General features: G+C 40.5%; 1 protein-coding gene across 1 annotated transcript; it reads right to left on the reverse strand.

Moving 5' to 3' along the window:
- Positions 1-21,896: 21,896 nt before the first annotated feature.
- On the reverse strand, positions 21,897-89,322 carry MDFIC2 (MyoD family inhibitor domain containing 2). The gene is made up of 6 exons (XM_078385115.1): positions 89,025-89,322; positions 87,942-88,032; positions 50,896-50,934; positions 37,933-38,001; positions 31,381-31,596; positions 21,897-22,978 (listed from the first exon to the last, which is right to left on the reverse strand). The coding sequence occupies exons 2-6, from the start codon at positions 88,030-88,032 to the stop codon at positions 22,719-22,721; spliced, it is 675 nt and encodes a 224-aa protein (XP_078241241.1). The 5' UTR covers positions 89,025-89,322; the 3' UTR covers positions 21,897-22,718.
- Between the last annotated feature and the right edge of the window lie 54,857 nt (positions 89,323-144,179).

Consider the following 144,179-nt stretch of genomic DNA (forward strand, 5'->3'; position numbering starts at 1 on the left):
ATTCCCCCCATTGCTGCAAATCAGAGGATGTGTCCAGTGTGCATTGCTTAGGTCAAGTATTAATGGATGAGTTTCAATTGTTGAGATCTGAGGATGTGGACAGGGTGCTTGGATCTGTCCGTTCTACCACCACTCAACCCTTGCCCATCCTGGCTAATTAGAAGATCAGCCGGGGGGGGGGGGGGTCGCACCTGGGTCCAGGAGGCCATGAATGCCTGTTTGAGAGAGGGAGTGGTCCTTGCCACCTTGAAAGAGGTGGTAATTCAACCACTCCTTAAAAAGCCTAACTTGGACCCAAGGCTGGAGGTTAACTACCGACCAGTGGCAAACCTCCCTTATTTAAGCAAAGTGTTGGAGCAGGTTGTGGCCGGGCAACTCCAGGCACTGCTGGATGGAACGGATTTTCTGGATCCATTTCAATTGGGTTTCAGGCTGGATTTTGGTATGGAGACTGCCTTGGATGCCCTGTACTATGACCTTTGCTGGGAGAGAGACAGGGTGAGTGTGACCCTGTCGATACTCCTGGACCTCTCGGCATCTTTTGACACCATCAACCATAGTGTCCTTCTGGATAGGCTGGTTGGGTTGGGAGTTGGGGGCACTGTTCTATAGTGGTTCCGCTCCTTCCTGGCTGACCGTGTCCAGAGGGTGGTGCTGGGGGACAGTTGCTCTGCCCCATGGCGTTTATGTCATGGGGTTCCTCACGGCTCAATACTGTCCCCCATGCTTTTTAACATTCTACATGAAACTGCTGGGAAAGGTCATCAGGAGGTTTGGGCTGAGGAGTCAGCAATATGCTGATGACACTGAGCTCTGCCTCTCGTTTTCCACCAATCCAGGGGAGGCGGTTTCTGTGCTGAACTCGTGTCTGGACCTGAAAGTGGACTGGATGAGGGTTAATAAATTGAAACTCAATCCAGAGAAGACGGAAGTGCTGTTAGTGGGTGCTTTGCCGGACAGCCTGGAGGGCCATTTCCCTGTCCTGAATGGGGTTACACTCCCCCCAAGGGACAGGGTCCGCAGCCTGGGGGTGCTCCTGGACCCCAGTCTAACTCTGGAATCCCAGGTGGACTCAGTGACCAGGGGCGCCTTCCATCAGCTGCAGAAATTTTATGAGCCGTCTCTCAAGGAGGAAAGAGGGATGGCTTGTAGACAAATGGCCTTTTCGGCAGCTGACCCCAGACTATGGAACACCATCCCAAATGAGATTTGTCTGGTGCCGACGCTGATGACATTTCGGCGCCAGGTCAAAACCTTCCTATTCCAGAAGGCTTTTAATTGAAATAATATCAACTGTGGGTGATGATGGCAATTTTAGAGTATATATTGTAATTGTATTTTAATTGTTTTATCTTTTTACTGTATTTTAAATGCTGTAAGACACCCAGAGACCTTTGGGTAGAGTGGGTGGTGTATAAGTTAAATAAATAAATAAATAAATAAATAAATAAATAAATAAATAAATAAATAAATAAATAAATAAATAAATATTCATTTAGCAACTTATTGACAGCTTGTTCCTTGAAAAGGAGCACAATTGTCAGTTTAGAATCTCTTTATTCCTGTGTGGTGACTTGGTTTCTTTTCTGTCAATTTTCATGATTTTATGGTATGTGTTTTTTAAATGAACAGACTGCTGGGGCAAGGAATATAGATAATCTGAACATCTAGTTTTAAAATGCTTGCTGTTTGCTGTTCAGATTTGCCCATTTAAACAAATGCAATGTAAAATTTCGACGCTACTAAATGGGGGTCTGTTTGGCAGTTTGACTTGACAGCTGCAAGACTTGAAAGGTATTTAGATATCTGTCATACACTTTGCTTTCCTAATTGCTTCAAGGAATACTAAAAATATGTTCATATTAAGGGTTCTGAATCCTTATTTTTACTGAAATCCAGTTGATGTCCTTAAGATTCCCCAGCTGGATATGTAGAAAATCTTTACTCTCTGCCACCCCACCACCCTAAACACACCTATTCTCATCTGAGTTTGGAAGCTAAGTAGAGAATGCTGGGTACGTTCTACTGTGCTTATACTTTGTTGGAGTGGAGATGCCACAGCTCAATGGCAGAACACATGCTTTGCCAGGAGAAAATCCCACTTCTAATGCCCAGCTTTTCTAGTAAGAAGAAATCCTGCCTGGAACCTGAATAGCTGATGCCAATCGGAGTTGACAGAGAAAGGTCAGATGAACCAGTCACTTGACTCCATATGAGGCAGCTTCCTCTTTTCCTCGCTGTGTCCTAGGAGTCATAAGAAAAGGGCAGCCATGATGTAGAGACTTACAGGGTTACCGGGTGGCATTCAAACATCATGATCTTTACATGGAGGTGCCACATAGCAGTGTTTCTGGCAGCCTTTAAATCAATGATTCCCAACCTTGGGTAACTCAGATGTCCTTGGACTGCAAGTTCCAGAAACCTCAGCCAGCACAGCTGGCAGTGAAGGCTTCTGGGAACTGCAGTCTAAGAACATCTTGCTTACCCAAGATTAGGAACTACTGTTCTGTGGTTGCTATGATTTTTTTAACTGGCCCTCTGGAAATCTCATTCTCAGTGTTAGAAATACAATGTACTTAGCATAACAGGGAGCCCTCCAAGATGTTTCCTCATCCTTTTGACAGGCTCCTTCTTTCATATTGAATTGAACAAGCAATAAGAGCCAATATTGCATTGTCATTTTAGTATCATTGAGGTGGGACTTCTGCAAATTGCACATTGTTATTCTGACAGCATGCCATAATTTCTGGTTGACCGACAGCATTTCTTATTTCATGAAATAAAAGAAAGAACCCCCACTCTTGATTTAAGAATTCATGTGGTTTAAAGTCTTATGCTGATTGATGGCTTGGAACTGGAGTTAGCCTGGCTGTTATGGAGCTTGTCCTCCATAATACTGTACTCCATCTAGAAATGCAATAAAAGTGAAAATCAGAGCTGACGTCTTGGTACTGCCTTCCCGCACCTGCAGATCTGTGCTTCTTGAGCTTCCTGGAAATACTCTTTTTTTAAAAATGCCCCTGGCTGCCTATTGCATAACAAATACAGTTAGTTTCCTGTTTCTCATTGTTGCACTATCAGCATAATTCTACCGGCGGCTGTCTTCTATTATGGCAATCAGTGGAGAGCAGACTAATGCGTCAAAGCTGGTATGACCAGCATTTAGTGCAGTGGGTGACATGTTGTTGCTTTCCATAAGATGAATGTATAGAAGCTCTAGAATATGTTATTAACATTCTGGCAGGACTTCTCATGTTTTGACAATTTAAAAAGGTGTCAACACAGACTATCAATATATTTCAAAGTGGAGAGAAAGGAGATAATCTAGGCAAGACATGTTTGTTCTCTGTACTCTGCGTTGAAGACGGTTTGAAACATATTCAGCTGGATTATTTTCTCACAAGCAACTGTGAAATCAAGCCACTGAGATGTTTTCCTGTGCAGACTCCATGACACTGAGCATGAGCAGGAAACAGTATAAAAATGCATTTACTGTGGTTCATATTCATTCCTTGGGGCCCATAGCAGAAAATGTCTCAACAGTGTCACATAGCGATTACCCTTTGGTAAGTCTGTATCATTAGAGACCCTTTGGAACACTATACTGAGGCAGAGACCTTCGTGTTTAAATGTGCAATATATTGCTGCTTGAAGAGGCAGGGGAGTCATGCAATTCCTCATGACCTAAGTAGTCTAATATTGAGAGACAAGGCGAATGTCAAATTTATGAGGCAAGAAGGGGTCACTGTGTTTCAAAAAGCTTTATATACATGTGGAAGAGATGTGCAATAGGCATCATGGCAAAAGAAGGCCCGTGTTCCATTGTATGGTCAGCATAAATGCAGATGCATATCATCCTCTAGCCATTTTAGCTTGGGGATTCTAGGAGCTGTAGTCCAGAAAAATGGTAACTATTATGCCAAATTTCACCATAATTGAGGTGTTGTATACACTGTTACACAGTTTCAAGGCACAGGTAAACAAAAAAAAGTTTGGGAATAATTCATGATAGCTTTTTGTTGATCTGGGACATTCAGAAACAGCAGTTCTGCCTTGCTAGGTTAAGAATGTTTTGTTGTTGTTTATTCGTTAAATCGTGTCCAACTCTTCGTGACCCCATGGACCAGAGCACGCCAGGCCCTCCTGTCTTCCACTGTCTCCCGGAATTGGGTCAAATTCATGTTGGTAGTTTTGATGACACTGTCCAACCATCTCATCCGCTTGCCTCCACACTTTCCCAACATCAGGGTCTTTTCCAGGGAATCTTCTCTTCTTATGAGATGGCCAAAGGATTGGAGCCTCAGCTTCAGGATCTGTCCTTCCAGTGAGCACCAGGGCCGGACTGGCCATCTGGCACTTCTGGCAAATGCCAGAAGGGCCGATGGTCAAAAGGGCCAGTTCCTGCCTCACCTTCCCCCCCACCCCCGCCCTCCTTCCTCCCCCAATACGGGATGGGAGCCGTCAGGCTCTGCTCCTGAGGCTTTTGCGGTGGTTGAAGTTTTCCAGCAACAAAACCCCAGACAGTGGCTCGTTCTGTTGCTTGGCGGGCGGCCGGTTCTGCTCCCTTCCTCCTGGCGGAGCGGGGAGAGGGAGGGTGCGCGGACACGGCCGTTGCGCGCGAGACCGCGGACGGACTTGCTCCCTCGCGCCGGTAGCAGCTTCCCTCTCCCACCCCACTTGGCCGCGCTCGCTCGCTCGCCTGCCTTCCCTCCCTCCTTCCTCTCCCTCCACCTCCCGACCAGCGCGTTTGTGTCTGGCGGAGGGAGATGGCACTTGTGCTGGTCTCCATGGCAGTGGGCTTGTGTGGGCGGAATGGTCGGGGCCGCAGCGCAGCTCTGAGTGAGCGGCTCCCCCCGCCCCCTCTGCTTTCCCCTCCCTTCCGTGTGTTTGTATCAGGCTGGTTGCGGCGGCGGCGGCGGCGGCTGAGCGGCTGCCCGGGGCTCCCGGCTCGGAGCGGTGGGCGAGGGGCTCAAGGACCGAGCCAGCCAACCAACCAACCAACGAATGAAGGAAGGAGGGCGAGACAAAACAGTCCCCCCACTTGTGACCAACCGACTCGGCCTCAGCGCGGCAGCCGCCCGCTCCCCCAGCTTCGGGAAGTGGGGGCCGGACTCCCCTCCGGTCGAGGAGGGGAAGGCAAATCCTGTGGGAGGATTCCCTTCCCTCTCAGAGGAGTGGGAACTGCTTCCTCCCTTCAGCGCGCTTCTGAGGGCTCCAGCAGAAAGGGGGTGAAGTGAGGTATTCCTCATGGCCCCCCACCCCAATATAGAGGGCCTGCTTGCTTTGTGTGTGTGGGGAGAAGTGGAGGTAGTAACAGGACACTCCCCCCTCCGCTCCTAGAGAGAGGAGGGCGGAAAACAGGAGGTGGGGGAATTTAAACATGACACATCCGCTCTAATTTCCCCTTTTCTAGGTCCCGAAGATAAAGAAGGGGGATACAGTGGTAAGCAGCCAGAGAAAAATCTCCCCCTCTTCCCTGCCTCCCCTTCCCACCCAGTCTGATTTGTAGTGAAGGGAAGCGCCTATTTCCATTCTCCATTTTTTGTGGGTTTTTTGCACACATACATGGGAGTATGTGCGTGTTTAGTCTGTGTTTGGTACAGAACCTGGTTGACGTGGACCGTGGAAGTAGAAATTATAGTGAATAGAACGGCGGGCAACTGTTGGTGATTTGCAGGTGGAGTTTTTTGGATTTTTCTTTTTAAGAACAGAAGGGTTTATATACACAGAGACTCCAGCTCTTGCTGCCATTTCCCTTCTCTTAAAATGAGCCTGATGAAATTCTATCTCTGCTCAGCATGCCTGATAAGCAAAACAATAAAAGGCACTGATTTTTGGCTCCTTTCTTCTTGCCACATAAACTGTTGTTGTTTGGGTCTCCCTGTTCATTTATATCTCACATTTTGAAAGATGCCCTGTCATCTGGCAAATCTGGTGGGTGGTGGCGGTTTCTAAATGTCATAGGTTGAGCAACCATTACAGAAAAAGTAAAATAAAAAAACTTACTGAATGGGTGATTTCAACTCAGATAATTATCATGTCTACTATTGTGGGCAAGAATCCCGTAGAAGGAATGGAGTAGCCCTCATAGTCAACAAAAGAGTGGGAAAAGCCTTAATGGGATATAATCTCAAAAATGATAGAATGATGTCAATACGTATCCAAGGCAGACCTTTCAACATCACAATAATCCAAGTTTATGCACCAACCTCCATTGCTGAGGAGACTGAAAATGAACAATTTTATGAAGATTTACAACACCTTCTAGAACTGACACCGAAGAAGGATGTTCTTCTCATTCTGGGGGACTGGAATGCTAAGGTAGGGAGTCAAGAGATAAAAGGAACAACAGGGAAGTTTGGCCTTGGAGTTCAAAACGAAGCAGGGCAAAGGCTAATAGAGTTTTGTCAAGAGAACAAGCTGGTCATCACAAACACCCTTTTCCAAAAACACAAGAGGCGACTCTATACATGGAAATCACCAGATGAGCAATACCAAAATCAGATAGATTTTATTCTCTGCAGCTAAAGATGGAGAAGCTCTATACAGTCAGCAAAAACAAGACCTGGAGCTGATTGTGGCTCTGATCATCAGCTTCTCATAGCAAAATTGAAGCTTAAACTGAAGAGAGTAGGAAAAACCACTGGGCCACTCAGGTATAATCTAAACCAAATCCCTTACGAATACACAGTAGAAGTGAAGAACAGATTTAAGGAACTCGATTTGGTGGACAGAGTGCCTGAAGAACTTTGGATAAAGGCTCGTAACATTGTACAGGAGGCAGCAACAAAAACCATCCCAAAGAAAAGGAAATGCAAGAAAGCAAAGTGGCTGTCCAACGAGGCCATACAAATAGCAGAAAAGAGAAGGTAAACAAAATGCAGGGGAGATAGGGAAAGTTACAGAAAATTGAATGCAGACTTCCAAAGAATAGCAAGGAGAGACAAGAGGGCCTTCTTAAATGAACAATGCAAAGAAATAGAGGAAAATAATAGAAAAGGAAAAACCAGAGATCTGTTCAGGAAAATTGGAGATATTAGAGGAAAATTTTGTGCAAAGATGGACATGATAAAAGACAAAAATGGAAGGGACCTCACAGAAGCAGAAGACATCAAGAAGAGGTGGCAAGAATACACAGAGGAATTATATCAGAAAGTTTTGGATATCCCGGACAACCCAGACAATATAGTTGCTGACCTAGAGCCAGACATCCTGGAGAGTGAGGTCAAGTGGGCCTTAGAAAGCCTGGCTAACAACAAGGCCAGTGGAGGTGATGGCATTCCAGTCGAACTATTTAAAATCCTAAAGGATGATGCTGTTAAGGTGCTACATTCAGTATGCCAACAAGTTTGGAAAACTCAACAGTGGCCAGAGGACTGGAAAAGATCAGTCTACATCCCAATACCAAAGAAGGGCAGTGCCAAAGAATGCTCCAACTACTGGACAATTGCACTCATCTCACACGCCAGCAAGGTTATGCTCAAAATCATAAAAAGTAGGCTTCAGCAGTATGTGGACCAAGAACTCCCAGAAGTACAAGCGGGATTCCGAAGGGGCAGAGGAACTCGAGACCAAATTGCCAACATGTGCTGGATTATGGAGAAAGCCAGAGAGTTCCAGAAAAACATCTACTTCTGCTTCATTGACTATGCAAAAGCCTTTGACTGTGTGAACCACAGCAAACTATGGCAAGTCCTAAAATAAATGGGCGTGCCTGACCACCTTATCCATCTCCTGAGAAACCTATATGTGGGACAGGAAACAACAGTTAGAACTGGATATGGAACAACGGATTGGTTCAAAATTGGGAAAGGAGTACGACAAGGCTGTATATTGTCACCCTGCTTATTTAACTTGTATGCAGAATACATCATGCGGAAGGCTGGACTGGAGGAATCCCAAGCTGGAATTAAAATTGCAGGAAGAAATATCAACAACCTCCGATATGCAGATGATACCACTCTGATGGCGGAAAGTGAGGAGGAACTAAAGAACCTTGTAATGAGGGTGAAAGAGGAGAGTGCAAAAAACGGTCTGAAACTCAACATCAAAAAAACTAAGATCATGGCCACTGGTCCCATCACCTCCTGGGAAATAGAAGGGGAAGATATGGAGGCAGTGACAGATTTTACTTTCTTGGGCTCCATGATCACTGCAGATGGAGACAGCAGCCACGAAATTAAAAGACGCCTGCTTCTTAGGAGGAAAGCAATGACAAACCTTGACAGCATCTTAAAAAGAAGAGACATCACCTTGCCAACAAAAGTCCGAATAGTCAAAGCTATGGTTTTTCTTGTAGTGTTGTATGGAAGTGAGAGCTGGACCATAAAGAAAGCTGACCGCCGAAGAATTGATGTCTTTGAATTGTGGTGCTGGAGGAGACTCTTGAGAGTTCCCTGGACTGCAAAGAGAACAAACCTATCAATTCTAAAGGAAATCAACCCCGAGTGCTCATTGGAAGGACAGATCCTGAAGCTGAGGCTCCAGTACTTTGGCCATCTCATGAGAAGAGAAGACTTCTTGGAAAAGACTTTGATGTTAGGAAAGTGTGAAGGCAAGAGGAGAAGGGGACAACCGAGGATGAGATGGTTGGACAGTGTCATCGAAGCAACCAACATGAATTTGACACAACTCCGGGAGGCGGTGGAAGATAGGAGGGCCTGGCGTGCTCTGGTCCATGGGGTCACGAAGAGTCGGACACGACTAAACGACTGAACACACACACACTGAATTTTTGCACAGGAATCCTTTATCTTTTTTAAATTGGAGCATCCTTCTGCCTGTGTTTTCTTAATGGGTGTAGGAATGTTTATGGAGGGAGAAAAAAGGGGCAGGATATATTCTCTGGTGGGAGAAGGAGGCGAAAAAAAAATAAGCAGGATTCCCTTGCTTAGTGTTAGGAATATACTGTATAATGTGGAGATATAATTCAAGTTGTTTTTTAAATATTTTGCCTTCAGTTTTAATACTCCCTTGAAAGTCTGCTTATGTGATATGTTACTGTTATAATTGTAGAATCTGTATATTTTGTATTGTAGTGCTTATTTATAAAAACATGATTTCTTGGTCATCACGTGGCCGCCCGTGAGGTGCGTGCCCTGCTGACTCCTGGGCCGCGGCGTCTGCGGGCTGTGATATGCGCTCACATAGCGGCGCTGTGAGCGTGGCTGACTCAGCCTGGCCCCTAATATTCAACCTGGCCGTGGCCCGGCGAGAGGAGTCTGACTGCTGGCCGCAGCCGCATCATAGACCCTAGGATCTTTTCAAACCTAAGAGAACAAGGGCTTCATATATCTGCAATTGAAGATTTAAGTAAAGTCTTGATCAAATTTAATGAGAATGCCACAGCTGAAAATTTGCGGTGTGAATTAACTAGTCTAGCTTTGCATTGGGACAAATTGAAGACATCAGCGCTAGAAGAATACACTGTAAGGGTGTCAAGAGAAACGCCCATGGAAGATCTAAGTCAACAATTTGATGAAATGGAGCTGTTAAATAAGCCATGTGCAACATGTAAGAAATGTGCCATTTGTTGCTATCAAATTCTATGGCGCTACAATTTATTAACAGATGCCTATAATGTGATAGGTCTAGCCTACAAATTCCTACTGACTCTATCATTTACTCAAGTTGCTTGTGAGAGAAGCTTCTCCACCTTGAGGTTCATCAAGAATCGACTGAGGAATACTGTATCCCAGGACCATTTGGATTCATTCATGTTAATGGCTACAGAAAAAGAAATCCTCATGAGTCTTGATGTGGATGCCATCATCAACAGAGTTGCAGAGAGTAGTGAAGCCCTGCAAAGTCTTCTTATTCCTTGATAACGTATCATTCCTAAGTCTTTCCAGTATTAGTAGGGCTCAAATTTAAAATGTTCAAATCATAAACGAGGTGGAAAGTTCTTGAGCCGAGCCTTTTGTTCCTGGTGGAAGTGTTGATGTAGGAGGATCTGCTACTTATGGCTTGTTCACATTGAACGTTTTGTTGCAGTTATGTTTAATGATCTAATGTTTCAATACATTAAAATAGCTATAAGATCTCACATTGTACTGTTGGTGTTTTTTGTTTAGAGAGCACTAGCATTGCCAAATTTAAACATTAAATTTTAATTACACTTTTTGTTAAATGTGATGATTTTATAGGTTTAGATTTCCTGATGCTCCTTGTTATTTATACAACCAGGGCAATGATTGGGATAGGGAGAACTCGTAAGCATGTACCAATACCACTATACCAGCAACACCCTTTCAGCGCGCCACAATATCGTGAATGGAGCCCACAACAGGTGGGCCTGTGTCCCCACAGCCGGTGGGCCTGTGAGCTCTAAATGCCAGGGCCGATTTTTGGTCCCAGTCCGGCCCTGGTGAGCACTCAGGGTTGATTTTCTTCAAAATAGATAGGTTTGTTCTCCTTGCAGTCCAGGGAGAGTCTCCTCCAACACCACAGTTCAAAAACATATATTCTTCGACGGTCAGCTTTCTTTATGGTCCAGCTCTCACTTTCATACATCACGACAGGAAAAACCTTAGCTTTGACTATGCAGACCTATGTTGGCAAGGTGATGTCTCTGCTTTTTAAGATGCTGTCTAGATTTGTCATCACTTTCCTCCCAAGAAGCGGTGTCTTTTAATTTCATGGCTACTGTTCCCATCTGCAGTGATCTTGGAGCCCAAGAAAGTAAAATCTGTCACTGCCTCCATATCTTCCCAAGACACAAAACTCTGATGAAATGTGAGGCATTTCAGACTCTGCGGAGCAAGAAGTAGGAACCTATGTCCTCTGGATATTCTTAGAGCACACATCCCATAATCTCTGTGCTGGTTGGAGATGATGGTATTTGAAATCCAACGTATTTGGAGGACCTCTTGTTCTTCATCTGTTGCATAAAGAGTTACATGATGGAATAACCCTTCTTGGTGGTTTTAAGAAATGTTATACACAGAAAACTGGCAAAAATGAGAGAAAACTGGGCTAAATCCCCTTCCACAGACATCTAGTTTTCTTATGTGTAGGGTTTTGTTTTGTTTTTTAATTGATGGAATGCTCGAGTAATTTTGTGAACTCCAACATGGGCATCACAGGAAGAATTACCAAGGTGTTGGCTGTCTTTATCATCTGCTTGTACTGGGAACTAGTGCTACTATACAAAATAATTAGGAGAATTAAATGAAATGAGCTGAAAAGGGGTCCTTTTTATTGCTCTCGCTTTATAGGAAGGTTTGCAGGCTAAGTTTATAAAATCGTAAAAACCTTTCAGAAACAAGGTGTGGATATGTTATTAAGGAAAGCCAGGTCTCAGCTCTTAATACTACAGGGTTACGAATTTCACAAGCAACACAACAGCTGCTCCTTGCCTGTGGAAAACATTTCTGTGCATTTGTGAGCATGGTTTGTGCATCATCCCAGAAAACTGAAACAGTTGTTATCTTTTCACATGGACTTTCAAAATGCAGAAGCACAGGTATGTGTTTTCTGTGTATGTTTCAACAAGGAGCCAGACTTTCTGTGCTTGTTGTGTTTGCAGGTTCAGCAGAAGACACTGTACTACTTTTGCGAAAAGACATTTTTGTGGGAAATGCATCGTTGTTGTTCAGTCGTGTCTGACTCTTCGTGACCCCATGGACCAGAGGACACCAGGCCCTCCTATCTTCCACTGCCTCCCGGAGTTGTGTTAAATTCATGTTGGTAGCTTCGATGACACAGTCCAGCCATCTCATCCTCTGTCATCCGCTTCTCCTCTTGCCTTCACACTTTCCTAACATCAAGGTCTTTTCAAAGGATTCTTCTCTTCTCATGAGATGGCCAAAGTATTGGAGCCTCAGCTTCAGGATCTGACCTTCCAATGAGCACTCAGGCTTGATTTCCTTTAGAATTGATAGGTTTGTTCTCCTTGCAGTCCAGGGGACTCTCAAGATCCTCCTCCAGCACCACAGTTCAAAAGCATCAATTCTTCGGCGGTCAGCTTTCTTTATGGTCCAACTCTCACTTCCATACGTCACTACAGGAAAAACCATAGCTTTGACTATGCGGACTTTTGTTGGCAAGGTGATGTCTCTGCTTTTTAAGATGCTGTCAAGGTTTGTCATTGCTTTCCTCCCAAGAAGCAGGCGTCTTTTAATTTCGTGGCTGCTGTCTCCATCTGCAGTGATCATGGAGCCCAAGAAAGTAAAATCTGTCACTGTGTCCATATCTTCCCCTTCTGCCAGGAGATGATGGGACCAGTGGCCATGAACTTAGTTTTTCTGATGTTGAGCTTCAGACCGTTTTTTGCACTCTCCTCTTTCACCCTCATTACAAGGTTCCTTAATTCCTCTTCATTTTCTGCCATCAGAGTGATGTCATCTGCATATTGGAGGTTGTTGATATTTCTTCCGGCAATCTTAATTCCGGCTTGGGATTCCTCCAGTCCAGCCTTTCGCATGATGTATTCTGCATATAAGTTAAATAAGCAGGGGGACAACATACAGCCCTGTCGTACTCCTTTCCCAATTTTGAACCAATCAGTTGTTTCATATCCATATAGAAAATGTATAAATTATTACAAAAAAGTATGGGTCCTATTCTTGCACCAGAGGTGAGTGATCTTGAGTTGGGGAACCAGCAAATACTTGACAGACTAACTTATCACACCAATTTGTAGTCTCAACACCAAGGAACGAATTAACTAGAACTTTCCGCATCTGTATAGAAAACATCAGGACCCACCTAATGTTATCAAGGTTTTAAAAATCATTCTCTGTTAATATTTTGTGCCTATTCATTGCTGGTAAACTTACCTGAAGTCAAAGTGTATTCTAGTTCTTGTAAAACGTTCAAAAAGCAACAGTTAATTTTATTTGGCTATAAATTCCTACTGTGGATTCATTTGTTATCTTTTAGGTTTTTACAAGTTTTTTTTCCAAGAAAAACATAAATTTCTGCAAACACACTTTTCCATTTCTTTAATTTCCTTTAAAAAAAAAAGATTAAAAAAAATCAAGCCTCCTGAAACAAAGTAAAACAGACACACTAAAGTGACTTAAGATATATTGACTGAATTGATTAAGTATTTCAATTATTTTTAAATTATTTTTAATTATTTTTATTTTTGAAACCTGATTAAAATATTCTTTAAAAAAGATTTAAAACATTTGTCCAAAGTTCAATTTTTCCAACCACTGTTGAAAACCGCAAGCATTTTTGGAACAATAATGCTTCCTCGAACCTCAGCACTGTTGCTCTCTCCCCAGCTCCGCCAGGCAGAGGCCGCTCCATAATCAAAGTGTTGCTACAGAGAAACTGCCTTGCTGCTACCCCTTCAGGGTAATGGGACAAAAATAACAGGAGTATTTGTTGTGAATCTCACTTTCCTTCCAGAATGAATGTCTCCAATATCCTGTCCCAAGCTGTTTTCGATTTTTTTAAATTAAATCCAGCACTTTGAATTGAGCTTGGAAGTAAATCAGAAGCCAGTAGAATCAATTCAAGGTCACTGGTATATGGTCTCTGCTCTCCATGCTTGACAACAAGGGCTTTTGTACTAACTGTGGCTTCCTAACATGAACTGCAAAATGGCTCAGCAGTTTAGATATGAACCAGAGTTTGGGAGTTCCATGTCCTACTGTGCCTCCCTGGCAGGGTCTGAACTTGATCCATAAGGTCCCTTTCAGCTCTACAGTTGTAAGACGATGACAACAATGATGACTATATTTTCCTGTACTCTAATGGCATCTCTGGAAAATATCCTGGAGTCAAAATCTGGAATCTTCACATAATAAGCAATATTATACCATATGCAGAGAGACTGAAGTTTTTGCGCCATTCTCTTGGATATCAATCAAATCTGCTTTTTATTTAAATACAAGATTCTTAGAAATGCATATTTGTGTGTTCTTAAAGTACCTTTGGTGATTTTGAACGTTTTGCATTTGCTTAACTGAAAGGTAATGTCATTGCATGCAGAATGAATAACAAAATGTTTCATTAAATAATATTAAGAGCATGACTCGGTCACCAACATGATTTTATTTTATTTTTTTTACTTTTTTTGTTGTTGTTGATCTGAAATTTGTCAGTGGGGAAAGCCAGGATGCACCACGTTGCATGTGCAACATTAAACTCTGCATAGTGTATTTTACAAAAATGGAAAGTACATTCTGCATGACTTGAGGGTTTGGATGATCAGTGGTAGGCTATGGACTATTAGAGTTAACATCTCTGGAATCTCAAAAAGTGTTTAAGTGGACTCGGTCTTTTGCTTCGATGTTAGCTGTCAAAAAGATTGAGAGATTTTTGGAATGGGCTTTGATAGACGTTTATGAAAATGTATCTGACTAAGAATTGGATTTGTTCCTCTGGAATATGGATTACTTTTTATGTTGGAATTGCGTAAGTGTGCTGAACTGCATATGGTTGGTTTAATGTAGCTAAAAATATACCTTGTGATTTTCATTTGGAAGGTAGCTGGATTTTTCCAGTTCCTCATCACTTAATAATGGCTTTATGATGTGTATAGGTTACAAGAAACTTAAGAATAGTATAGAAATATAAATTCAATGGTGTGATTAGAATTTGTGGTTATATGCAAGAAAAGGTACATTTGGTTGTACAAGATGAAACTTTTGAAAAATACTGTATTCCCTCACATCAATATATTGAGGTTAAAGTTGTGTCACTTATTTGCTCTTGTAGCCTCTTAAGAAGTGTTGGAAGTTATGACATAACAATGACTGTAGTTCTGTAGTGCATGCAATCTTATTTAAGCCATGAGTGCCTTAAAATTACATTGAGGAACAGCCTAGAAAGTTTAGCAGAGCAATAATGTGTGAGGGAGATGCATGAAAAACTGAGAAATATTTAGCTTTTCCTGTAAATCACTGAGTTAGTAACTTCCTTTAGCAGCAATAACTTGAAGTAGTTACTTTCTGCATGATTTTATCAGTCTCTTATTGTTGTGGAGGAATTTTGGTCCACTCATTACAACGTTGCTTCAGTTCATTCAGGTTTGCAGGCATTTGTTTATGCACAACTCTTGTAAGGTTGCACTACAGCATTTCAGTCAGGTTGAGGTTTGGATTTGGACTGGGCCATTACAACACCTTGATTCTTTTCTTTTTCAGCCATTCTGTTGTAGATTTGCTTGTGTGCTTTGGATCATTGTTCTGTTGCATGACCTAATTTTGGCAAGTTTTAGCTGTTCTATAGATGGCCTCAACATTTGACTCTAGGATACTTTGGTATACAGAGGAGTTTATGATTGACTTAATGACTGCAGGGACGTGGTGGAGTTGTGGGTTAAACCGCTGAAGCCTCTGTGTTGCAAGGTCGGAAGACCAGCAGTTGTAAGATCGAACCCATGCAACGGAGTAAGCTCCCGTCACTTGTCCCAGCTGATGCCAACCTAGCAGTACGAAATCATGTAAAAATGTGAGTAGATAAATAGGTACCATCTCGGTTGGAAGGTAATGGCATTCTGTGTCTAGTCACACTGGCCACGTGACCATGAAAACTGTCTTTGGACAAATGCTGGCTCTACGGCTTGGAAACGGGGATGAGCACCATGCCCTAGAGTCGGACACGACTGGACTAAATGTCTAGGGGAACCTTTACCTTTACCTAATGACTGCAAGGTGCCCAGGTCCTGTGGCTGCAAAACAAACCCAAACCATCACCTCTCCACCACTGTGCTTGACAGTTGGCATGCAGAGTTTGTGCTGATATGTTGTGTTTGGTGTATGGCACTGTGCATTATGGGCAAACATCTCTACTTTGGTCTTGTCTGTCCAAAGGATATTGTTGCATAAGTTGTGTGGTTTGACCAGATGCCACCTGGCAAGCCTAAGCCATGTTCTTTTTAGAGAGAAGAAGCTTTCTCCTGGCAACCCTTCCAAACGTTCCACACTTGTCACTCTTTTTCTAATTGTACTGCCATGAACTTTAACATTTAACATGCTCACTGAGGCCTGTAGAGTCTGAGATGTAACTCTTGGGTTCTTGCAATTTCTCAGAGGATTGCTGGTCTGACTTTGGAGTGATTTTGCTTGGATGTCCACTCCTGAGAAGGCTGGCAACTATCTTGAATGTTTTCCACTTGAGAATAATCTTCCCCAGTGTAGAATGATGGACTTTAAATTGTTTGGAAATGGCCTTATAACTCTTCCCAGATTCATGGGCAATTGGTTCTCTATGATCATCGCTAATGTGTTTCCTCCTTGGCATTGTGTTAACACACACCTGAATGCTCCAGACCAGCAAAATGATAAAATTTTGACTTTTGTAGAGATTGTCTCTCACACACTGATAATTACTCAAGGGCATTTGGTTAGCAGCATCTGCCTACTACTTAGCCTCTTCATTTCTATGAAAGCAGTAAGGGTGTACTTCTCCATTTTAGCTTTATTTTTGTAAAATAAATCATGACACAGTTCATCCGAGATTGTATATACCTAATTTTCAGACCTGCTAAGGATGGGATGATTTTTATTATGTCTTGATATGTAAAATAATAGAATTCAAAGAGGGTGTGCTTTCTTTTTCACACAACTGTATACTTCTATCTACATGTACACACAGATACAGATAATTGAATCACACACTTCTAATTGCAATGAAGTGTGTGCAGTGTACACCATGCATGCACCCACATAATGTAACAACTGACCATTGTTGTAATGGTGCCATTTCTTCACTTCACACCCTTTTCATAGGTAAACCTTGGAGCTTCTTTCCCAAGTAATTGTGTTTGCAGCTTCATTTTTCTGTCATTAGAATGTATTCTAATGACAGGTATTCTGTGATACTTCTGTCACTATTTGGAGACAAACAGATTCAGACAACTGTGTCAGCACACTGTAGTTAAGTTAAATGCTAGAGTGGTACCAAATATGGCAGAATGCATTTATCTGAGTTTTTCCCCAGTATGAGAAAAGTTACTTTTACGCGCATGTGCATGCACAACAGTGGGCCTGAAAACTGTTTGCAGGTTGTGTTTTTTCAAAAGTTTCCTCATGCGGTCCGTGACCCCTTTGATGTATGGCAGAAATTTGCTGGTGGCTGTTTTTCTTCTTCAGTTTGTTGTTGTTGTTGTTGTTGTTGTTGTTGTTGTTGTTGTTGTTGTTGTTGTTTTGTTTGTTTGTTTGTTTGTTTGTTTGTTTGTTTGTTTGTTTGTTTGTTTGTTTGTTTGTTTGTTTGTTTGTTTGTTTGTTTGTTTGTTTGTTTGTTTGTTTGATGGCTCTTGTGATTTCATTTTTGGAGTAGCCATTTGCCTGTAGGGCCCAATTCAGATGGTTGAGTTCAATGCTGAGAAACTGAGCTTCACAGTTCCAATTTGCACGTTCTACCAGTTATTATGCCTCTTTTTCGCTGTGGGTGGTGGTTGGAGTTTGTGGGTGGGTTTTCTGTAGACCTTGTGTCCCAATCGGAGGTCAGTTTTGCATACAAACATGACATGTAAGAATGGGAGTTGATCCTCTATTTCTTTTTCCATGGTGAATTGTATATTTGGGTGGATGCTGTTGAGATGGTTCAAAAATTCTTTCAATTTTTCTTCACTGTGGTTTCAAATTGCGTGGGTGTCATCCACGTATCAGAAACAGACTGTGGGTGTGAAGGGTGCTGAAGCCAGGGCCTGTTTTTCGAAATGTTCCATGTAGAAGTTCACGATAACCAGGCTAAGGGGTCTTCCCATGGCCACTCCATCTGTCTGTTCATAGAAATCATTATTCCACTGAAAATAGATGGTTGTTAGGCAGTGCTGGAAAAGGGCCGTGATGTCTTATGGAAAGATCTGCTGGATGAGTGTCAGAGTGTCCTTTATTGGTACTTTGGTGAATAGGGATTCTACATCAAAGCTGATCAGTCTGTCCCTGGGGTTGAATTTTATGGTGCTGATCTTGTTTATGAAATGTTCTGAGTCTTTGATGTAGGATGAGGTTTGTCCAATGTGAGTCTGCAGGAAGGCCAATTCCCTTTCTTAGATGTCATGGTCATGACCTCCTATTGGGACACAAGGTCTACAGAAAACCCACCTACACAAAAACTCCAACCATCACCCATGACAAAAAAAAGAGAGGCATAATCAAAATACTGGTAGACCGTGTGGATAGGAACTGTGAAGCTCAATTTCTCAGCACCGAACTGAACCATCTGAATTGGGCTCTTATCACAACAATACACCCATAACAAAAAACACCCTGATCACCATAATCGCCCAGTCTCCCGAAAAGAACAAAAAGCTGATTCCACAGCTACAAATACTGAACTATCCTACACACTACACCAGAACACAGACAGAGTTCTAACCCCTGTCCTCTGAAGATGCCAACTACAGAAATTGGTGAAACATTAGGCAGAAAAAACTCCAGAACATTGCCAAACAGCACGAAAGACCTACAACAACTATCGGATCCTGGCTGTGAAAGCCTTCAAGAATGCAAAATGTGTATTCATTTGCTGTTTTGTCATCTAAAAGATTACTGCAAAATATGTTGATTGCAGACTAGTACTAATGTTAGGCATAAAAATTGAATCCTATATCTGACAGTTAAGTCCCAATGAATTCTATGGCGCTTGCTCCTGGATAGATGAATAGAGGCAAAACACACCAAATAAGCGTGGTGGGTTTGTTTGTTTGCATTATTGTTAAAAATTATTGTTAAAAACTCTTGAAAAGTGGATAGGTTATTTTAACTGAGTCATTTTAATTTATCCATATTGAAGGTAAATCCCTTTTTTAAAATCTGTGATCTGTTAATAGAATCTTGTTGTACACAGGCATTCACTACTTCTCCCCTGCCATTATTTCTGTTTCCACATCCAAACTAAAGATAGTTGTGAATACATTTCTGTTGCTGCTCACAGTAATTGTTCTTGTTTGCTTACAAAAGTGCTTCAATTTTTGTGCAAATTGGTCAAATACTATCTGATAAGGAAGACCTCCTCATCTACATTGCCCCAAGCTGAAGAGGTCCTGCCTTATACATGTTCATAGATGAGGAAGACAGGCGGCAAATCAAATTCTTCATTGATCTTACACAGGGATTGAAGCCTGGATTTCTAAAAAATATCTGCATCCTAAAAGCCCTGCACCTCTGTGATCAAACGTATTTGTTCTGGTTTCTCTCACACTTGATTTGTATCAAAACTCTCAGTTCTTTTCACCCTGACTAGAAAGGCATTTGCAAATGATGGGAAATTCTTAATAAAACCTACCTGAAACGAAATTCTCGCTTGTGCCTCACAACACCTTCCTGATCAAATTGAGGGGAACAAATACTGAATTAGGTAGCAGTGTGATTACTTGCTGTGCAAATATTGTCTGATATATCTCCTGAGCTCTTTTGAACTGTGTTACAAATACTTTTTATCTTACATGTTGAAACAGGCTAACATAGCTACCTCTTTAGTAACAGACTGATAACTTGAGCTAATTTTTGAGTTCGCCGTGGGAGCCTAGCATAAACAAAGAAACTTGGGTAAAATCTGTTTTGAGAATCCACTTCTCAGGGTAACATGCCACAGAAAAACAGATTTGCATTTAACACATCTATTTTAAAGTGCTGCTTTAATAATAATAATAATAATAATAATAATAATAATAATAATAATAATAATAATAATAATAATAATAATGATGATGATGATGATGATGATGATGATGATGATGATGATGATGATGATGATGATGATGATGATGATGATGATGATGATGATGATGATGATGGTGATAGTGATGGTGATGGTGGTGGTGGTGGTGGTGATGATGATGATGTAAGAATCACAGAGCTGGAAGGGACTCTATAGATCACTAAGTCCAGCCGCTGCCAAGAAGCCCCGTGGGGGACTGAACTCCCTGCCTCGGGCTCTGCAGCCAGATACCTAAACCACTCAGCTTTCCAGAAGTGTTTTACTTTTAAAAAAGAACAAAAGAGCCTGCCATTTTTTAAACATCGTAAATGTATGGAATTAGATCCACTTCATTTGTGACCCGACTAGAATGAATTGACAACAAAATATGTGTGTAAGAATGATGCCTTTGTTCCTATCCCAGTTCAAATACACAGATCTGTAAAACATGGTTTTATAAGGGTCTGAAAAATAACCATCATCTTCAGAATATTTCTCTGAATTGTTTTAACCATTCACGTAACTACAAAACCTTTAAAAGCAGCTGCATCAGTTTCTATTAATGATGTATGTCATAAATTACACACATTATTAACATCTGGCTATGGCTTTTCAATTAATTAAAATTCTTTGGGCAAGCTAAACAGACCTCGAGAACTCCCAGAAGGGGAGGGTAAACCATAAGTACTCCATACCTAAACAGCCCTGGAAAGGGTCAGCAAGGAAAATACAAGACACAAGCCTTTGGCTAGAGATTGGCATGAACTGCTGCTGGTTCAGGGGTTCATACCAGTTCAATTATTGGCCGAACAGGTGTTTGATGCTTCAAAGCCCTGCCTTCTCCAACAGGCACCCATTCAGAGGCAGTAGCCTGGCTTCCTTGCCCTGCCTCCTCTGGGTGCTGCCTCCTCTGGGTGTCTGTTGGAGAAGGCAGAGGTTTAAAGTGCTGAACACCTGCTCAACTGATAAACAAACTAGCAATAATTGCTGAATGTTTGGTTCATGCCCATCTTTCTATATAACAGATATAAGGTTTAACCAAAGATCTAAGTATCAGAGTAATATGCTTCTTTTTCTTCTTTAGATTATGGCTGAAATCAATGTGGGTCTACTTCTCTATTACATTTATTTTACAGAAGGACATTTTAAGAGAGGAACATATTCTACAGCAGCCATTCTCAATAGGAACCATATGCCCTTCTGCATATTTGGGGGGCCTTGACATATTTGAGGGGGGGTCATAGACTGGAAGCAATTCTTTACACACCACCTTATAAGGTTCATTATACAATCTTGATTTGGCCTATTTTTCTTTCATATAGTGTTTTATAAGCATGGCCAAAAAAGAATGCTTGAGAATGTCTGGCCTACAGTGCTGCTGGCAATTTTTTTTTCAGATTTTCACAGAAACTGGGAATGATGAATCTTCTTCCATGAAGACCTCTCTTAACAGGCACCATTGTCAGAACCAATGAATGATGTGAACTGCTGGCTTTTCAATGGACTGCACTTGGGCCAGAGGTTTCCAGATGTCAATACAAGCCTCTGTGATCTTTATACTAGAATATTGGCATTTATGAGCATTTCTTTCTACAAAGTGCAGGTAAGTAAAAAACCAAAGAAATGCCACAAAACAATGCCCTTCTGAGCAGACAACGTTTGAATATCCATTTCATTTTTAGTATGTTCTTTCACACCATTTTGGGGTCTAAATGCAACATTCTTTGTAATGAAGTACATCATCTATGGTTCTAACATCCACAGTGAGAAAAAAGAAAGAAGACTTTGCATCACATCATTCGAACTGGAGAGAATGCTTTCATTTTTCACTGGAAATAAATGTTCTCTTATTGGTGAAAATGTATATATTTCCCAACATTGTGAGGAACTCCTAAGTCCTTTAATTGTTACATAACCACTCAAAACATATACGCATACACACACACACACACACACACACACACACACACACACACACACACACACACACACACACACACACACACACACACACACACACACACACACACACACACACACACACACATGCCAGTCTAAAAGAAATTCCTTGTTTCTTCAAATGCAATGCAATTTTCTCTTGGGACCTGTCCCTGCAGAGAAGCAACAAACAGGCAAAATAGACCAGTGGAAACTGCCACTTGTTGCCATTCTGGGCCTTGGTAAAACACATGTTCTTTCAAATCGCTTGAGATATTTTAAAAGACACATTTGCTGTAATTATGGCTAGCCTGCTTTATAATTCATTTAATTTTATTTTTGATGTAAATGAAGCATATGTTTGTATGTGTGCAGCAAGAGACCGTAAAAATAAATTTTTAATTATAAAAGGATGTAACATCATCCAATATTAATAACAACCAACAATGTGGAATATGTGTTTATATATAAAATCCATTAGGAAGATAAGCTGAGTACAGGCCTAAAAATAACACTACAATTTCTCCTATATATACACTTCGGGATGAAGAACCTCCACTGAAAATAAAGTGCAAGAAATTAATTTAATTGATTCCATAAAACAAGAGAACAGCCATGCTGGAACAGACTAAGGCCCATCTAGCATTCTGTTTCTAGTAGTAGTCAAGAAGATGCCTCGGGAAAGCCCAAACATAGGGAATGAAGACAAACTCTCCCCTCTGTTATCTGTTGCCATCATAAGATGCTCACAAAGCCTCTGTACAAAGCAGCTCCATCAAACTTGTTGTCTTTTGCCAGCAAGATCAGCAGAGAAGGTGAACAACTTCTTTTTATTTTCCTTTAAACTGTCTTAAACCAGCTTCGCTAAATGACCAGCTTCACTAATATTTAGTATTATGAGTGATGGAGAATATATTTGTTTCTGTTCTCTAAAATTCCTCCTATACAATCCTTGGAAAATTTTGAAGACAGTTCCCTGCTTCCCCTTCTCTTCCAACACATCTAGCAATTAGGATTTACTTTTTTCGACCCTAAACAAACTGCACAAGATTTATAACGTGATACATTTACACAGGTCTAGCTTCCAGATCTCACTTTAGAAACATGTGTTATTGTTGTGAATATATCCTTCAGCAGAGATGGTTTGGTTTGTGGGGATTCCATATAGAATGTCATCAGTGATAACAGACTTGAGAGATCTCCAGAGCCAGTTCTAGACACTCACTGGTTTCATGGCAAGACTCAAAGATGCTGCAGTCAATGTCACAATCACAGCTGCAATCACTGTTGCTGGAGTCATCGCTTGAGGTTTGCTGATATCTATGGGAAGGACAGCATACACTGGTCAGCCAATTTTCACAGACATCTGGCAGCATGAATAGAAAATCCAGAAATTGGCAGAACAAGCAGGCCAGGATGAGTGTGGCACATTCATCTGTTTTCAAAGAGAGAAGAGCAGGGAGTGAGGTTCTCAAGAGAAAATCCAATTTATAAACAACTTCAAGCACCCAAAGAGGAAGATCTTCCTCCCCTCATGAAATTGCCAGGAAGCAGATTTAAAACAGGCTCCAGATATCCAAAATTCCACACGGAGACAGCAGCAACAGCGACGTGTGTCACAGAACTCAATGTCAAGTTGGTTTTAAGTCACACCGATGACTTGACTCAGACTGAACTTGATTTTTTTTAATGACTTGGGCTCAACTTGCGATTCAGAGCCCGCCCACCCCCCTCCCTTTTCTAGGCCTTACTGAAAGCCTTATGTTTCATGTGTTTGTCTCATACCATACTGAACTCTAAAGTACAAATTAAAGCAAAGTCTGCTTTGAAGACTTGGGTTGATGTTTCCACTGAATGACTTGCTTTAACCCTGAGATCTCTTGTTTGGTTTCCCACAACCGGCTCAGAAAACCATTTATTTGGGTTTTGTTTGTTTGTTTGTGTGTGTGTGTGTGTGTGTGTTTTAATTCTCTGCATTGGAAGGCCCCCAGGCAGTTCACAAATGATTAAAACAAATTGGACTGAAACACAACAAGCCACAAAAATAATCAAGCATACAATAGAAATTAAAATCTGCCAATTTTAAGTGGTGAATGAATGCTTAGAATATATGTCAAGATGAGACTTTGTTTCTTTGTTCTCAGTGACACCAAAGGTATAGTCAAGGTCCCACCAGTTTTGCCCACCTGGCCACTGAATTGCTGCCACAGGTCTGTGTGATTCGTTCCATGGAGAGTATACAATACCTTCATCATGTAGGGATGTGAAGAATGCTTGCTAAATTCCTCCTCCTTGATTTTGACTGTCTGGACACAAGACCCCTCAGCAAGAAATCTGGCAAAATCCCTTGCCTTTTGTTAAGAAAAAGACAAAGGACTCCAAGACCATACACCACCAGCACAGAAGGGCTGATCTGTTCCTTAAGAAACAGCTCATTCAAAACTTAAAATTTGCAGATATCCATGAAACAAAGCAGTGGGCACCTGCGTTTGCTTCAGTTGATTGCCCTGTTGTTTTCATGACGTTGTCTTTTGCTTTCTTTTGCATGACATATCATCCTCTCAAACAGGAAGAAGAACTGGGAAGTGCAGTAAAGTCTTCGGTGTTCTTCTCATGCAAGGAGAAACAATTGGATTCTTTCTCCTGGCCTGAAAGTATGAGACAACAAAGGATTTACAACTCTGGCTAAGCCCGACTGAGAAAAAGGAATCAAGACTAAGCCCAGTCATTTTTCTCCTCTTTCCTGTTTGGTTTGATAAAATAAACTTCAGAATTCCATTGACAAAAAAACAAATACTACTGGGGGGGGGGCTGCATTTCTTCCAGGAATGCAAATCTTTCCTTATCTCACTCTTCTGCATTAAATAAAAAGAGCAAAATTTTCTTCTTCCTTGAGAGAGTTTTTTATTTGTTCTTCTATCTTGCAGGCAACTTACCTATTCCCAAGACCAATTTTTGCACACGCCTTTAAGGGTGGAACATGTTGCTCTGGGGAGATGAAATCTTGTGGGGACTGAAGAATCCTTGATACCCTGTCTCAGTCTTTTCATATTCCTATTTTTTTTCCTCATGAAATCTGTGCATTTCTTCCCTAAGGTCTTATGGAAGGCCTTTATTTTAGGACCGTAGCAGGGCAGTAAAGGAGTTAGCATTTCCACTTTTTTCCTCCTAGAGATTTGATAAGTATCAGCCCCATAGGGACATGGTGGCGCTGTGGGCTAAACCGCAGAAGCCTGTGCTGCAGGGTCAGAAGACCAAGCAGTCGTAAGATCGAATCCACGCGACGGAGTGAGTTCCCATCGCTTGTCCCAGCTCCCGCCAACCTAGCAGTTCAAAAGCATGCAAATGCAAGTAGATCAATAGGGACCACCTTGGTGGGAAGGTAACGGCGTTCCGTGTCTAAGTCTCACTGGCCATGTGACCACGGAAAATTGTCTTCGGACAAAAATGCTGGCTCTATGGCTTGGAAACGGGGATGAGCGCTGCCCCCTAGAGTCGAACACGACTGGACAAAAATTGTCAAGGGGAACCTTTACCTTTACCTTTACCATAGTTAATACAGTATTCATATTTAATTGGTAATGATATTTGTTGGTAGATCAAGAGAGTTGCTATGGGATTCCCTGTGTCCCTACATACAACCAATCTCTATACAGAAACCTTTGAGAAACCAGTGTTTCCTTTTGTCAACCCTCTTTGAAAAAATTGTATAGATTCATACACAATAGGACTGTAACCTGGGTGAAGGTGACAATCCTTTAGAAACTAGGTGGGTGAATTCCATAAACAATTTAATTGGTTTGACACCCACTACAATACAATACAAATCAATTTTTCCAGATTTAAATGGGGGGAAAACCCAAAGGATTTTGTGTCGTTGTTAAGTGCGGTCAAGTGTCCTCTGATTTATAACAACCCTATGAATGAGAGATCTCCAAAACACCCTGTCCTCAACAGCCCTGCTTGTTTCTTATAAACTGAAGCCTGTGGGTTTCTTAGGAAGTAAATCCATCTTTTATTTGGTCTTCCTCTTTTCCTGCTGCCTTTCACCATTCCCCAGCGTTATTATTTCTTCCAGGAAATCTTGCCTTCTCATAACATGCCCATAGTAGGACAGCCTCAATTTTAACATTTTTGCCTCCAGAGATAGTTCAGGCTTGATTTTATCTAGGACTCACTTGTTCATCTTTCTGGTAGTCCTGGGCATCTCCATAGGTCTCATCCTGCACCGTATTTTAAAAAAAATTAATTTGTTAGCTTTCTTTACTGTCCAGGTTTCACACCCATGCATGGTGATTAGGAATACTAGAGTGTGGATAATCTTGATCTCCAGTGATGCATTGCTACACTTTATCTTTTCTAATTCCTTCACTGCTGCCTTTCTGAGTCTCAATCTTCTGATTTCTTGGTTCACTCTCCCTTTGGATTGATGATTGAACCAGGATATACAAAATATTTCATTATTGTATTTCATTTTCAACATTGAACTTGGGTAGTTTTGTAGTCCGCAGTTGTGATCATTGTTTTAATGTTCACCAGAAGTCCTATTTTGGCACTTTCACTAAAAGTCATTTCAAGTCATTACTACTGACTGCCGGTAAGATTGTGTCATCTGTATATCTTATATTATTGATGTTTTTTCCATCAACGTTCCCTCCTCCTTCATTTGGATCTAGCCCAGCTTTCCATATAATATGTTTTGTGTACAAACTGAACAGATAAGGGGATAAAATGCACCCTCTCTGACACTTTTGCCTGTAGGAAACCATTCTGTCTCTCTTCTGTTCTGCCAGCAGCTTCTTGTCCACAATACAGGATATGCATCAGGGCAATCAAGTGCAGAGGCACACAAATTTCTTTCAGAACAACCCACAGTTTTTCATGATCCACACAAAGATTTTGCTGTAGATTTTAATCTAGCCATTTTAAAAATATGTTTGTTCTGAAAGAAGAATGAGTAGCGCTTCCATTAAATATGATAAAGAAATAAAACTGCCATGAGGTAGAAAAAGTTAGATCATTATTCATCTGAGTTTAATCAAATATTGTATATATATATATATATATATATATATATATATATATATATATATATATATATATATATATATATATATATATATATATATATATATATTAGTTAATTGTAAAATGTGTGTTGCAGGCTGCTAAATTACATTGATCATTTGATTCTCTGATTTCATTGCCAATGGTGAGAAGAACGCTGCCACTTATTTGTCATTTGCAGGGATTTTGGCAAATCTTTGGGAATAAGTCCCAAGTCTGAGTGTGCATCTTCAGGATCATGTTCCAAGTCCAAGTCAAAGCTTTAGCGACCAAGTACCAAGTCTGAGTCTCTGAGTCATAGGCCCACCCCCCAAAGCTTGGGACTCAGACTGTCCATGCACCACCCAGCTGATAGGCTCAGACGTGAGCAGAGACAGTAGGCCTCTACACAGGTGCCAGCCTATCATCTGGGTCGCGCATCTGTGGGCAGAGGCAGCAGCTTCTGAAGATGGCGGCAGCAGGCAGCGGTGGCTGGTAGGCCCATAGAGACTTGACAACGTGACTTGGACAAATGGGTCCAAGTTGTGAGTTGAGTCACCCGAGAGCTGAGTCTGAGTCAAGTCACCAGTAAGACTTTAGTTGGACTCAAGAGCGAGTCATGACTTGTGAGTCCCCATTGCTGGCACTTTGTGGGCTACAGCCAATGTTCTGTTCATGCACCTTTCTTTCTCTCCCCCTCTGTGATACCAAGAATCAACTCTGGATTTGCACACAGTGGTCGAGGGATAGGAGCCACCCCATCCTGGTTTCACTGCAACCCACTATTCTGTCAGCAAAGATCTACTTTTCCACTACATCCTGTCCTATCCAGCTGAAGAAGCAGGGAAATAGTTGATTCTTCTGTTAGGAGTTAGGATCCTCATACAGGCTCTTTCGAGAGTTCTCGCTTGGTTAATTGGCATGTGCAATCACTCTATTGTGTGCAGTTATGTATAGAAGCCACATCACACATCACAATCTCCTAACACAGATTTAAACAGGATGTTCATCCTGCGGTACTTTAAAAAAGAATCTAGTGAATGCTTCCTTAAATGTGCCAAATATTACTTAAAAACATAGTTTTGCAGTAGCAGATAATAACACTAGGAAGCATAGCATTGAATTAATTTCTATTAGTAAGCTATCACCCATAATATTATCAATTTTAATAGATATCTAAATTTGTCAGGGATCTATTTAAGTTCAGACAAGCACAAGTAACTTCCAAGTCAGTCCTGGAGAATGAAAATGACTAGATTTGGGAGATACTTAGTAAATTCATGCTTATATTTTTTTCTGAGTAAATGAACTGAAATAATTATTAAATTGAAACATTTTATAAGGTGACACTGCTGCATTTAATTGTATGAAATTTACAGTGTAGAAAATGTAATCATTTTATCCAGTAGTCCATGGTGTAATTAAGGCTCTTCTCTTTTAGGTAACACATATTTATAAAATTCCACCCTTTTTTTCCCCCGTTTTGCACCAAGACAGAAGAAATATCAAATCTGAAATTGCTCGTCAATTATGAATCCTTTTAGTTCTTAGTTGAAATGTAAGATCTGTTTTCTTAATAATATGCACAACCTTCAGTTTATTAACCTTGTTGGCATCTGCGTAATTTTAATCAGAGAATGGATATTGCTCTCAAGGCTTTATCCATTATTTGGGGGAAAGACCACACAAAAAGCACAACATTTTAATAATAAAGTAATGTTACAGCACACAGACCGTGCTATATGCTAAAGATGCTTTTAAATCCCCATCAGAGCACACACCATGAAACTGTTCTAATGGATGTAACACATTTTGCAAAATCTGCATGTATGAGCTTTTCTCCTCCTCCCATATCTGTTTTAAGTGGCTGATGTACAATAAATAATAGATATTAGCAATTAAGCATTCATTTCTATGCATTCATTTATATATTTGAAAATAAATTAGCCACAAACGGCATCAATGCAGATGCAGCCCTTCTGTTTTCTCTTCTGCTTTCCCAGCTGTTCACAGGAAAGGAAAACATTATTGCCTTTATCTCAATTAGAAAATGACCTCACGTCTCCATAGGTGGATTAATGATTACACAAAACTCTTATATTTAATGTTAAAGGACTGACTTTGTTCTATCAAGCCAGGCTTGATTTATGTTGCACCACTGCCTAAAAAGCACCTGGTGTAAACATGCCACATTTATTTTGGACTTAATACTGACATTGCTGGACTAACAACTAACAGAACACTTCCTGCAAAATGAGTTACGTGATTTTATCCAATAGTATAATTAAGTTACTTCATTCCCTTCAATGAAACTCATTAGCTGTGGGTTTTTTATGATGCATTTGGTTTATCACATTTTAGGTGATTACCTCAAAAACAGGATTTAGCGTAATTCCAACATGGTACTAAGAGTAGGGTTCATTCAGTTCAAAGGGGTTTACTCCTAAATAAATGGTTACAGAACTGTATACTTACCGTACTTTTCACCTCTCAAATCTTCTGTATGTGTTAGAGTTTTGAAGTGCTTATCACAGAACAGATGCTTAAAATCAAGGCAACTTCCATTTGCTGTTATGTTTCATTAAAGGTAAGGCTAATTAAATCCTGATAGAGGTGTGTGTGTGTGTGTGTGTGTGTGTGTGTAACTTACGAGTGATAAGTTATTTTCACCACACTCATTCATGGCTACGTAAAGCTGGAAGAGTATGAGATTTCTTTTGTATTAGCAACCAATAAAGCTGCACAGGTAGTGTTCAACATGTTGTTGTTGTTGCTGCTGCTGCGTGCTGTCAAGTCACTTTCAACAAATGGAGACCCTATGAAAGAGTAATCTCTAAAATCGCCTGTCCTCAATTGTCCTGCTCATCTCTTATAAATTCAAGCCTGTGACTTGGAATCAATCCATCTCGTATTTGATTTCCCCCTTTTCCTGCTGCCTTCAGCCTTTCCCATCATGATTGTCTTTTCCAGAAAACTGCCTTATCATGATGTGCCCAAAAGAAGAGAGCTTCAGTTTTTCACATGTAGTTTAGTGCAATATATAAAAGTAGTGCATGTATAAAAGTACTGTAAATTTCTCTTTTCATTTAATGGAGGAGAAGATATAGTTCTGAAAGTAAATATCTCAGTGTGTTTGCATATGTGTAAATAATGTATATGTGTGCATCTATTCTCAATTTAAGGAAGTGTAAGCCATTCTCCTCTCTGTGAATTCATTGTTGTATATACCATAAGCATGTGCGGATGCAAATAATAATTGATCATAAGCCTTTGTTGTAGCTGTGATCTCTTATACTGTAAAATCCCCATTTTGTTAACTGCCTTCACTGAGATTTAAATTAAACATTCCAAGAAGCTTGCTAAATACTGAGCTTTCGCTTAATAATTAAAAAAAAGGAAAAATTTCTTGTTGCATCAGATTCAAGAGCCCAATTATTGTGAAAGATAAGCCATAAAATAGATCCAACTCTAATGATTGCTTTGGAGCATTGTGGTTTATTGCGCTGATCTGTACTTAGAACTTCTTAGTTCAAGGATCATTAATATGATAAACGTGACAAATTTTATCCATTTGATAACAATCTTTTCTAATGTCACTTTGCAAACTGCAGCATCAGCCACATTTCATCTAAGGACCAAAAGCATCTCAGATGGTGTACTGCGGTACTTTATAACTTTGAAAGAAAAATTAAAATTAAAGAGCCAAGGATGGTACACACACACACTTGCATGTGCAGCTATCTTATAGCTACAAGTCCTGGAGTTTCATATCACAGTACATATGTGTTTTTATGTACCTATCCTATATTTCTACCAGCATAATGCTAGAGGTGTACTTTTCGGTGATGAAATGCTACAAGTTGTCACAGTAGGCATCACACATTAAGTCAATGTACACTAAGTGTACAATAGGAAATAACTACACAAACTTCTTAACCCGTGACAATTCCCTGCCAATAGTTATGCTGCTGGTGTTCTAATAGTGGCCCACCATAGTCTTAGAGGGCACTTCACACACCTGGTACTTACTCCAATTTGTGGACCTAGCTGGACTAGCTGCTAAATCAACACATTTATATAATGGCTGATCCACTATTCTGCAACTGATTCAGTGTCTCTCTACCACAAACAAGGTTCCCACTGTGGTTTAGTGGATAGAGTAATGGACTAGAACTCTGGCGCACAGGTTCAAATCCCCAATTAGCCTTGTAAATTCACTGAAGGAGTGGAACTTGTAAAATCATCCCTTAAATATCTCACTTAGCTTGAAAGCCCTATTAGGGTCATTAATAAGTCAGTTCCAACTTGACTGTACTGAACACACACCATGAAGGTACTGATATATTTCTGTAAGATTTATAAGAAATTATGAACTTGGGTGGAATCAAGCCAGACTTTTTTCATTTCCTTATCTGAATACCTAGTACAGTATGGATAGAAGGGAAGAGATGGATAAAAGGTGGGCTTGTAAGTCTGTGAATTTCTCATTATCTTGAGAGTTTTTTGTTCCATGGACATATTAAGGCCAAAGTGTATATCAAGATAATATATTTGTCTTTCCCAATTCTCCTCAGTGTCATCTCCCTAGACCAATATACACACCCTTTGGTATCACATTTGTTTCCAGGGCATGTGTGTTTAGAACCCAGTTCATGTATAATTAGAATCATATAATCCATACACTCGCTAAAATGAACTGAAGCCTCGCACCCCCATTATCCATGTACATCACTAAATATATGAACAGGGCATTTACAACATTTAGACATCTGCTTAGTTTGTAGAACATACCGTCACTGTCTCTCTCATGGACCGATGCCTCATCTTCCAGGTAGCTAAACTGGGTCCTGCATTTCTTAAGGGATGATAACGTTGACGTACTAGATTCTGACAGTTTTCTCTCATTTTTCGTGTCCTTAGATGTTACATCTGTGATGCTGAATTCTGACACTGAGCTGAGGACAATGCCTTTTATAGGTTTCTCATCTTTCAGAGCTAGCGAGTTTTCTAGAGTAGGAAAGATGGTCAGAATTAATTTATCAGGAAGATTAGAAGTTCTGAGCTTACTTCTACATGCAGTCTACGTACAATCTCATACAGTCTAAGTACATAAGGCCCCAGCACTGTCATACTTGGCTATTACTATAAAGACAGTTGCTATGTAGCTGCCTTTAATACATAGTTACTTATGTGTTGTCTTTCATGAAATTGTCTAACCCACTTTTGAAGCTTCTTAGGGTAGTGGCTATCAGTACATCTGATGTAGCAGATCTTACAGTTTAAACTGTATGTTGCATGAATAAGTACTTCCTTATTCTGTCTTTAATCTCCAGTGAAGAACATGTAGCTAATGAACATGCCTAGACATGTGCTAGGCTTAAGATATTGCAGAACAGGGGTACATTTCAGGTTCTCATCTTGGATATATTTTTACATTCAAACCCAAACTTAGACGCCCATCTTTTCTTGCTGACTGGGAGTACATGTGCACAGTCAAAGCTAATGTCATCCGGGCCCATTCCTAGAGACATCCAATCTGGCCAGAATGGCATATGCCTTCAGAGTATTTCATGTGAAATACTACTGTCCATGGTCCTGTCTTTGGACAGTAATTTGAAGGTTCAGCAGATCCAAAATGTTGCTGCCAGACTAGGTCTAAGGAGCATGCAAGTACCTAGTTACCATGTCTTCTCTGGCTCCCAGTTAATTTCTGGGAACAATTCAAAGAACTGGTTAAAAAGCCCTATGTACTGTTTCTCCACATGAATCTGCTGCAGCTTTAAGAGCATCAGAACATACCATTCTCTTAACCCTGTCACCTTCAAGGAACAACAGAGATGATCTGTGGAAGGTCAGCTTGGTCCAAACAAAATCTTTAGACAACTTTAGACAAGAAGGGGTGCTTCTTTTTATGTGATATGACTTTAACGGCTTTTAATTTGTTCACTATTTTAACGTAATCATCTGTTTTGTTGTCTTTTAATATTATATAATAGGGTAACATAGAAGGAACAAATCTCAAAATGTGAGATGAATACACTTAGGCACTTCCTGGATAATGGCAGCACCTGGTTGGCTTATCCTTTAATTGTTTAATTGTTTTTTTAAAAAAAATTAAGAAAGGGAACACAGAAGGAGAATCTCTGAAGAATATGAGGACTGTGGACATATTTGGTCACTTCCTAGGCAATTATAGAAATATGTCAGCTGGTCCTTCTACTCTGGAAGCACCACTGGATTTTTTTGTGATGGGAATGAAGGAAAAGTATATGATAATAATTGGTTTTTAGTTGTTATCCACTCTGAGGCCCAGAAGTGGATGATCCAATCAATCAACTAGTCAGCCAATCAATTTGTCAATCTGAAATCTGGGGTATGGAGTTAAAAGACCAGGATTTTAAGCAAGGAAGTTTGCATCAGATTCTCTCCAGATCTTTTTATTAATTTGCAGTCATAGATCAGTACTGTCATTCCAAGGCCAAGTTCCATAAATATTTTGATTAACATTTGTTGATTTTTAAGTTTATGCCATTTTCCAGTGATGTTACCGCAGTAGTACAAGACTCCCCCATGCAAGCTTTTCCAGTGTTACTCCAAGTGTGATAGTCAATACAGTTTTTCATAAGCAATTATGCAAGCAACCATTTGAACAACTGCTTGTACACATTTTGACACAATTTTTTGCATAACTGTTTCTGCAAGAGTGTAATTTATCCTAACTGTGCTAGTAGAGATTTCCACTCCATAAGCACTGTGATGGATTTAGGCCTCTATTATCCCAAATATAGCTCGCTGATATTAAACCAGTTAACATATTGGCTCTTTAGCAAAACCTATTCATGGGTATATTAATTATTTTAACATATCCTGAAAATTTGATCAGTTTTCCAATATTCCCATTATGAGCAAATGAAATGTTCATAAGCATTCAACAGTACTCTGTGAAGAAAATTTGGATGGAAATAATCAGTAAATGCAAGATTAGCATTTGCTATATCCACAGGCTGCTCTGTGCATCAAGCTGAGCGTTATCCTTCAAGTGCTGCTGGAGAGGAAATCAAAACTAGAGGTATAAAAAGCATAAATTTAACCTGAATTCCCCATTACAACACCCTCAAAGAAAAGAGTTAAAAAAGAGCTGTCATTCAAGGACTCTTTTGTTTGTTCAAGAATGAAAATAGAGTGCATTTTACTGTCAGGCTCTTATTCTGAAAAGCTTCCACTAAGTAATGTTATACGTGTCTTGTTACAGAAAGATCAAGTCCTGCTACAATCACCATAACAAGCAACTTGCTATGACAAGCAGGATCCTGTCTTCCAGACAACATCATAGTCGAAAGAAAGCGGAGCACAATTATAGGTCTCCATTTCATTTTTATGCAATTACCCTCAGTTCAACCATAGGGCCCATCTACATTATATCTTTTATCAATTTAACACTTGCAGAAAGTGTCTGCAGAAATCAAGTTTATGCAGGCCAGCATGAGTAGCTTTTTTTTAATTCTCTAGCATTCTTTGACCATAATCCCAAGCCCAGAAAGTAGGGGAAAATAAAGGAAGACAAATAGATATTTAATTGGTATTATTTGCAGCCAGTTTAAATTAGAGTGCTCCAAAATGAATTACAATTAAATGTGGGCATCACGTTAGTTTCCAGGATGCTAGCCCACATTAACCACTTCATAATGATTAAGAACTGTAAGAGTTTTTGAGCTCAGCGGTCCATTTCCATTCGCTTCTATTGACAAGAAACAAGAGAAAATATTGGGACCTCTTCAGATTTAGGTATGTGACTTTACAGATGTAAAACTCACTATAATATAGTTACCTCAAAATCACTATAATATAGTTGCCTTCATACTATGTTAGCCAAAGGCTGCTAAAGCAAGCAAGCAAGATCCCACCGAGAAAGAAAGACTTCATTCAGGGTGAGCTAGAGCTAATAACCTAAGGGAAGTATGTACATATTCCTGTATGTTTTCTTCCATAAACAAAAACATGTGTGCAAAATGTGCTCCATTTCAGAGTCAGCCTTGGACAAAATGCATTCTGGAGCGCAAAATGTGAACCAAAAGGAAGTGTTTTCCATCCCTACCCAAGACTCAGAAGTTGTCTGATTTCTCAGACGGTTGAGTTCCTCATGTGGGTGTTGCTCATGTCTTGGTTCTGGTTATATGACACGAGACCACAGACTCATCTGACCACGTTTTCTTCTTCTTCTTCTTTGGAGTCCTCCATGGTGCTATTCATCATTATTCTGTCTATCCAACTTCAGATCGGTCAAAGCCAGAGAATCCCAAAGTGTTTACCCCAAAGCCCTTGTGGCACCTCCCGATTCCCTTGTGCAGTGAACAAGCCAGCCAGGAGCAATGCAGAAGCCAATCTTCATTTTTTTTCCCTCCAAGCCAGCGGCGCTGCTTCTGCTGCTTTTCTGACTCCAGTTCCAGCTCCTTTGGGCTTCTTTGCTTCCTGCTCCACCTCATCCCCCTCACTGTTCCTCATGCTCTGCTGCCACTGCTGCAGCTCCAGAGATCCATGAGTCCAAAAAGTGTGAGAACCCCTGGAACATCCCCTATGCCATCCCTTGAGAGACCCCCAATTTGGTTTAGACCAGGCTTGTCCAACCTGCGGCCCAAGGCCACATGTGGCCCAGGTTAGCTCATAATGCGGTCCAGTGCAATTTTTTAACAAGAAATTCCAAAGTTTCAAGTTACACTGCCGGCGCTGGCAGCCGGAATGTGGCCGGGGCACGTCACAACAGTAGAGGGGGAGAGAGGGAAGGAAGGAAGGAGTGGGAGGTGAAGGGACAGGGGGGGCTGCTTGACTGCATTGCGCCGTCCCCATCAATAGGTGGACCCCCTCCCGGCCCCATAAAGCCGCCGGAGTTGAAGCTGGCATCCTCTGCTGTCTGAGATCTCAGCTGCCGGTAAATGCGCTTGGAGCGGGGCTGCGGAGGACGGCTAGGGCTGCCCCCCCATGTGGCCCAAACCAAATGTATGTGCGGCCCAAACCACATTTTCATCTTCTAATGTGGCCCAGGGAAGGTGAAAGGTTGGACACCCCTGGTTTAGACCCTTCTCTGTAGCAAATAGCCGCCCAAACTGGACACAATCCTAACTGAAAGCTGGTGTTTCCCTCTTCCAAGTTCTATTGAGCTCAATCACTGTTTGCTGAGATAGGCAAGTCCTTGCAAGGTTATTACAAAACACTACATGATAAATTAAAAATAAATCTATTTCACACTTATTAAAATAGAAAGAAATTTACATAGTCCTATATCAATCATATGATAGTTATATATTTATTCATATCAGAATTTCTATCAGAAATTCAGTGTATACATATCCAGCATAGCTTCCAGAAATTGTAATCACAATATGATCAGGAAACCGTATCAAGACAATGCCATAGAAGCAGATTACTTGCTGATAAAACAAAAAACCCCAGATACAAACATTGAGCTAAAACCAACTATTAGTCACGTAGAGTAGATTCAATTAATCAATTTTACTTACTAAAGTGTTGATTTAACAAATCTCATTTATTCAATTGGTCTATCCTTCTTGGGACTAACAATTCAATTTAGACCATTATTTACTCAATAGGAAAAAAGCTTACTGGAACAAGTAGTCCAGTACTCACCAGGGGAAAGTGTTTAATGGCATCACTTGAGTCTCTGGGGCAAAGGATTCCATAGCTTGGGTAAGGCCACTGAAAAGGCTCTATTTCTTGTCACAGTCTTTCCACTGTAGGCATTGGGAAGACCATAGGCAGCGGCCAGTCTGTACACGGTTTACAAAAGGGCCACTTTCAGAAGAGTGTGGAGAACCTAAGTTCCACTAATCTATTAGCTTTGCATGAAAGGGGAGGGGATCAAATACATTTGTTTCATAGCCTTTTCATACCTGGGTTGACAATGTAAGCTTCACATGTTCTTAGGTGTTTAGGGATCTGGCTGCGGAGCCATAGATTGATTCCTCACCATGCCTTCTGAAAGTAGAGGCAACTTGTGTGCCCTTTGGCATTCCCTTCCTCAGAAGAAGGGAATGACAAACCACTTCTGAATATTCTCTACTTGGAAAATCCCGAAAAAGGCTCACCACAAGTCAAAATTGACCTGGCAGCAATAATAATGATGATGATGATCTTCGTTCAGTGTGTTAATGCAATGCCAGAGGTGTCTGTGCATGCAGAGACTGAATGGATGGCGTATTTAGTAAACAAGGTCCATGCTGGATAGTTCAGTGGTCTGGATATTTGGCTGCTGAGCCGGAGATTGGGAGTTTGATTCCCACACTGTGCCACCTTGACAGGGCTGAACTTGATGACCCATAGGGTCTCTTCCAACTAAGAATATTCTAAGAGATGTAAATGGGCCTAAGGGCAGAACTGATTTCTTGAATGGTGTTATGAGTTAGAATCTGAGAAAGCATCCCTAAATCACGTTTCTGGTTGACACCAGAAGGCATTTCATCAAGTAGTTTTGCAGCCTTGTGAGATTCCACGTTTCTTGCCAATTGAGATAATTTTTATAGGTTTCAATAACTATGCACAGCAAATACAGAAGAACTGACTGATTTTTAAGCCACAGCGCTCCAAGGCTTAAAAATATTAACTCTGGATACACATATTACTCTGCTGTTCTATTTTGCACAATAAAATCTCAGATTCAAGAATACCATAAAACCTCCTGCCATCTTTGCAGGCAAGGAGTTGGGATGCGAATTGTCGCTTGTTTCACTCTCACAGATAAACCACAAGGAATTGCAATAATTTTCTCCCTGGTGGGGATAGTAAGGAATTTTCTGAATTTCAGAGGTGTTCTTACATTGTTGGGAACAATATTTTATGCAAAACCTCTTGCCTTTTACCTTTTTTTCTGAATTAGTCATTTATGAATTATATGATGGCATTTTGTTTGCCCTAAGGTGGCAATATGTGTGCTGGAATTAGCACTGGAGAAAAGCAAGGAATGCAAAGCCAACCACACTTCAGGGGATTTGGTTTGGCCTCCAGCGACTACTTTTAACCTGTGAGCCAGATGAGCTTCGAACCAATCAAGAAAAGCTTTCACGCCTTAGGAACTTTGTTACAACAACCATGTGACCTATAAACCTATTTTGAGAGTACAGTATAAACCCTATCTTCACTTCTATTCATGTACAGTGTGTTCTCGTGGCAATTTGTATTTAAAAGGAACGGGCATGAAAATGCTCCACTGAAACTGTTTCAAAATTATATCCTAAGACATGCTTAAATCTTAACATGTTCTACTGTTTGTGGATCACCACATATTGTGATATATCAGGGATCAAATGACATTATCTTCAAATTAAATCTTACCTGAATGATCTGTGTGATTCAGAAGTACGATAGGGAGGACTTGTAGAGGAAGAGAGCTGGGACAACTGTCTTGATGGAAAAATCAAACAAGGATATCATCAGTAAGTGGTACTGCAAATGCTATAACATACCGAAAGGAAGGGAAAGACAGCAGAAAAATGGCAATCTGCAATATGATTGTTTTTCCAATTCCTCCTAAAATGGGTAAACCTGCTATATTATATGGCAGATTTAATGCCGTTCTCTATTCTGAAAGACACTGCCCATGTGAACAGGGGGTGCTGGAAACCCTTGTTCATATGTTTTTGCACTGCCTGCTTCACTCAATCAGCAGGTCAAGGTTAATAGCCCCAATTTTATTAAAGCTGGAAGGGAGGTCAGATCTGGATAAAGTTCGCTATATGCTGACGGCCAAGATGACTGACATTGTAGAAAGAGTTGCAAACTTCCTTGATACTATTGTTAGGAGATGAACCGTTGTCCCTTTAAGGATGTCTAACACTTTTCTGCCCTCTTGATGCCTATACATGTAGTTACCTAACAAACCACCATGACTATGTTCATTTTTTTACGTATGCCAATAAAGGTTTTATCTATCATATAATATGACGAAGAGATATCTCCTGAATCAATCAGTATGAATATCAGTATTTGCTTCATCAACACCCAGTTACTCTGGGACAACAGCTTTATTTCCTACAGAAAATGAAGGATGAATCTCCCCTTGGGTGACTCTGTTAAGAAGCCTCAGGCTACAGACCTAAAGCAGAATAGGTGGGAAGCCACTAGACTACATTTGAGGTTCAGAGTCTTTTAGGATGACATCAGGGAAGTCTCTAAGTTAACCTTTCATTTTCTAAACTCAGCTTCCTGGGTTTGAGGGCCCATACTCTTCCCAACCCATTGGTCACAAATGATGGTATCATGCTGGACGTGAAGGATCTGGGTCTCAGCCAGTTTAGCCAGGAAAAGACCAGCCATCCAGGCTCAAGTGCAGGGGTGTGAAATTTTCAGATGTTCTTAAAAGATAAGTCTCAAGGACTGCTGGATACCTCTGTGGTTTAGGTATCTGGCTGTGGAGCCAGAGGTTGGGAGTTCAATTCCTCACTGTGCCTCCTTCATAGGGGTTGGACTCAATGATCCATAGGGTCTTTTACAGCCCTGCATTTATTATATTATATATTATTATCCTTGATCACTAGTCATGCTGGCTGGATCTTTGGAAACTGGAGTCAGCCAGTTTCCAACTGGAGTCAGTACTGGGGCAGCCACAGGTCTCCCCCCCCCCCCACCGAAACTGTTTGTCATGCTTGATCTAATACATTGCTCAGTGGTAAACAGTATATTACTTAGTGGCAAGAACACTTCCTATTTTTGTAGATCCTGAGTTCTTTTTTTCCCCTTCTTTCACCAACTCTCTGTTTATATCATTTTCACTTGTTCCCACATGTAGATATGTCTTGTCGTACTGGAGCACATGTCTGTAGAAAACTGTTAAATCACAAACACCAACTTCAAGGAATGTTTTTAAAAAATATATGATTAGATAGCTCACAATTATCTTAGATACCTTCATCTCTGCAACTATTTTTCTTCCACCCTTTTCTCTTTTTTTCTTGCCCCCATTCTTTTGTATTTGTAATTAAAACCTAAATGAAAATATTGTTTTATCCCATGTTTCTAGAACATTTGTGTATAAAGAACAACACAGTGGCTGAAATCCAGTAGAAAGCTACAACTAGAGTAGGCTCATTGAATCAGTGGAACTTAGGGAGGACCTCACTCACAACATCCCCACTGATTCAGTGGGCCTACTCAAGTTGTGATTTACTGAGTTAGCTGTGTGGCTCTGTAACGTACACTACAGATTTAGTTCAGAGACTAAAGAACAACAGCTCCTAAAATGAACAGGAGCCTTGAAACAGAGGTCTTATGGTTCTGGCTGAAATTCAGCACAAATTACGATCTGATTTCATAGTCTCACAACCTTTCCATTTCTTAGACTGAGACGTAAATAAGTATGTTAGGAGGAGGTCTGTAAAGGTTTATTCTGAGAGCAGGAAACTGTACATGAAGCTATAAATAAACAATAGATTTCTGATGACATCATAAAACCACACAAACCTCTTCTCTTTTGATTTATGATGATATATGAGTAATTCAAGTTAGACTTTATTTGACTCACTACTGGAGTAGTAAAGAAAAGCAGGTGGCTTGACCTTTAAAAAAGAATATGTAATTAAAAGTGTTTGTTTTTCTTTAAATTCTATCCTTGAATCCTAAAATCAAATACAAGTGACCAAGTAGGTTTGTTACACTGTGTAACATTTATTTTATTTATTTGAATGTATTAATTTAACATCGTTCCGGATCCAGGATATAGGTCTTAAAGTATCAGCCTTAGCTTGCAATGCTCTGGCTTTGTGAGGTGTGAGCTGACCTGAGAGAATCTTAACTCTTTTTGGACATTTAATTCTATTGTTTTGAAAGGGTCCCCCCCCCCCCCGGTTCTCATCATAGTCTCTAGCTCCCTTGTATGTGAATCTGCTTTCTTGCAAACCATTGTATGTCACTTAAAATATTATAAATACAGAGACATCAAAAAGTATGTTATGGGGAGGTCAGCAAAAGGCTGATGTTAAAGAAGACTGAATTTTTAAGCTACACTCTTTTAAGTTAAACACCTCTATAGGAAATCTATATAGGTAATCATGCTTGCATATTAGAACAAATAACACTGTTGTGGTAGAGTAATGCGTACTTGTATTAGGAAGAATAAAATACCACATTCTACTGAGCCAAATTTTGAGAAACCCACAAAATGAGTACCCTGACTAAATTGAAAACAATAGTAGCTGGAAAAGACAATAATGCTGGAAAAATGTGAAGACAACAGGAAAAGAGGTAGACAAAGTTATTGGGGAAATTTGCTAAAAAAAACAAAATAAGAGAGAGAGAGAGATTTCTACTAATTCAGTTATTCCTTTTTATTAGCAGGGTATAAAGTCCTGATAAACACACAGACTAGCACTTTGTATGGTAAAAGTCACTCTAAAAGCATTTAAAGTTGAAAAAAGGTATCTTTACTTGCAGGTACCAAGTGCAGTTACAGTTACAGTCAGGATAAAAATATTTTAAATAAATAAGTAATGAATAAATTTGATGTGATTCCGCATGCTCCTAATTTTCCCATTGTATAGCCCATGAAGACAGTTAGTTCACACCCAAATGGGTGCCATTTTTTGAGGTGACAACCCTGTGATTGCAGGTGCATTGTGGCATTAAAAGAGAGCATGGAGGAAACCCCCTCCTCCATTTCCATATTCCTTTAAAAAAATTTCCTTAACAGACGCAGCACAATTCTAATACCATGCTAGGTCGATGCATTGCTGTTTTGATGTGCCACTTACTTTAAGGAACGTCACTACAGCGCGATGCATGATGAGCACAAGAGAAGGGAGGGGAGAGGGCTAGTCAACTCCAGGGACTCCATACTGGCAAGGCAGCACAGTCCCAGCAGAACCCTGGCTGAGGAGAAAGGCTGGGGAAAGGGGCAGGGGGGATTACCTGCCTTCCATCTCCCCAACCTTCACCCCAATGTTTTCCACTCATGCCGGTACTGTTGCTACAAGCTTGCCCCGTCACCACGGTTGCCTACTTACACGAGTAAACGAGATAAACTTACTTGGAAGTAAACCTGTGCTACAAAAACAGACCCTTCTTGCAGCAGGGGAAAAAAAACATCTCCAGTGTGAATGGAAGGATCACTCAAGTGTGATGTAAAATAGAACACATTGAAAATAAAAACCTTTTAAGTGCAAACTAGACTGCCCCAAATTCCTCTCTCTGGACCAGCCCCTTGCTTCCTGCCCAATTCAGATCTTTTTGGTTCAGTAGCTCGACTTTTTCTTTCTTTCTTTCTTTCTTTCTTTCTTTCTTTCTTTCTTTCTTTCTTTCTTTCTTTCTTTCTTCAGCTGGGCTGGAGTGCTTCCTGTGTGGGTGGAAAGGTCGTTCAGAGGGAGGCTGCTCCCATTGAAGAGCTTGCGGTTCCCTTTCTTGTGAATCTGGATCTGTGTGACTGCCCTAATTATGAACAGAATTGTCTTTTTGTCACTGATTACAGGCATTAGCCCTTGTCTGATGAAATACGGAAACCAAAGAGGCTGCACATCAGGTGCCAAATGTATAATCCTAATTTTTAAGAAAAAGGTTTTTTTCCTTGTGTATGTTTAATTAAAATAAGTTATGTTAATTCTGCACATTTCTAAACGGTGACATGAAAAAGCATTGAATATAGACATTTGAAATATGGGAGGTTAAAAACTATTTTGAAAATATAAATCTTTTTAATAGGACTCAGCTACTGGAACTATTAGAATAAATATATGATAGAGTTGACATTTGGAGCTGTTTCATCTCATCTCCTCCCCTTTCCCTACCCTTCCATTTTTTAATAAAGAAATATCTTTCTTGGAAGACATTTTGTAGCCAGACATCCTATACAAGCTGAAAAGGGGAGGGGGGAGGGATGGGATGGGATGGCAGCAAAAGGAAGTTATGAAAAGATTCCCTCTCCCACAACCAGTTTAATAAAATTAAAGCAATTTATGTAATATTGATATGTCGATATGTTTTTCAATAATTTTTCCCCTGTAATTTAAATAAAATTCTCATCACTTCAGAAATTATAATTATATGTCTTCCTCCCACTTTGAAAATGGCACAAGGTGCTCATTTGCAGAGTTCTACTCTTCAAATTTTTCCTGAGAATAGAAATGTCATGACTCAGTTAACAATGCTTTATTATTCACATTGATCTTTTTTTATAGTGTTCTTTATCTCAAAAACATTGTAAATCAGATAGCTTCCTCCCACTCTTTTGTTCATTTGCAAATTTTTATTATTCTTGTTTAAGAAAGCAATGGAGTGTCAAGAGTCACTATATATTGTTTATATTCTTTTTCTTCCTTTAAAAATATCTTTAGCTATATATAATTTTTTTTAAAAAACATAGCAGTTTAAGGAGGAAAAATCTGAATTCTGAAAAGCATCACATTAATGACGGAAGGCATAGGATTTGCTACTGGATACGTATATGTACTGAGGGAAACTAAGATTTTCCCAGTAGTTGAACCACTACTCTAGGATTGCCCCTTTCTAATGTGGAGCTAATACAGAGCCAGCTATAGCATGCACGTAAATGCATGGATTTACACATACAGATTAAGTATCAAGGGAAGCAGAATTCAAGGAGCTGCGAAAAGAATGAAATACATCTAGCTTCTACTGTAGCTGATTTTCTATAGACCCTGGTCCCCCACCACAATCCTCCTCCATTTCGGTGATGTGATGGAGTTTATATGGAGATGTACAGGGATATTTTTATTCTCATCTAAATCTGCATTGGATCGCCAAAACCTATGGCCCATTTGAAACAATCGTCTCTATAATCGTTTAATTGTCTATTCCTGGATATTTTTATTTTTTTTCTTATATGTATATGTGTTTGTATTTTTATCTGCCTGGAAGCCGCCTAGAGTGGTCGTATTGATCAGATAGGAGGGGTACAAATAGAATAAATAAATAAATAAATATAGCATTCTTCACTTATTATTTTGAAGGATTAAAGTAAATGTTTAAGGGGGAAAGTATGTGGAAAGCTAAATCTGAACGGGACAGCTGCTTCCGTGTGTGAAGTGTATCCACATTACCAGGAAACGTTGGATTTCCCAGGGTTTCCAATTGTGGGGAGAGTCTCCAAAGCCAGAGATAGCTTTCTTCTTCAGATATAGCTTTCTATACAGGGGAAATGGGGATGGAGGGGGGCAGTGGCAGTTCAGGCCACTTCTTCCATTACATGCTTATTTCAGCCTGAGAACACAGCTTATGCCTGCTTCAGTTGAAAACTCCTTGTTGTACCAATGAGCCTACTTCCTGGTTGTCCACTGGAAACATATATTTACTTAATAATAGAATTTCTGCAGCATATGAAGTGGCATGGGGAAGAGAACCAAAAAATACTACAAGAGGAGAGTGAGCATAATGGAGTACTGTAATGCACTAAACTACAGTGGGGGCTTGACTTGAGAATTTAATCCGTATTGGAAAGCAGTTTTCAAGTCAAAAAGTTCTCAGGTCAAATCTGCATTTCCCATAGGAATGCATTGAAAACCATTTGATCCGTATCTGCTCTTTTCCGTCCATAGAAACTAATGGGAAGCTGCTATTCTGCCTTCGACCACTAGAGGGGGATATTTTGTTTCTTTTTTTCTTAGGTCAAGAAAGGTTCAGGGAAGGCAGGGAAAATACAGTCCAGGCAGTACAGTACCAGGCAGTCCGAAGACTGTCTCCCAATCCACTCTCTAAACGCTGGGAGGAGTGAGGAAGCAGACAGGCACCCTTTTCACTGGCCAACAGTTAACTGAAAGTTCACATTTTGCACTTTCCCTGCCTCCCACGTGGTTTTTTTTTCAGTTCTTAACTCAAATCTAAGTATGTAAGTCAAGTCAATATTTTCCTATGAGAGTGGTTCTTAAGTCAAAATGTTCTTAACTCGAGCCGTTCTTAAGTCAAGACCCCACTGTACTATAAAGTTTCACGAACACAGAGTAACAATTATGCAAGACCAGAATATTAATAACCCCAAATAGATGCATAGAATAGAATATACTGTAACTAGAGATGGGGACGAATATAAAAAACAAATTTGTTAAATATTCATCCCTTCATATTTGTGGGTTCCAGAGACCCCATGAATATGAAGGGATGAATATTTACCTCTTTTTATTTGTCCTTTTTATTACCAATAAAGGGGGGCAGGCTAAGGAAATCCAGGTTTCCCTTTGCAAAAATGGCAGCTGCAGCTTCCCTACCCTAAATGAAACCATAGCTGCCATCTTTTCAAAGGGCAGCCAGTCTCTCTTTTTACACACCATGTCTGCTGAGACCAGATGGAGACCTCAGCAGCAGCGATTAAGATAAGGGGGTGTTGGTGGGGTGGGGGCTAAGGTAGGGAGAAGAAGGAGGTGGGGTGGCTGGCTTTGGGGGTGGCTGGCTGCCTATCAGCTGCTGATCAGCTGATCAGTGGCCAGTAGGCAGAATGTGTTTTTTAATAGGAAGGGGGTGTTATTGGTGGTGGTGTGTCGTCAGGGGTGGGGGGGTGGCAGCAGGGGGTAGTGGCAGTGGGGGGGGAGTTAATAACCCCACCATGAATTGATGAATAACTTCATGGGGGCAACTTCATGCTTGGTGAGTCGTCCCTATCTCTAACTGTAACACGTATGTTGGATCAGATTTTAGGCATGTTCAACCAAGCAGGCAAAATGTGACGATTTCGGTACCTCTTCTCCATGTCAGTCCCTTTAGCTCACTAAAAAAATATTAATTATCCATTAGAATGACTTCTTTATTTAAGAATAAGAAGCTCCGGATGAGTTGTTTACATTTTCCTTAAGAGGAAGACAGTGCTTGCTTTGCATGTATGGTTTGCTTCTCAATGGAGAACAATCCCTGAGACATTTTGTATAAATTGCAGATATTCTGAAGGGGGGGGGGGACACACCTCATTGTTATATTCTTGGCTGGAAGAAAGAAATCTTACATGGCTCCAAACTTCATTGTCGAGGTGTTTCATCCTGTCAAGAGAGCCTAAATTGATGATCACAACAAATTTAGTGAGTATTCTTTCCTCCCTAGCCTTTCTGATGTCACTGGATTATCAGATCCTCTGTCCTCCTCTTCTGCTTCAGATGCTTCAGATGATACATAAGGTTCAAAGGAAATGTGTGGAAAGTGCCACATCAGCTGAACACAATCATACACGTATGCCCCTCTTTCCAACCCCCATAGTGCTGTTCACCCTTCCCTCTGTTTTCTCCAGTTATGCCTTTCTCCTCCGTCTCCATACATTCTCTGCTAGATTGATTTTGTTACTGCTTGAAAACTTCTTAAAGAAACCATTTCCAAAAATGTCGACACAATTGCAGCCTGATAGGGAAGTGCTGTTCAGAAGTAGCTCTGACTGAGTTAGTGTGCAGAAGACTGAAGCCTAAGGTTATTTTTGTGGCCTGGTTTCTTAAGAGGTCATGAATCCTGTTTCACAGTCCAAGGATAATTTTCATGATAGCTCGGTAGTTTGCATCCTCTTCTGTTTCCCCTTCCACAAAGGAATGGAGGAAGCATTCAGTTTGTTAATAATTATTTATATCCTGAAGTTGATAAGCTGAAAATGACACCTGCTTTTGTTCAGTCCTGGTGATCACACATGCCAGAACCAAACCAAAATAGACTGATTCTATCCACAACAGAAAAACAGTAGCTCCTTACAGAAGGTGCAAGTAAAGGTTCTCCTTGACATTTAGTCCAGTCATGTCCGACTCTAGGGCGCGGTGTTCATCCCCATTTCCAAACCATAGAGCCAGCATTTGTCCAAAGACAGTTTCCATGGTCATGTGACCAGTACGACTAGACACGGAATGCCGTTACCTTCCCATCAAGGTGGTACCTATTTATCTACTCGCATTTTTACATGCTTTCTAACTGCTAGGTTGGCTGGAGCTGGAACAAGCAACAATCACATGGATTTGATCTTACGACTGCTGGTCTTCTGACCCTGCAGCACAGAGGCTTCTGTGGTTTAACCCGCAGCACCACCATGTCCTCATGAAGGTATGAGTAGACAAAGATAAAGAATGGACTGATTTGTGATTGCCATGTGGTCCCCAGAAAAAGGATTAAAACCAGCCTTTCCCCAAAGCAGACCAAACTACAGGACAAATCCTTGTATGATAGCACCCTAAAATGAATATTTATGGACCCTCTTCAGACCTTCAGGATCAATATGCAAAGATCTAAAAGGCAGTCAAGTGCTGGTGCATGGTAAAGTCAGGATATAAGGCAAAGTGTGCTTCTTACATACCACCCCATAGTGCTTAAAGCACTCTCTGGGTGATTTGTAAATTAAATTAAATTTACAATTTAATTATGCAGGCTACACATGGTGCCCCTAGCCAGCTGAGTATTCAGTTCACTGACTCCGGAAAAATGGAAGGTTGTGTCAACTTCAAGCCATATGCTTTGAGCCCAGAATTGAACTCAGATCATGAGCAGAGTCTTCACTGCAGTACTGCAATTTAAGAACTGCACCATGAGGTTCGTAATACATGCCTCTCCTTCCATATTAAAACTATTGTGTACATGATTTTGAACTATACCCAATGGGTGCAAATTTATCCTTCCTCCCAAATAAGTTAGTTCTAGTTAATTGAATAATAATTATATAACATTGCACTGGGAAATATTCTAATTGCTGGTTCTGTAATGTTAAAAGTGTTGTCTAAGCTGAATCAAAAGTAGTTAAGCTCAGATATGATAGACCTTTATAATTTTTCCTCAGATACTGTATATTGATTCTTTTTTTCTCTCCAGAACTAGCTTGAAAACAGAATGTCTGTTTCTTTGCCCAAGTGAAGCTAGATTTTATTTTGGTTTGTTCATTTGTTTGTTTTTGGCCAAACTAAATTCAACAGAGCTGAAATTACATTAGTGATGAACGGATTTGACTGACTGAGCAAGTATTTCATTTTGGAGAAATCAGACTTACTTAAGAGAGTAAACTAATTTACAAATTAAGGAAGGTAAGAAACATTCTGCTGTGATAATCTCCCACATTGAACACCTGAGGAATTTCCTCTTCTTGTGATGAGTCATTTGTTAGTTACACTTGCACCCTAAACATATAAATGGAGACCATATTTACAAGCAGCTGAGGATTACTGTTTGGAAACATTGCTTCTTCGTAAAGCGTAGTCTATCAAGAGGTAGATACTTGCTTATCATTGGAAGTTATAATCATAATTGAATGCTGTCAAGTCAATTCTGACTGATGGCGACTCTTCCCATGGTTTTCCCAGTAGAGAACACTCAGAAGTGGTTTACGCTTCCCTTCTTGTGGGGGCATCCTGGGACTCTGCAGCTTGCCCAAGGCTACACAGGCTGGCTCTTCCCCTAGGAGGCACAATGGGGAATTCAACTGCCACACCGGAAGTTAGAAGTACCTTAAATATTGCTTATGGAGTGTAGTAATACCAAGAAAGTTATGCATAAGATTTAACTGCTATTTTACCAAAATTAGATAGAACTCCACCTTTATTTCTGACTTGAAGAGCGATCTTGGTCTTTTCCCTCTTTCGGTATCTGTTCTATATTCAAAGCAAGCACTTTTTTTGCTGTCAGTATACCTCCATTGTTCATGACTCCAAATGTGTTAAAAACACAAGGGCATTTTACTTCTGTGTATTGTGCATGCGAAATATTGTTACATGACAAGCTCCAATTGGCAAGTGAAAAGAGGGTTTTATTGAAGGAAATAGCAGCAGCAAACAGTGAACTATGCAGAATAATGGTAATTGTTCCTTGAGCACTGCCAGTGCACGCTCACTTAATATGACTCGTTCCTCTGCCTCTGCCTCATCAAGACCCAGAGGACCTGTTAGACAAGCAGCCAGCCACCTCTCTGTGGGATCAAGCTGTCAATGCAAACTTGCTTTCTTTCTCATTCTTTGAGCTAAGCTATACCCCCAGAGCTCCCGAAGCTTTTCCTGACTGAAAGCTTTTCTTTAAGAGAGAGAGAGAGAGCAAGAAAGGAAAGCAAGCTCTGTTCTAAATTACATCACATGAGCACTTCTATTCAGATTGACAGAACAAAAGAGGTGTGTTGAGGGGTGGGGGTGGCAGGGATGGGGTAGGGGGGTGGGCGCAGAGATTCCAAAAATGCAGCCTGCATTTCACCAGGTGATTTATTCCTTTACATTGTATCAGGGGAGGTCAGTTTGTCGTTCTCTTTGAAAGTCCAGAAGAAAAGTGTAAGTTGTTTTTAAAAATATAGCATAATATCGTACTGGGTACTAACTGGAATCTGGACAGAAGAGAGTCATGACTAAGTTTACTCAGTCTCACTGAGTAAACACGATGTGTCTTTCTGTTTATTACAACAATACATCCGCAGATGCAGGCTAGACTAGACAACAATCGAAACCATGATCCTAGATATGCCTACACTGAGAGTATGTTTCATATATTTCCAAGATGGAGTACAGCCATGGGATCATATTACAGCACTGGTGGGGAGTGGGGCCACAGAGCTTACACAATCTGGCTGGCTCTCAGGAATAGGGTGCCTAATCTCCCTGAAGCAGATGCTTGGAAAACTTACTGTGAGGGCTGCCCACCCGATTCCATAATGACACGATAAGTGCTTGCAGAAACAAGCTCTGTATTAGAGCAACAGAACTCCTTAAAGGGCCAAGAGGGCCAAACAGCAAGACTTAGTAACTGTAGGGCACCAAGGAGTTGACTTCACTCCCACGGTCTCTCAGGTAAGAGAAACCTCTTACCAGGCTTTCACAAGGGGAACAACAGAGCCCCACCTCCTCTACCAGCTCAAGAACACCTCTCAGGTGAGTTAGGCAGGGAGTGCCACCACACAGATGCTGTATGCAGTCAGTCGGCTGTTCTTGGGGGTGGGGGTGGGGGTGAGCTCTTTCCCCTGCTATGCCTCCATAGTTGCCACCAATGACAGTGGCCCTGCAGGTCCAGTAATACTCTCAAGAGGCACACACCTGCCTAGGCTCTCCAGTGTGTTGTGCTGCAGGAGGAGGAGGTATAGGAGAAGAGCTGCCCAACTGGCTATGAGTAGGCTGGCCAGGAAGTCTCTGCTCCAGGACTGCTGGGCCCCATGGCATCCTCTGCCAGCAGTGTGCCCATCTTTGGTTCTCGAGCCTGTGAGCCTCTCGGCCTCCTTGGGTGGCACTAGAAACTCCTCCCAGCATCCAGCGTCAGGATCACAGTGGTGGATAGTCTCCATCCGCCCATTGACCACTTCAGCAATGGCAGTACCCCCTGGGCCTTGAACATCTCTCAGTCCCTAGCATCAGCACAATAGTTCCACCCTCCTGCTTCCCCTTTCATCCCAACCATCACTACACCTGTGGACTCATGGACACCTGTCCATGCCTCCACCGCCAATGCAGGTGATCTGTGGGTCAGGAATCTCACCCTGACTCATAGGGAGGTGGAAAGCCCCCTCTCATAGGCAGAAGGATCAGGGGACCTGTCCCACCGTTCATTTTTTTAACTGCAACCCCCAAACAGTTCTAGTGGATGGATATTTGAGATGGGCACAAACCAGTTCATCCCAGTTCCTAAAGCCAGCAGCACAGGTGCTGCTGCTTCCCTCCCTGCCTCCTCTGCCTCAAACAGCCACTCAGTGGATCCAGCTTGCTTGGTTGCTGCTGTTTTTTTCCCACCTCCTAAGCTAATCTTCCAGGCATGAGCAAGAGCATGTGGGAGATCAGGCAAGGAGGCGGGGCTGAGAAGCCTCGGCTATTCCTGGGACTGGAAGAACAGTTGAGGAGTCGGAAAAAGCAAGCAAGTTGAGTCTGGTGAGCCAGAAGAGTCAGGGGAAGTCAGCAGCACGACCTGCACTGCTGTGTTTATAAACTGGGATGAACCAGTTTGTGCCCATTTCTACTTGGGGATTCTAGGAACTGTAATCCAAAAAGTAACTTTTCCAAGCTACCTCCCAAACTGCTTCCATTCAAGCTAATCACTACAAGAGTGGCAGATGTTTCAGGATTTCACTTGTTTCCCATCTCTTCTTCCCATTCTTTCCCCATGTGCACAGTGCCTTCTAGACAGTATGCTACAATTATGTTTTCCATTTCTGTAGAAGAAGTATTAAATTTCAATTGCATTACAGATGATTTCCCCACCACTACTGCAAGCAATTCCATGATTATCAATGCGATTTTGTTTCCCATGCTCTGGTAACATGTGCTTCTGATTACTGCACTGTGTTCAATGTGGGTCTGTTCATGAAGACCGAAAATTCTGAAAGTTCCAAATATGGATACATATGATATGTATCATCAGAAAATTTTAAAAAGTGTGCACATCTATACCTACTTGGATCTCCAATAGGCTGTGAGACAGGGTTGGTTATTCCTGGAGAACAGGGTGGGAGAGACCAAAAAGTAAAAGGAAATTTTAATTAAATTCATTTGAAATGTGCACATGTGTATGATGACATATATGACTTATACAAACCACTAGAGAATAAGAATGGGGACATGTAAAGCAAATATGATAGCACACAAATAGCTAGATTCACAGATAATTTCACCCGAAGAAGACCAGAGAAACATTAATTTCTGGTTAGAACTGGCAACTTCCAGATCCAATATGTAAAAAGAGCACAGTTTACTGTAGTCTCAGAAGGACCTTGGATTTCTTAGGGCCTCTAGCCCTCTAGTCAATCCCCCTATTGCCTTGGCTCCAGTGACTGCCAAATTAGTTTTTCACAATGTCCCCCAACTGGATTGTTTCCTGATGGACTGCAGGAGAGAAAAATAGCTGTTGGTATAAAAACATGGCAGCTTTCAAGGGACACTGTCCATTCTCTACAATATTCCTCAGATGGAGCACTCAGTGGAATATAGGATGGAGATGCACGAACTCCACTGAATTTTGAAGAGCTCTAGAAAGTCGCCTCATGAATATCATGTCTTCAGGCTCCACCCACTCCCCAAATATGGAATGTTCTCTCTCCAATCATCCATCTCTCAAATTCAGAATGGACTTCAGATCTTTCAAAAAATTAGGCCCAGCTCATGTTTACTGTTTGAAGCTATGTTTTCTAATGAAAAAGTTATGATTAGTTATGAAATGATCCCCCACCCCCACTGTCTTTGCAAAGACAGTGGGGCGGGAGATTGCTTGGGTCAAGCTTCCCTGTTTTTCTATGCCTGGGTGGGCATAGAAAGAGAGGGGAAGTGGGACCCAAGCGATCCCCCCAGCCCACTGTCTTAGCAAAGCATAAATGTTAGCATAAATATGCCCACCCAGGCATGGAAAGATGGCGGAAGCCTGACAGAAGCGATCCCCCAACTCCGCTGTCTTTGCAAAGACAGCAGGGTGTAGCATCGCTTGGGTCTAACTTCCCTTCTCTTTCTATGCCCACCCAGACATAGAAAAAGGGGAGAAGCCTGACTTCGGGGACAGCAGGCAGAAGTCCTTTGGTCAGATTTCCCCTGTCTGTGCCGCAGGTGCATAGAAAGACAGGGGAAGCTGGGGGGGGTGGAGGATTTCCTTTGGGCAGACTGTAGCCTGATGCCTACATCTCATTTACAGAATAGGAATCATCATATCAACCAGACGATTTATCTAAGGTATATCGAGCTAACATAGTAGAAGTGCTTTGTAAACTCAAAAGACATTTTTAAACTGCTACACATAGTTGTTAGTAATGATGCTGTAAAACAGTGGTTCCCAACGTTGGGTGTTCTTGGACTGCAACTCCCAAAAGTCTTCACCACTAGCTATGCTGGCCAGAATTTCTAGGAGTTTTGGTCCAAGAACACGTGGGTTACCCAAAGTTCAGAACCACTACTATAAAGTAAGGATGGTGTAGAATTTAGCGCTTCACCACAGTACCAGTTCTCTGAGAAAGATTACTTCTGTTCTCAGAAAACTGTGGAAGGGATTGTCACTCTCGAATTGGCCTTCTCGGCCACACTAAATGCTGTTCCAAGACCCCTATTCAGAGCACGTTACCATAGTTTCTTGAGACTGAAGGATGCCTACAATGAGGCCCGGGGATCAATTTTCATTGAACGTATGTGTAATATTTTCTCATTTTTGCAATAATTCTTAAGACGTCAGTTAACAGTGCTATCTTATACATGACTACTCAAACATAAATGCCAGTGAGTTCAATGGGGTTTGATCCTGTGTAAGTGGATATAGAATGGATTGCACCTCAGTGGACAAAGAGATCCTAAAAGAGCACATTTAACTGTACCTCCATTTTATTCTCTCTCACCAAAGAAGCAGTTCCAAAAGCAGCAAAACCAGGGAGCTGGACAGGGGACAGACTGTGTTTGTCTTCAGTGTGGAAGGGATTGTCACTCTCGAATTGGCCTTCTCAGCCACACTTGCTGTTCCGTCCTCCATGCAGAGCACGTTACCACAGTCTCTCGAGACTGAAGCCAATTCTCACTCACACTCTTGCTCTCTCTAATACACAGATTCTCTGACACACTTAAACCTCCCCATTCCTGCTCCCAGTGCATGAAAACATGCCATAAAACATAAAAGCTGCTGTCCATCCAGAGAAGAACCTGCCCCAATACTTGCGTAAGTTCTTCAAGTATTCATAATCCTATCGTAAACACACAATGACTGAAATTCAATGGTGAGTCACACCTAAAGTAGGCTCACTGAACCAGTGGGAATTTGGTGAGTCTTCTCCTTGATCAAATAATTCAATGGGCTACTGTGGATCCAAGCGCAGCTCCTATTTGAAACAATCACCTGCCATATTCTTCTCATAATGCCCTGGATAAAGCATTATTGAAGAGCATTCAAAATGTTATTATATTCCCTAGAAGCTCTAAAATAACACTATATCCAGAGCATGCTTGGTTTAAAAAATGTGGTGACTTACCATCAGTTAACAGGTAAGGGACAACAATCCACCAGTATATCTCTCACTTAGTTTTTCATTTTCCCACTGGTTGTCTCATTCCATCCCTGTAGAGTATTGAACTGTAAGAACTTTCTCCCCATTACAGAAAGTTCTGCTTATAATTCTATACAGACTGTGAGCATTTTTATACATGAATCCCACTGTATGCTTTTACTGTATAATCCCCCCACTTGCTATTAGCCACCATTTTTAACATACAGATTTCAGGGGGCAAGCTACTATCCATTGGGAGTCTTAGGAGGTATAAAATGTTTATTCTTTTATCAAAGTGAAGGAATTTCTCCTTCCACCCTGGCAGAAAGGAGATCTAGTCCTCCATACATTGCAGGAAAAGGGAAGGGTTTTCTCTCTTTTAATTATGGGTAGATAAAACAAATGAGGACTACTACTAATAGCTAATAGCAAGTCCCAAATTTCATAATAAAAAAAATGCTAAACCTCCTTATTCAGAAATATCCTCCTCCATTTGTAAATGGGACAATTTGCTGGGGGCCAGTGGAATGCCATGATTTGAAAACCCTGTGGTTTGGGAGCTTCAGCTGAATGAATGGGTGTCCATCAAGTTCAGCAGGAATGTTTAGTTAACTGTTTTGCTAGTATAATCCATCACTGGAGGTGGAAGGGAGATTTAAGCATATAGCCTTTCCATGCAAATATCCAAAGGTTTACTTCACTGCAACAGTCTCATTTGGTGGAACATTTTGCTACTTGCACTGTTGAAGCAATCAGGCACCTGAAGCTCTTCCCAACCTATTGCCGATTACTCGGAGATTTACCAGCAGATTACAGGCTAATTTCTGGCCTTCCCCTGCACAGGATGTTAAACCATATTTGTCCTTGCCACTCCCAGTATTGTTTATTTTGATTATCGAACTGGCCAACTTATGCTAGTATCACAGCCACACCAGCTGAATGCTAGCCAAACTATATAGCTGGGACATATATTCCTAATGTGGACATTATCTTGGGCTTTGCCAATGCAAAAGGACATTGTATTCTATTTCCATCCAGCCGAACTAAATCAGGGAAACAATGTCATTTCAAGTGTCACAGCCAGATATGATTTCTGTAAGGTTTGAACAACAAGCAAAAGAGTTGAACAGTCATTATTTATTTATTTATTTTATTATTAGATTTTTACCCCGCCCCTCTAGACTATGTCTACTCGGGGCGGCTTACATCAATAAAAACACATCAATATAACTTGCATAAAATCACAAAAATACAGTTAGCTAGTTTTTAAAATGTAACTCATGGGATGTATCAGTGAACATCAGTTTGGAAATAGGAAAGAAGGTGCAATGATAATTGTGACCATAGTTCTCAACCCGCTTCTCATTATCAACATTGCTAGAAACCTGGGGTTTTCACACTGGAAAACTGAGAAATTTTTAGCTATCCTTTTTATCTATCTCCCGCGTCCTAATTCTATGTTAGACACTATTGGGATTGTTTTGTGTGTATGCCTTTTGTCCTGCATGGAGAAATAAAAAGCCCAGTTCATGTGAATATGCTGTTAAAATCTTCTGAGGATTAAGGGGGTGCTACAATTTTCATGGCCTGTAGTTTTTAGTAGGCGTTTCATACCAATTTTTAGTGAGGTGTCTTTATAGTATCTTTCAAGCAGAGACTGCTTCCCTCTCATTTGCTTTTCTGAAATAGCCGTTGCTGCTTTTCCCACCACCCACCTCACATATCCTCTTTAGGTGATTGCTAGATAGAGCAAATGAGAACCAGAGATAAGAAACATACAGAAATGCACTTCTTAATTGTCTGGTTTCTGAGGAGTTCAGCACAATATTTGCTGCTTAACATTACTGTAAACCGTCCCAAAATAATCACAACTTACTGTGAATAAAAAAATGTTAGGTGTTAAACAAATGGATGATTTGGTTTCTGTGACTGCATAGCAGAAGGTTAGATACTCTGTTTTTAAAATGGCACAGTAAGAATTGTGCAAGCTGTCTGGATAGCTCAGTTGTTTTAGAATACAGCTGCAAAGCCAGAGGTTGGAAGTCTGATCCACCACCATGCCCCTGGGAGAAAAGCCAACCTGCGTGGCCTTGGGCAAGCTGCACAGTCCCAGAATGCCATCAGAAGAAGGGAATAGTAAACCACTTCTGAGTACTTTCTACCTGGATAACCCTGAAAAGAATTCTGCCATAAGTCATAATTCAATTGGCAGCACATGATTATTATTATTATTATTAGTATGAAGAAATATACAGGAGCCAGTGTATTATACTGGATAGAGCAGTGGTTCCCAACTTTTTTCAAGTCACGACTGCCTTTCATGATAACCAAGTAATATTCCACCTTCCTGCTAGGTTTGCATAAAATGGCATTTTTAATGGGGTAAAGTCATTCCTTCTCAGAAAGCAGAGACTTCTTTCCAAAAAGACCTGTTTGTCGCACATACACCTATATGCTAACTTTAATATCAGGCTCTGAGAGATCAAGGAAATTATTTAACAAGGACTACAACACATATAAGTTGACCCAAGACTCCCCGAGAGAACACTTTTTGACCCTCTTGGGGATCACAAACCCCAGGTTAGGAAACACTGGATTAAAGTGTCAGACTAGGAGTTAGGATATCTGCTTGGCCATTTGTGTTGTTGTTTAGTTGTTAAGTCTGACTTTTCCTGACCCCATGGACCAGAGCACGCCAGGCCCTCCTCTCTTCCACTGCCTCCTGGAGTTTGGCCAAATTCATGTTGGTCGCTTCGATGACACTGTCCAATCATTTCATCCTCGATCGTCCCCTTCTCCTCTTGCCTTCACACTTTCCCAACATCAAAGTCTTTTCCAAGGAGTCTTCTCTTCTCATGAGATGGCCAAAGTATTGGAGCCTCAGCTTCAGGATCTGTCCTTCCAATGAGCACTCAGGGTTGATTTCCTTTAGAATTGATAGGTTTGTTCTCTTTGCAGTCCAGGGCACTCTCAAGAGTCTCCTCCAGCACCACAATTCAAAAGCATCAATTCTTTGGCAGTCAGCCTTCTTTATGGCCCAGCTCTCACTTCCAGACATCGCTACTGGAAAAACCATAGCTTTGACTATATGAACTTTTCCTGGCAAGGTGATGTCCCTGCTTTTTAAGATGCTGTCTAGGTTTGTCATCACTTTCTTCCCATGAAGCAGGCGTCTTTTGATTTTGTGGCTGCTGTCACTATCTGCAGTGATCATGGAGCCCAAGAAAGTAAAATCTGTCACTGCCTCCATATCTTCCCCTTCTATTTCCCAGGAGGTGATGGGACCAGTGGCCATGATCTTAGTTTTTTTGATGTTGAGTTTCAGACCGTTCTTTGCACTCTCCTCTTTCACTCTCATTACAAGGTTCTTTAATTCCTCCTCACTTTCTGCCATCAGAGTGGTATCATCTGCATATCGGAGGTTGTTAATATTTCTTCCGGCAATCTTAATTCCAGTTTGGGATTCCTCCAGTCCAGCCTTCCGCATGATGTATTCTGCATATAAGTTAAATAAGCCAGGGGAAAATATACAGCCTTGTCGTACTCCTTTCCCAGTTTTGAACCAATCAGTTTCTATGGCTTGGCCACAGAAAGCCACTACAAGGTGGCAATGGTAAAGCCACTCCTTAAGTGTCTCTCATACCTGTGAAATCCTACTAGGGACACCGTAAGTCAAAATCAACATGAAAGCACATAACACAGAGAACAAAGGCACAAGCAAACACAGTAAACCCTGAACATTCTTGGATCTATATGACTTACATTAACATGTTTGAAGCTTGGTAAGTGACAGATGATAATGCACTGCTCAGTGAAAGGTTGCGAGTATCCAGATACCCACTGATTATGTAGAATTTTGCATGTCCAGATATGTTTCTAACTTCTATTGTTTTTAGAAAAGCAAGTTGCACCCAATACATGACTACTGGAAAAACCATAGCTTTGACATCACATCCTTAATAATCCAAGGAATAAGCTTTTGGGAGCAAAATGAGCTAAGGAAGTCTCCGTTTGTGAACACAAATTCTAGAAAGGAATAGTGGGGACCCCCAACTTAGATGGGGAACATAGGTTGTGGCTAGTGGCCCAGGCTGGTAACGAACCATGCAGTTAACTCTTGGCAACACAGTGGCTCTCATGCAGTCCCGGGGAAGCACTGCTGAGAACACTCCTTCCTGCTGGCCTTCCACTGGGTTCCTTGAGGCAGTTGGTCTTTGAGAGGAGCAGGCTTCACTCCAGTCTACCTACCTAGTATAAAAATCAGAGCAGGCTGCTCCAGTCAGGTCTTTCCCCCTCCCCTTGTTAACATGGCTGTGATCCCACTGTGTAGGTTAATGTGCATGACCTATGTGTGCTATTTGTGTATTGATGTAGTGGTGGGCACTAGGGTTACTATGGAGTTGTCACTGGTTACTGTGTTTCTTTGTCCTTTCTGTCACAGCTTTGTTGGTGTATCTGTGAAGATTCTCAGTCATCCAGATGAGGCAACTGGACTTCTTATTAGGTTGAAACATTTCACTACTCATCCAAGCAGCTTTTTCAGTCAGAGAAGAGTTGGTAGGAGACTCCAGATATGTCCTCCATGTCGGTTTCACTTCCCATTGCTCTGAATAGGCTCATTAGATGAACGAAGGACAGGAGGGTGAGTGAAAATCCCACTTCTGCAGTCCTTCTCCACCCATTGTCATGGGTTGTTACCAGGCATTAACAGTGGTCCCCAGAAAGATCAGGACCACACACACACACCAGCTACTTGGATGAGTAGTGAAATGTTTCAATCTAATAAGAAAGATATCCAATTGCCATGACTCAACTTCCAGACAACTTTGTTGGTGGTGTAGGGCATTGGCAGTATAAGGGTGGCAGGTAGGACCCTGTTTGTCTGGGTTAATAAAGGAATCTTTTTAAAGGGAGCTGGGGGCAGGTCCATGGTCTGGTCTAGCTTGGGGGCCATTGGTCTAGTCCTGCCCTTGGGTAGCAGAAAACCACAGAGTGACCTACACTTGTGCCATACCCAGGGTGTCTTGTCTTGCTTGAAGCTTCAGCTGCCATTAGAAGGAAGGTGGTGGCTATTGGGAGGGGACTCAGCTCTCTGGATGCTCTGGATCCATTCCCAATGCTGGACCAGGGATACTGCTGTTGTAACCAATAAAGTGTGGAATTTTCACTCCAAATAATTTGTTATGTTCCTTAGGCCAGTGGTCCCCAACCTTGGGCCTCCAGATGTTCTTGGACTTCAACTCCCAGAAATCCTGGCCAGAAGAGCTGATGGTGAGGGCTTCTGGGAGTTGTAGCCCAAGAACATCTGGAGGCCCAAGGTTGGACACCACTGCCGTAGGCAATTCCTTCAGCAGGCAGCCAAGGGAGTGTTCAGCGGTTAGGAACCAAGCCAGTCTGTATGGAATGGTCCTTTTCTTAAAACTGCAAGAGCAGGTCTGTTTGGTATTGTTTGCATCAAAAAAAAAATTCCTGTTGTGCTTTTCGCTCACAAAGTATCTGAAGAACTACAAAACAAACAACATGCTAAGTTTTACAGTATATGTAAGCTTTTCAGTTATAAAGAATGCTTCAGGCATTGATGGGTCTGCTTTCATTAAAGGTAACATAGAACTTCATATTGTTTCATTCTTTGTAGCAACAGCTAAACTTTCATTATCGTTCTTGGACATGCAAAAATGATGGAAATTGAGAACTCAACATACTGAAGATGGCAACCTTCAACTCTATCTGCTCTCAACTCTATCTATATCCCTAGAACAAGTTAGGTGATTTATATTTAATAAGAATTTTACAGGACCATCACAAAGAACATTTATTTGCTACTGAAATATCAATTAAGATAATATGCAAACTAATGCAATAATCAAATAAACCTGATGGATAACATAAACTTTCCCCCTCAAGTCTGAACAGGCATGCTAACAAATCTATTTGATCAATATATGGAATGTAAAAAAGGAAAAGACAAGATTGACTGATGAATAAAATGAAACTGACACAAATAGGCTGACAGCCAGTTTCAAGTCTCTTTAGGGCAAATGCAATTAACTTAGAATAATAGACTCAAATTTGATGGTTAGAAATGCATTTTTATTAACAATCACAGCCTGAATCATTATGTGTGTGCTTATGAATAAAACTGTGCTTATTTTAGCATGTATGTGTGTATGTATGTGTGTGGATACATATATCAAAGCTTGTATTAAAAACGGAAGAACGTTATGTGTTAAGCATCAGATTAAAAAAAAAACTCGTAAGGAAGGGGATTTAAAAATTACATTGCATATACCATATCCGTAAATGATCCAAGTACACATGTGTGTTGAGATTTAATGTACAGCAAAAAATCAACACTTCTTTCATCCAGCAAGTCCCTAAACTCTTTGGGTCTTTGGGGATACAGATCGGCAATCAGGGATTTTTACCAATTTCATTCTGAAGAAGAGAAGTCATTACTAGAAAACTATGCTCATTCTCTTTAATTTAATAGTTTCTCAAAATGATTCATTTTGGGAAGAAAAGATTAACACTTTATTTACCAAGCACTTTTGTTCTTGCTCGAATTCTATGTAACATCACATTAACTCATAGGTTCAAATCTTCTTACCTAGTGTAGCATGAAGGCTGTAAATTTTGGGAGTGAATTGCCCCCCACAAGTGAGGGTAAATAGTATCAGTTGCAAACCGAGTTATATTCTTAACTTGGGCCTATTTGCCTCAAAAAAGTATGCCATTTGTGTAGCCACACAAGAGCTTAGTAGTTGCCAATGAGTTTCCTGTGATTTGTTTTAAATTGTCATTGTCCTTAAATTGTCAGGTACATACTTTAAACCAAAACTATTAATGGAAGAAGATGAATAAGAGAAATAATTAATAGGATATTAATCAAAGACAACAATGTGGAAGTCTAATTGGATATAGGATTGTTTCCAGTTTTTCCATTGTAATGGTGGCAGCAGTTACTCTTAGATGTCCTCCAGAATAGTCATAAATTCATCATTTAAAAGAATCTGGCCACAAATTAATGCTTCAGAATTTGGCCTCGAATCCCTGTGTATTCAAGCTTTGCTTCTGGTGATGAATGTAGACTAAAGTTGTTGGTTTTATTTTACCTGGCAGGCTTCTCAGGGGAATGTAAAAAAGGCTGCCTAAATTCCTCATCCTTATTGATTTAGGATGTCGCTACTATCAATGTGACAAGCACTTAAAAATGTCTCATTCTGAGCTATCTGAGTCTTGCCACCCCTATGACAGGACCAAGACTGGTCACACCATCTTCTTCTTTGAGGCCAAGGATCATCATAGACAATCACAGACTAGGAAGGGATCACATGGTCCAATAGTTCACTAATGCAGGAGAATCACAGCTAGGGCATCCCTGACTTCCAACCTCTATTTGTAAGTCTCAAATGAAGCAGAGTTTACCACCTTCCAAGGCACTACAGTGGTGCCTCGTAAGACGAACGCCTCGCGGGACGAAAAACCCTCAAGACAAATGTTTTTTGCAATTGCTGTGGTGCCTCGCAAGATGGCTTCTTCTATGGCTGTGCTTTGCAAGATGAATTTTTTCCCCAAGACCAATGCCTCACAAGACGAATGAATTATTTTCGTCTTGCGAGGTTCCCATAGGAATGCATTGCAATGCATTCCTAAGGGAAACTGCTTTTCGCAAGACAGTGCTACTCACGGAACGAATTACATTCGTCTTGTGAGGCACCACTGTACTTTCTACTGTCAAATCCATCTTACTTTCAGGAAGTTATTAAATTTTAGTCAAAACCTTCTTTTTAATATAATGTTAATCTATTTTTCCATCTCCTGTCCTCTGCAGCAAAAAAAGGGGGGGGGCTCCTTTTTTTTACAGAACAACCCTTCAAATATGCCCTAAGCAGGCATTGAGGGCACATAATGTTTAGTTGAATGGAAAGTTATGATGATGTGTGCTTCTCTAAGGAATTATATCAAGGTCTTGATGGACTGCGGAAAGGATTGCTGATGTGAGTATTCTGGGAGTTGTTGTTAAAAAGATAAGGAAAAAGAAGAAGAAAAAGTTTGTCGATTTCTGCTCATTAGCAGTCCTTAGAGAGATGCCTAGGACAAGTATGGACAAATAGATGTTAGGCACAGTGCATAACTGAAAAAGGAAAATCCTCAACTAACTAAAGCATCTTAAATGTCATAGCACAAGGTTCTATCACCTCTAGGAGTATGCAAATTAGCTTGCTTTGTTTGGTGAGTAGTCTTCAGGACTTAAAGGCTTCCTTTGTCTCAGTCACCCCTCTGTGATATTAAAGTGCTTTCAGATCTAATTATGAATTCTCTCTAAAGTCTGCTTTCTGCTGTAGTTTTCCATTCCACTGGATTTTTTTTCTGGTATAATTCCACTAAGTTCTTAAGCAGTCTATTTCTGTATCACCAACTTATACCAAGAGGGAAACCTGTTCCTTAAAATCAGACCTTTTTTTCCTTAATTACTCATTGACATAAAGATTATGTTCCAAAAATACATGCATTCAATTACTTGTGCTTTACAGTAATATCCTTCCTTAATTTCTATGTTTCTTACAGAAAGCATGTGCACAAATAATGTACATTGGCATCTCTTATTGGTTTATTTCATTTTAAGAGTCCAGTAAATTTCCTTGAATTGAGCCAGGACGGATCTAAAAGCTGGCATGTTATGGTGTGTTAATGTCATACCAAGAAATAGTTTGAGGCCATCCGATCGCTTTACCAAATACTGCCAGAAAGAACAAACCACCAATGCAACACCCATCATGCCAACAGAATACGCAAAGCAAGATGCTTTGCTTCATTAATTCAGATACCATAATTCCATCCCATTTTAGCTCTTCAAACATTTTTCCACCACCCAGGTTAAATGGTTTCTTAAATAAGCAAGAGACCAGGTGTTCCCATTTCAGGAATGGAAAGAAATTTAAAAACGTAATGCAGGAAATTGGTAATCTTAACTCATCAGTGCCAGCTATCTGCATTTTTTTCCATATTAAAAAAGAATCAAAAGTAGAAGACAAGGTTACTCATGTTCAAAAATGACATCTAACAGTAAATGGTCTGTCTGATTTCTTCATCCTTTTTAAAGAAATATATTTCATAGAGTCGCTTCCCCCCCCCATGGAATAATCCAAATGAGACTAATACTGATAGGCTACAAGAAATGTTCTGTAACACAAGTGTTAAGGGGCAACCTTTTGAACTGTGAGTACACAGGCAGGCTTCTCAAGTCATGATTCTTCCTATGTATTGCAGAAAGCAGTGGAGATTAGAGTGAGACCAAATAATGAAATACTGGTAGATAGAAATTACACATGGTCACCAATGCATGGCCAAAGCCGAGAATGAAAATGGGGGCAGATTTGCATTAGATTTCTGTATATACATAAAGACATATTTTAGATCTGTTATGATGGAAATATTGCTCCCTCCAGGGAATGAATGTCACCAGGTGACTTGTGTGTCTGTTGTTACAATATCAAACGCTAATGAATAACTTCAAGGTTCCTGTTCCCCTTTCTTTGTCTCAAACTAGAATTTGCTGTCAAATAGAGGATATGTTCAAATAGAAGACTGTCCTCTGCAAAGCAGGACACATAGCCATACCTGGAATGAGCAGAAGGAGCTCTGTTTACGTTATTTATGGATTATTTTGGCTCTTCTACCTCAATGTTTGTTGCTGCAGCTGTGGTTACTATTACCTTTGTTGACAATCAACATTTACAGCAGTGCCTTATCACCCTTAACACTGCAATTGCTAAATCCCAAGCAAGGGACATTCCAGGCACCTGAATGAATGAATGAATGAATGAATGAATGAATGAATGAATGAATGAATGAATGAATATATTTGAAAATATATTTAAAATATTTTCTCCAGATGGATCCAAGGCGGCTTACAGTATTTAAAAGAAACAAAGTTAAAAGCCAAATAATGAATTATTACAATCTGTTTAAAAAACAGTAAACAAATACCATATTACCACTCACAATAAGAACAATATTAAAACCACAAGTAAAACATAGAATAAAATGCTTCCTTTAAAAAAAAATCCCCTTGGTCAACCAGCCAAAGAAAAGCCTGCCTGATGAGACACAGTAATCCATTCCAAGATCTGCCAACATAAAGCACACAAAGAGTTTCTTTCCCCCTCCAAAGAATCCTATTAATGTATGTGGCTTCCATGTGTTCTTATGGATGGAAAACAGGCTGTTGCTATCCCTTGATTCAATGGCTAAATAATACAAAGCGTAGACATTTATCTAGTAATTCTTGAAGTGGAGGGAATTAACATCCCTTAGTGCATCAGTGAACAATGTCAAGCTCAAAGATTCGACCCAGGGCCAGTTTTCCATCCCACATTTAGTGTTCAATCCTTTTCTCACAGAAGTGAAAGGGGGAGCTGTGCTGCTGACTTTGATGGAAGCAGGATCAAGCCCTTTCTTTGCAAGCAGTGACACAGAATGTGTTGTTATGAAGAATGATTATATTTAAAACAGCTATGATGTAATATCAATGTCAACTCCATTATTTTAACAGATGTAAATTTGCTCTTCTCTTGAACTCTGAGAATTTTCATGGCAATATTAAAGAGATACTATTAAAACTACTTAAAAGATCTATTTGAGAGAAAGAGCGCTGAGGGAAAGAGAATATATGTGTGCGGGTGGAGGGAGAGGAAGAAAACTTACTTCAGACTGCTTTCTTACTGACTTGCTCCTATTATTTATTTGGAAGTCTTCTGTGTTCTTCCTAATTCTCATGAACAAGGGGCTAAAAAAGAAATAATGCAGAGATACAGGAACATATGAACAAATGAAAATTATGCTCCTTTATGAGAGCAATTCTAATGATATCTGTAAATGTCTGTACATCAAGAAATTTAGGCTGGTATATAGAGAACTAGACTCACAAAAATCTTATTGTGTCTCACTTAGGCTTGAAATTTGGTTGGATTCAATGGAGACTTGATGAAAGCAGCGTTTTCACACCCCTCCTGACTTGCTGCAAGGAAAGAAATAACCTCACCTCAATAATACACATTCCTGCAAAGTTTACAGGACATTTTAGAGAATTAAAGTATGCATAAAATAATATACATATACAAAAAGACACAAGACAATGGAGGCAACTCTACAAATTGAATAAAATGCTTAAATAAATGCTCACAATAAATTAGAGTACAGAACATGAGTATAAATTTTAATGCAGAAGGGGGGACTCAGTCTTGCAATAAGGACAGAAAGAGCTGCATGTGGGAATCGGAAAAAATGTGTTTAGAACAGGATTAAAGATTTTCACAACAATAGCATGTAGTATCTTAAGGCATAGATCCTGTAGCGTTCAGCCCTGCCCTCACCTGTCCGTCACAGCTGAAAAGGAGCCAATGAGTGAATGGAAGGTGGTGCTAAAGGGGGAGGGGCTTGGATATAAAGGGGTGTGTATGGAGTATGAGAGGCAGTTTGACAGATTTGGTGAGTCTGCGAGAGAGTGAGCCAGAAAGTCAGTGAGAGTAGGGTTCTGTGTGTCAGTGAGTTCAGTGAATGAGATAAATTGATTAGCAACTTGTGATTTACCTATTATAAATTACTGATCAAATAAACAAGTTTAAGTTTCAAAGCAACACATGCCTCAGTAAATAAGTGGTACTGAAATGGTATTGGTGGCAGCAACTTGTGAAGAAGAGTAAGCATCTCCTGGAGGCCTGAGATAATAGAGGCTTCAGCGCGCTCGCAACAGATCCAACAAACTATGTTGGTTTTCCAACAGATGTTACTCAATAGATTCCTGCACTGAGCAAGGGGTTGAACTTTCGGGCCTTATAGGTCCTTTCCAATTATTTGATTATTCTAAGACTACTGCTGTCAGTCACAATCCAGGTCTGTCTATTTATTTGTTTGTTTGTTTGTTTGTTGGATTTTTACCCCACCCCTCTAGACCATGTCTACTTGGGACGGCCAACAGACCAAGAATTTGAGTGTTGGTCTGTATGAAAAGGCAATTGGCAGTATCTATCAGGTGTGCGTGTTATGGTACTTTTATATGACCATGCATTATTAACTCCTGCCATTTCACCTGCTTCCTTTCCTGAGTTTGGGAAGGGCAATAAAAACAGTAAATGAAAAGAACTCCAAGCCTAAGTAGTAGTAGCTTGCTACCCAGAGTAGCAGCTTTGTTACTAGTTGGGTGGGATAAAAATGGAAAGAAAAGAGATTTGCCTCCCCCTTCCCCTTCCTTAAGAGAAGACCCCCCCCCCCCGATACATGAACCAAGCAGATGGGCAATGGGCAAGCTGGAATTCTATCTAAGGAGGAACTAAATTTTTAGGTGAATATTTCAACAGATTAAGAAGAAAAGGTAAATGCCATGTAAGGGGGGGGGGGACATAGAAGTATCCAGTACGTACAGAGCTCAAAAAATACAAAAAATTGTAAAGAAATTGGAAGACTTAGGTGGGCATTTTTAAATACCCAATAGAGCCAGAACAGTACCACAGTCCCTGACATAACCAGTTTACAGTATTATAGCCCTGATCCCACCTTCTGGCACTGAATGGTTTCTCATACCCCATTGGAGCTACTCCCTCATGGCCAGCAAAAGGCAGGTGAGGAATCAAAAGAAAGGAAGTTCATGCTGGTGATTTTAAAATCCCACAGTGAACCTGACTGGTTGATACCTGTGAGGCATCTGCTGATACCTCTGAATCAGCATCACCACTGACATCCTAGATTACTTTCCTCAGAGCGTTCACCCCTTCCCACCTTTCCAGGTATGTATGTGACAAGCCTGTGACATGAACTTTAGAACTTTTTGCACATATTGCTGCTTAATGACACGGTGACAATATAGTGAGGGAAGATGAGGAAGATTTAGAGCTCCATCAAAATGAATGGGTATAGTTTCTAGGTACAACTTTTTTTTCTAATACTAGTTCTAACCATGTACAATGCCCCTCATATCTGGGGCTCTCCAGTTCTGGATTCCTGCTTCTGTTAAGTCCCACTCAGTGTGCTCAATAGAGGAAGCTCCAGTTTTACTGGGGAAACTCCAAACAATTTTCACAGAGGTAATACAAATCATCCTTAAGAGATTTTGGGCGAAGAATCAGAACCAAGTGAGAAAACTGATTTGGGAGGGAAGACAATCTAAACCTATGGGTATCAGAAAGACTGATAAATGTCTCTTGCCAAAATACAAAGCTCTTAATGTCTGATTTCTTCATACATTAATGGAATATCTGACAGTGCTCTTGAGAATAAAAAGTGTGTATCTTCCAGTCCATTATGGTGAGGGAGGAGGGGAGAAAACCCTACTGATTAGCAAAGCAAAGCACGTACCTGTATAAAATATCAATATGGAAATCGGAAAAAAACTTAAGTGTTACATTAGTGTCAAAACTTGGGCTGCTGGATAAATCTGAGGAAACTGAGGTGCAATGGAACAAATGAAACAAAAGTGGCCATATTTAGTCTTAATTTCCAAAACAGACTGTTAAGAAAAATAACTCTTTAATGCTGTAATTCACAATAACTTTGAGTTACTCCTTTCTGTCTTTACTCCCCATATGTTTAAGCAGTGATGATAATCATTACCTACCTCGCTCAGCAGTCAGGTCCTACAAATTTTATTGTTACTATTTCATTATTTGTACAAAACCATCAGTGTATATTGCACCCTACGGAATTATAGAGGAAACAGAGAAAGGTCTCTGCTTGCAAGAAGAAGAAGAAAAAAAAGAAAAAAAATACAAAGGATGTTGAATGGCAGAAAAACAAAAAGACAGCCTTTTAAAGACTACATGTTTCTGCATTTCTTAAGCCATCCAACAGTCAGAGTTCCAATGACATTAAAAACAAGGCAAAACACAAACAGTAAATTTGTAACTGGAAATGACACATAAGATAAAGATAAAACTAGCAGTAAGATGAAAAGTAATAGAGCTAAAGAACAAAACATGTTCACTTTTAGAACCGGAGAGAGTTAGAAGCCGTTTGATTTTTTTAAAAAATCCAGTTAATCAAAATGTGTACCCACTGATAAAATGCTTTCCTTTCAGCCCCATTTTCTTTTCCCATCTCTAGACCGTCTGTCAGTTTCCACTCATGTACAGATTTAACAGGCTGGTTGGATAGCTCAGTGAGATAGGTTATCTCTTGGAGAAACTCCATCAGACGTTGGGGGTATGATCCCCCACTGTTTCTCCTACGTCTGCTGGGAGATAGAGCCAGCTTATGTAGCTGCGCAAGCTGTACAGTCCCAGGACAACTTCCAAAGAAGAGAAGGGTAAACCACTTCTGAGTACGCTTTACCCAAAAAAAACCCTGGAAAGGGATGGCATAAGTGGGAATCAGCTTAGCCTACTATTACTATTATTATAGATTCAACACAGAGAAATGAAGGAGAGACTACATCTACAGACCACTGCACTGACACTTGGACAGCTGGAAAAATGTTTGTAAAGGAGATTTTATACCCATTCCAGGTACAATCACACAGGGTCTGCAAACAATCAGAAACCCTCATCATAATTTGAAAAAGGTTTTCTTCTTCCATTTGAACCAATCTTCTGAACACTAGCATATTTCATCTGTGAATGCCCAGTAATGACACCAGATGACATTCACTTTGCATAATTCCTTAAAGAAGATTTTTTTTCATTATCTTAAAATCTTACTACAGGCTCAACTAAGTATAACAATTGTTAATTACTACATTACTCTTGTCTGTTAAGTGTATATCACAGTAACAGATCACAGTGAACATGTGCATTGTTTATTTGAATTGTTTAATTTGTTTTTGTCAAGCATTCCCAGATCTCATTTTTTTACAGTTGGGGTCATGATCATTAAGTGAATTTTACCTGAAAACCAACAACGTAAATACAATTACTTGCTATAAAATAAGAATCAATTAGAATGAGTGCAAATTCATTCAAAATATCACGGGTCCTGTCCTGCAGAATAATGGGTTTTGGGCATAGCTCTTTTACTGTAGTGCTGCATTTTTTATTCAATAGAGCAGAATCTTTCAATTGATTGTAACATGCAGTACTGAAGTTTTTCGGGTTTGCTAGCTGTTAATAAAATAAAAGCTGACAAGATTTCTTAAGAGCTATGTTGTTCATTAATCATGGAATCTTTATTTCCTTCAGTAACAGCCCTTTGTTGTTGTTTAGTTGTTGAGTCGTGCCCGATTCTTCGTGACCCCATGGACCCAGAGCACGCCAGGCTCTCTTGTCTTCCACTGTCTCCCAGAGTTTGGTCAAAGTCATGTTGGTTGCTTCAATGACACTGTCCAACCATCTCGTTCTCTGTCGTCCCCTTCTCCTCTCGCCTTCACTTTCCCAACATCAGGGTCTTTTCCAGGGAGTCTTCTCTTCTCATGAGATGGCCAAAGTATTGGAACCTCAGCTTCAGGATCTGTCCTTCCAGTGACCACTCAGGATTGATTTCCTTCAAAATGGATAGGTTTGATCTCCTTGCAGTCAAGAGTCTTCTCCAGCACCACAATTCATAAGCTTCAATTCTTCGGCGGTCAGCCTTCTTTATGGTCCAGCTCTCATTTCCATACATCCCTACAGGTAAAACCATAGCTTTGACTATGCAGACCTTTATCGGCAAGGTGATGTCTCTGCTTTTTAAGATGCTGTCTAGGTTTGTCATCACTTTCCTCCCCAAAAGCAGGTGTCTTTTAATTTCGTGGCTGCTGTCACCATCTGCAGTGACCATGGAGCCCAAGAAGGTAAAGTCTGTCACTGCTTCCATATCTTTGCATTCCATTTGCCAAGAGGTGATGGGACCAGTGGCCATGATCTTGGTTTTTTTCATGTTGCGCTTCAGACCATTTTTTTGGCACTCTCCACTTATACCCTCATTAAGAGGGTTTTTTCAATTCCTCCTCTCTTTCTGCCATCAGAGTGGCATTATCTGTATATCTGAGGTTGTTGATATTTCTTCTGGCAATCTTAATTCCAGTTTGAGATTCCTCCAGTCCTGCCTTTCCCATGATGTATTCTGCATATAAGTTAAATAAGCAGCTCTTTAGCAGATCATTAATGCCCCCCTCCTCTCTCTGACAGCCATTTCCCACACCTAAATAAATTAAAGAGACTTTAGTCCCCCTAATGGCAGTGCAGCATATAATACAATGGAACTTCAGAAACTGTTATAAGAAGGATAATCGTAGCAATTGTAGAGTGGACAGTTGGTCCAGATAGGCGGGATAAAAATCAAATAAATAAGTAAATAAATAAATAATCACAGTTGGAATTTGTACTGATAGCCCTAAACCTTTAAACAATGAAAAAAATGACCAAAAATCCAAGTGCCAGAGTGGATTGGGGAGAATTTTCTGGTGTTCAAACTTTCCTTACAAATCTCTAAATTAAAGCCTAGGGAAAAGAAAAGAAAAGGATGTAGTGTGAGGAAAGAAAATGGCAGAAGAAAACTCTTGGATGATGTATCCCACCATCAGCAAGGGAGATGAGTGTACTTGAGGTTCTTTCTACCTGAAAGATACAAAGCTTCCTATATTCATAGTGCTCATGCTCCATTCTCTCTGAAAGGATCCTCACAGAGCATGCATCATTTTTCAGAACAGGTGGGGATATTATTAATATATGCAACTACACATCTCATTGCTCTTGTATTCAGACATTTTTAGCTGTCTGGGTATTATATACAATGCGATGGAAAGGTACAAATTAAGCCATTTTACCTACAACACTTTCATTTTAAATCTAGTTAAAATTATTTTAATAACTTGTGTAAAGTGAAATATCAGGTTTTCCCTTTCCTTTATTTCTTTGGCTTCACACAGGCACATTAATGATTATTTGTCAAAGTCACACTGTTTGCTTACAAGGTATGAAGACTTTTTAGACACTGTAATGACAGCTTTTGATTCGTGTGATAATATTTAGAATAAGTCATAAAAGCCAATCTCTGAAAGAACAGACCACTTTTATTGGCTTTTAGTCCCATTATTGCTATCATAAGTGGTAAATTGGCCTAATGCAAGTAATGCTGCTGTGTCATACTGCAAAACCAGTGCTTTAGTTTAAAGTTTTATTTATTTTTGCATTAACATATTTTAAGATATGGAGACCGAAAATGTGTCCCTCATGACTACCTGGGGTCCTCTCCAGGTCAGCAATGGAGCAGCCCTTGGCCAGCCTTATTCTTGAGTTGTGATGACACCATTATCTCTACATTGTCAATGAAAAGTTCTCTGGTATAGAGATTATCTCAAGGTCCAGGTTCAGATGAAGAAGGAACAATGCACTAAGTCAAGCCAAATCTTCAAGTGCTGCCAAAAAAGCTCTATACACACATGTCTCGGCTTATGCTGTCCCCAAGTTTGGACACAAGCCAGCCAAGGAAGAGATCTGCATAGACTGGAGTCCCTGTAAATTCTAAGTATTCAAAAGCAAAAACAGCAGCCAGCTACTTTCCCCAGCTTTAAGCCCATGAGTCTGCTTACAGTCTTCTGTTCCCTTTACTTATCCCTTCCTTCTCCAGCCCTCTAGCACTTGCCTGCAGTTGCCTCTCACCAAACTTCCCATTCGCAACTGTGCATGTGATTCCTTTGTTATACCAGCTTCAATGGTTAGCAGTCTGATTCGAGACATAATTCAAAGTGCTAATCATAATCCATAAAACATACTTGGTGTTGCACACCTAACCAAAAATAAGCCCCGTCGAACTTAGTGCTGTTTAGTTCCAAGTCACCGTGTACAAACTGCTCACCCCATCTTCTTCTACTCAGTGTGTGCCGCCACCACATGACAGCTACCCCCAAGCTCCTTCAGTAAATTTAGGACTGCCATTTAACTTGTAATAGACACACCTTTCCTTATAATATCTCTTTTACCAAAAGGAAGCAGTGTTCCCTGCTTAAACACTGCCACTGCTAATGGCTGGATTTATACTGCCTATGTTATTGTGGTGGGGACACAACCACATCTATGTGTCCCAGTGTTGGCTAATGTTATGTGTAGAAAAATATTTAAAATTTGTACTGCTATTTTCAAAATAAGAACAAGAAGACATTGGAAAAATTGTAAACCAAGAAGAGGATGTATTTTTTAGAATAATGTTGAGCACTACAGGTTTTTAAATAATGTTGAGCACTACTGCTGAAATCTTTTTTACCTCTCTTTCTTAATAGCTTAAGCACATCCATTTCTTTATATATGTCTTCAGAGATTCTCGACGTTACACGTTACGTGTTCTAAGAAGGACATACTATTAGACTTCACAGCTTCTTTGCTAAAACAAAACACCTCAGCTGGGGGTTGGACTCAATGGCCTTATAGGTCTTTATGATTTCTAACAGCACAGCTCTTAAAAAACTACTTCACAGCTCTCACACTTTCCCCCCACTACTTCCAATTTCTCTCAGACTCTGACTTCACTCTAACAGCTTCCTCATTCTTTCCATCTGAAAGAATCTGAAACTCAAACTGAGCCAGAAGCAACCAAAATTGTCTCTCTCGCACAACTTATTCATTATTTTCATTTATATGCCACCTTTCTCCCAATGAAGCAACTCAACCAGCTCACAAATTCTTAAAAATACTCACTAAAACCACATTAAATTTTAAAACTAAAAAAGAAATAAAAATGTTCAGTAATTTAGTTAGAGCTACTAAACACACACACACACACAAAACCCACATTAAAAACACACAAAAATAATAAGTGACCAGCAGAGAAGATTAATGACTTTCTAATTAGTTCTTAGAAGCCTGTCTAAAAGTGTGGTCTTCATCTGTTGCTGGAAACACAAGAGAGTGGGCCAACCCAGCCTCCTGGGAACAGCCACAGAGAGGGCCCTCTCTCACATTGCCACAAGATGTGCCCACGAAGAACGCAGGACTGAGAGAAGCCCCCTCACAAATAGTGTGGAATCTGGATCCAAACCATATAGGGCTTTGTAGGTGATAACATTGAGCTGGGCCTAGAAACAGACCAGCAGCCAGTGGAGCTGATGTGATTCCTGCAATTGGCCCTCATAGGCTACCTGGCTGCATCATCCTGAACCAGCTGAATCATTTTCAAAGGCAGCACCATGTAGAGTGTGGTACAGTAACAAAGCAACATATAACTTAAGCATGTGTCATTGTAGCCAAATCAGATGCCTCCGGGAACAGTGCAGCTGGCACAGCAGTTTTAACAGTACGTATGCACTCCTGACCACAGCTGAGATCTGAGCATTCAGGCTTAGAGATTAGTTGAGGAATGCACCCAGCTACAAGCTTGAATTGTTAGGGGAGTGTAATTCCATTTAGCAGAGGCTGAATCCCTATTCCCCAATCTATCTTTAACTGACCAGGAGCACCTGTCTTGTCTGGATTAAGTTTTAATCTGTTTGCCCTCATCCAGTCTATTCCCAATGCCAGCCACGGGTTTAGCATAGGAACAGATTCTTGGGAGTTATCATATTTTTCCAAGTATAAGATGCCCCCCCTTTTCTAAGCCAAAATTAAGAAATCTGAGTGGGGCTTAGCAAATGTAGGGTAAAAAGGATCAAAGTGCTGCAGGATGGCTTTGATCCCTGCTTTCTCCCTTTGTGCTAAGCCCCGCGTGGCTTAGCAAAAGGAGGGGGGAAAGGGATCAAAGCAATTCCATGACAGCACAATTATTTTGATCCATTTCCCCGTTTTACAGCCATGGGATTGCTTTGATCTTTTCCCCCTCCTTTTGCTAAGCCCCATGGGGAAAGCAGGGATCAAAGCAAATCTGCAGCACTTTGATCCCTGCTTTCCTTTTGCTAAGGCTTAGCAAGTGGAGGGGAAAGCAGGGATCAAAGCCCTGAAGGATCACTTTGATCCCTGCTTTCCCCTCCACTTTGTTTTTCTCCTCAGCTTACTTCCGTGTATAAGATGATCCTCAATTTTTAGTCTAAAGATTTTAGACAAAAGCATAGTCTTATACATGGAAAAATATGCCTACTCCCACCAAGCTCTACCTGGATCACCCCTGCAAGTCAGGAGGTGAGGCTGAGGGGGCTTATGCCCAGAGAGGCCCAGAAGGAAAAGACACGAAATACGGCCTTCTCGGTGGTGGCTCCTTGCCTCTGGAACAAACTTCCTCCGGAGATTCGTGCGGCCCCTACACTGAGTATCTTTAAAAGCCAAGTAAAAACATGGATGTTTATTCAGGCCTTCCCTCCAGTCAATACTTGATTCTCTCTTCTCATTTCTCCTTTATTGTATTTATTTTTACTCTATTTTCATGGTTTCCACATTTTCATTTGTAGATTTATGTAACTATGTGTTTTGTATTAATTGTTTGTATTATATTGGAAGCTGCTCAGAGTGATCGCATAGACCAGATGGGTGGGATACAAATCAAATAAATAAATAAATAAATAAATAAATAAATAAATAAATAAATAAATAAATACATACATACATACATACATACATACATACATACATACATACATACATACATACATACATACATACATACATACATACATACATACATACATACATACATATTGTAAGTGGAAAGGAAAGACAGAGCCGGGTGTCATCTAAATGCTGATGACATCAACCCCTGAAATTCCAGACAAGCTCTCTCAACAGTTTTCTGTCCACACAAATTTCATTCCCCCTCCTAACAGATTTCAAAAAAAAATCTCCTGCCACAAATTCAATTTATCATTACCAATCAAAACCCAGTCACTCACTATGCAAAAAATGCATACCTATGAACAAGATAAATGAAACATGAAATCACCATGGGGGATAGACAATTAGCTTATTTCTTAGATTTTCATATTTTTACAGTATAGCGTCTTTCTAAGGTTTAAAACCCTAAAATGCTGAATACAGGATATGTAACAATTACTTCAGTACTCAACAGTTATTTTTCACTGTACAAAGTACCTTTGTATAATCTAGCAGCCCAGTACAATGCCATTTGCTTCACCTTTTCCTGAAGCTTAATCTTAACACTTCTCACGTGGTTATAAGAAAGAAGTGCTGTTATAGTCAAGATTTGTTCCTTTAAGTGAATAAGGGGTTAAATTTAATATTGTAGTGAGAATGCAAAGTCATGCCTGTAAACGGCAAGTCAATGGATGACTGATGGCATGCAGCTGGAACTTAGGTAGTGCTTGTTAACCATGTTCAGCTGCTATGTCTGCAGTAATAGGCTGCTCTCACTATTTAAGCGAGAGAGAGAACAGCACTTTGCTACTCAGTTGTGAGTCTGGTGGTTATTACTTATCTAAATGTTATGTTGCTCTGAGAGATCTATGCCTATGTATATAATATCATGTATATATGTCTGACCAATGCTAATATATCAAATCTAATATATTTTGCTATAAGTCATATCAGAACCCTCTTGGTTTTTTTGCTTATACGTCAGTGTCTTTGATCTGCTTATAAAGGGGAGGATTTGAAGCTACCAGATAAGAGACTCTGTGTAACTTGTTATCTTGGGCTCCAAGGTTTGTTTTCCCTAACAGAGTGCTCTTAGAAATTTCATTATCCAAATCTGACTCCAAGTTTCTGGAGAGGCAAATGCCACATCCGCCTATGGAGCTGGACCTACGCCAACAGTTATTAGCATTTGAAGTAGACATGCATGGAGATGCAATGCCTAGGAAGAGGCCAAACCTAAAAGAATTCAAAACACTGAGCCATTTTATGAGAAATCTTTTTACATCCCTAGAAACAAAAGGCACTTTGCAGAATTATTTCCAAATTTTCTCCTTATTTATTTGTTTGTTTGTTTGTTTGTTTGTTTGTTTGTTTGTGGCCTCCTCACCACAATCACAATTTCATGGAATGATACTAGATCATGGGCACTCTGCAGAAAACAAAGTAGTGTCCAGGTTGCCAATAACAGTTGCTGTCAGTGCCACTTGCAATAGCGGGGGGGGGGGGGAACCAAGCACCTCTCAAGAGAAAAGAACCAGCTGTGCTACAACCACTGGTGATGGTGACCCCTACTTCTAAGAAACAGAGGGAGAATTTATCAGTCCTTTGGAGAACATCTGTGGCCAAAATCCTTTTCTTCCCCCTGTGTACAGTTGTGCAATTATTGGTGTCATAGAAGCTAACTGAGGCTAATTTAAAAAGTGCCAGTCACATGCCAGATCCACAAACCTTGTCATACGACTCGTATGTGACCAAGCATGTGACTGGCACCTCATTAATTAGCTTCAATTGGCTTCTGCGATTTCCCTAATTGTGCCAGAGTGCTGTCAGTTTTAACTAACCAGAAAGATGGTGAAGAATTTCAAAAGGCCATTTATGTACAATTATGGTAATAACAGCAATGTACTCATGAAGCGACCAACATGAATTTGGCCCAGCTCCGGGAGGCAGTGGAGGACAGAAGGGCCTGGCGTGCTCTAGTCCATGGGGTCATGAAGAGTCGGACACGACTAAATGACTAAACAACAACAACAACTCATGAAGAGAAGGGACATGGTGGCGCTGCAGATTAAACCGCAGAAGCCTCTGTGCCGCAAGGTCAGAAGACCAGCAGTCGTAAGATCAAATCCACGCGACAGAGTGAGCTCCCATCGCTTGTCCCAGCTCCTGCCAACTTAGCAGTTCAAAGCATTTAAATGTGAGTAGATAAATAGGTGCCACCACAGTGGGAAGGTAACAGTGTTCCGTGTCTAGTCGCTTTGGCCACGTAGCCACGGAATCTGTCTATGGACAAATGCTGGCTCTACAGCTTGGAGATGGGGATGAGCACTGCGACCTAGAGTTGGACATGACTGGACTAAATGTCAAGGGGAACCTTTAGCTTACTCATGAGGAGAACATGATAAATAACTCAACAATGAAGCAGAATCTCTCTGCTCTGAAGCTTATTTCAGATTTGTTTACTTGAAGAGATTAATGTCATCAGTATTATTTACAGTCCAGAGTAATCTACGATTAAATAATATAAGAAGTCAGGCTACAAATTTACCTTTTAATTATACATGGGGCGACACTGCTGAATTGCATTCCTGTCTCTGCTAAGTAACCAGGGGAAGCTAGTAGAAACTTGGCATCTGAGATCATCTGTCAATGTCACAACAAAGTGTTTCCTTTATTATTCAATCTGCTTGAAGGCATTTCCCAACAAAGTTGGAGAGGATTATTCAGTGGTCTTCCTAGAATGAGAGAAGCTGATGGGTAGAAAAGTTCTTCCCTCTTCTTGCTATAGCTTAATTCCCCAAAAAAACTTCACTGGAGGTGCTTCTGTACAATGTACAGAATCACCTCAAATCAAATGAAGACATCTTCTATGAATGCAGTTTTATTCATGACATCATCTTTCTATGTACTTCCTTTCAGTGAAAGTTCATTAAGTGGTCCAAACAAAAAAGACACAAAACAGTGTGAAATTAGTACACACATGCCCCTTTGATCAGCTGAACAAAGGTATTCCAACAGAATAGATTTGGGAACTTGTTTTATGGCCAACTTGGCCTCTTCTATTTCTTCTTTCCCTTTGCTTATCTTAGCATGAAAGACTGTATTTATACAATGTACTTTAATAAATATTGGCTCCATTTTGTGTGTCCTGATGATTTACTCTTTAAAAACAGCAAGGAGGGGAGTTTGCCATTAGGACAACAGAATCATACAACTGCAGAGTTGGAAGGGACCCCAAGGGTAATTTAGTGCAATTTCCTGCCAATGCAGGAAATCCACAGCTAGAGCATCTCTGACAGATGGCCACCCAAATCTGCTTAAAAACCTCAAACAAAGGAGAGGCCACAACCTTTTGAGCCACTGTTGAACAGCCATCAGGAAGTTCTCTTTCAAGCTCAATCAAAATCCCCATTCTCGTAATTTGAATCCATTGGTTTGAGCCCTGCCTTTGGGGCAGCAAGAGAGAGAGAGAGAGAGAGAGAGATCCATTTTCTACATTTTCAAATATTAGTGAGAAGAAACAGAGAAGTATGTTGTGGTTATCATGTCTCTCTGATCTTTTAGAACTAGACTCAGGATGCAAGTTGAAACCTATAAAGCCCTAAACACTATGTATTCCTGCTTTTATTGTGTTTTTGGTATTGCTTGTGTTTACCATTTCTCAGAGTGGTATTTGTTTACTCCTTAATATTTATATACTGGTTGATTTTATCTTAAATATTGTTCTTCAGTGATGTAAGCAACCTTGGGTACTTTTTTAAGGAGAAAGGGTAGGGCAAAAATATTTTAAACATTTTAAATAAAAAAAATAGTTGCTGAGAGTAAGGTTTTATCACAAAAAAATTGGAACAATACTTGCAACTACAATTCAGTTTTGTCACATTTTTTATTTTCTTCTTTGCTGCTAGATTGATATGGGTGAACTATGTTATCGGCGGGTCTCGTAATACAAGCTGTTGAATGAACTTCTCCAGGTGGGTATATTGTTGGCCGGCTGTTAATACTTTGTACTTTCTTTCTTGCCTGTTTAAAACTTCTGTCATGCTTTAAATAAATTGCAAACATTATCCTGCAGTGTATTTTCATTTATTCTGGTCACTGTGCTACAGTAATTGAACTGTTTTCTGAGAACCAAATGGAGCACAGTATATTTGTGGATGATGTGATATATAAATAAACTTAGTTAGGCACCTCAGCTTCAAAATGAGAAAGCAGCAAGAATAAGAGACGAGTAGTGATCAGGACAAAAAAAAGAGGTAGTTTACAGAATAAAGCATTAGAAAATCAGAAGAAAAAATGGTAGTAAAAGATAGGAAACAAAGTTAGATCCAAGTTCTTGCCTCCCTTCCTGCTAAGCCATGAAATTCACTGGGAGGTATTTGATCAGTTACTCTCTGTTAGCCTGCCTGACTTCACAGGATTGCCATGAGGAAAATGTGTGCAAGAGGAGAGCTCCGAGCACCTTCTCTTCCTCGGTGGAGGAAAGGTAGCAAAAAAACACAAACCCCCAAACAAATGTAATACCTTTTGTAAAGATCAAAATAAACTTATTCTCCCCACACTCAGAAGAGCAGACAAGGACCACGAAAGGAGAAAACAGAAAACACAGGTCAGGACTGACAGCTAGCTAGACATTTGAAGACACAAGCAATGGTTTTCCACTTTCTGTACCAGGTGGACAGCTGTCCTACTAATGCTGCCTTAACCAAAGCATTTCCTCCAACTTCTATAACATTGTTTCTCTGACTGAGTGCCTTTAAAATCTTTCTCTTTCCCAGGAGATTGCACTGCAGAGTTCAAGAGCCACTCAGCTTATAAAACTGCAATTAATAGCTGCAAGCTGGAAGTACACTACATTTGATAGACTCTGGGCCCACTGGAACGGAGTCTTTAAATCTGCTCTTTTACAACTTAAAAGAAGGACCGCATTGATTAATTCACTCGATCATAGGTCTGCAGCTGACAAGGCATCTTCCCGGGATTTTTACCCTCTGGGACGGGCTTCATCACTTTGCAGTCACATTTTCCCTGTTCTTGTAAGTGGAGGGGAGTCACCGAGGTCATACAACTTGAGGCCCCCTGCGTACGTAACGGTCTCACTAAAAATCTGAAATCTATTCACACTCATAACTTCAGCAAAAGAAGAAGACAAAAGACAAAAACAAAGTGATTGGATGCAAAGGGCAATAGCAATCCAGTCCTGCTGTAGACATACCTCAGCAAGGTCTTACTTTTATGGGTTTTGGAATCTGTATAAACCCTCAAGGGAGTGGAAGACAGCAGGGAGATCTCTGGAAGGCATGTGCTACTGCACTTCTACTTTCAGTCCCTTTCCTGACAGTCCACTAAATGGATTTGCCTCCCGCCCCCTAAACTGCCCTTAGTACATCCTACATTGGCCACCCATGAAATAAGGCATTCTGCAGAATTCAGTCTTCTATTTTAAGGCACCTTCTGTTTAAAGGGCTGTCCAGTATTTACGCCATTTGAAAGCACAAGAAGAAAGACAAAGAGCCTTGAAGTTGCCCTTCAGCTTTTAACACTTCAGACTGCCGAATGAAGGTCACCTGATCACAGTCCGTTCTATTACGGTGAAATGGATCTATAAGAATTACAGGAATTATTTTCAAGTTTACAGATCTTGATATAAATTTGCAGCTGCAATTGTATACAAATAGTCTATTCTTTCACAGCTAATGATAACTACAGTCAAATGATAAATTGACAACTCTTGTCAATTATATATTCTGGGCTGAAGAAGAAGATAAAAAAAAGATTTATAGTTCTAGTAGAGAGTGGTGGGCAGGCAAGTTAACTGGAAAAAGGATTTGGCAGCTACCACCTCTTCCTCATTTCTGTCCTTCATCCTTGGTGGTTAGAGAAAGATCTCTTTCTTCTCAGCTTATGTATGACAGACTTCTGTGTCCATGGTATCACCAGATCACAGAAGTGAATGTTCAGGTTGTATAGCAAAATTATACTGAGTGACTCAAACAAACTCAGAGAACAATTTGCTGATATTCTTTAGTCTTGGATTAGGACAAGAGATTTATATATTCCATGCTGGCTAAACATCTGTACATCTAAAACATACCTTGAAATTTGAGATAAGTATTTTTCCTGAATTGTCTTACCAATAGGAGCTTCTGAGATCTGTAGTTTCTCAGAAAACTTCTTAGACTATAAATGAGAAATTTCACCACCTACAGTCATGGCAATAACACTTACTATAGCCTTTGGGCAATATTTTTTAACAAGCTGAATCTCCAAATTTAAAATTTTGTCTTGGTAAACAACAGTCCACGGATGTTTGTGCTACTATAAATGACACACTGATCACATTTCTATAAGTGAGAGGTTAAAAATAAATAGCAGTTGTCACGGGTGACTCACCCATACTAGGATTCTGACTTTGATATATTTCAATTAATTAATTGAACTTAATCAATCTATTAGATTTCCTGGGATCCAAAGTGCCTTACAATACAAGTAAAAGAGTAGAAAATTAAGAAACAATGAAGCTACAAACATCAACAGAAAATTAAATAGATTATGTTCTTAAAATCTAATACAATTAAAACGCTTGATTAAACTGTTCATACTAGTATGTGTTATGTGCCATCAAATCATTTCCAATTTCCATCAAGCGTGACAGAGCTTTCAGGTATTTATGGAGTAATTCTGCCATTGCCGTGCCCATGCCGTTCCTATGGCCAAGTGGGTATTTGAACACAGGCCTCCTGACCCCTTTTCTCAAACTCTATCCACAACATTACTCTGACTCTCTAACAAAGCTTCGGTTTAGATCTTCTAACTGGAAGTTATTAATTACTGAAAACCTGCCTAAATGACAATATATTTTCCGATTGGTTGAAGGGTAGCAAGGAGGGGGCAACCCTAGCTTCATTTGGCAAAGAGTTCCAGAGCCCAAGAGCAAACACTAAAGGGGCCTCTGAAAGTGATGGAACCATGTAAATGTCCTCTGCAAAAGATCTCAAAGCATGGGGAGGCTTAAGTGGAAAAAATACAGTCCTTCAAATAGACTGGATCGTTGTCATAATCAACACTTTGAATTGTGCCTGGAAATAGATCAGTAGCACATGTAGCTGTTGCAAGACAGGAGTTGTGTGTTCCTTATAATTGGCCCCCAGTCAGCAGTCTAGCTGCAGTGGCTTAGATCAGCTGAAGTTTTCAAGCACTGTCCAGATGGTAGTGACCTTTATTTGCATTCAAAATAAAGCTTCTGTTTATGCCAATAGAATGTTCAACACCCTCAAGTCAAAATATAGTCCCAGAATAATTATTGTTCTGATGGAATTTTTGGGAAATTAAGGCTTTGAAAATTCTTATATGTAGAGGAAGATATTAATGTCCAGTAGCTTTTGCATGACCCAAAAGTTCTGAGGCACTTTTGAATCTCCAAAATTGTATCAAGCTACATTTTAAAATAATATTTTGAGAGAAAAAAACATACTCATTTTGGGAGAAAATGCATACATCTGGTATAATTAAAACCTCTTGATTAAAATGAACTAGTATGTGTTATATGCCATCATGTCATTTCCAACACATGGCAACTGTGACAGGGGTTTCAAATAATTGCCATACCCCTAATGATTTCCCAAGGCCAACCTCTTATGTCAAACTCCCCATCATTCTTTAATATCAGTTTATGCTGCAAATGGACAAAGATTCAGAGCCATACTCCTACACTGGCTTGTCCTAGAACAGTGCTTTCCAATCCTCGATCTCCAGGTGTTCTTGGATTAGAACTCCCAGAAATTCTGGCCAGCACAGCTAGTGGTGAAGACTTCTGGAAGTTTTAGTCCAAGAACATCAAGGGACCCAAGGTTGGGAACCATTGCCCTGGAGATTTCATTTTGACTGCTGATAACATCTGTCAAACATGCATCAAAAACACCTTGAAAGCACCCTGAAGAGTAAGTATTGGGGAGGCACTTAGAAGCAGGTTTTCATAAGATTTGTACATTCTTTATTATGATGTTCCTGATGATCATGACATATCATGACAATTCTTATGATTTTTCCCAGATGCTCAGAAGGGGTTTACTAATCCCTGTCTACACTTTTCATGGCAGAAATAGTGTCAATGGCAGATATCAAATGGTTCCAAAATTACCAACATAGTTTCTTGGACTATATGTTGAGGACATATTCCTTTGCCCTTTCTTTCTCTCTTTTCCTTTTCTTGACAGACCTTTTGTGATTGTTAAGTTGTCTAGACCTGGCAGTAATAGGGCCTTTGGCCCTGCTTCACCACTAAACACCAGAAGAAGAAAGAAGAGGCAGCAGCTCCCTCTCATACAACACAGATAATGAACGTAGTTTACATAGCATCATGCAATATCTTACAAGCAGTGAGCATGAGAACAAGAGATGAGAGAGAAAGAGAGCACAAAAGAATTGAATAGGAGAATTAATCAGGACAAGCACTCCCGCTTTTCTCACCAAAACACCTTAGAGACATACCTACACAAAATATCTCAGAGCTAGCAGCCTGGTGACCTCCAGATATTGTCAACTACAATTGCCATCAGCCCCTACAGCTATGGTATGGGATTATTGGTGTTATTGCCCAAGATATCCAGAGGACACTATGAATGACAATTATACATAGAAATATTAGGCATTTGGAATTTATCATATGACCATATCTGTACACAGCTTGAGCAGGAGGAAGATCATCCTCAAATTTTAAGGTGATCTCCCTACCCCTACTGGGACCACAAGCCACCCCAAGTACTTTCATAATACCATGTTGTAGTTGTTGTTGTTTGGTCATTGTGTCCAACTCTTCGTGACCCCATGGACAAGAGCACGCCAGGCCCTCCTGTCTTCCACTGCCTCCTGGAATTTGGTCAAATTCATGTTGGTAGCTTCAATGACACTGTCCAGCCATCTCATCCTCTGCCTCCATATCTTCCCCTTATATTTGCCAGGAGGTGATGGGACCAGTGGCCATGATCTTAGGGGTTTTTTTTTTTTTTTATGTTGAGCTTCAGACCATTTTTGGCACTCTCCTCTTTCACCCTCATTATTTATTTATTTATTTATGAGGTTCTTTAATTCCTCCTCACTTTCTGCCACCAGAGTGGTATCATCTGCATATCAGAGGTTATTGATATTTCTTCCGGCAATCTTAATTCTGTCTCAGGATTTCTCGAGTCCAGCCTTTTGCATGATGTATTCTGAATATAAGTTAATTAAGCAGGGAGACAATATACAGCCTTGCCGTACTCCTTTCCCAATTTTGAACCAATCAGTTGTTCCATATCCAGTTCTAACTGTTGCTTCCTTTCCCACCTATAGATTTCTCAGGAGATAGGTAAGGTGGTCAGGCACTCCCATTTCTTTAAGAACTTGCCATAGTTTGTTGTGGTCTCCACAGTCAAAGTCTTTTGTGTAGTAAATGAAGAAGATGTTTTTCTGGAACTCTCTGGCTTTCTTCACAACCCAGCGCATGTTAGCAATTTGATATCTAGTTCCTCTGCCTCTTTGAAATCCAGCTTCTACCTCCTTGGTCCACATACTACAGCAAGAGAGGTTTGTGCTTCACTCTCTACATCTGAAATCAATAGGACTTCAAAGTATATGGATCATGTCCTTCACCTTTGGTGCCTATCTTCTTTTTCCAAGTATTAGAATCAGATATCAATTACCTCCTCAAATATCCCCAGTTAATATTCCTATGGTTAAGATCAGCATTTCCTCTGCAAATTAAGGTTATGACCTTTATAGCCAATAAACACTTAATGGTTGCATTATAAAGATCACAGCCTCTTTACCAGTGTACACAACAATGGCAGCTGAAGTACATAACGTATTGTTTGTTTTGGAAGATCTAAGTACACAAGACATTATATAAAGAAAGATACTACCTCACATCTCTTCAGCCTATTTCTTCATTGTGTGGTTCATGCTTGTTTTAGAAGGTACAAAAAATCAATATAAAACCATGAATAAAAATAACCTTCCTTTAAAATTGGATGCTGAAAAACCAAACAGCTGGCTTTCTTTTCTAGCAGAAAAGATCAGGTTCTACCATGCAGCTCACTCTTTTGCTGAGAAAACAGAAAACTAATATTTTTAAGTAATGTGAAGTAAAAATAAATAAATAAATATAAGGTTTGTATTCTCAAAGGTTTATTAGCAAACCATTAGGGGTGGGCTGGGGATCCTATTCATTTTGCCTTCCACTTCCTAATGTAAATCGTGCTCCAATATTCCCTATCTTCAGATTAATGAGTAGTGCAAAAAGACATCACTGAGTACACTTATACTCCCTGGTGTCTATATACAGTATTGGATACTTCCCACCACTGGAAATATAGGACCAATAAGCCAATATTATGCCATTAACATAATATTGCATCATAAGCATCTCCCTTGTCCACTTGTCTTTTCCCCACCAACTAATGAAATAGCATGCTATCTTCACATCAACCTTTCTCAACATGAGATCTGTTAGATTTGGACTACTGTATATAGCTCAGCTCTAGTTAGAATCACCAACAATCAGAGCTCATGGGACCTGTAAACAGTTGATACAGCTCAGGGGTTGGAAAAGCCTGGAGTTGGCAATTATAATCCCTCTGTGCCTCCAGGTTGCGAGACCAGCTGAGATCCCTAGAAGCATGTGTGGTTGAAGGGGTTACATGTGCTGCCAGCTGTGCAGCCTTGGGCAAGCTACATGGCCTCAAAGCAGCACCAAAAGGAAGAACTGGCAAGTCACTTCTGAGTATTTTATACCTAAAAGCCCCACAAAGGTCAGTGTAAATTACACTGAGACTTGACAGTACATTAAAAAATGAGGTTGCAATACAAATCCCCTGGAAGATTCTCCAGGCCAAGAAGCCACAAGGCCTCTCTGGTGGTGCAGGGTTAGCATTTGGGGGAAGATTTCTTTATTTAATGATGTCTAGTATCCACCACTCCCAGTCCCGGGTGAGAAAGGAGGAAGGTTAGGTGACAGGCTAGCAGCTCATCCCTGTAAATATGCTACGGAAACAGCAAGCTGCCCGATATGCTACATGGTATGGAAGTGGATCATCATCATCAGTAACCTGAGAAGGTGGTATTAGCACTAGAGATGGGCATGAAGCGCTGGTTCATAGGTTTGTGCTGGTTCATTTACTGTATTGTACAAACAGGTGTTTGGCTCTTCAAAGTCCTTCTTTTTCTGGCGGGCAGCCACTCAGAGGCAGCACCGGGAAGAGGCGGGGCAGAGAAACCAGAGTGCTGCCTCCAAATGAAGGCCCGCCAGATGAGATGGGGGGTTTGAAGCACCGGTTTGGCTGATATGCAAACCAGCATGAAACCCAAACTGGTGGGCCGTGCCCATCTCTAATTAGCACATTTCATGCAAATTAAGCAGAAGCCACACCCCCAAGGCCATCATTCTGTTTATTAAACTGGGAAGACATAAAACAGGTTTTCATTTCTAGATTGAATAAACACATGAAGACAGGAAGAACACTGGCCCTTTATCCTTTTGTTTCCATTCTCCCTGGAAAATCAGGAATCCGGCTCATGTGCAGATCCTTCACAAATAATGAAGGTCTTCTTCTTCAGACTATTCAAATGAGGAGACTAGTGATGGGACGTTTTCCTTTGTGCACAGTTCACGTGCACAGTTCACATTCACGTGCACAGTTAAGGGTCATGGATATTAACATCACTTGTCAAGGATGAAGCGTCAATATCTCAGCAATGTCAGGTATAAAAAGGAGGTTGTTTTTGAACAAAATCCTGTTGTAAATTGCACCATCAGTGAGGATTTAGTGAGTCACCTCTTTCATTAATTCCATTGATTCAAACAGGATTACTCTGGGACTTATTACATTATTCAATGAGCCTACTCTATTTTGTTGTTATGTGCTGTCAAATTCGAACTTATAGTGACCCTAATAGAGTTTTTAAGGTAAGTGAGATATTTTTAAAAAGAGTTCCCATAGCCAAGAGGGGATTAGAACCCTGTTCTACAAAGTCCTATTCCATCACTTTATCCAGTGTACAACACTTGGAATTCTGTTTACTCCAGTGCTACCCTGGTTTCTCGAAAATAAGACCTAACCTGAAAATAAGCCTTAGTATGATTTTTCAGGATGTCCCTAATACAAACCCTACCCCAAAGATAAGTCTCAGTTACGTGAAACCCCGCCCTCCACCATTGTAAGCAACCAGAAGAAGATAACATGATTGTATAAATGTAGATTGTTGTACATGAAAAAAATAAAACATCCCATGAAAATAACTCCTAGTGGTTTGTTTGTTTTTTGGAGCAAAAATTAATATAAAACTCTGTTTTATTTTTGGCGAAAAATGGTATTTACTACACTAAGAAATAGGATTTTGGCCATTGACTCTGTCATTTACCTTTTTACTGAATTCATTTTTATAACAGGAACAAGATGGTATAATTCTGTTTGTCACAGTCACTGAGTCAATAACAAATATTAAATGAAATTTCACATTTTCCCTGTTCATTCAGTCTCAGTTTTTTTTTAAAATTGTGAGACAGACTGCAGAAGACAAGCTCCAATTACTATATCCAATCAAAATTGTCTTAACCGTCATGATATTTCACTGCTTCCACCCTTCCTGCTGAGGATACGGAGGATGATAAATGTAATAAAGAATAAAGCATATCTTATAGAATGCATTACCCTTGCTAAGACACAACCACGTTTTTCGATATCTCTGCAAAATAATCATCTTATTTTAAATATTTATCTTAATGCAAATATGTAAAAAGTTAAAACAAATAAGCACAACTGATACAATAAAAATATTCAGGTGCAAATGTAATTCTAAAATACTACTGTTCTTCTTTCAGCTCGATGCATACACCAAACATACATATGCACATTCATGTATACATGTATTTCACTCTTCCTAACAGCAATCTTAGTAGTGAATGTCAACTAAAAATGAGACCAAAAATGAGAAACAAGAGAGATATATTTCTATGGTTGAAGGAACTCTAAACATAAGATATAGACCCACTAGACTGGTTGTCCTCAACCTTGGGTGACTCAGGTCTTCTTAGACTGCAACTCCCAGAAACCCTGGCCAGCAAGCAAGTTTCAGAGGCATTATTCCTCATAAACAAAATTAATTTTTCTTATATATATCCACGTATATAATGATCCATGCTCACACTGCTTTATTTTCCTTCCAAGACTGCTTGAGGGAGAAATGGGATGACATTACCGTAAACTGGAATGCAACATGTTGGTCTTTCTGTTGTCACAGATTCTTACTTCTATCATCATGCATGAACAATGATGGAAAATGTAGGACATATTAAAATGCTGCATGTTTTAAAGTCAAAATTTACACAATTTTTTATTCCTAATAGTAAAGTATTTTGTAATTACTTTGTACCACAATGAACCAAATTACAGAATCACTAGCCTTCCATTTTTAAAGGCCAGGATCTAATCAGGTAATTAAGTCAGATAGCTGGGCTTCTCCCAGAACGGGTTATAACCCTCTTTCATGTAACCCTTTGTGCACCCTAAGAACCTGCTCCAGAGGGTATCCGACCCTCCACATGAGACATTATGTGTACAGGAAATTGCAGGAAGGTAGGACTCAGTGATTCTGGCATAAGTGGTATAATGCAGTTTAAGGATTTGATTAAACTACTGACAACATTTTTCAATAATTCTTTACACCGCACCTATGAAACCTGTATCAAACAGAAGGTTCAACTGTGTATAGATCCTTTTATTTTTCCAACATCATTTAATTTCTTTAGATTCTTAAAACCTCATTCTATCTGATGGGAAACACCTATGATTAATTTTTATATAAAACAAAATCCAGAAATGAGACACACTTTCTTTGGTCCTCTTATTCTTTTCTTACCTTTTATTGGAAACATCCCACTACGAGAAGACTTTGTATTCTAACGGTTTTAACCAAGTCAGAAAATAATCAACCCATATTTGCAAACATTGTGGGGTGATGTTCTTAACCAATATAAGCTGATTGACTCTATTTGAAGTAGTACATGAATGTTATTTCCAGTAATACATGATGCAACTCACCTTCTTTCAGCACTGTGGAAGTATTTTGCTGGTCATTGTCAAAGCTTTGTGTTGTTCTATTTTTCACTTTCTCTGTATCTTCTTCTGACATCTACATAGTGGGAAGCAAGAGATTTTCAGCAAGTCTGAAATTTCAGATAAATACAGGAACATAACATTCAGCTTAAAAAAAATTCATGTCAAAATGATTTCAGTCGGAACCCTAAGAATACGATTTTATTTTCCCAAGAACTTTAAATATTTTAAATATATAGTCCTTTGGAAGGTTTTAGCTTCTGGTGATTTTTTAGTCCTTGGGGCTTGTTTAATTTTTAACTGTTGGCTTTAGCATTATATTTTGTATTGTCAAGGGCTCAATGGAGTTGCACACAGTGCTTTTTTATTATCATTTACTGTAGTATGGTTATGATAGTAACTGTTTCATTTAGAGACATGTTCTGTTTCTTTCCTCATAACTTCTCCAGGCTGCAGTACTAATAGCGCAAATCTATGCATGTCTACTTAGAAATAAATTCTAGCTGTTCCCAAAAGCCATGGATAGAATTACTAGCTGGAACTGCTCTACTTTGGGCCATAATATTGATTATTGTGTCTATTGTCAGTATATATAATGAGATGTTTATGTTGAGTTAAATACTGAGCATTCATGCCAATTTTAAAAATCACATAAGCTATGACATCTCTTACATTAAACTAATATACCACTGCATGGTGGTTTATTAATATTACATGTGATCTTTGAAGAAACTATTATCAGTTCTATGTTGAGATATATTAATAACTCGTACGAAGAAATTACAGAACACAGAAAAGCTGTGCTCAGGATGTAGCCCAATGCTTATTTAATGTGACTTTAAATAGCAATTAAGCATGCTATTAAAACGATCGCAAATAAATACCAATAAAAGAGAAGCTCAGCAAAAGAGTAACCAAAATCTCCAGTTTCACCCATTTATCTCTCATAATAATAATAATAATAATAATAATAATAATAATAATAATAATAATAATAATAATAATAATAATAATAATAATAATAATAATAATAATTCATTTCCCTCAAACCATGCAAAATTACAGTACCTGGGAGTATTATGTGTACATTAGCCTGCTGAGTATTACATGGATTGCCTTTCGTAGTTTACTTCCACAGATCGCTCAGGAGAGAAAATACTGGACTCTCCAGCCTTCTTCTAACTGATTTTCATCCTCTCAGGCTCTACAGTAGTTAGCTCAAGCATTGCACTAAAATATCAGCATATTCCAAGCAAAGGAGGTGAAAACAGTGAAGTCCAGCAGCAATTGTTTAGTCCTGCCTGCAGGATCCCAAGTTGTGTAATGTCCAGCATTCCTTTCCACTGACAAAACTGGAAGGATGAGCAAAGCACTTTTCTCTTTCTTTCTTTCTTCCTTCCTTTCCCTTGCTGTGGACTGCCAGGTTTGACATACTGCCAGAATCAGCTGAGATAGTGCTAAAACGATTTTTAAAGACTATTCTTCCTGTCACAAGGATTCCTGAGTCGGGTATTTACAAATTGTAGTAAAGGGGAAAAATAAACAATCTAGACCAATACTTTCTTCCTGCAATCTATTTGACAATAATTCTGGCTAAGGAATGAAGCAAGAGACATGTGACCAGCTGTGTTAAATTACAAGTCTTTGGCATGGATATAGTTTGAAAGATGGATGAACAGGTGTATCGTGCTTCATTGAAGCTATGAGAAATGAAGGGCTCTTATTTGTGCTCAAAGGCTGCCACTGAAATCAAGGCTACATCTGGGCCTTGTGAGATTTGCTATTCACACTTCAGCTCCATCCACATGCACCTTATACTTAACCAGACCACTATCTACCTAGCTTTGCATGGCTCTCTGAGACTAGCCAGCCCCAAAGCTACTGAAAGTGGTCATCTGCGATGCCTTTAACTTGATATGCCAGTAAGTTGTGTGTTTGGCATTTTATGGTGAACCACACAACCCTTTCTCTTCCTTGTAATCTTGATGCGTATTTATGAAAATGGATCATGGAGGTATACACCAGATGTCTCCAAACTGTTTTTATTATAACCTACTAGAATACTAGTATAGAATACTAGAATAGGGATGTGGTGGCGCTGTGGGCTAAACCGCAGAAGCCTGTGCTGCAGGGTCAGAAGACCAGCAGTTGTAAGATCGAATCCACACGACGGAGTGAGCTCCCGTCGCTTGTCCCAGCTCCCGCCAACCTAGCAGTTCGAAAGCATGCAAATACAAGTAGATCAATAGAGACCACCTCGGTGGGAAGGTAACAGCGTTCCGTGTCTAAGTCGCACTGGCCATGTGACCACGGAAGATTGTCTTCGGACAAAACGCTGGCTCTATGGCTTGGAAACGGGGATGAGCCGCGCCCCTTAGAGTCAAACACGACTGGACCAAAATTGTCAAGGGGAACCTTTACCTTTACTAGAATACAGAGAAAAAATAGACTTTTAAAGGTACTATAAAGGAATTCATTGATCAATTTCCTCTTGATTTTCAATAGCCGTATAGCTTAAAAATGTATTTGCCTGTGAGTAGATGGAAAAGATTACTCCTGTTGGCTTTGTTCCAAATTTGAAAGTGATCTCTTCTGTTCCTTTGCACGTGAGTTTCTAGCACTGAGGCCTTCTTGGCTTGTGCCTTAAGGAGGCGGTACACAATGCATATATATCTAAGTCTGTTTCCTGGTAATTGTGGCTTGAATTGCAAGTTCAAGCCACAGTTTTTGAATCTTGTTGCTTCTAAATATGTTTTATTAATATATTGCCTAACATTCTTAATACAGTATAATGTTATTTAATTTATTTGAATAAGTCACTGTTTTTGCTTTTAATGTTGTGTTTTAATGATGTAAGCTGCCTTGGATCATTTGTTAGAAAGGGGAGGTATAAATAAATAAATATCTGCAGGACCCAAAAAGTCTAGGCCAGACTATAATCCCCCAAAGCAGAAAAATTGAGGATAAGCAAAGAAATTGAAGAAAGTTATTGGGAAAGCTCCCAAAGTATAGTTTAGTGACCAAATCCCCCACACACTTTAAAAAGTGGATGTAGGGACCATGAGTTGCTGCGGTGATAAAAACAGAATTGATTTCCATGTCCCCAGAGAGCAAAATGCAACTTTCTCAGTGTGGAAAAAAAATCTGACTACAAGTTAGTCCTGGAGAAATACCAACGGGTATTTGATCTGTCTTCTTTCAGAAGTCTGAGAAATGCTCATCCTGACGAAAATATAACAAAAGGAGGCAGTGAGAGGCTGCCCCGAGATATAGCTGAAGGGGTGGAATGGGAATACCTGGTTATTTTAAATTACTCCACATCTAGAGGGCCATGCAAATGGCATCCAAGGGTACTAAAAGAAATTGGAGGTATAATCTCAGAAGCTCTGCCTGTAATCTTTGAGAGTTCTTTGAGAGAACAGGTAATGTCCTTGAAGAATGGAGGCAAGTAAATGTTGTCCCCATCTCTGGGGGGAAAAGGTGAGTAAAGAGGATCAAGGCTGCTATTTTCAAGCCTTGGAGAGTTTCTACAACAGACAATTAAACGGTCTGAGTATTTAGGAAAAATTGTAGTTCATAGAAATCAGCATGAGCTTCTTAAAAATTAGTCCTTTTGCTTAGTGTAGTAAATTGTTCTAGATTGTTGCAGTTATTTACTTGTTAAGTCATGTCCAACTCTTTGTGACCCCCTGGACCAGAGCACGCCAGGCTCTCCTGTCTTCCTCTGCCTCCCGGAGTTGGGTTAAATTCATACTGGTCGCTTCTCCTTGCAGTCCAGGGGACTCTCAGGTGTCTTATCCAGCACCACAATTCAAAAGCATCAATTCTTCGGCGGTCAGCTTTCTTTATGGTCCAGCTCTCACTTCCATGCACTGCCACTGGAAAAACCATAGCTTTGACTATGAGGACCTTTGTCAGCTTTTTAACATGCTGTTGAGATTTGTCATCACTTTCCTCCCAAGAAGCAGGCGTCTTTTAATTTTGTGTCTGCTGTCACCTTCTGCAGTGATCATGGAGCCCAAGAAAGTGAAATCTGTCACTGCCTCTACATCTTCCCGTTTGATTTGCCAGGAGGTGATGGGACCAGTGGCCAGTTTTTTTTTTTTGTTTTTGTTTTTGTTTTTTTTTTTGCTATTGAGCCATTTTTTGCGCTCTCCTCTTTCACCCTCATTAAGAGGTTCTTTAATTCCTCCTCATTTTCTCCCATTAGAGTGGTATAATATGCATATCGGAGGTTGTCGATATTTCTTCCGCCAATCTTAATTCTGGCTTGGGATTCATCCAGTCCAGCCTTTTGCATGATGTATCCTGCATATAAGTTAAATAAGCAGGGAGACAATATACAGCCTTGTTGTACTCCTTTCCCAATTTTGAACCAATCAGTTGTTCCATATCCAGTGCTAACTGTTGCTTCCTTTCCCACATACAGTATAGATTTCTCAGGAGATAGTTAAGGTGGTCAGGCACTCCCATTTCTTTAAGAAGTTGCCATAGTTTGTTGTGGTCCACACAGTCAAAGGCTTTTGCGTAGTCAATGAAGCAGAAGTAGATGTTTTTCTGGAACTCTCTGGCATTCTCCATAATCCAGTGCATGTTAGCAATTTGGTCTCTAGTTCCTCTGCCCCTTTAAAGTCCAACTTGTTCTTATTGGAGTTCTCAGTCCACATACTGCTGAAGCCTACCTTGGAGGATTTTGAGCATAATCTTGCTAGTGTGTGAAATGAGTACAATTGTACGGTGGCTGGAGCATTCTTTGGCACTGTCCTTCTGTGGGATTGGGATGTAGACTGACCTTTTCCAATCCTCTGGCCACTGCTGACTTTGTTGCTGCCTCCTGTACAATGTTAGGAGCCTTCATCCATAGTTCAGGCACTCTGTCCATGAAATCTAGTTCCTTAAATCTGTTATTCACTTCCACCGTGTATTCATAAGGGATTTGGTTTAGATTATATCTGACTAGCCCAGTGGTTTTTCCTACTCTCTTCAGTTTAAGCTTGAGTTTGCTATAAGAAGCTGATGATCAGAGCCACAATAAGCTCCAGGGTTTGTTTTTGATGACTGTATAGAGGTTCTCCATCTTTGGCTGCAGAGAGCATAATCTATCTGATTTTGGTATTGCCCATCTCGTGATGTCATGTGTAGAGTCGCCTCTTGTGTTGTTGGAAAAGAATGTATGTAATGACTAGCTTGTTCTCTTGACAAAACTCTATTAGCCTTTGACCTGCTTTGTTTTGAACTCCAAGGCCAAACTTACCTGTAGTTCCTTTTATCTCTTGACTCCCTACTTTCTGTCCCCTATAACGACAAGAGCATCTTTCTTTGGTTTCAGTTCTAGAAGGTGTTGTAAGTCTTCATAGAATTGTTCAATTTCAGTCTCTTCAACATCAATGGTTGGTGCATAAACCTGGATTACTGTGATGTTGAAAGGTCTGCCTTCGATTCATATTTAAATCACTGTATCATTTTTGAAATTGTATTCCGGTACAGCTTTTCCCACTCTTTTGTTGACTATGACAGTTACTCCATTTCTTCTACAGTAGTCTTGCCCACAATAGTAGATATGATAATCGTCTGAATTGAATTTGCCCATTCCCGTTCATTTTAGTTCACTGACGCCCAGGATGTCAATGTTTATTCTTGCCATCTCCTCTTTGACCACATCCAGCTTACAAAGGTTCATAGATCTTACATTCCAGGTTCCTATGCAGTATTTTTCTTTGCAGCATCGGACTTTCCTTTCACTTCCAGGTGCGTCCGCAGCTGAGCGTCCTTTTGGCTTTGGCCCAACCACTTCATTAGCTCTGGAGCTACTTGTCCTTGTCCTCCGCTCTTCCTCAGTAGCATGTTGAACGCCTTCCAACCTGGGGAGCTCATCTTCCAGCGTCATATCTTTTAGCTTTTTGTTTCTGTCCATGGAGTTTTCTTGGCAAAGATACTGGAGTGGCTTGCCAGTTCCTGCTCCAGGTGGATCGAGTTTAGTCAGAACTCTCCACTATGACCTGTCCGTCTTGGGTGTTCCTGCACGTCATAGCCCATAGCTTCTCTGAATTACTCAAGCACCTTCGCCACGACAAGATAGCAATCTGTGAAGGGATCCATGTTCTAGATTAGGCCCCTTCAATTTATGAGGATTTGGTGAGTCAACTCCTTTTTAAATTCTGTTGATCCAAATGGGATTACTCTGGTTTTACCTTATTATGCTAAGCAACATGAATTTAGCTATTATCTCTGTGTTTTGATATAGAAGCTTGGTAAATGAGGGAAGTATGCTGTTGAGTTTGTGTAGCCTGATTTCAGTAAAGGTTGTAACTGGATCTCCCATGATATTTTTTGAGCAAGTTGGTAAAATGCAATTAAGACAATCCTATAGATAGGTGGATTTGTAACAGACTGAGGGAATTATATCCAATGATAAGGGATCGTCATCAGCCTGTAGAGGAGTGAGAGTGAGATAGCACAGGCTGCAAGGTATGGGACTTTCAGGAAAAAAACACACCTCCCAATCCTATAATTTGGTAGGTACCCTCAAAGGTGAATTATGTGATGGGGAGCTATCAAATGACAGGAGGTAGAGCAGCTGTCTTACCTTGATGCTGTTTTTGCACCACCTCTTCACATTTTCTGCAAAGTCGGAATGATTCCCTGAAAGTCACAAGGATGCATGGGGGAACAAGCCCCAACAGAGACTGCCTCCATGTCTCCTCTTCCTTTCTACTGTCTAACAGTTTCCTCGTCCCATAATTTGATCTTGGGGGTTTTCACCAAATTATGGGACTGGGAGTTCATTTTCCTCCAAAGTCCCATACAGAGAAGCAGGAATATGTCCAGAGGTGAATGACCAAGTAGGAAATGTATTTGAAGATGAATCCTGTGAAGAATGGTTGAAGGAGCTGGGCATGTTTAGCCTGGAAAACAGACAGGTGAGAGGCAGTATGATGGCCATGTTCAAATATTTGTCAAGTTACAGAAACAAAATGCTTGATTTCTGTGGCTACAATGGGTAATATCCAATCCTAAGGATTCAAATTCAAGGAAAGGAGATTTCAGCTGAACATTAGAAAAAAACATCGTGATGGTAACAGTACAGTGGAACCTCTACTTAAGAACTTAATCGGTTTTGGAATGGTGTTCTTAAGTTGAAACGTTCTTAAGTTGAAGCAAAATTTCCCATAGGAATGGACTGAAAACCAATTAATCCATTCTTGCTGTTTTGTTGTTGTTGTTGTTGTTGTTATGTAGAGGTGCGTTCGTACATTGAAGCATTAGTTCCCATAGGAACTAATGCAAAGCTGGTTAATACGCACTCTACCACTAGGGGGAGAATTTTTTTTAACCTAAGATGACCTAAGGTTAAAAAAAGAGCAGGAAAGGTTTTTTTTTCCTGTTCTTATCTTGGATTTCTGTTCTCAAGTAGAAGCAAAATTTAGCAAATGGAGCTGTTCTTAAGTTGGATTGTTCTTAAGTAGAGACCCCACTGTACTGGAAGAAATTATTTCAGAAGGTGGTGGTCTTTCTTTCATTGGAAGTTATTAATCACAGCTCATCTTTCAGGGGTTTTACAATTCTATGATTCACGCCAAAATCCTGTTGCTTAGTGTAGCAAATTGTGCTAGATTAGGATCATTGAATCCATTGGGATTTGGTGAGTCATCTCCTCCATAAATTCCATTGATTCAGGTGGTCCTACTGTATGTGCAATTTACTTTACCATAGTTAGTTGCAACCACAGTAGTCTCATTTGAATTGATGAAACTTATGAAGAAGTTGACTCACCAGCTCCCCACTGATTCAGTGGGCTTACTCTAAAACAATGTACTATACTAAGCAACAAGATTGTGACCTATGTCTAGAAGCAAATTGCTTACCTATTTGTGAATAGTTGAACACAATTCTGTCTGCTCAGTTTTCATTTCTTTGATGTAGATAAATTGGCTAGGGCTTGCCTTTTTTAATGGCTACTGAAAATTTCAACAAATAGCCTGGTGGACCAACCCTCCTAACAAGCCCTACAAATAATAATATTTGGTTTTCCTTCAAGCAATGTGCAAAAAAATTGGTGTTCTTTAAGCTTCAGAAGTTGATTTCAGTGCATTGTTTATTAAACAGGGGATGATCTTCTGACACTGATCACTTACTGGTGCCATCTTTCCTTTCATTTTTTGATTCCGTGACGTACTGCCTGTACCCTGAGATGTCTTTAATGCAGGAAGATAGGGAGTGATTAAAGTCACATTCCATCTACTCTACACTGGGCTGCTGGTCTTAATAGCATCTTCAAAATTCAGTGAGAACTGGATCAAGTGTCACATGTGCTAAAATGTGTCACACCATATTGGACAACAAGACCAGTTCTCCTTTATCAAGTGAGTTTTGAGACTATTTATTGTAGGATAAAATCAGTGTTCTCTTCTTGCAATATTTTTCAAATCTCATAAAGCATTTGTCACCCAATATTGTAATCTGAGAGCCATGTACTTATGTTTGTCCAATAAATAATAATAACATATTCCTTTTGTTATGACAGCAGCTTATTTTATTCTCCCATCATATGTCATTCTCGATTACAGGGAAAAGGATTTTGTTGCTCATGTAGATGTTTTTCCTTATTTTTATTTTCATGGACAACCTACCATTTACAGCTAATAGTAAACTGCCTGTGTGGTGAAGTGAATTTAATATATTCCACGGACTTTTGGACCGTGCTTCTAACTTCAGTATTAATGCATCAGCCTGCCAAATTTGTCCATATACACTTCCTCTCTAGGTCAGTACTGCGATCTAGATTAAGTTAATGGATTGTAGCCAAGTTGCTTCATAACCATACCTCACCATGCTCATTGGTCAGTAAGCTCCATTTTGGTCAGTAGGCCTTAAGGTAAAGGTAAAGGTTCCCCTTGACATTTTAGTCAGTCGTGTCCAACTCTAGGGGGAGGTGTTTATCCCGTTTTTCAAACCGCAGAGCCAGCGCTTGTCCGAAGACAGTTTCCATTGCCACATAGCCAGCATGACTAGGGAACGTTGTTTTACCTTCCCACTGAGGTGGTACCTATTTATCTACTTGCATTTACATGCTTTTGAACTGCTAGGTTGGCGAGGAGCTGGGACAAAGCGATGGGAGCTCACTCCATCGCGTGGATTCGATCTTACGATTGCTGGTCTTCTGACCCTGCAGCACACAAAGGCTTCTGCGGTTTAGCCTGCAGTGCCACCACGTCCCTTCAGGCCTTAACTCCAAGTAAATATGTTTAAAACTGAATGTAAGTGACTGACCCTTTGCTCTACTGCAATGGGTTCTGTGATTGCAGAACCAAAAAAAAGCAGGAGCAGATTCCTCCTTTGTGAGAGAACCCCTTGTGGTCGTGCTAGAAGCAGATGTTGATCTAGTTCACATGTCATGCTAAACAACAGTTTAGTACAGGGCTGAGGAATATGAGGCTCCCAGACTGTGAAACGCCCTTCAGAGTTGTGACCTGTTTCCACTCTGAATGATCTTTTTAGATGGGTGTATGATGTTTAATCTGCTCTTCTGTATTGTTTTTAAATGGAGATTTTGTAAAATGTAATGTTAGTTACATCCCTCTTGGATTACCGTAACAAGCTCTAAGTGGGACTGCCTTTGAAGACGGTTCAGAAACTTCAGCTGGTTCAAAACATAGCAGCCAGACTGCTGACTGAAGCCACTTATTGGGAGCATATGATGTCCCTGCTACAACAGGGTCTAATTCAAAGTGCTGGTCATTACCTGTAAAGCCAGGCTACCTGAAGGACTGTATCTTCCCGTATAAACCTTTTTTGTTCTTAATGTCCTCAGAGGGGGCTCTCATCTCAGGTGTCATTGCCACCACAGGCATGTTTGACTGGTGCACAAGAGAAAGCCTTCTCTGTGGCTGCTCCCAGGTTGTGGGACGCTCTCCCTCAAGAGTTTAGGTTGGCTCTATCCCTTTTTTTTCTTCCACTGACAGTTAAAGACCCACCTCTTCAGGCAGATTCTTGATTACCATAACTGACCCTCTGAATGCTGGTTTTTAGTTAAGTTTGTTTTAAAATGTTTTTAATTATTCAGTGCAGTTTAATGTGGACTAACTGTTTTTGTATAATTTACTGTGTTTGTAATTTTATTTTTTAAAATCACGAGCCCTCTTGAGTCCCCTTATCAGGAAAAGGCCACTTTAAACAAACAAACAGTATACTGATTTTAATTATTTTAACCTATTTACTTGTTTTTAACGTTTTAATGTTGGGATTGCTTTATTTTTTTTAGCTAAATCATAAAACCATAGGCACAGACAAAGGCACTGACCTAGTATAATAAATTAAGCTATCAGTTAATATACTTTATTCTTCAAAGACGTTTGCAAGATACCTTAAGCACTAATTTTTAGTGGAAACACAGGGTATGCATGCAGTATAATCAGGTAAGTTATCACCAATTAACTGACATTTGCTACTGTAAGTTGAAAACTTAATTCAATGTATTTTTTAAATGAAACATTTTAGTTACACTGGAATTTTTAAAATATATTTTTAAAATGAATTTTCCATACACTGATTTTTTTTAATTTCAGTAATACCTTAGAATGTGACAGAAGGGTGCAAGAGGGGAAAAAAAGCTGGTGGAGAACTGAATAATAGTAAAAGCCACTGAATAATAAAAGAAGCAAGAAGGAAGCAGCTGCAGTAGAAATGGAGGGCAGCCCCCATGTCCTCAAATCAGCTTTGGGCTAAGGTGCTTTTAATGTTATCAGTAACTGATTCTGCTAAAAAGTATTGAATTTCTGGTAAAATTCACATTAGAATTGCAGTGATCGACAGAGGAGAATTTCTGCAAGTTCCCCAGAATTCACACCTTTCTAATTAACTGGAACGTAACGTTTCAGTAACTCACTCTGAGATATTTGTAGGATGAATTTTATTTTATTTATATGTTTGTTTGTTTTTAGCCCAGCTTTCTCCTTAAAGGGTGCCAATATTCAATTATGGTTGCTATGTTGCAGACTACAACACAGAAACCCTCAGTTCTTCAGTTTGTGGCTTTGCAAGGGTGCAAAAACACGGCTCTGAGTCATAGATCCTCATGGATCCGCATGTGATTCTTACATAGGGATCATTCCCAAACCACTGTCAAATCATAGCTCTCATTTGTAACCACAAACTACAATTTAAAATCAAGGGCCCTTGAGTGTTCGGCTTTGCGGGGTGAAAAACATGGATCCAAGGAATGGATCCTCATGGATCCGCATGACTTTTATGTTGGATAATCACGGAGCCACTGTCCAATTATAGGCCCCATCTCTACCCATGTATTGGACAAAGGTTTGGGGATGATCCTACATAAAAATCATGAGGATACATGCCTCAGATCCATGTTTTTGCACTAGAGATGGGCATGAATCAGAAAACTGGTGGTTTGTGATGATTTGTGGTTCCTGGTTACACACTGCTACATGTGTGTGTGTGTGTGTGTGTGTGTGTGTGTGTGTGTGTGTGTGTGTGTGTGTGTGTGTGTGTGTGTGTGTGCACGTGTGCACGTGTGTGTGTGTGTGTGTGCTTGCGCGCGCCAGCTGCTTGACTGAGCGACTGTTGCCTGTGCACATGCAGGGGGCCTGGGCCCTTGCAAAGAGCCAGGCCTGCTGCTTCTGCACAAGCACCAGCCATTCAGCTGAGTAGTGGGCACATATACACATGCACAACAAACCTGGGGCTGCTGCCTGTGAGGATTGTGGTAGTGCCAGCAGGAGTAGTAGAGGAGGAGGCAGTGGCTTCAAGATAAGGTAGGGAGCTGGTGCTGCAGTGGGAGGGGGGCTGGGGGCATCCCCTTTTGCTGAACAAAACAAAGTGCTGAGGAGGGGGGGAATTCAGTGTTTCATTTTGTTTCAGCAAAATGGGATCCCCAAACCGAACCATGACCCAGCCCAGTTTGTAGGTTTTTCTGGTTCATGGTTTGGTTCTTGCCCATCTCTATTTTGCACGACTGCAAAGCCACATGCTGAAGAACCCATGATTCCTGTGTTGTAGTCTGTGGGTACAAATGAGACCTATGATTTGACAGTGGTTTGGGGCAGATCCCACATAACAATCATGATGATCCACAACTATCTCTGCCAAGGTTCTATGTTTTTGTTTCAATGCAAAGCTATGCTCTGAAGGACCCATGATTTCTATGTTGTAGTCTGTGGGCAGAGAGGGGTCTGTGATTGGACAGTGTGGCCATCACCCTGCTCTGGCTCATGTAGGAGATTATTTGCATGTTTCAATGGGAGCTGTTGGGAGGCGGAGCCAGAGAAACTAGAAGGGAGGGGTGGGTCAAAGTCTGGGGAGTTCAGTCAAGGAGAGTGAAAGAGGAGATACAGACGTAAGAGTTTGTCTGTGGAAATTAGAGAGTGTGGCAGAGTTAGGAGTTAAGAGTGTGGAACTTGAGAGCTAAGAGAGCTAAGAGAGCTAAGAGTGAAACAAGTTATTACTGTACTAATCTAATGAATACATTAAAGTCTGTGAAGAACCTGTTTAGGTGGACTGTAATCAGTAAACCTGCTGCTTTTGAATTGTGATGCTGGAGGAGACTCTTGAGAGTCCCCTGGACTGCAAAGAGAACAAACCTATCCATTTTGAACATAATCAACCCTGAGTGCTCACTGGAACGACAGATCCTGAAGCTGAGGCTCCAATACTTTGACCATCTCATGAGAAGAGAAGACTCCCTGGAAAAGACCCTGATGTTGGGAAAGTGTGACGGCAAGAGGAGAAGGGGACAACAGAGGACGAGATGGCTGGACAGGGTAATTGAAGCGGCCAACATGAATTTGACCAAACCCGGGGAGGTAGTGGAAGACAGGAGGGCCTGGCGTGCTCTGGTCCATGGGTCATGAAGAGTTGGACATAACTTAACAACTAAACAACAACAAATCAGTAAACCTGTGTTGTTCAACTTTATGCTCAGCTTGGACCTCAATCTTTCTAATTAAAAGGTGTTGACAGAGGTCAACCGGTGGCAGCAGAAAGGAGAGAAGATGTTGTGGGCCTTAGGCTAGTGAAACCTGGGGACACGAGGGGCACATCACAGACAGCAGTTTGGGAATGATCCAGCGTAAAAATCAATGTAAAAGTCATCTGGATCCATGAGGATCTGTGTCTCAGATTCATGTTTTTGTGCCATTGCAAAGTCATGGGCCAAATGACCCACGGTTTCTATAGTGTAGTCTGTGGGCACAGAAGGGATCTACAATCTAATGGTGGTTTAGAGAAGATTCCTTGTAAAATATCATATGAAATCATGAGGATCTGTGCCTCAGATCCATGTTTTTGTGCCATTGCAAAACCATGTACATACCATGTCTCTCTCCAAGACATCAACCAACAATCCACAGTGAGGAGGAAAAGTATTGTGCTTTTCATTTAACACTTTAATATGAATAAAATCATGATTCATATTCTTAACCTAGGCTTCTCCTTGTCATATGTTCATACTTAATTTGTTAACATTGGGGACATCAGTGCAACAATATGGAGATGTGACTAGTGGTGGCATTACCCCTCCCCCTTCCTGTGTATCTTCACATTAACTCCTGTGTTCATAACAGCAGTACTGTTATCATGATCCAACCAGAAATATTAAAACTCCATATTATGCTTTTCCTTTCTCGCCCTTTTTGGTATGCTAGACTTTGGGCTAGATCAGGCTTGTCCAACCTGCGGCCCGAGGGCCGCATGCGGCCCAGGTTGGCTCATAATGCGGCCCAGTGCAATTTTTTATTTTAAAAGAAATTCCAAAGTTTCAAGTTACACTGCTGGCGCGTGCAGCCGGAATGCGGCTGGGGCACGTCACAACGGTAGGAGGGAAGGAAGGAAGGAGTGGGAGGGGAAAGGGGGGCTGCGTGACTGCATTGCGCCGTCCCCATCAATAGGTGGATCCCCTCCTAGCCCTATAAAGCCACCGGAATCAAAGTTGGCAGCCTCTGCTGTCTGAGATCACAGCTGCCGGTAAGCGCGCTTGGAGCGGGGTTGCGGAGGATGGTTAGGGCTGCCCCCCCCATGCGGCCCAAACCAAATTTATGTGCGGCCCAAACAAAATTTTCATTTTCTAATGTGGCCCAGGGAAGGTGAAAGGTTGGACACCCCTGGTCTAGATGGAAATGGTATAAATTAAATAAATAAATAAATAAATATGCACTACAGTATTGCATATAATTTGCACAGCCCCATTCTAACTGTCTTTCTAATTAAAACCCATTATGTAATTTCTCACTTTGCAGTGAGAAAGAAACTCAAAGTCTGTAATTTTTTAAAGTCTCTAATTTTTTATATTTTTAAAAAATACTGGGATAAATATAAATTAAAAATAGGATTGGGGATGACAGAAATGATTTAATTTTTTTTAGTAGGCATCCTTCAGTCTCAAGAGACTATGGTATCGTGCTCTGTATGGAGGTCTTGGAACAGTGTCTTGTGTGGCTGAGAAGGCCAATTCGAGAGTGACAATCCCTTCCACACTGGAGACAAATCCAATCTGTCCCCTGTCCAGCTCCCTGGTTTTGCTTGTTTTGGGACTGCCTCTTTGCCTCGGCCTGCTGGGCAAGGGTCTCTTCAAATTGGGAGAGGCCATGATGCACCGCCTGCCTCCAGGCTGAACGCTCAGACGTCAAGGTTTCCCATCTGTTGAGGTCCATTCCTAAGGCCTTCAGATCCCGCTTGCAGATGTCCTTGTAACGCAGCTGTGGTCTCCCTCGGGGGCGGCTTCCCTGCACTAATTCTCCATACAGGAGATCTTTTGGAATCCGACCATCAGCCATTCTCACGACGTGCCCAAGCCAACGTAGACGGCGCTGTTTCAATATTGTATACATGCTGAAAATTCCAGCTCGTTCTAGGACTACTCTATTTGGAACTTTGTCCTGCCAGGTGATACCAAAAATGCGTCGGAGACAACGCATATGGAAGGTGTTCAGCTTCCTCTCCTGCCGTGCACAAAGGGTCCAGGAGTCGCTGCAGTATAGGAGTGTGCTCAGGACACAGGCTCTATAGACCTGGATCTTGGTATGTGTTGTCAGTTTCTTATTGAGCCATACTCTCTTTGTGAGTCTAGAGAACATGGTAGCTGCTTTCCCAATGCGTTTATCCAGCTCGACATCTAGGGAGAGAGTGTCAGAGATTGTTGAGCCAAGGTACACAAATTCATGAACAACCTCCAGTTCTTGCATGGAGATAGTAATAGAGGGAGGTGAGTCCACGCCCTGGCACATGACTTGTGTTTTCTTCAGGCTGATAGTTAGTCCAAAGTCTTGGCAGGCCTTGCTAAAATGATTTATGAGTTGTTGGAGGTCTTCAGCAGAGTGGGCAACAATGGCTGCATCATCAGCAAAGAGGAAGTCCCGCATGCATTTCAGTTGGACTTTGGTCTTCGCTCTCAATCTAGTGAGATTAAAGAGCTTTCCATCTGATCTAGTCCGGAGATAGACACCTTCTGTTGCAGTTCCAAAGGCCTGCTTCAGCATGACAGCAAAGAAGATCCCAAACAGGGTTGGCGCAAGGACACAGCCTTGTTTTACTCCGCTTCGGATGTCAAAGGGATCTGATGTTGAGCCATCAAAAACTACAGTGCCCTTCATTTCCTCATGAAAGGACCTGATGATATTAAGGAGTTGAGGTGGACATCCAATCTTGGGAAGTATTTTAAAAAGTCCGTCCCTGCTAACCAAGTCAAAGGCCTTTGTGAGATCTATGAAGGCCACAAAGAGTGGCTGTTGTTGTTCCCTGCATTTCTCCTGCAGCTGTCGGAGGGAGAATACCATGTCAGTGGTGGATCTATTAGCTCGAAAACCACACTGTGATTCTGGATACACTCTGTCTGCAAGCACCTGAAGTCTCTTCAGCACAACACGGGCCAGCAGCTTCCCTACAACGCTGAGAAGAGAGATACCACGGTAGTTATTGCAGTCACCCCTGTCGCCTTTGTTCTTATACAATGTGATGATGTTTGCGTCCTTCATGTCCTGTGGTACTCCACCTTCTCTCCAGCAAAGAGAAAAGAGTTCATACAGCTCAGTGGTGATGATCTCTTTACAACACTTCAAAACTTCAACGGGGATGTTGTCCTTTCCAGGTGCCTTGCCAGAGGCAAGGGAATCCAAGGCTGCTTTTATTTCTGCTAAAGTTGGTTCACTGTCCAGCTCTTCCAAGAGAGGCAGGCACTCAATGTTATTTAGTGCCTCTTCCGTTACTACATTCTCTTTAGAATATAGCTCAGAGTAGTGCTGTACCCAGCGTTCCATCTGCTGTGCTCGATCCTGGATGATCACGCCTGTAGTAGACTTCAAGGGAGCAGATTTCTTCTGTATTGGACCTAAAGCCTGCTTGATACCATCATACATTCCCTTGATGTTACCTGTGTCCGCTGCTATCTGTATCTGAGAGCAGAGCTGAAGCCAATAATCATTGGAACATCTCCTGGCAGTCTGTTGGACTTGGCTACGAGCAGCTCGAAGAGCCTGCAAGTTGTACTCACTAGGACAGGCTTTGTATGCTGCTAGAGCTCTCCTCTTATCCTCGATGGCTGGAATCAGCTCCTCTGAATGGGCTTCGAACCAGTCAGCCGTCTTTTTGGTCTTCTTGCCAAATGTGGACAAGGCAGTGTTATAAACAGCGTTCTTGAAGTGTTCCCATCGTTCAGGTGCATTCGCATCAGCCGGGCCTGGAAGGGTTTCCTGAAGTGCTTGGGCAAATTCCTCCACTTTTCTTTGATTGCGAATCTTGTTGATATCTATATGTGGTTTTCCTTCCTTTTTAGTGTGATACAATCTCTTTGTTTGCAGTTTTATTCTGCTACACACCAGGGAATGATCAGTGTCACAATCAGCACTCTGGTAACTGCGTGTGATCGTAATACTTGATAAGCTAGAACGTCTAGTGAGGATCAAATCAAGCTGATGCCAATGCTTCGATCTTGGATGTCTCCAGGAAACTTTGTGTTGAGGCTTTGTATTAAAGAATGTGTTGGTGACACAAAGACCATAATAACAGCAAAACTCCAGCAAACGTTGGCCATTTTCATTCATCTTCCCAATGCCAAAACGGCCTAGACAGGTGGGCCAAGAGTTGTGATCAGCACCAACTCTAGCATTAAAGTCTCCGAGAATGAACAGCGGCTCTCTCTCAGGGACGTTTTTGATAGTAGCTGCCAGATCGTCATAGAATTTGTCTTTGACTTCTGTTGTGGATGACAGTGTTGGTGCATATGCACTGATGAGGGTGACCAGTCCCGCTGATGAGTGGAGCTGCAGAGACAGGATTCTTTCACTCCCCACAGTAGGTGGAACAATGGATCTCAGCAGAGTATTTCTGACCGCAAAGCATGCTTTCATACACGGTAACTATTTAAATTTTGGTAACCCCCGCTTGCTCAAAGATTTGCAGCTGGGACATCATAGTAGTAGTTTGACACTATAATCAGTATACTATACTACCTTTTGGCTTTTTTTTATTTTATTCGCCAACCTATTTCTCAAATGACAATTTCTTTTGCCAAAACACAGAGGTTTTTTTGCCCCACCATTTTTATTTTTATTGCACATTCAAAAAAAACAGTGGCCATTCAATGGCTCACATAGAGAGATCACCAGCATAACCTGAAAATCAAAGTAAATTTGTATGCAAATGGTGAAAAATGAAATCAGTAGTGTGAGTCCTGAAGTAGTTGCCCATAATTGTCCAGATTCTTCAGTGCCCAGGTGTATGTCTCCATCCCACCACCTGCCATCTTGCAGTCCTAGTGGTATAAAGGGAGATTAACCCTGGAAGAGACTTGGTCAGGCATGTTAGGTATCTGGTTGCAGAGCCAAAGGCAGGGAGATCCCTTTCCCACTGTGTCTACTGGGAGAAGTGCCAGCCCTGTGTAGCCTTGGGCAAGCTACACAGTACCAGGGTACCCACAGAAGAAGGGAACCGTAAACAATTTCTGAGTCCTCTATACCTAGAAAAACTTGGAAAGGATCATCATAAATTATAACCAACATGGTGACATGGAATTATTATTACTGATCACTGCTTTTTCTAAGGAATATAAATATAGCTGTCCTGAAAACTGCCAGAGATATTTAGAGTTTTTACCTATGGTATTTCTCTCTGGCTTAGATACTGCATCTGGGGAAATGGCAGTCATTTCAGGCTAGTTCCGTATGATTGGTCAGGTTTAAGAGAATGGGCAGGATATTGCCTGTTAATTAAAAGGTTCCCCACACAAACGCTGGTTGTCAGACTCCACTGTGCCAAAAGCCAAGATCTTTAGACTGCATGGTGGGAAAAACCTACAATGGGTTCATGGGAAGAAACTGTTGCAAAAGGATCTTAAATTTTCCTGAAAGGAATGCAATGAAGAAAAAAGAACGCAACTCAAAACTTCACTTTGTGTGGAAAGAGAAGGGTTAAATTAAAATGTTAATAGATTTGGTAGCACAAGCCAAAATGAGTTTTAATGTTTGGAGCCGTAAGATGAGCAGAGCAGAAAAGAAGACTGTTGAGAGGCAGCTATCTAAAGAAAGGGTGAGAAAGAAACCGAGTTACTGATAAGGAAGCAGGAGCCTAAGGGGTGATGGAAAAATGTCAAACACTAAAGGGCAAGAGTGTATTTTTGTAATGGTAATTATTTTACATTCTGATTATAAACTAAACCAATCCCGTCTAATCCAAGAACGCCTGTTCCATATTTGCACAGAGATGGTAACCTTAACTTGGTGGAAGACGGTGTTTTGCTTAGATAACAAGGATATTCAGATAGAGAGAGACACGATGAATCAATTAAAGTGAGCTTCTATTGATGTTTTGAAACCTGATGACCACGATGTATTTTATAAGGATGAAAGTGCTCTATTTCTTCCCCCTGTGCTCTTCTTGGTGACCTACACCCTTCCAGATACAAGCATCTCTCCACGCAGTAAGTGTATGAAACAAAAGGCCAAGAAGAATTGTGTTAAGTTCAGTTTAACAGGTGAAGCACTGCAGCAGAGTTAAGAAAAGGCTTATAATTTTCCCTCCCGACATAAGCAGGAAGAGAGAAGTTACTGCAGCCTCAGCTCTAACAGTATCTTATGCACAAACAAATTATGCATGAGCTTGCCCAGGGGACTACTCAGCTATTCAACAGTAATGGGTAATTGCCCTAGCAAACTTATACCTTATATCACTGATACACACCAACACTTATGCTGAAAAGAAGGGGGGAAGCCACAGAGAACAAATTTCGATATAAAATGCATTAGTTTTAGTATTATTAGCAGGAAAATGACACCATTGTATTTAACTCTTTGCTAGCAACAAAAACCGCCAGCACGTTTATTTCTGGGGGCGGGGGGAATGAGCTTACATATTGATTTCTTTGAGACAACGTGCATATTCACAACAGTCAAGAAAGAAAAAAGCCAAGAACATTTCCTAATACTTATGTCAAGCTATTATACACCTTCTGTTCCAAAGACTAAAAGAAAGCGTATTGATATTCGAAGTACTAAAATGGAAAAGTATGGCCTTCTGAGATAAGTCATTATTTCCATTTCTACTGTGTGTCACATATGGGGCACTGAGGCACAGGTATTGTTGCCATGACAACTTCATCACAGAGTGATCAAAGGAAAATATGATTGTTAGCCATTTCATTATGTACCCTGAATACTTCAACTTTGCTTTTAAACAATATTTTTAGTAAATAACAGATGAATACTGTATAATGTGAAGGCAATGTGCATATAAACTTCCAAAACAGCCTCCAAGCCTGTGAAATGCATGAAGATAGCCGAGGCAAAAGTTCTCTGAGGAAATATGCTGGGGGAATTCTGGAACACTCTCTGGAGTTAAACCTGTTGTTCTTCTTCTTGTTGTTGTTCCTGCTGCTGTTGTATAAGGGTGGTTTGTGTGCTGTCTTTTACCTTTATTTCCATGACTATCATAGACGTGGTCTCTCAGTGGTCATCAGTTCCCCCCCCCATACACACAAATTCTCCCCCTAATCAATGCAGTTAATCTGTATTAAGAAGTTTTGGCTTTTTTCCTTCCTTCCTTGTTAGGCAGTTTCGTTGAACAAATCATTTGCACTTTAGGAAATTTATTTAGCTTGATGTTGCTTGGACTGGAAAGAGTCTTAAAAAGCTTTTTATACAAGACTGTTTTTCCTCTTCGCAACACTGCAGTTTGCAAATTTGCACAAGCCTGGGGACATTCAGGCCTTTGGGGATAAAATCTGAGTTTCCTAACTGAAATGCACCCAGTATAGAATCTTAAATCAGCACAAACTCAGAATATCAAGCTGCAATATTATGTTTCTCTCAGGTTGTTGAAAAAGCAGTGATAAAACTTCAGTTCTGTAAACAGAGCACAGTCATCTCTTTCTATAAGCCATTGATAATATGGTGTTGAACTTCTGCCAAGGGGTGCCAAACCCAGTGCCCCCTCACTAAAGCTGCAACCATGCTGTGAAATATTTAGCCTCTGCACATTATCCCCTGACCCCGGAATAAGACATGAGACAACTGTTATGGAATAAAACATGGGCAACATGCGATGACAAATCTTGACAGCATCTTGAAAAGCAGAGACATCACCTTGCCAACAAAAGTCCGAATAGTCAAAGCTATGGTTTTTCCTGTCGTGATGTATGGAAGTGAGAGCTGGACCATAAAGAAAGCAGACCACCGAAGAATTGATGCCTTTGAATTGTGGTGCTGGAGGAGGCTCTTGAGAATCCCCTGGACTGCAAGGAGAACAAACCTATCAGTTCTAAAGGAAATCAACCCTGAGTGCTCACTGGAAGGACAGATCCTGAAGCTGAGGCTCCAGTACTTTGGCCATCTCATGAGAAGAAAAGAGTCCTTGGAAAAAACCCTGATGTTAGGAAGGTGTGACGGCAAGAGGAGAAGGGGACGACCGAGGATGAGATGGCTGGACAGTGTCTGCAAAGCAACCAACATGAACCTGACACAACTCCGGGAGGCAGTAGAAGACAGGAGGGCCTGGCGTGCTCTGGTCCATGGGGTCACGAAGAGTCGGACATGACTAAACGACTAAACACACACACACACAACACTTTATTTAAATTGCACATTCATCCTCAAAGGAAAAAAAAAGGGTGCGGAATGAGGTTCTGCAGAGGGGTCTCAACAGACCTCTACCAAACTAATACTCGAGTCCCAAGTCCCAAGATATCACAGTCATGATGATAGCGAGAACCCGGCCAGCCCAAATTTGACCACTCCCAGACCTCAAGTCCCTTTCTTCTTGTTGACTGTTGGTCCGGGAGCGGCCCCAGCCGATCTTCTCCCCCAAGCACTGTAATCACACGATCCACAGCATGGGGAGATCAGATGAGCCACCCCTTACCTGTGTTTGTGATGGGACTCACCGAAACCCATTTTATCACCACTACCTGGCTGTGTGACTGATTGACCACCTTATTATGCCAAAGCACCTTAGCCAGTGTGGGATAGGCCGCGCTCCGATCCCTTCCTGTTCAACTGCTTACAATGATTATTTTCTGATTTATTTTCTTTCCTTTTTAAAAAAACAAGAATGATCTCTGTCGGGCTGGGGATCCCGCTAGCCCAATTCCCAGCTGTTAAAGCAAGCTGGAGGGGGGGTGTACCGATGCAACCCTCCCAATCCAAAATGGCACCTGTCACTGTGTCACAGCAGAAAATTCTCCAGCTCCACAGCACCCGACCTCCTTCTCTGACTGTTGAAGAGGAAGAGGCCTGAGGAAGGAGGAGCTCTTCCTTAAATATGCTCCCCCCTGCATCTGGGAGTATCAGCAAGACCCGGATGTCTCGCGCTATACCGGGCATAGGATAATGGCATCCTGCACAGGCAAATTAATTGCCAGCAGACCAGGCAAAGTGCACATGTTACCACCCTTCCCTATGCATCTTTGCTGAGTTAGCCACATCCTTCTCCTTTTTCTTTTCTTCTAAAAAGAACTAGATATGTATATTGAATTTCCATACATGCTTGTCCCAGGGCCTGGAAAGGTGGGGCTGAGGTATGCTGTTTATTCATTGTATAATACACCTTTCTCCAAGGATGGCTCAAAACAAGGTTAGGAATGGCTCCAGAGAAAAGCAAATAGAAGTTTAAAAATGGGAAAGGTTATAATATCACAATACGATTGAACATATTGAAGTATCAAAACTTTAGTAAGTCAAAAAGCAATTTTAAAGAACATTGGGGGGGACCTTTTTCCTAGCAGCCCATCAGTTGCCCAAAGTCTGTGTGAATTTTTATTTTTATATATTTTGCTTGAAGAAGGACTTATCTGTGGGCCTTCTCTGTGGCTGCCCCCAGGACATGGAATGCTCTCACTTGTAAGATTAGGGTGACCTTCCTTTTATCCTTCCATCTCTTCAGGCAGGCTTTCTATAATCAAAACTGTCTAGACTGGCTGTTTTAGTGTTGGATGAATCTGGCTACAAAGTGTTGGTTGGTTGGTGGGTGGGTGGGTGGGTTGGTTGGTTGGTTGGTTGGTAGGTTGGTTGGTTGGTTGGCTGGCTGGCTGGCTGGCTGGCTGGCTGGCTGGCTGGCTGGCTGGCTGGCTGGCTGGTTGGTTGGTTGGTTGGTTGGTTGGTTGGTTGGTTGGTTGGTTGGTTGGTTGGTTGGTTGGTTGGTTGGTTGGTTGGTTGGTTTATTTAATATATATGCCACCCACACTACCCAAAGGTCTCTGGGCGGCTTACAACATTTAAAATACAATAAAATTTAGAACAATTAAAATACAATTAATATATATATAAACATTGCCATCGGACCTATAGCTAATTTTATTTCAATTAAAAGCCTTCTGGAACAGGAAGGATTTGACCTGGCGCCAAAATGCCATCAGTGTCGGCGCCAGACGAATCTCAGTCGGCATTCCATAGTCTGGGGGCAGCTGCCGAACAGGCCCTTTGTCTACAAGCTGTCCCTCTTAACTCCTTAAAAGATGGCTCTTTCAAAAGGGCCCCCTGGCTAGATTTTAACTGCCGGGTAGGTTCATGTAGAAGGAGGCGGTCCTTCAGGTATCCAGGGCCCAAGCCGTTTAGGGCTTTATATGTCAAAACAAGCACTTCGAATTGGGCCCAGGCAGCAACTCATAGCCAATGTAACTTATACAGAATCGGCTTGATATGTTCCCTGGCGGCTGCACCACTCACCAGCCGCGCAGCTTGATTCTGGACCAGTTGCAGTCGCTGGACTGTCTTTAAAGGCAGCCCCACGTAAAGCGCATTGCAGTAATCTATGTGGGATGTTACCAGTGCATGTGTAACTGTCATGAGACTCCGCTCTATGGGTTTGAAATGGGGATGAGCACCTCCCCCTAGAGTTGCACATGACTGGACAAATTGTCAAAGGGAACCTTTACCTTCTTTACCTACCCTTTTAACAGCTGTTAACTCTGTGTTGATGAACTACGTTTTCTGGTTAGTATTCCTACAGTAGTAGTTATATCTGGTCTGGTAAGGGCTGTAAGGGTTGTAAGGTACAAAAGTTTACCTATAACTGTTCCGTATTTACTATTTGTTGGTAAAGGTTTACTTTCCTTTGTGTTTTTCAGAAAATCAGTTTGCATGGGTGTTGTAACACTGTGGGCATCTTGGAGGCCTACTGTCTCCAGAAGCTCAATTATATTTTCTTTCTGATTTAGTAAATATGACCCTTTTGCCTCCCTTTCAATTTTAATGCCCAAATAATATATTGTATCCCATAACTCTTTGATTTCTATCTTTTGGTACAATCTCTTTGTAGAGCTGCAATTAAGTCATCCACATACGTAGTTTAAATGCCCCTTTCTGCTTCTGGTATACAAGCACTGATCTGCATCACCTTGCTTGAAGCCTTGTTGCTGCAGCAGCATCTTCAGTTAGTCATTCCAGGTTTGAGCAGCTTGCTTGAGTCTGGACAGGTCTTTCTTTAGTTTGCACACAAAATCAGAATGCTTCTGGTTGATGAAGTCTGGTAGCTGCTCCATATACAGCTCATCTGCAGTCTCTCCAAGGAGAAATTCAGTCATGACATCAAATTGCTTGACTGCATCTTTCTGCAGGATCAGGAGCATTCTTATTGTGCACTGCTTGACAACTGGAGCAAAAGTTTCATCAAAGTCTTCGCCATATATCTGCAGAAGTCCTTTTAGAACTAGTTTTGCCTTGTAGCATTCCACTTCTCCATTTGTACCTTGTTTCAATTTGAACACCCACTTGCTTTCACAGGGATTCGCAGAACAGAATAGTCTCAAATTCACCAGATTAGTCCACTCATTTTTCTCATCACCTGGCACTTACAATCTCAGTAACTCACTCATACATGAATAAGTGAAAGAATCAAAAACATTTTCTTTACATATAGTTCTGAAGAGATCAAACAGTAAACAAATAAAACATGGCAGCATGCAGCAATAGTCCTTAACAGACTAACTGACTGCTTCCAACAGATAAAAGAGAGGAAAAGAGCTCAAAATCAGAGAGGTGGGGCTCTCTTTTAATCAGAGGCAGGAGGGAATGATTGGTTACTACTGTATAGCTTGAAAGTCACCCCAGCCCAAAAAGATCTTTCTCAGCCATACCTATTTGATGCAGCATGCAAGGTAACATTGAAGTTATTTTGTTTTTGTTTAAACTGCAAGACTAATGAATGTACAAAGAAATGCTTGACTGTGTTGTTGGAATCAGACATAAATTCTCCTTTCCAAGTCTGATCTCTATTTCGCCTTACGTAAGGGGCTGCCACCCTATTCCAAATACTTCCTTCTAAGTAGAAACACTTGCAGATGAGGTCTGTTTTAAAAATCCAAATCATGTCACCAGTGATCCATACATCATATCTATATGCCAGTGTGGACACCCTGTAAGTCTTTTTCAATCCGAGATCACATTCAAATTTTCCAGACCAAAATATATAGTATAATATAGACCAGTCAGAGAGCAGCATGAAACAATGTAATTTGCCCTAAATCTCTCAGAGAAGGGGCCAAAGACTCCCCCAACCTCTCATTTCCAGGTATCTATTCTGTGTTTGAATCTTGTATAAAGAACAGATTAATTTTATTTGCAGTTTAAGCTTTTACATCCCTGCTTTAAAGTCTGGAAAAAGAATCCTCTGAGTAAGTTATTAGAATGAGCTGATTTTGCATCTTCTTTATATTTTGAGCTTTTAAAAGGACATAAAGGTTATTGTAACATCTATTTTCCTTAACAGTGTTCCTCCGGCTTTAGTTCTTAATGTGGAAAGAAATGTCTTTATATAAATATCTCTGCTATCTGGGAAATACTGTGAGTCATATTCATGTTTAGAGAGTAGGTTAAGTGAATAGAGATCTAGCTTGCCAGAGACACATTTGTCAAAAAGCAAATTAGGACATTCATTTCTCTGAGGGAAGGAAAATAGTATAGAAATGGCAGGATTGCTTCTAAACCATACTTATGTGATTATTCTTGCTTGGCTGCCCTCTGCTGGAATTGCTGAATTATACACTACACTCACAAAATGGCATCACAAGGCAACTTGATAATTGGTATATGCAAACTTTATTATGTTGCAATTTTCTTCATTAAGCATGTAATATTGCTTGAAACTGTATTAACTAGGCTACAACTGAGAGAAATACAGTGGATTGGTGTTGATTTAATGAGTCCATAAACAGTTGGCATTTGTAGTGTACAAAGAAAAACAAATTTTAACAATAATTGGGAAAACAATTGACGTGGTCGAAAGCAATAGCCATTCTCTGAATAACAGACTTATTCACTTCAATGCCAGTTAGAAAGTAGCATGGGGGAAGGACAGCAGAAGGCTGCAAAATACATTCAACTACTGTACTTTTATGTAAAAATGAAGGAAGCATTTCCAGCAATGTATTAATTTCATGGTAGCTGTTATGGGGATGGGGTGGGAAAATGCATTTTACAAATTATGCAGATATTATACAGTCACCAAAACATAGAAACATACTGATGGGCCTTCTATGGGTGAGAAAAATGCATACTTCAGAAACTTCGGCAGTTCTAAAATGGTACAGCCATACTGTTCACCAGGGCTTCTTTCAGGGAGAATATCATTTCCCTATTAGAACAGTTTTATTTGCTAACAGTCCATTTCCAGGGGACGTGGTGGCGCTGTGGGCTAAACCGCAGAAGCCTTTGTGTGCTGCAGGGTCAGAAGACCAAGCAGTCATAAGATCAAATTCACGCGACGGAGTGAGCGCCCGTCGCTTGTCTCAGCTCCCGCCAACCTAGCGGTTCGAAAGCATGCAAATGCAAGTAGATAAATAGGGACCACCTCGGTGGGAAGGTAACAGCGTTCCGTGTCTAAGTCGCACTGGCCATGTGACCACGGAAGATTGTCTTCGGACAAAACGCTGGCTCTATGGCTTGGAAACGGGGATGAGCACCGCCCCCTAGAGTCGAACATGACTGGTCAAAAATTGTCAAGGGGAACCTTTACCTTTACTTTTACCATTTCCAGGCCCAATTCAGAATGCTGGTTATTACCCATAAATCCATATAAAGCTGGGGTCCAAGCTAGACAGGTGTTTAGCAACTAAATTAGGCAATATGGAGTGTTGATTTAGGGAAGATGAGTGTTGCTATTGTTATTATGTGTGTTTTAATGTGGTTTTACAGTGTTTTTAACTGTTTCGACTGATTTTTTTGGCACTATACACTTAATGTAATACAGTGGTGCCTCAACTTACAAATGCCCCGACATATGACCATTTTGAGTTACGACCATCTCCGGCTGCAAAATCTTGCTTCAACTTGCAGCTGGAGTTTCGAGTTACAACCAAAAAAAAAGGCAGGCGAAAAAGGCAGGAAATTCAAATTGCTAACCCTTGGTAGGTGAAGAGGCTGCTTCTTTGTAGCTCCTTTGCCCCAATCATTAGAGAGTTGCGATCTTAGGAGGCTTCGGAATGCCTGGCTTCTGAGTGAGAGTGTGTATGTCTGCTTTCTGCTTTTTAGAAACTGCTTGTTCTGAGTGGGTTTTGCACCGTGGTTTTTGGTTGGGGAGATTATGTTTCTGTGCTCTGATGGGTCTTGCAGTGTGGGTTTAAAATATGAAAATTAGACTGTAATATTAAATTAAAATTAAATGTGAAAATTAGACTGTAAAATGTGGTTTAGACTCCAACATCATTTTTAAAAAATTCAGAAAATTTTCTCTGAGGAGCTGTGTGGTGTAAAATATGGTTTAGACTCAGGTCTCCCCCCCCCCAATTGTCTTCTCTCTCTCTCTCTCTCTCTTCTCTCTTTTTGTGCTTAACACTGTGTACCCCAGTGATGACCTTCTTTCTTTCCTTGCAACCGGCCCCTCGAGATACAACCAAAAATGGCCAGAACAGATTAATCATGTTTCAATGCATTTCAATGGGAAGTGGTGCTTCGACTTACAACCATTTTGAGTTACGACGATCTTCTGGAACGGATTAAGTTTGTAAGTCGAGGCACCATTGTAATTTGTTGCCCTTTGGTTTTATCTGGTGTGTTTTTAAAAATAATTTGTGAATCCCTTCACCAGGAGAAAGGCAGCATAATAAATACATAAATTAATAAATATTCCTATTTTTGTTTGGCTAGAATCTAATTTGTTTACATGCGTGTAAAGGCGATTACATAAGTATTTCTACCCCTCCAGCAAGATGTCCATATTAAAGGACATACATGAAATAAATTGTGTAACCAGCCCATGGCTGATGGTTCCAAGAGGAACACACCACAGAGGGGGAGAGACACAGTATGATTGCCCTTATGCCCATGTGAAACCTGGATAGGATTTGTTGTCAGCTTCTTGATAAATGGCCCTTATTAGAGTGACATCTCACAGAAGAAATATTTAAAGACAGGAATTTCCCAAAGCTGCTCACATGCAGCTTAAAATGATTTGTCATTTTAAGCTGAATGTGAGCCAGACATCTTTTCAAATACTAAATGTGCCTCTCATCACTTATTTCATTTAGTGAGAGGACTTTAATTTGCTGAAAGTTTTTCAAGAAGTTGTTGAAAACATTAGAATTCTTTGTGTGACTATATGTATATGTATATGATATAATATACTGAAGTATCAAATAAACACATTTTTTTAAAAAATGAGTAATTTCCAACTTTCTATCTCTACTTATAACCCTGACTGGCACTTCAGCACATGTACCCACTTAATATAACACTGGGAAGTAAACATTTCAGAGCCTTGATCTCTAGAGTTTGCTGGAGAAGAGAAGACCATGCAGATCTTGAAATACACATTGGTATTAAATCTTCCCAAAATCTGAAGTCTACTGAGCTAGGAAGCCTACCAAAAATTGTGTTTTTCCTTTGAAGCATAGAAGATTGAGACTAAGGGTCAGCAACTTGCGGCTCACAAGCTAAATCAGGCCATCTGAGAGATTAGCAATAGATCCTGTGGGGACCAAAAAAGGAGAAAGTTTACCTTTGTCCAGCCTCACATGGTGGCATATGCATCTGTTGAATCACAGTCCCCTACACAGATGGAAAAAGAGCTTTCCCCCCTGCAGAAGGTCTGCTCCGGATCCCAAACTATGTGTGCTTTGCATTTCTTTTCTTCTCTCATCCCCCCTTCATTCCTTTTTTTTTAAAATCACCACACAGATATTTCCCTAGCTTATTAGAAGAAAGAAAGAAAGAAAGAAAGAAAGAAAGAAAGAAAGAAAGAAAGAAAGAAAGAAAGAAAGAAAGAAAGAAAGAAAGAAAGAAAGAAAGAAAGAAAGAAAGAAAGAAGATTGAGGTACCATTGGCAAAACAAGCACATCTCTGTGTTCAGCCATTAGATGCTCATCTGAAATACTTCGGAAGGATGCGTTTTTCATTCAGATAGACACAAAACAGCCTCTCTTTTCTTTTCTTTTCTTTTCTGCTAAATTGGATTGATTTAGACCAGAGTAACTCCGTAGGAAGTCAGAATTTCTCAGTATTTCAGAAGTGTATCTTTAAAAGCAGAATATTTCTAGGATGTGTCAAAAAGGAAAAGACTATATAAATAAAAGCCGGTTCTACATGCTCTTAAGTTGTCACACATCACCTGTTCTGTGTGTCTCCTCAATGGCACTAGCACATTTACATACACTGTCATCGAATTTCAAATTGCACCTCAAATCAATGCCAGTTTAAAATTGCCTTTCAGCTCACTGCTCTCGCTCTCTCGCATTCTCCCTCGGTGTTTGTGTTGAGAAGAAAGCTCTTTCTGTATTAAATAGTGGACCTGACCTTCTTGTTTCATCTCAGGTCAATATTTAGTAAGAACACACAATGGCTACCCATCACCCCACCCCATGCATTGGTAGTTATACTATAAGGCAGAGAGAATTCAGCTATTTCATCCTAAAACCCTTCTTTTTGGCAGGTAGAAACAAAACTGGAAAAAGCACTCAGATGTAATGGGTACTATACAGTTTATGTCAGAAACTTGGTTCTGTAGTTCAAACACCAGGCAGGCAACTGGAATATCAACCTAATTTGTTTCTGTCTTCTGGGACTTGTATGAGGGCTTCATATTACAGCTTACTCCTCAAGACAGTGCCTCTTTGGGGGAACTTATACCATATTAGACCTACAGAGACCACCACAGGTGGGGTACAAGAGAGTACCCTACCATAGACCATTCCTGCCAAACATTTAAAGAGGCACTGCTCTGAAGGCATGTCATAGAATAGCCCCACATATTTATGATTCTGGTTCCAGGAGCTGCCCCCTACAGACATGGGCTCAGGATTCTGGGCCTTTGGTCAAGAGGGGATGGATATTGAGTTATTATGAAGGAAGAAATACTGGAGAAACTTCCACAGTGTCCTTTCAGTTGCTTCTGAGAACCTCAATTGCTTCCTAGGATGTTTTCCCCTGAGGGACATTGCATTGTCTCTCAAGCTGTTCTTCTAATTCTTCTTGATCTCCACACAAAATGCCCTTCAGCAAATCTCCCTTGTCTATTGTGGTAGATTGATGACTTACCTTGTCCCTCTGCGTGTCACCTGGCTCCTCTCACACTGATGAGTGTCTGTTTCTTTTACTTGTGGCAGTTAACCTCCATGGTTTCATTATGCCACTGTAAAAATAGAATAAGATTTTGGCCATGGATAAGTAATGTAAATTTGTCATTACTAGGGCCAGTATAGCTGGCTGGATAGCTCTGTAAGTTGGAGCACATGGATGGACAGCCAGGAATTCATTTGCTCACTGTGCTTCCCAGGAGAAGTGTCAGCCTGTATGGATTTGGGCAAGTTGCAAAGTCCCAGAATGCCACCAGAAGACGTTACTGATCAACCACTTCTGAGTATTTTTTTTTTATCTCAGAAAATCTGGCTACAATCAAAATCTGGATGTCAAAGTCAATTTGATGGCACAAATTATTAATACGTAGGAACAATATAAGCAGAATGCCTACGTTCAGTGTAATACTGAGATGTCGTTCACCTGAGAAATGCCTTGTGGACCTTTGAACATATTTTTCTCTCAGTTCTATTTTCTTTTAAGCCAGATTTTCATTGAAGTCCCTTCTAACTGAGAGAAAGATTCCATAAAGAGGGTTATCTCTAGGAGCAACAAAAAATGGAGGAAAACAGAGAGGTTTTTTTAGAAGAAGATGAAGAAGAAGAAGGGGAAAATATGAATGAAGGAAAAGGTTGGTGCAATTCAGATTGAGAGTGACATTTTTAATTTAATTTTTTAAAATTTTAAAATATTTATACCTTGCCTTTCTTCTCAAAAGGACCCAATAATAATTATGTGCAGTCGATTCTGACTTATGGTGACTGTTTATGGATAATATACATAAGTGGTTTGCCTTACCCTTCCTCTGAGGCACCCTGGGATGGCAGCTTGCTCAAGACCACTCAGGCTGTCTCTACTTGTGGGAGGCATGGTGGGAAATTGAACTCCAAATCTCCAGCTCTGCAACCATGTATCTAAATCACCAGACACAAAGCGGCTTATGATATTAAAACAAACAATATTAGAATGGGAAGGTGCCCCCACTGTGAGTAGCCAGTTGCTGAGAGAAAGCTAACTGAAGGTAGCTTGCAGAAGGACTGTAAAGTAACAGTTCCATAACTTGGGAGCAGCAACAAAGAAGACCCCTTCTTCTGTCCTCACCAAATGCAACATCACAATGGCAGGACTGGAAGAAAGGCCTCCTCTGATGACTTTGAAATCCAGACAGGCTTGTAAAAGGACTTGGGAGTTTTTGAGATAGCTTGGACCAAACCCTTAAATTCTGGACCACCTCTCCCGGTGATTTTCTGTTTATGTTAAATAGCATGGGGGACAAAGCAAAACCCTGAGAGACTCCACTGGCCAGTTTCCAGGACATAAAACATGAGTCCCCCAACACCACCTTCTGAGTTGTCCACTCCAGAAAATACTTGAACCACTGTAGAAGAAGACCTCCAGGTCCAGCCCAGAGAGATGGCCCAGAAGGATACCATAGTCTCAAAAGCCACCAAGAGGCCCAGCAGAACCATCCGGGGCACAATCCCTCTGTCCTGTTCCCAGAATAGGACATCCAGGTGATCAAAGTGACCGTTGTCCTCTAACCAGACCTGAAGCCAGACTGAAATACATCTAGATAATCCACTTCCTTTTGGAGCTGAGAAGCCAACCACATAGCCCAATATTTTGCTTAGGAATGGAACATTTAAGACTGCCCAGTAATTATCCAATAGAATGGGACTCGAGAAGAGCTTTCTCAGCAATGGTCTTCTTATTGCCTTCTCGGCAATAATCCTGCCCTATTGCAGGGGAGGTATTCACCACTCCTCCTACCCATTGAGCCAGTCCCCCTAAAGAGGCTTTTAAGAAGAACTGGGCAAATCTGCAACACTAGACACAATTTACACAAACATTGGGTCCAACATCAATGTGAACTTCATAGCTCCCTACTGCCTATGGTCCTCTGTGAAATGAATGAAAGGAATGTGTGTCAAACACTGAAAAAGATACAAAATTAGAAAGCCGTGGAATTGATGGAATGCATAACTAAAAAGACCCTCATGGCACAGTGGTTAAACTGCTGTACTGCAGTCAAAACTCTGCTCATGACCCAGGTTCAATCCCAGGTAGCCAGCTCAAGCTTACTCAGCCTTCCATCCTTCTGAGGTCAGTAGCAATGTGTCGCCTGCATAATTAACTTGTAAACTGCACAGAAGTCCTTTAAGTGCTATGGGACAGTATATAAGCAGCATGCTTTGCTTTGGGTTTGTTGTTGTTGTTGTTATTGTTGTTGATAATAATAATAATAATAATAATAATAATAATAATAATAATAATAATAATAATAATAATAATAATAATAATAATAATAATAATAATAATAATAATAATAATAATAATAATAATAATAATAATAATAATAATTTACTGTTGTTTTTATTGTCATCATTATTAAAAATGACTTCAGTTATTTTACACTTGTTTAAAGTTCTTAACAAACCTTTTAATAACCCTGATCTTATTCCAGAATTCATGAAAAAAGGTATAACTCTTCTGCTTTATAAATCTGGCGATTGCTCTGATCCTAAAAATTACCAACCTATCATGCCCACAGTTTACAAGCTGTTTACAGTAATCATTTCCCAAAATGTTTACACTTTTCCAGAATGCAACCATGTCCTAAAATATGTTCTAACACAAAGGCTGCATCAAGACATCCTAGGGTTCTGAGTAATTGCTCACTATTGATTCCTTCAAACTGAATCAGGCTCAAAGGAACTCCAAAAGTTTATCAGTAGCTTATATTGATTACCAAAAGGTGTTTGATTCTTTGCCCCACTCATGTCAAGTTGAAGTTAAATTGCTGTTTAACTTAGGTGACCATGATCAGGCCTTATAAGAGAAAAGTAGAAAAATCTCATCCACTGTTTTATTCCTCTTTTGCATTTTTCTCTTTTGAGTTTTGAAGGGGAGGAAAACCTCCATGAATCCTTGAAAAATCTATTTCCTACACAACCCAAACTCTTCTCTTGCTTTCCCTCTCCCTTATATTCTCATCTACTTACCACTCACCCTTTTTAATTGATTGATGCCCAAGTGGATCCCAGCTACCAGAATTCAGTCTCCTGGGAGAGATGAGGAGCCTTCTATGTGGTCTCCTAGTGTATTAAGTGTGAAACACTGAGGTCTCTTCTCCAACAATTAGGCTTGTAGTCTTTAGCGCTATCACTCAAAGAATCGCCCTGAAAAAATACCTCTTCTGAGAAGTATATTGTGGGAGTCTCTGCATCTTTTGGCCCTCAGTTTGTCATGAATATACATAGTAATGTAATAATTATATTATTAATTTTTTAAATCCTGAAAAACCTCACAATGCCTTGAGTGGAACACAGAATCAAGTGCCTTTTGATAATCAAAACAAACAACTGATTCATGTCCAGAGGTCCTTTGAGATTGATTCACTATGAAGGAATTAACATTGTACAAGTCCTTACAATCATAGGAACTCTTAAAGCAGCTCCTCTGTTTATTTATCTGTTTTTTAATTTTTTTTAATTCTGTCTTTATCACAATAAAGTAATGTACAACAACAGTTTTGGGAAAAGCACTAATCATCCCCTTCATAAAGAGAGAATACGGAGGACACTTGTTGTGTTTAAAATCATAGATGATTGAAACCACTTTAGGAGACATGATCTGTTACAATACAGAGAACATGGTTCTTCTGTTCTCATGAGAAGGGTGTGCTTCAGACACTCTCAAAAAAAGCCCAACTGCAGCAACATATGGAAGCTCTGTTCAGATGTTTTGGCTCTTACAAAAAAAAAAAAATAGAAGGTAGAAAAGGCTTAGAATGGCTCCGTGGAACTCAGCAGCAGCCTTGCCTTCACCTGGCAAGTATTTTGCCAAAAGGATGGGAGATATCTCAATATTTTAGCAGAAAGAATTCACACTTTTTGCTCAAAATTCATACTTTTCTATCAACCTAACGTAATTGGTTGAGTTTTGTTCCTAGGTGTTGGTCGATACGGTGGGTGTTTTATTTGATAGCAAAAAGAAAATGTCTTCAGTACATGAGCATATCTGAATATTCTTCATATCATGAGTGATAGGTACTGCAATATACTTCCTGATCTCAAAAAGGGGACCTTGTACTTTCTTGAGATGCCTTGTGGCACATTGGTTAAACTGCAATACTGCAGCCAAAACTCTGTTCATGATTCAGGTTCAATCCCAGGTAGCTGGCTCAAGGTTCATTCAGCCTTCCAATCTTCTGAGGTCGACAAATTGAGTACCCAGCTTGCTGGAGTAGGAGGGCAATGTGCGCCTGGAGTGGGGGGCAATATGTAGCCTGCATAATTATATTGTAAATCACCCAGAGAATGCTTTAAACAGCGTGGGGCAGTATATAAACAAGACACTTTGCTTTGCTTTTGATTCATCTCTGCATTGGAGCTGAAAATGCAGTAAACACAATGGTGAGATCCATGGGTACTTTGAACAGCTTACAGAGATTTTCATTAGACGTCGCCAATGAGAACATTATGAATACTATTTCCACCATGCAAATTGTAGGGATTTTTGGCCAGCTTCTGTAATTGGTCTTGTACAGAGTTCAGTGCTAAAACGCCATTCCATGCCACCCACTTGTAACCTGGCTACAGTTCAGCAAGAGTGAAAAAATGCCTATATATAGTCTGTAAAGTGCCTTGTTCTGGACAAATATCCTGCATATGTGTAAGCTATTATTACTATTATTATGATGAAGGTATCATTACTATAACTTTGTTGCGAGTTACAACAAAGCTATAAAAAGTTACACAAGAACAGCTAATAAAAGCACAAATGAAGCAGTAACTTGTCTGCTTTTCAACACAGGGTTTATTTTATTTGGCTCTTTGGATTAAACACAATCCAAGACATAGCTGGTATGAAGATTTAGATTTTCCTGATGGAGAAGTCTCTCATAATCACATCCCTCTTGCATCTAAAAAGCCTTTTTATTTAAAAGTGTAACTTCGGTCATACTGTGTCTTAAACACCATCATGCTGTTTTAATCAATCATCCCCTGTTTTTTTAAAGGTGGGAGTTAGAGAATAATACACCTTGATCAGATATTTTAATAAAATATGTTTGCCACCTCCACAACAGTTTAATTTTCCACTGCATTATCCCAAAATGAGCCCTTAACTAGGAAAAAAAAAAGAGAGAGAGAGAGGAGGGGGTAGGAAGGGAAGTGGCTGAATATATTGGAAAACTATTTACATCTTACTTTTCCCCCAGGAGATTCAGTCATTATGTTATCTTTCTCTGTGGTTTTTGTTCCCACCTGCTGGAAAGAATTTGGGGCATGCTCCAGCCAAAGTTAAGAACTCCCAAAGCCCTCCTAATTTTAATGGGAGTTTAAACTATGAAGATTGAAGGCCATGATAATTGTAATGCATCCTATTGTCGATGTGATTATCAATCCTTCACTGTTTTAAACATATACCAATTACACAAAGAAAGTTATGTTTGGATTGAATTTGTCTCTATTTTACTCCAGCAGACAGTTATTTTCAGAGCTTTGGAAGTTATTTCTAAAATGTAATTAGTTGGCATTTATAGATTCAAGACTGAAAAAGCAGTTAACTGTCCATCAAATCATCATTTTTAAAAACTAAGGTTTCAGTTGCCAATATCTATGAAAAGTAATTAGATATTTGATGGTTGTTGCTGGTTTTTCTGGGTTGTTTGGGCATGTTCTTAAGGTTTTTATTCCTAATGCTTTGCCAGTCTCTGTGGCCGGCATCTTCAGAGGACAGGAGTGAGACAGGACAGGATGCAGTTTGCTTGGGTAGTTGTGTATTTATGGCTGTGGGATCAGCTTTTGTCCTTTTCAGGAGATTGGGTGATTATGGTGATCAGAGTGTTTTTTGTTGTGGGTGTATTGTTGTGATAAGGGGGAGGGATGATCTGTCACTGTGATGGATGGGTGTCATTAGCTGGTCTTTTGTGTGCAGTGATCATTGGTCCTTGCAGCTGGGTAGAGTTCGTTGACCTCTTGCAGGTTGCATTTTTCAGTGCTGGGAGCCAGGCTTTGTTGAGTTTTACACTTTCTTCTTTTTTGTTGAAGCTTTGCTGTTGTTTATGGATTTCAATGGCTTCCCTATACAGTCTAACATAATGATTGCTGATCTTGTCCAGTAATTCAATATTTTGAAATAGAATTTCATGTCCAGCTTTTTTTAGGGCATGTTCAGCTACTGCTGATTTTTCCAGTTCTTTTAGTCTGCAGTGTCTATCGTGTTATTTGATTCTGGTGTGAATGCTGTGTTTTGTGGTTCCAATACATACCAGTCCACAATTGCAAGGTATCCGGTATACTTATGCAGTGGTGAGAGGGTCCCTTTTTTCCTTTGCTGACCATAACTTTTGTTGTATTTTTGTGGTGGGCTTGAATACTGTTTGTAGATTGTGTTTTTTCAAAATTTTCCCTATGCGGTCCGTGACCCCTTTGATGCATGGCAGAAATACTTTATTTGTGGGTGGCTGTTTTTCCTCTTCAGTTTGGTGTTGTTTTCTTGGTTTGATGGCTCTTGTGATTTCATTTTTGGAGTAGCCATTTGCCTGTAGGGCCCAATTCAGATGGTTGATTTCGGTGCTGAGAAACTGAGCTTCACAGTTCCGATTTGCACGGTCTACCAGTGTTTTGATTATGCCTCCTTTTTGCTGTGGGTTAGGGCTGAGGGGACTCCCCATGGCCACACACAAAAAAGGCATAATCAAAACACTAATAGACTATGCAAATCAGAACTGTGAAGCTCAGTTCTTCAGCACCAGAATCAACCATCAGGTTGGCTGAATGTGCAGGAGGCATAGCAGGAAATCAAACTCCCAGCTTCTGGCTCCTAAACCACTGAGCTATCCAGCCACTATCCATGTAAGACAGTGCTGTTTATTTTCCATCTTCTCATGGCATGTGTACACACCCACTTCCACACACAATTCTTTGCTGCCCCTTGAAGCAGAAGTTTGTTCTTTTTTGTTTAGTCATTAAGTCGTGTCTGACTCTTCGTGACCCCATGGCCCAGAGCATGCCAGGCCCTCCTGTCTTCCACTGCCTTCCGGAGTTGTGTCAAAATCATGCTGGTAGCTTAGATGACACTGTCCAACCATCTTGTCTCTGTCGTCCCCTTCGGCTCTTGCCCTCACACTTTCCCAACATCAGGGTCTTTTCCAGGAAATCTTCTCTTCCCATGAGATGGCCAAAGCTGGAGTCTCAGCTGCAGGATTGTCCTTCCAGTGAGCACTGAGGGTTGATTGATTGATTGATTGATTGATTGATTGATTGATTGATTGATTGATTGATTGATTGATTGATTGATTGATTTGATTTGATTTGATTTGTATCCCGCCCATCTGGTCTATGCGACCACTCTGAGCAGCTTCCAACACAATATAAATAATTAATAAAAACACATAGTTACATGTGAAAAGAGAACAAACCTACCCATTTCCTTCAAAATGGATAGGTTTGTTCTCTTTGCAGTCCAGGGGACTCTCAAGAGTCTCCTCCAGCACCACAAGTTTGTTAGGACTGTCTATGTTGGCTTCATCCTGATCCTGGCCTCTCCTAGTGGGTCCTACATATAGTATTTGCACCTCAACCTGCCAAGACCTTTCTCCTGGGACCAGTATGCCTGGGAAGAGGACACTGAGGGTGCAACTACACTGTGATTTGATTCGCACCTGTATTACATTTGAAGTTGCAGTCAGTGCTCACAAAGGGGTTGCAGATTAAGTTGGAAGTTCACCATTCAAACTGAATGCAATGCAATTTGCATTCCAGCCCACAGCCCACTTATTTTCCTTCCTTTCTCTGGTACTGCCACTGTTAATACTTCTATGCGGCATAAATACAGGAAATAATCATCATCAGCCTACCACCATACCAGTAGTAAAGTAGTAGCGTAATCTGTCACTAATCTCATACATGAAAGAAATGTTTAACATTTTAAACCTTTTTTAAAATTGAGAGGGCAGTCGGGGAAAGGAAAGAACGTGGCGGAATGTTCCCCTGCTCCTGAATATCATGCCCCCAACTGCCTACAACTACAAAAAACCACTTACAGACATGTCCCAATCTTTACAGCTAACCACTTGGGGGAAAGCCCATTCAAATTGTTCTGGCTTAAAAAAGTTTAAACCCCTCAGTGGCAGAGAAAAAGAGCCAGTTGGATTTCAAAAAGGGCTGGACTCATTCAAATCAGCCTTGATATCATGGGGTCGATTTTAAAAAATCACCCATTTTATAAGCACAGCAAATTCTGTGGCAGGAACTCAAACCATTAGCCCTCCTATTTTTTTTTGTATTGTCATCTCTGCTGGCCAAAACGGTCCAATATCCCATGAAAGAACTGTCTTTTTGTTCATTCCTCATATTCAGTATACCACAGACCTATAGCAGATCTTCAAAACCAGGTCTGAAGTTGCCATGTATTGTATTCAAACTGTAGTGGTGGATACACTGCACATTTTTACCTTCAGCAAACATACTCGGTATAGGAAACACATCTTACAAACCATAAAGAGGCATCTTTATATAACAAGTGCTCAAACCATAGGTACAACTTAAAAATCAAAAATAGAAAACATATTTTGAAACCTGCAAAAAAATAATAATTCAGCAGCAGTGGCAGCTGGCATTCAAAACATCTAGGTTTCCTTTTCACATTACACATTTTAAGGTGATGGCATATGCCAGCTAAAAGATGGCATTTAAAATAAAAGTCACACCAAAAGTTTCAATAAACTTTTCCAATCAACCAAAGCGCTGGCAGTTTATGTTTCTGAGATATCACAGGTTAAAAAAATCCAATGGATGTTTGGGAAAATATGTGGGAAAGGTTTGGGGCAGAAATGAGAAATGACATAATCATGGCTGAAAACAGCACTGAGTGTCTTTGAATGTCTATGCCCAGGAATATACATTCAAAACCATCTTGGTTCTCTAAAATGGTCTATAATCCTGCATCCATATAGCTCTGTGAATTTCAAATGCAAAAATGGGTTTTTGAAATGTTCCACCATAATTCTGGATGGAGTTACTGGTTAGAAAACTCACTTAGTTTTCTGAGGGAAGAAAAATCCTCCAACTGTTTTCTTGTTTTGGAACAATAGATATAATACAATTTCATGAGAACACAAGAAGAGCCCTAATGGATCAAGCCAATGGCCCATCTAATCCAGCTTCCTGCATCTCACAGTGGCCCCACGAGATGCCTTTCGGAGCACACAAAAGAACTAGATACCTGTCTCATGATACCACTCCTCTGCATCTGGCATTTTGAATTTTTGAACCCTGCGATGGACTTTTCCAGAAATCTATCCAATCCTCCTTTAGGATTGAGTTCCACAGACTAACAACACACTGGGTAAAGAAATATTTTCTTTTGTCTGTTTTCACTCTCCTAACACTCAATTTGAGTGGATGTCCCCTGATTCTAGTATTGCGTGAGAGGGAAAAGAGCTTCCCTCTATCCACTTTATCCATACCCTGCATCATTTTATACATCTCAATCATGTCCCTCCTCAGGTGCTTTTCTCAGCCCCAAACGCTGTAGCCTTTCCTCATAAGGTAGGTGCCCCAGCCCAGTCATTATTTTAGTTGCTCTCTTCTGCACCCTTCCCAGCTCCACTGTGACTTTTTTGAGGTGCTGTGGCCAGAACTGTATCCAATACTCCAAGTGTGGCCTTGCCAGCATTTTGTACAAGGGCATCATAATGTTGGCTCTTTTATTTTCAATTCCCCTTTTAATGGTATCTAAAATGGAATTGGCCTTCTTTATTGCTGCCGCACACTTGGTTGACACTTTCATTGAGCTCTCCACCAGCACACCAAGATCTCTTTCCACATCCATCATGGACAGCTCAGAACCCATTAGCTGATAAATAAAGTTTTGACTTTTTTTTTTTTGTTCCAATGTGCATTACTTTACATTTTGTTACATTGATTTTGTTACACAAACGATAATTGGAGCACAGATGTTAAAATACTGGACACTCACTGTTCTCCTGATTTGGAGTATTTGGCAGTGAAATGCCGCCCCTTTTACCTGCCTCGTGAGTTTAATGTTATTATAATAACAGCAGTATATATACCTCCTGATGCTAACACAACCACAGCTTTGAGTTGTTTGTTAACTGCTATCAGCAAACAGCAGCAGGCCTACCCAGATGGAGTGCTGGTGGTAGCAGGTGATTTCAATCAAGCCAATTTAAAGACCGTCCTCCCTAACTTTTATCAGTATGTGGACTGTCCCACTAGAGGGGAAAATACCTTGGATCAGGTATATAGTAACATCATACATGGATATAAGACGAAGCCATTGCCTAGCTTGGGACAGTCAGATCATATATCTCTTTTTTTGATTCCATCATACAGACCTCTTGTTAAAAGAATCAGACCATCAATTAGAGAAATACAAGTGTGGCCAGTGGATGCATCTGAGCAACTTCAAGATTGCTTTAGGAGCACTGATTGGGCACTGTTTGAGGAGGACAATGTTGATACTTATGCCTCAACAGTACTGTTTTATATCAAAAGCTGCATCAATGTTGTTACTACTACCAGACAAGTACGAGTGTTTTCTAATAACAAGCCTTGGCTAAATAGAGAAGTGCGCCTTTTATTAAAAGCCAGAAATGCTGCTTTTCATTCTGGTGATGAACTACAATACAGAGAGGCTAGAGCTAAACTGAAAAGGGGCATTAAGGACGCCAAAGCTATGTACAGCCAGAGAATTGAACAACACCTTGAAAGTTCTGACACTCGCCGAGTGTGGCACGGCCTAAGACAAATCACTGGTCAGAGTAACAAAAACAGTCTGTGTAGCAGCAGTGATTTTTTGGCTGAGCAGTTAAATCAATTTTTCAGCCGTTTTGAGGTGGAAACAGGAACAACCATTATTCCAGCACCTACTGTCTATAATACATCACTAGAATCTACCATCAACAGACAACCACTAGTACTGCAGATTTCAGATGTGAGACGCGCTTTCCAGAATATTAATGTTCGAAAGGCAGCTGGACCAGATGGAATCATGGGACGAGTTATCAGGGGCTGTGCTGCAGAATTAGCTGGAGTTTTTACGGATATTTTCAATCTATCCTTGTTGCAGTGTTCAGTCCCCACTTGCCTGAAGACATCTATTATAGTGCCAGTCCCCAAGCAGTCAGCTGTGGTATCTCTCAATGATTACAGACCAGTAGCTTTAACATCTGTTGTTATGAAATGTTTTGAGAGATTGGTGCTGGATTACATTAAGGCTAGTCTTCCACCTTCTTTGGACCCATGGCAATTTGCATACAGGAAAAATAGATCTACTGATGATGCTGTGTCCATTGTACTCCATACTGTATTGAGCCACTTAGAACATCAGGGAACTTATGCGAGGCTGTTGTTTGTGGATTATAGCTCTGCTTTTAATACCATTCTACCAAATAGGTTGTTTTTTAAAATGATCAACCTGGGATTACCTCAGGAGATCTGCATGTGGATAAAGGATTTTCTGACAGATAGGCCACAGTCAGTAAGGATGGGATCTCACCATTCTTCTACCCTGGTACTAAGTACAGGAGCTCCCCAGGGCTGCGTGCTAAGTCCCTTCCTCTATTCCCTGTACACACATGATTGCACCCCACTGTATAACACCAATGCAATTATTAAATTTGCAGATGACACGACAGTGGTGGGGCTCATAAATAAGAACAATGAGTCTGCTTATAGAAAGGAAGTACAAAGGTTGATACTTTGGTGTAAAGAAAATCATCTCACACTTAACATCAAAAAAACTAAAGAACTCATAATTGATTTTAGGAGGAAGAGATATGTACATTTACCACTGTACATAAACGGTGAGGAAGTGGAGAGAGTTGGTAGTTTTAAATTTCTGGGTACTTACATCTCAGAGGACCTCTCATGGACTATAAATGCCAACATGCTAATGAAGAAGGCACAGAAGAGGCTGTATTTCCTGAGAATGCTCGGCAAGTTAAATTTATCTCAGCATTTGCTTCTGTCATACTATCGTAGCACCATTGAGAGTGTCCTAACCTATGGCATTCTGGCATGGTTTGGGAGTAGCTCTGTAGCGGACAAAAAAGCTCTACAGAGAACCATTAAAATTGCCCAGAATATCATCGGGCTCCAGCTACCAACCCTGGATGACATCTTCACATCCCGCTGTCTAAGGAAATCACATAGCATCCTGAGAGACTCTTCCCATCCTGCTTATAACTTTTTTGAACTGTTACCATCTGGCAGAAGATATAGAACAATTAAGACTCGGACCACACGTTTTCTCAATAGTTTTTATCCCAGAGCTATAATTGCAATTAATAATGAGCTTAAAGACCACCAGTAGTGAATAATTAGTTGGACTGTGTAACTTGGCCTGCGGTGTAGATGTTTGTATTTTTAGTGGGGGACTTTTAGTGGGTGGGGAGTGTTTGGGAATTTTATGTGTGTGCATGTGTCTGGTCTCTGGGTGTCTGTGAATTTCGTTGTATGTGTATATACTTACAATGACAATAAATTATTATTATTATTATTATTATTATTATTATTGAAATGCATTTGCCATTTTGCTGCCCGTTCTCCCAGTTTGGGGAGATCCTTCTGGAGCTCTTCACAATCCCTTCTGGTCTTCACCACCTCAAAAAGTTTTGTGTCATCTGCAAACTTGGCCACCTCACTGCTTATCCCTGCCTCTAGGTCATTTGTGAATAGATTGAAAAGCAACGGTCCCAGGACAGATCCTTTGGACACACCACTTTCCTCCCCTTTTACCTCCTTAAAGAGCTCTCCATCTTTACTTCCTAATCAATTGTGTTGGCTACCAGTTGGTATTCTTTACTATGCCCTGGACCATGTCCTTTTCACTAATTCAGTAACCAAGTGGGTGAAATTTGGAAGAATGAAGAGCAAGCTAGCTGTACCCCTTTCCATTGTCACTTTGTTTAACTGAAGGTCATCAACCTGTGAACACTCTTTGCTCCCCTTTCACACCTGTCATTCCATGTGAGAATAGTGACACTGAAGGGCAGTCTGAAGAGGAGCCTTTTATGATCTGGAACATCTCCACATGATTTGGAACCCTAGTTTTTAGGGACTCTCCAATAACCTGGAAATGCTCCAAATGTAGCAGACATTTTCCTCTTTAGACAGCTGTCTCCCTGTGTAGGCAACAACAGACAAAGGTGTATAGGTAGAACTCTATCCATGGTTGTGTTTTCAAATTAACCCTTTATTTTAACATCTGGATACAGATTAAGCAGGCTTTGATGTCATCTCATTGTGTAGGGGAATGGGAAGAAAATGGAAGAAATGGGGGCCTACCCGGAAATGGTATTTAAATTTAAACCTGCGAAGTGGCCCACTTTTTTTATGGGCTTGTGAAAAAGAAATAGCTTATAAACTGAGGTAAACAAGTCATCTGAGAAATTTGATTTTGCCTCTAAGATGTTAGGAGGATTACCCCTCCCTCATTTCTTTATTGTTCAATTTGTTCCATAGGTTTTGTTTCTGCTGATGGGGTGTTTATGAAAACATTTCTGCAATTCCTCACCTCTCCATTCCCCAAGAAAAAGAAAGCTACTGTGCAAATATTTTGGGGAAACATTGTTCACCATGCCTTCTGATGGCCACCACATTACCCACATCGTGCTTCAGAACCACATTAGGCTCCTATGGGTGATACAAAGTAGTGGCCAGAATCGGAACACAATTGTTGCTGTCACCATGGCAGCAAAATGCCAACTATAACAGCAGAATTGTAATTGCCACTGTTGATGGTGAGCCTAACCTCCAAGGACATGTTGAAGAATTTCTTCTGTCATAGAAAAGTTTGGTTAAATGGTGTGAAGAAAGTGAGAAACTGGGGGAGCATGTTTTGTGGACTGCTCGGGAAAACTCAAGGTTTCTGTCAGTGCAGAGGGAATGGCTATCTGAGAGAAAGATGGAGCAGAGTCTGCCTGCAGTGGAATGGAAGTACCACTTGCAGTTTATATTTTTGGGCTAAGACAGCAAGGCCAAAGCAGCTTGTTTCCTGATACTGTGCTAATTGGAAAATGATCTCAGCTTTGTAAGAGGGAGGGGGCAGAAACTGACCCTATATTTTAAGAGAGCTCAAAGCTTGATTGGCAGACCATCTTCACAGGTGCAGGATGTGGCTTGTAAGATATATGAAGGGTTTCAGAACTTACTTTAGTTGGCTTAGTTATCTCAGGAATTGCTATGCTCAATTGCTGTTGTTATGCCAGGAAGAATGCACAATGCTGATGCTACTCCAGTGTGTCAGGAAATTACAAGGTTTGTAACAGAAGAAACTGACATCTTAAATGGAATGTGTAAAGGAAGTCGTTAATCAGCCATATTGTACAGCTGTGTATAAAGATGAGTCATCCTGACTAAACAGAAGGCTGATGTAATCATATGAAATCACCTAGGATTTGTTACCTAATTGGTTATTTGTACTATATATTGTACATAGGGATACACAAGTAGTGTGGAAAATTGTTAGAGGACATGCTGCTGGAGTATTTTGTGAAGACTGTACATATGTAATAAAAGCTTTGAAGAAGCTGTTGTTTTGTGTTTTTACTTCTCTGTGAGCACCTGCAAGGCTGGTAGTAACCCTGCTTTGCTCAATGCACCGGATTCCTGATACAGGAGTTCTTGACAAAAAATTCTTGACACAGTATGTAAATATTAGGTAGTTTAGATAGTGTTTTTTGTTTCCTAGTGTGTTTTTTCTGTATTGCTTTAGCCTTGAACTTTAAATGATTGTTTGCTCCAAATACTTTGATGCCTTTTTTAAACCTTTTGAAACTTTGCTTCCCCCCCCCCCAGGATCTTTAATAGAATAAAATAAAATTCCATCTAATTGTCTGAATTTTTAACTAAGAGGGTTTATGGTACTTAAAACCATGTCCTGCCTTGGCCACTTACCAGGAGTTGTTAATTTTGTGTGTGTGGTGGCAGTTCTACCTTGCAGAGTTGCTGTGAGAGTCTTAAATGCTAAACTTTGTGGATTTTTTTGGAACTCCCTGAAAGCACTGCTTAGTCAGGTCAGACTTGAGTGTTAGGGTGTACTGGGACCAGGCATATTCCTTAGCTATCAGCACATTTAACCCTCCTGGGTTCACCCACTCTGAGATCAACAGGAGTAATGTTGCTTAGTGGTTAGAGTGTGACTCCCTGACCCCAGTGTTCTGTCACAAATGATTCTACGAATTTCTCTGTCCACAACTAGCATGGAGAATTTTCACAGACTGTTTGCACTCTGTTCTTTAAAATACATAGATCTAACATTACTGGATGGTTCTGATGTTAATGGTACACATATTATAGAATCTATTATACATCACTGTTTCCAGTAGCACCAAGCACATCCAATGTCTGAGGAGGAAGGATTATTTCCAACTATATCAGATGAGAGAAACTAGGGACTAGGTTATCATTTGTCTAATGAAATGTTAATTTTTGACCAAGAGAAAGGTTATGGGGAGAAAATCAGTTAAGCCCAGAAATGATTAAAAGGGGATTTGTGAAATTTCAGAGCAGTAATTTCTATTAATTCAGGCCCATCTTAGTTTATATGCTAAAGGTGACAAGCAGATTGAGTTTGCAGGCTTCTTCTTGAGACTTTCTTGGGGAATGTAGCAAGCTAAAGGAGGTGAAGGCCTTTTTACTAAGGAGCCCCAAGAGAGACAGTGCCAAAAAACCTTGACACAGGAAAATTCAACTAAAAGACAGCTGATTTCTCAGCTGGGAAGTACTTCAGGAAGAGATGGCATCTTGCTTTCTCCACCTGGACCTGGTAATAATTCTCACTATTCATGAACAGATGTCTTGGTTAGATTCCTCAGGTATAACTGAATTTATTAACGGATCCAGGGACTTGAGATTAATTCCAAATCATTACATACCACAGGTATCTCTCAGCATAAAAAAAAAAGCTGAGGGTGGGGGTAGAGAGATGGATGCTGTGATAGAGATAATAATCTGAGCGCTTAAAGGAGACTGGCTTCAGTAGACTCACGTACAAATCACTAGTTCGTATAAGGTCTGAATTCAGTCTGCAGCCTGAAACAAGAGTGTTCCATGATGTTCCCCATCCAGCCAAATCAAGATGCGTAGAACCCAAGGCATTTATTTTCCTGTTTAGTTAGAACATTCCACAAGGAGTTATCCCCCTTTTTCATGCTAAAAAGATACAATAATGATTAATTTGCTGCCCTTCAATGAAGCTGCAAATTTGCTGCCAGAGATTGTCACCTTAATCTGTCTCACAGTATGGCTGGTCCTGCCTAAATTTGATGCCATTTTCCAGTATACTCCGCTCATTTTCAGATGATGTTTCCTTAGAGTTTCTGCCTTGTCAGGCTTTAATGTAAGTATTTTGAATAAGAGAAATAGTTTTACCCTTAGATGTCTTCATTAACAGCCTTTTATTATTGCATATCAACAAAAAAAAACCCAAATGTTACAGCACCTTAAAGACTAACGTCCCCAGAGAACATCAGCCTGCCCCATCCGTTCCACTCACGCTGGTCTCCTATGGGCGGCCACTCTAAGGAAACAAAGAAGGTCTCCACAAAGAGCCAAACCTTATTGATAGTGGCCCTACAGCTTCCTGGTGGAGATTCAGCAGGCCCACTCCTTCTCAGCATTCAAGAAGCAGTTAAAGACTTGTCTCTTTGAGGAAGCTTTTAGAGAGATCCTCTCCACCAAACTGAGTCCATTTGGGATTTGTTGATGGTGGTGGGGGAACTGTATTGGTTTTAGTATTTTATTGTCAACCACCCAGAGTAGTGGTAGGTAGGTGGGTTCCCAATCTCTGCTACACCTCCAAAATGAGGGGAGATTTAGACATTTTGAGAGCTGGTCTAGCTATTTCTTTCCATTTCCGGAGAGATATTGGTTTTTTGAGAAAGAGCAGGAAGAAAGGAATACTAAGTACAATGAACTTAAGAAATGTCAGATGTTCTGACCTTTGATTAGATTCTGACTTAGCTTCAATAATTTATTTTGTTACTTAACTGGTCCCCTCACCAACTTCCTCCCAAGAAAGCTCCCCGCCCCATTCTTTCACAGGTTAAAGTTATGACTTTGGAAAAGTGTCTTAGTTTGTTTTTGGTTTTAATCCAAATATCTATTTTAAGGTGAACCCCCGGTGGAATGGTTGAACTGCAATACTGCAGTCAAGCTCCTACTCACAATCTGAATTTGATCCCCAACAGGTTCAGGTTGCTGACTCAAAACTGATTTAGCTCTCCATCATTCTGAAGATGGTAAAATGTGTTCCTTGCATAAGTATGTTGTAAACTGCCCAGATAATGTTCTAGCACTATGGGATGGTATATAAGTTGAAAGAGCAATAACAATAATTTTTATTAAATTATTTTATATGAAAATTTAAATCTGAATTTTAGAATCAAACAATTAAAGGGGGCTTTATGAGCCCACCCCCTCTAACTCTCTGGTTTATGCAAGAACTCCAAAGCACAGAAGGTTACAAAAAGTCAACTGTCTAGTTTCTGCCTAAAGACCACCAGAAAGAGAACACCCAGTGTTCTGGATAACTGGTTCCATGGTCAAGCTCCTCTTGCAGTCAAGAAAAATCCAACCAAAATCTACTTACAGTGGTGCACCGCTTGGCGATTACCTCGTTAGATGAGGAAATCGCTTAATGATGAAGTTTTTGCAATCGCTTTTGCGATCGCAAAACGATGTTTGAATGGGTTTTTTTCACTTTGCGATGATCAGTTCCCTGCTTCGGGAACTGATTCTTCGCATTACGAAGTTGGGTTTCAAAATGGCTTCCCACTGTGTTTAGGAAGGCTTTTTCACAGGACAGGGAGCTGAAAATGGCCGCCCTATGGAGGATCTTTGCTGGACGGTGAGTTATTCAGCCTATTGGAATGCATTGAACGGGTTTTCAATGCATTCCAATGGGATTTTTTATTTCGCTTCACAAGGATATCGCTTAACAGCGATTTTGCTGGAACGGATTATCCTCGTCAAGCGAGGCACCACTGTACTTCCCTAAGCCTGTTAGACCTACTCCTGCTTCCTAGATCAACAAAGTCTTTTCTTCTATGTTATTCAGCCTTCTCTTCTCCAAGCGGAAGTTGCTTCAATCTTTCCTAGTATAATAAGTTTTCTATTACTGCTGCAGGTAAGGCATAGTCGGTCACATTTTCCATAATTTGCCATCAGTTTTCCCTTTTGGTGATTAATTTCTTTCAATTAGTACTTCTTTTTAAACAACTGTCCTTTGTTATATCCTTTGATTTGTGCAGAGTTTAAACCGGACATTTTCAGAGCACCCAGAGGTTTTCAACTGGCAAGGTACATAAAATATACCTTATAAAATCTGATTTGATAATTTTTCATTTGTTAAATGGGTTGATCAATGAAATTTAAATGTCAGAGCAACCTCTGCCTCTGACTATCTTCATTAATATTTCCTGAATCCAGTTCTATCTGTGTGTATCCTTAAAGTGGAGTATCCAGAAGTTTACAAAGTACTCTGTATGAGGTCTAACTATTACTTCCTCTGACTTGGAATATCAATGCAATCTAAAATTGCAACAGCTATTTTTGCAGGTGCATTAAACTACTGAGCCAAGTTCTGTTTATCAACTTACCAATTGTTTATGATCACAATCCAGGGATCTTTTTTCTGCATGCACAGACAGGTAGGGAGCCTTCATATTTTGAGAATGGTGTCTCTGTTTTCTAAAGTGTTACATATTCTTCCCTGTTTTGCATAACTCACATATTTCATAAAGATAAGGGGGTTATTTAATCTTCCATTATTTAATGTTTTGTAGAACAGTGATAAATGTCAAGTTAATGATCAGCCATAACCTGGGGTGGCCTATATCCACTTGTTAGTTCGTACTAGAGCAGACCATTAAATTAATGGGAAACATAAACTGACAATGCAAAACATAGTAGTCCAAATCCTATTGATGATTTATACTTGTGCTTAAAAAATGCTTATAGGCAAATTGCTACTTATCAACAACATACTAGTGGCTTTTCTGGGTGCATAACCTATTGATAAAGCCTGAAGTATCTGGGCTTAAGCAAAAGTCTATAAATAATATACACCAAGAATTTGGCTATGTTTCATCCAGTTTATCATACTGCAAACAAGGGCTTGATCTTTGATTATAATGAACTGCTACGACAATGACAACAAACTATACCCAAGTCCTTTATTTTAAAATACGGGTTGTTCCTATGGGATGACAAAATGTTTTGTATAAAGTGTTTGCTGAGTTGGATAACATTCCTTCTGGAAAAACAGAGGAAAACATAATTCCAAATGTACAGTGTTGTAATGCATGGCACTGTTATTATTTCGGTTTTTTTAAAAAAGTTAATAATACAAAACATGTGCTATCAATCCTTCTGCCAAAGACTGCATTTGCCAGTGTCCAGAGACAATTATGCCCATATCACAGAACTACAGACACCTTCTGAATTGCAATTATACTAAGAAGCTCAGTACAAATATCACCAATATATTCAGCTCAAGAACATTATCAGCAGGGGCTTGAAACATATGTTTGTCCTGGAGAAAGGATTTTTAAAATATTAAAGGTACAACCAGGCAAATTATACCTACGTGTTCAGTTACAAAACAACTAGTTCAGAAATATATCCTCTGCAATCCAATTTTTGTTCTCCCAAGCAGTCATTTTCATAAATCTGAATTTTGTTTCAAGAAGAGATTAATACTAGAGTGAAGAATGTGTTATCAAAGAGAGGGGAACAAGACCATCAGGATATATACCCACTGAACATTTTCATTCCTTGTCTCTGATCCCAAGGAGATTTTCCCTCAGATCTGAGGAGACAAAACAGACTGACTATGCCCATCTGCTATTGATTTCTACCAACAAATCAGCTCTCTGATTTGGCTGGTTTCAGGACTGCCTCTTTGCCTTGGCCTGCTGTACAAGTGTCTCTTCAAATTGGGAGACCAATTCGAGAGTGACAATCCCTTCCACACTGAAGACAAATACAATCTGTCCCCTGTCCAGCTCTCTGATTTGGCTGGTTTCAGGACTGCCTCTTTGCCTTGGCCTGCTGTACAAGTGTCTCTTCAAATTGGGAGAGACCATGATGCACCACCTGCCTCCAGGCTGAACACTCAGATGTCAAGGTTTCCCATCTGTTGAGGTCCATTCCTACGGCCTTCAGATCCAGCTTGTAGATATCCTTGTATCACAGCTATGGTCTCCTTCTGGGGCAATTTCCCTGCACTAATTCTCCATATAGCAGATCTTTTGGAATCCGACTATCAGCCATTCTCATTACATGCCCGAGCCAATGTAGATATCGCTGTTTCAGTAATGTAGACATGCTAAAAGTTCCAGCTCATTCTAGGACTACAGTGGTACTTCGACTTATGAACTTAATCCGTTTTGGAATGGCGTTCGTATATCGAAAAGTTCGTAAGTCGAAATACCATTTTCCATTGAAATGCATGGGAATGGAATTAATCTGTTCCAGCATTTCAAAAAATTACCTTCAGAGGTCTCAAAGGGTTTTCCCCCTGACATTGGAGGAAGCCTTTTGATACCTCCAAATTCCAATTTCCCGCCCTTTCTACCTGCCTTTTGCCTTTGGAAGTCTCAAAGGGTTTCCTCCGATGTTGGGGGCAAAGCCCTTTGAGACCTCTGAAGGGGCCAATCACGACGGCGGGGACCCCCACGGAGGTCTCCCAAGGCATGCCTGCCATCATGGGAGACTTCTCTGGGGGTCCTTGCCGCTGCGATCGGCACCATCGGAGGTCTCAAAGGGCTCCCCCCCGCCGCCATCGGAGGAAGCCCTTTGAGACCTCCGAAGGCAAAAAGGCAGGCCTGCTGTCACCATCTGCAGTGATCATGGAGCCCAAGAAAGTAAAATCTGTCACTGTCTCCATATCTTCCCTTACTACTTGCCAGGAGGTGATGGGACCAGTGGGCATGATCTTTGTTTTTTGATGTTGAGCTTCAGACCATTTTTTGCACTCTCCTCTTTCACCCTCATTAAGAGGTTCTTCAATTCCTCCTCACTTTCTGCCATCAGAGTGGTATCATCTGCATATCGGAGGTTGTTGATATTCTGGGAGTTCTTGGTCCATATACTGCTGAAGCCTACCTTGTAGGATTTTGAGCATAATCTTGCTGGTGTGTGAAATGAGTGCAAATGTATGGTAGTTGGAGCATTCTTTGGCACTGCCGTACTTTGGGACTGGGATGTAGACTGATCTTTTCCAATCCTCTGGCCACTGCTGAGTTTTCCAAACTTGCTGGCATACTGAGTGTAGCACCTTAACATCGTCATGTTTCAAGATTTTAAATAGTTCAACTGGAATGCCATCACTTCCACTGGCCTTGTTAGCTATGCTTTCTAAGGCCCACTTGACTTCACTCTCCAGGATGTCTGGCACAAGGTCAGCAACCACGCTATCTGGGTTGTCCGGGACCTCCAGATCTTTCTGGTATAATTCCTCTGTGTATTCTTGCCACCTTTTCTTGATGTCTTCCACTTCTGTGAGGTCCCTGACATTTTTGTCCTTTATCATGTCCATCTTTTATTTCTGTCCATGGAGTTTTCTTGGCAAAGATACTGGAGTAGCTTGCCAGTTCCTGCTCCAGGTGGATCGCATTTAGTCAGAACTCTCGACTATGTCCTGTCCGTTTTGGGTGTCCCTGCATGGAATAGCCCATAGCTTGTTAAAATTACTCAAGGCCCTTCACCATGACAAGGCAGCAATTCATGAAGGGGGGTTAAATGGTAGTATAACCTATTTGATTGGAAGTGTCAACACAGTTTATCCAAATTGCTTCCTTTCGGTGCATAATGAGTGAATAAGTCATAAGTGAGCATGTTGTCTCTTCCCAAGTACTTAATTTCTTCATACAGAACTTTGTAAAGAATAATCTCCATACGCTATGCTTCTTTATTTAGACATACAGTAGATACTCTGCAATGTTATAAATATTTGTATAATTGCACTTAGTATCCCATTTCTATCTGTTGCTGTATTTTATATTTTGATTATTAATTTCTTTTTATTTTTTAATTTTATCTGGCATTCCAATCCAATATTGAAAGAAGGAGTGTGAATAATTTAACAATATTTTAACAAACAAAATAGAATCATAGAATAATGTAGCTGGAAGGAGTTCATAAGGCCATCAAGTTCAACCACCTGCTCAAAGCAGTAATCCAAATCAAAGGATATCTGCCAGATGGCTGTCTAAATGTTTCTTGAATGCCTCCAGTGTTGGAGAGCACAGCACCTCTAGAGGTAATTGATAACATTGCTATACTGTTCTAACAGGTAGGAAACATTTCCTGATATTCAGCTGAAATCTGGCTTCCTCTAACATGTACTCATTATTATGGACCCTGCACACCAGAATGATTAAGAACTAGAAATGGGGGTATTCATATTTGTATATGAAGACGAATATCCTTGCGCAGCTGGACAATGTCCACTCATGCTTCGGATAGCAGCAGTGGCCTTGCTCATCCTTCCAGTCACTCCCAGAGCATCAGTCTCTTCCTGCTTGGCTAGCCACTCCAGGCAAGGAAACGGAGGACAACTCTCCCTGCACGGCTGCTGAGTGGCCAGGCAGGCAGGAAGAGAGCGGGGCTCCGGGAGCGATTAGAAGGATGAGCTTGTACCTAGGATTGATCCTCATTAAACTTAGTGGTAGCTTTGTTAGAATCTAGAAGCAGAGACATCACCTTGCCAACAAAAGTCCACATAATCAAAGCTATGGTTTTTCCTGTAGTGATGTATGGAAGTGAGAGCTGGACCATAAAGAAAGCTGACCGCCGAAGAATTGATGCTTTTGAATTGTGGTGCTGGAGGAGACTCATGAGAGTCCCCTGGACTGCAAGGAGAATGAACCTATCAATTCTGAAGGATATCAACCCTGAGTGCTCACTGGTAGGACAGATCCTGAAGCAGAGGCTCCAATACTTTGGCCATCTCACGAGAAGAGAAGACTCCCTGGAAAAGACCCTGATGTTGGGTAAATGTGAAGACAAGAGGAGAAGGAGATGACAGAGGATGAGATGGTTGGACAGTGTCACCAAAGCTACCAACATGAATTTGACCCAACTCCAGGAGGCAGTGGAAGATAGGAGGACCTGGCATGCTTTAGTTCATGGGGTCACAAAGAGTTGGACATGACTAAACGACTAAACAACAACAACAAAACCATTTTCAAGAGAATATTGAAGGACCTACTTTTGAGTTTATTATTATTTTTATCCAGATTGTGACCATACATAGATTTTATTGAAAATATTTGTTTTTTAATTTTTTCTAATATAATTTCATTCTCATAATGTGTGTTTTGTAACAGAGAATGTCAAGAATCAATACAACCCTCCCACATCATGCTAAAGAAACTTTTCCTATCTGCAGGGCCATCCTCTCTCCAGATAAAAGTACACTCTCCTACTGCTTATCCCATATTCAGTTGCCTTTCAAGACATAGCATGCAGCATATTTTCTCTCTCAGATGAGCAAGTATAAATAGCACATAGAAAGAGGGCATTATTTAGGAAAAATACTAATTAAATTTCACAATAGAAATGGCAGTCCTTGTGTTTCTAAAATTAGAGAGAGGTTATTTTATAATACATAGCTGCTTCATCACAATTCATTTTTAGGCTCTGCTTTCCAAGTCTGACATAAACAGTGCAACACTGTTGTTCTCTTCTCCTTTCTAAACATGGTTTGTCTTCAGAGCAACGTATTGTTAGCTGCCTAAGTCTTTCCTACAATGAGATCTGTAGCCTCCAGATCTTTTGTGGCAGGATTTAATAAGGAGAAACAGCTTTTCCACACTGGTTTGAAGAAGAAGCAAAAATGCGTTCTGTGCGAAACACTTTTCTGGGAAGTTATTTACAAGCATTTTTGTTCCAATAATTTTGGTTAATACTGTGAAACCTCCATCATTTGTTGCATTGTGGCCAGGGCCTAAAATTAAGGGTAGTGCCTGAAATTTGGTTGGTGCTTAAAATGAAGACTGAGGGCATCCTCAAATAGCGGAGCTGTACATGCAACTTTAGATGACACCCACATCATTGCAAATGAAGGACACTTTGTGCATTTCATTTTCAAGATATGCCAGTATGTGTATCACTGGATCATATATTCATGCAAAGGCCATTTACAAGAATACAATATTGCTGATTTGTCTCAGAGTGGCATGTAAATAGGCTTTCAAAATAAAACCTGGCATAGCTAACTTAATATTCAGATTTGAATCCAGCAAATGGCAATGTTTGACCCCAAATTGCTATAGTTAGATTGGATTGAAAGATAAATGAGTGGAACTAATTTTGAGGGTAGTTTTCTTCAGTGAATATTTGCACAAGAGATAGTAAAAGACATTGCACAGCATGTTTCCTCCCCTTTGAGATTCCTGCAGTTTGTACAATTTGACACAGTTCAGTGCATTTACATGAAACTAACACTGGCTGAGATCCTGTTGTGTAAGTTATGCCGTGTAAGGCTGATGGCATGATGAGCTGTGGGTTTTTTTGTTTTGGTTTTGGTTTTTTGGAAATACAACATTTCTCCCCTGAGGACCTGACAGTCCTGAGGAATTCTCTTCCTCATTGGGAAACATTTGGTCACAGGACAGCACAAAGAAGTCTACACTTACTGAAAATGACCGCTGCTGGTAACGCCATCATCTTTTCCCATTGTTAAACTAAGCACACCAAGCATACCAAGCATAGAAGGACTAGCTGATCTGTAAAAAAGCCCAAAAAATTGATCCAGTACTTCTGATTTTTAAATGTATATGCAGTAATGGGACAGGTATCTTAGCTTTGCATGACAAGCATTAATTTTTTTTGCAAAAATCATTCAGTTCAATGTCTACAATGTAGGCTACTCCAGCTGCTCAGTTCTGATTCAGAAAAAGCATACCAAAGGGTGAATAAGGAAATGAAAAAGCACAGACAAGTGCTACCAAGGACCAAGGGAGCTCCAAAGCACATAGCAAACAAGGGACCAGGTTTAAGCATAAAACAGGCAAGGAGATTACTAGAGACCAAGTCAAACATAGTCCAAGATTCTACACAGTAACATAGTCACCACAAGAGAGGGAGTACTGGAACAGCAGGCAGACTTTGAACTTGGGAATAGTGTAGTCTTCACTGTGATCACACTATGACTCAACATGATCACACTGACGCCTTATATGCTGTGGCTGCCAGAAAATGCACCCAAGGCTCAAGTTTAGGCTATTAATCTTTAGGTCTTTTGATGAGTAAAGACCAATCCCCAAGGAGGCCACTTGCTTCCAAAGAACCCACTACCCATGAGAAGACCTTCCCTGGAGTAGGCCCTTCAATAGCTGGGAAGACAGCCAGCCTTTTCATTTGGAACCAAGTTTCTTCCATTAACTAAACTCATATAGCCTTATGTTGCCCTGAGAGACCTGGCTCCACAGAAGCAATCAGAAGCTTTTTATTGTTCCCAGACTTAGGCAACTTGTACTTATCACGGAAGGACTTTTCTTGCAGGGTCATGACACAATTATACTTTCTAAAGAGTAAAGTTAGCATGGAAAGGTAATGTAGTGCAATTTTACCTTCATTACTAGAGAACGGAACTAAGTACAGGAAATTAGTTACTTGCCACTATGGAGCTCTGCTGATCAAAAATGCAGACTACTGTATCCGTTTTCTCAGGGGAATGCACAGATTGTTTTTCCGAAGTGAGAAGACTGTAGACAAAATAGTGTTACATTTTTTTTACATATAGGATTAATTACAGAATTTCCTACAGTGCTTTACGAAAGTGAAAGGTATATAAATGCTAGAAAATAATATATGAAACACTATAGCCAGTAATAAGGAAACAAAAGATGGCGGAAGGGAGGTGGCAAAGGGAAGTAGGAGAAAAATTAAAGGGCAAAGGAGGATCAGGAGAGAAAAGGCACAAGAAACTAAAAATTCACTGCTGTCAGCTGAAAATTGGGGCGACCCTGTCAAAAAAAATGACAGGAAACAGTACCTTTCTTGGCTGTCACTGACAACATTTCCAGCAGCAGCTTGGAAGGGAGGTGACTGGCGTGTGGGTGAAAATATCTAACACACTGTGCATTTATTTTGTTGAGAAGAGAGAATTTAGGCTGGGAACAAGGATTCATCTGTCATTATCATATCCTCTGTCGAATGAATGTTGCCCTTGGCAATGG

Source organism: Pogona vitticeps, chromosome 2, assembly GCF_051106095.1.
Source record: "Pogona vitticeps strain Pit_001003342236 chromosome 2, PviZW2.1, whole genome shotgun sequence".
NCBI lineage: Eukaryota > Metazoa > Chordata > Lepidosauria > Squamata > Agamidae > Pogona > Pogona vitticeps.

Bases quoted from the DNA above. Each gene is read 5' to 3' on its own strand.
- MDFIC2 (XM_078385115.1), bottom strand. From the start codon at position 88,032: ATGTCAGAAGAAGATACAGAGAAAGTGAAAAATAGAACAACACAAAGC. The intron at 38,002-50,895 runs GTAGGTATAGAT...TTTTCCATCAAG, and splicing joins ACAGCCTATTGGAGATCCAA to ACAGTTGTCCCAGCTCTCTT. The intron at 31,597-37,932 runs GTAAGATTTAAT...TTCCTACTCTAG, and splicing joins GAATCACACAGATCATTCAG to AAAACTCGCTAGCTCTGAAA.